We start from the raw sequence: 139,611 nt of genomic DNA, 5'->3' as shown, positions 1-139,611 counted from the left end.
CCAGGCCCCTCTGTCCATGGGATTTTCCAGGCAATAGTACTGGAGTGGATTGCCATTTCCTTCTCCAGGGGATCTTCCAGGGATTGAACCCAGGTCTCCCGCATTGTAGACAGACGCTTTACCACCTGAGCCACCAGGGAAGTCCACATCTACTATGGAAACCTCTAATTATTTTTTTCCTCTAGATTGTAAACTTCTTGAGAGAAGGAACCATTTTTCTATATTGTATTCAATCTATCCCAATTGCCTAGAGTATATTTAGAAAAATGGCAGATTCTCAGTAAATGTGTATTGAATGATAATTAAGTTTAATGGTAACTAACTCAAAACTTAAGTGTAAAATTATGCATCAGATGACAGAGGAATAGCTAGCTTCTCAGTTCATTGAGGAACTGAAGGAAAGTTACACGGCTCAAAATAGCCTGGAGTTAAAATTCCCCTCTGGGTCCTCCCCACCATTCTACGCAAAACAAAGAATTCTCTCACCCAAAGGAAAAAATAAAAAGGACATTAAGGTTGATGACGCCCAGCTCCCAGCCGGTCCAGCCTCTGGCCAATCTCCAGAATTCCTTGCCCCAGCCATTTAAGAGATAAGTACTCCGAACAACCTTGGAGAAGAACAGGCCCCCTTAAGACAGCAGATTTCCACATATATGCCTAAATATACTTACTCTTTTCTTGGGTTAGTGTGGCAGCTCACTAATCTGACTGCTGCCCCTTCTTGCCTCATTAAAGGTGATCTGTTCCTATAAAGTGCCGGTCTGGTTTTTTTTCCGAACCTCGCCTTCTCTAATTCCCTTAACCTACAAGAACAATATGGGGGTCTTAGCTAATTACCTACTTAGTGCTGTTGACACTGTGACATGATTGACCAGAAAGCTAAGAAAGGGCTACAGTAATGAACCAATAGTGAGGAACACAGGAGAGTTGTGGCAGATTGCATTTTCCAAAGATGACTGTAACAATACTCTAATCCCGCAAGCTCTTTTCACAGTGTGACTTTGACTTTGGGCGCTCCTCCCACTGAGGAATAGGATCAATGTTCCCTCTCCTGGAAACTGAGTTAGTTTGTACTGTGGCAGCAATGCCATCTTGTGATTTCATAGGCTAGGTCATAAAAGGCAATACAGTTTCTGCCTGGTTCTCTTGGGACACTCGCTCTTGAAACCCAAGATGCTACATGGACAGTCCAATGAGGCCTCAGTTAACAGCCAAAGTAAACTGCCAAACGAGTGAGCAAGCTTAGAGATCAGTCCAGCCTTCACATCTTCCCAGCTGAGGTCCGAAAATTTGTGGAGAATACACAAACCTCCTTCTGTGCCATTTTCAATTCCTTGACCCACAGAATCTGTGAGCATAACAAAGTAGTTTCCTATGCCACTAGATTTGGGGTGGGTTTTTATACAGCTATCAGTAACTGGAAAAATAAGAAAATGGATATGCAAGTTGTAATATATTTACTCAGTGGAACATTATGCTGCCACAATAAGAAGCTTCCCTATTGAAATAGAAAAAATGTTTATTATTATTTAATTACTCATTCAAGAAACACTTAGCCCCTGCTACATGCTAGGGGCAGTTCTGAGAATATAACACTGAACAAAACAAGGTCCCCACTCAGAGTTTCCTGCTTGGCCTGCGTCAGCTATTGTTCAGTCCTCAGCTCTCTTAGCTTTAACCACTGATGATATGCCCAGAATTCTATCTTCAGTTTTGAATTCTACCTTGAGCTGCAGTCCCATGTATTTAAATGCTTACCTGCTCTCTTCAACTGAACATCCCACAGGCATTCCAAACAGCTAGTTAATACCTACACATTCTCAGCCAGCAACCTGGGAATCGCTGGCGATTTCTCTTCCTCTCTCTCTCTTCCTCAGCACCTCCCTCCATTTGACATCTCCATCTCCACAATCACAGAGCACGCCATGCTTACTCCTGTACCATCTGGACTCCTCCCTTTTTCCAGCCCATCACCATTGCCCAATTCATGTCATCATCATTTCTGCCCTGGGCGCCTTGGCATTCCCACCACCATTGCCTCAAGTTGACACTATACAATACTGTTATGCATTTTTTCATAATTTACAAATATTATTATGATATCTCCTCATTGAAAATCCCTAATGCTCTTTAGAATAAAGTCCAAGATTCTCATCATTGACAAAAAAATGGGTGGAAGTTGCATAACAATGTGCATAGTATATTTCTACTTGCATGAAATTACATATATAGAGAGAAAGAGTATAGAAGGATGCTCAGTAAAGTATCAATGTTGTAATCTCAGATTGAGAAGCCTTTCAAGTGATTTTTGCTTGTTTTACTTTTATATATTATTATCATACAATACTTAAATCTTTTTCAAAAATAAAGTTTTCACTTTTGCAGAAAAAATAAAACATTAAAAACACTAAATAAAGAGACTTCACTGTCTCCTCTCGGCCTAGTCAGCTTTGCCATTTCTCCTCTTTATCCTCCTAGTCCTTACTGTAGCCCCTGCCTCGTATTATACTGATTACTTGCATTCTCTCAGCACACTATGTTCTTTCAAGCATTCAAACATCCAGCGTCCTCTGCCTGGAAGGTGCTTCCTTCTGTTCTTTGTTTGGCCTCTACTCACCCATCAAGGCTCAGCATCAGCTCTCACAGAGGCTTCTCATAACCGATTCTTTCTCCAAGTTCCTTTCTCAGCAGATACTTCCACTTATGACAACTGCGTCATGCCTGTCTGTTGGCCTCCATCTTCGCAGTGAATCCTACACACCAGGAATCCCCAGAACCCACTACAATGCTGGTACGCTAAACGCATTCGATATAATGTCTGCTTCCTTTCCATCAGCGAAGCACTGTTGAGGAGGAAAACAGAGGGCAAGGTCAACGCTGTGGTATCCCACTCCCTGGATTCAAATTTCCAGTTCTGTCGCTCGCCAGCTGTGGAACTCCAGAAAGGCTACTTCTTCTCCTTCCCATTCCTTAGCTGCCATATCTCCAAAGTGAAAATATTACTAACTACATCACAGAGTTGCTGTGAAGATTACGTCAAGTAGAAACAAGCTCCACATAGTGTAAGCATTTAATAAATGGCTGTTATTACTACTTTTGTCCTTCATTGACTAATAAGTTCTTTGAGAGCAGGGTTGTCTCTATTATAACTGTATCCCCAGAGTCCGGCATATAATCGGTGTTCAATTAGTGTTTGGTGAATATCTATATTATCATGTATATTCTTGAATTTTCTGAAGAATATTTTCCTTTTATTTAATGTCTCATTCATGATTACTTTCTCCCTGAAATCAGTCCTCTACTAAGAGCAGCAGGAGAGAGAGTGTGCAGTGTTGGAGGAAGGTGGTCAGAGAGCACCCAGGCAATCACTCCCCGGCCCCCAGTGCTGAGGACAGCTGACCATGCCCTTTCCTGTCTGTCCTTCAAAATGTATTCTGTTTCCACACTTTCTGGTATACGTCATATTTTCCAGACTTCAGACATGTCTCCCTCTTCTGCCCACACTCCACATCCTTGAAAATCAAGTACAAAAAAAAAAAAAAAAATCATACAAGAAGGTGCAGAGAACTCTAATCCAGCCCAGATTTTGAACCAAGACCTTACTTAGACAATTCAAAGTAAATAATCATTCATACAGAGACCCAGTGAAAGACCTCTAGTAAGTGGCTCACAGATTGGAAAAGAGGAAGCTAAGTATGCTCCTCAAGTTCTCGGTGATGATCACTCAAAGCACATTTGAAGAACAATTCTTGTGAATTTGCTGGAAACATGAAATGAAATGACAGATGTGGAAGGGCTTTTAAAAAGTTCGGTTCAGTTCTGTTCAGTCGCTCAGTCATGTCCATCTCTTTGTGACCCCATGAACCGCAGCAAGCCAGGCCTCCCTGTCTATCACCAACTACCAGAGGCCACCCAAACTCATGTCCATTGAGTCGGTGATGCCATCCAACCATCTCTTCCTCTGCTGTCCCCTTCTCCTCCTACCCTCAATCTTTCCCAGCATCAGGGTCTTTTCAAATGAGTCAGCTCCTCGTATCAGGTAGCCAAAGTACTGGAGTTTCAGCTTCAACATCAGACCCTCCAATGAACACCCAGGACTGTTCTCCTTTAAGATGGACTGGTTGGATCTCCTTGCAGTCCAAGGGACTCTCAAGAGTCTTCTCCAGCACCACAGTTTAAAAGCATCAATTCTTCAGCGCTCTGCTTTCTTTATAGTCCAGCTCTCACATCCATACATGACTACTTGAAAAACCACAGCCTTGACTAGACAGACTTTTGTCAGCAAAGTAATGTCCCTGCTTTTTAATATGCTGTCTGCGTTGGTCATAACTTTCCTTCCAAGGAGTAAGCATCTTTTAATTTCATGATTGCATGAAATTTAAAAAGTTAATAGGCATAAATTATTATGTTAATTTTTGAGAATAAATTCTCCCTTTAATGTCTCCAGTAATAAAAATTGGCAAATTTTATGATCTCAATTTTACCAGTTACCAATGGCATTTTTCAAAGAACAAGAACAAAAAGATTTTAATTTGCATGGAAATCCAAAGACCTCAAATAGCCAAAGCAATCTTGAAAAATAAAAACAGAGCTGAAGGAATCAGATTGCCTGACTTCAGACTATACTACAAAGCTACAGTGGTCAAAACAGTATGATACCATTACCAAAAAAAGAATAAGAGATCAATGGAACAGAATAGAAAGCCCAGTAATAAACCCTTGCACCTACGGTCAATTAATCTACAACAAAACAGGCAAGAGCACACAACAGAAAAAAGACAGTCTCTTCAACAAATGGCATTGGGGAAACTGGACAGACACATGCAAAATAATGAACTTAAAACATTCTCTAACACCATACACAAAAGTAAACTCAAAATAGATTAAAGATCTAAATATAAGACTGCTGCTGCTAAGCTGCTAAGTCACATCAGTCGTGTCCGACTCTGTGTGACCCCATAGATGGCAGCCCACCAGGCTCTGCTGTCCCTGGGATTCTCCAGGCAAGAACACTGGAGTGGGTTGCCATGTCCTTCTCCAATGCATGAAAGTGAAAAGTGAAAGGGAAGTCAGTCGTGTTTGACTCTTCGCAACCCCATGGAATGAAGCCTACCAGGCTCCTCCATCCATGGGATTTTCCAGGCAAGAGTACTGGAGTAGGTTGCCATTGCCTTCACCAATGTAAGACTGAATACTCCTAAGTTCCTAGAGGAAAATGTAGGTAGAACACTCTTTGACAAAAATTGCCACAATATCTTTTTGGATCTGTCTCCTAGAGTGATGAAAAGAAAGCCAAAAATAAACAAATGGGACCGACCCTATTAAACTTAAAAGATTTTTCACAGCAAAGGAAACCATAAAACAAACAGACAAACTATAGATGGAAGAAAATATTTGTAAAGAATGCTATCAGTAAGGGATTAATCTCCAACATATGCAAATAGCTCATTCAGCTACTATCAAAACAAAACCAAACAAAAACAAAGAAACAAACCATGTAATCAAAAAATGGGTGGAAGGTCTAGAAAAACATTTCTCCAAAGCAGACATACAGATGACCATAAGGCACGTATAAAAAAGCTCAACATTGCTCGTTATTAGAGAAATGCAAATCAAAACTACCGTGAGATATCATTTTATGCCAGTCAGAATGGCCAACATCAAAAAGTCTACAAATAACAGATACTGGAGAGGGTGTGGAGAAAAGGGAAACCTCCCACACTATTTGTGAGAATGCAAATTGATACAGCCACTGTGGAGAACAGTATGGAAGTTCCTTCAAAACCTAAACACAGGACCACCATATGACCCAGCAATCCCACTACTTGGCATGTACCCTGGAAAAACCATAATTGAAAAAGACACATGTACGCCAGTGTTCATTACTGTGCTATTCACAATAGCCAGGAAACGGAAGCAACCTAGATGTCCACTGACAGATGAATGAATAAGGAAGCTGTGGTCCATATATTCAAGGGGATATTACTCACCACTTCAGGGAATGGAACAGCGTCACTTAGAGAGTCACGGATGGACCTAGAGTCTGTCACACAGGGTGAAGTAAAATCAGAAAGAGAAAAACAAGCATTATATATTAACATGTGTATATGGAATCTAGAAAAATGGTGCACATGGGCCTATTTCCAAGGCAGAATCAGAGATGCAGGCACAGAGAGCAGACATGTTGATGTGGAGAGGAAGGGAAGCGTGGGGTGGACACATATACACTCCCATGTGTAAAAGAGGATGGCCAGTGGGAAGCTGATAAAAGGCACAAGAAGCTCAGGTTGGTGCTCTCTGGTGACCTAGAAGGGCGGGACGCGGTGGGGTAGGAAGCGATATCTCTGTGCACACGACTGATTCACTTCATTGTACAGCAGAAACGAACACAGCATAGTAAAGCAATTATATTCCAGTAAAAATAATTTATATATATAAGTAAAACTGAATCACTGTTGTACAGCTGAAACTAACACAACATTGTGAATCAACTACATTTCAATAAAATTTGTAAAATAAAAAAATAAGTAAGTTAACAGGCATGATGCTAAATTTTGAAGATAAATTCTCTTTTTAGTGTCTTCAGTCATGTTAATAAAAATTGGTGATTTTATCATCTTAATTTTAAATGCTCAATTTCCCTAAATTAAACATGAGGGAAAATTTTAAAATAAGTTTCTTTATGTCACAGAAGTATCAGGGCCTATAACTTGGCAAAATCAGAGACTCGGGAAATATTCTGACCCGAGTCAACCAGGCAACCTCTGGTGAGCAGTAAACCCAGCATTATTTTCCCACCACAAGAGCAACCAGAACTGTGAGAAAGCTGACATACTTTTGCTCCCATTCAAGGGCAAGACCTTAAGTGGGTTCTGCCTAAGATGCCCCAAACCTTGCATAAGCCAGTGTATTCGTAAGTTATTTGCTGAAGAATTCATACAGTGTACTTTATACTCAACGATAATTTCCCTGAGTAAAATGTCCACTACGGAAGTAGAGTTTGAGCTAATCCTTAAAGATAGTAAAAGTAATGGCTGGTATGCATGCCAGCCAAGGAAGGAAGGGAGAAAGGAGGGCTGGAGGTAGAAAAGGGAGGAGAAAAGGAGATAGAAGAGATACGGTTGTGCTAAACGCAGTGAATAAGCAAGATTAGAGACAGTGAAGAATTTATATGCGAAGTAGTAGAGTGTTAAGTTTGTAAAAATATGTCTCAGGTAAATTGCTGAGAAATTTTCACCACATGCCAAAGAATACGGACTCCACTGAGCCCAGAAAGATAAAGTAGGGGAAAACTTGGCTTCTGTTACTGAGGAGACCCTACCAAATCTCACTCCTCAAATAGAAAAGTACTGTTTGGAAAAGCCTGGTGATGAGAGACATACGTAAATAACCAGCCCAGGACCCAGTCCTGCCATGAGAGCGGACCATATGGCTTTACCATATGCCAAGGGATCCTTTAGTCATTTGAAGCGGACACTGTTATTTACCGTCATTCTGCAGACGAAGTTCACTAGCTTGCTCAAGGTCACCCAGCTCTCAAGAGTCAGAGGCAGGTCCTGAACTTAAGCAGTGTTGTTCCAGGTCCCAAGCTCCAGTTACTGCACTGTGCCTCCTCTTTCAGGCCTGGAGAACTTTAAGAAGAGAAGTAACAGGATGAGATTATGGCTGTTGAAATGTCATTCTGGTGGTAAGGTAGGGGAGGGATTGCACAGATACCTGTGTCCAATAGATGTTTCTGTTCTAATAACTATTTTGGTTTCCATTTTTTTTTTACACTTAATTGTTAATACAAAATATGATGGTAGTTGATTTCTGAGATGAGTTGTTTTGGTCTGGAAAAGCAAAACTCACAACCAGTACCAAGGCTCTTTGGACTTCTAGAAACAAAAGGCCATAATCTTAATGGTTCATCAGTAGGACACAGCCTCGTGTTGTTTCGCTTTTCCAGTAGTGCCGGCAGTTATCCCCCTGTATCCTCATCCTCTTGTATCCATGGAGCAACCCTCATCTTACCTTCTGCATGCAGGCTGAAGAAGGAAGGAAGGAAGGTTCGGGCTTCATGATGAGTACTGTACTGGAAGAGAGCTGGGGATGTGTGTGTGTGTGTGTGTGTGTCTGTGTGTGTGTTGTGTGGAGGGGGCCCTTACACAAATAAACTGAGCTGGAATATTTTCTTTTTCACACTATGCTATGCTCATTATAGCAGACTGGAATGCAAAAGTAGGAAGTCAAGAAGTCAAGAAACACCAGGAGTAACAGGCAAATTTGGCCTTGGAATACAGAATGAAGCAGGGCAAAGACTAATAGAGTTTTGCCAAGAAAATGCACTGGTCATAGCAAACACCCTCTTCCAACAACACAAGAGAAGACTCTACACATGGACATCACCAGATGGTCAACACCAAAATCAGACTGATTATATTCTTCGCAGCCAAAGATGGAGAAGCTCTATACAGTCAGCAAAAACAAGACTGGGAGCTGACTGTGGCTCAGATCATGAACTCCTTATTACCAAATTCAGACTCAAATGGAAGAAAGTAGGGAAAACCTCTAGACCATTTAGGTATGACCTAAATCAAATCCCTTATGATTATACAGTGGAAGTGAGAAATAGATTTAAGGGCCTAGATCTGATAGATAGAGTGCCTGATGAACTATGGAATGAGGTTCATGACGTTGTACAGGAGACAGGGATCAAGACCATCCCCATGGAAAAGAAATGCAAAAAAGCAAAATGGCTATCTGGGGAGGCCTTACAAATAGCTGTGAAAAGAAGAGAGGTGAAAAGCAAAGGAGAAAAGGAAAGATATAAGCATCTGAATGCAGAGTTCCAAAGAATAGCAAGGAGAGATAAGAAAGCCTTCTTCAGTGATCAGTGCAAAGAAATAGAGGAAAACAACAGAATGGGAAAGACTAGAGGTCTCTTCAAGAAAATTAGAGATACCAAGGGAACATTCATGCAAAGATGGGCTCAATAAAGGACAGAAATGGTATGGAACTAACAGAAGCAGAAGATATTAAGAAGAGGTGGCAAGAATATACAGAAGAACTGTACAAAAAAGAGCTTCACAACCTGGATAATCACGATGGTGTGATCACTAATCTAGAACGAGACATCCTGGAATGTGAAGTCAAGTGGGCCTTAGAAAGCATCACTATGAACAAAGCTAGTGGAGGTGATGGCATTCCAGTTGAGCTCTTTCAAATCCTGAAAGATGATGCTGTGAAAGTGCTGCACTCAATATACCAGCAAATTTGGAAAACTCAGCAGTGGCCACAGGACTGGAAAAGGTCAGTTTTCATTCCAATCCCAAAGAAAGGCAATGGCAAAGAATGCTCAAACTACCGCACAATTGCACTCATCTCACATGCTAGTAAAGTAATGCTCAAAATTCTCCAAGCCAGGCTTCAGCACTACGTGAACCGTGAACTTCCTGATGTTCAAGCTGGTTTTAGAAAAGGCAGAGGAACCAGAGATCAAATTGCCAACATCTGCTGGATCATGGAAAAGCAAGAGAGTTCCAGAAAAACATCTATTTCTGCTTTATTGCCTATGCCAAAGTCTTTGACTGTGTGGATCACAATAAACTGTGGAAAATTCTGAAAGAGATGGAAATACCAGACCACCTGACCTGCCTCTTGAGAAATCTGTATGCAGGTCAGGAAGCAACAGTTAGAACTGGACATGGAACAACAGACTGGTTCCAAATAGGAAAAGGAGTACGTCAAGGCTGTATATTGTCACCCTGCTTATTTACCTTATATGCAGAGTACATCATGAGAAACGCTGGACTGGAAGAAACACAAGCTGGAATCAAGATTGCCGGGAGAAATATCAATAACCTTAGATATGCAGATGACACCACCCTTACGGCAGAAAGTGAAGAAGAACTAAAAAGCCTCTTGATGAAAGTGAAAGAGGAGAGTGAAAAAGTTAGCTTGAAGCTCAACATTCAGAAAACGAAGATCATGGCATTCAGTCTCATCACTTCATGGGAATTAGATGGGGACACAGTGGAACCAGTGTCAGACTTTATTTTGGGGGGCTCCAAAATCACTGCAGATGGTGACTTCAGTCATGAAATTAAAAGACGCTTACTCCTTGGAAGAAAAGTTATGACCAACCTAGATAGCATATTCAAAAGCAGAGACATTACTTTGCCAACAGAGGTCCATCTAGTCAAGGCTATGGTTTTTCCAGTGGTCATGTATGGATGTGAGAGTTGGACTGTGAAGAAGGCTGAACACCGAAGAATTGATGCTTTTGAACTGTGGTGTTGGAGAAGATTCTTGAGAGTCCCTTGGACTGCAAGGAGATCCAACCAGTCCATTCTGAAGGAGATCAGCCCTGGGTGTTCTTTGGAAGAAATTATGCTAAAGCTGAAACTCCAGTACTTTGGCCACCTCATGAGAAGAGTTGACTCACTTGAAAAGACTCTGATGCTGGGAGGGATTGGGGGCAGGAGGAGAAGGGGACAACCGAGGATGAGATGGCTGGATGGCATCACTGACTCGATGGACATGAATCTGTGTGAACTCCAGGAGTTGGTGATGGACAGGGAGGCCTGGCGTGCTGCAATTCATGGGCTCGTAAAGAGTCGGACACAACTGAGTGACTGAACTGGACTGATACTCATATGAAACATTCTCAGTTATTACAATTACAATTAATTGTTTTTATAATCTTTTAAAATTATAGTTTTACTAGATGTTTTCTTAGTAAGCTTTCTGATTCAAAATATTCATTGTGTATGTTAAGTGGAATGGAAAGTAACTAAATTAATGAAATTTAAAATTATTGAATCAAATTGCGAAACAAGTACAACTGTCACAGTTCTCAAATGTGTCTATTTTATTGTCACTAGAGGGAGCTCAGCACTTGTATTCTAAGAGTTCAACGTCTGGGCAATCACATCACACGGGCATCCCATCGCACTGTTTGTTTCCAAACAAATCAACAGCATTAATTTTCCAAGAAAATGAAATCGACTGAAAGCATTAATTCTCATGCTTTTCACTGTACATGGGGCAAGTATAAATACCTTCATCTCCATAAGGCCGCTGTCAAAATACACACACTTTTTTGAAAGCACCTCTGAAATGGCTCATGCTCTTTGCAGTGGTACAAAATGGAATGCATGAGTGGAGACTCGAACGTGATGCATGAAATATGCTTCACTCAGTCTCAGGAAGGGAGTCTATACAGGGTGATCAGCACAATTATCTCAGGAACAGAATCTGGACCTCGAATGGTACTCCACCCTTGTTCCGTCGCTCAGTCATTCTGACTCTTTGCGACCCCATGGACTGCAGCATGCCAGGCTTCCCTGTCCTTCACCATCTCCTGGAGTTTGCTTAAACTCATGTCCATTGAATTGATGGGGCCATCCAACCATCTCATGCTCTGCACCTCCCTCTCTTCCTGCCCTCAACCTTTCCCGGCATCAGTCTTTTCCAATGAGTCAGTGCTTTGCGTCAGGTGGCCAAAGTATTGGAGCTTCAGCTTCAGCTTCAGTCTTTCCAATGAATACTCAGGGTTTATTTCCTTTAGAATTGACTGGTTGGATCTCCTTGCAGTCCAAGGGACTCTCAAGAGTCTCCTCTAGCACCACAGTTTGAAAGCATCAATTGTTTAGTGCTCAGCTTTCTTTATTTATAGTCCAATTCTCACATCCATACATGACTACTGGAAAAACAATAGCTTTGATTATACAGACGTTTGTCAGCAAAGTGCTGTCTCTGCTTTTTAATACATTGTCTAGGTTTGTCATAGCTTTTTTCCAAGGAGCAAACTGCCTGGAGCTACCACAGGAGATCCCACCCATGACAAGGTCATGTGGAAGAGAACTGTTAAGCAAGGCTTCAGGACTCAACAGGCTCCCTAGGCTTTCTTGAGCATCCACCCCAAAACCAGAATCTGTCTCTTTTACTATTTCATGACTTTCACCAACTCCTCTGACATTAACAAGGGGCTATTCCTGACCACCTTTCTCTGAAGAAAATTAACTTAGGGCTATAGCTAATAAGTCTCCTGGACATGAGAAGAATATTTCCAATCAAAATCCCTCTGTTAGCATTCTAGCTTGCTTGGCAGGTATATCCAGACTCTTGCAGCTACGCATATGATTATTTACAGCCTCCCAACTATGAGAGGCATGGAAAGCCTAAAATATAGAGCCTTTTAAAGAGTTAAAAGTTATTAGAGTAGTGCTAGGCATAGGATTTCATTATTGGGCCAATGCTTGTTGCTAAGTTCCCATATCTCTTATCCACTGTGAACCTGGGAGTGCATTAGTTAACATAGTTGGAATGTAAGAAAAACAAGTGTAGCCTTGAAGTTAACCACATCAGACTTTTGAGCTAATTGGTTCTTTCTTCTGAGGCTGACATAGATTAGAAATATAAGAAAAAACATTTTAAGGGAAAATAAATTTTCTGGTCAAGCAGCCTTTATCAAAAGAGGGTCATAAAATGTTCACAGGCCTCCAAGGCCAGAAGATAATGTACACAATATTGTTTTTGGGAAAGGTTTGCAGAAAAAATCCTGGTTTCGATAAAGACAAAACAGATGTAATGTTTGGGCTGACTCTGTATGACTTTGCATCTTTCATTTCCCTCTATGTATAAGACAAGGTATAAAAGTACCTTTAAAAATAAAGCTATTGGGCCTCGCTCACCGAAGTAGCTTGGTCTCCCCGCGTCAATCATTTTCTCCCTCTCCCTGCCTCTTTTTTTCAGGCTGATCCCTTGGAGCATAGAGGCTCCCTGCATTCACTTATCTGCCCGGGTTTCTAAGACCTGAATGGGAAGACGTTCTGCGTCTTCACTCTCTCGGGAGACCAGGAAGGCACCTGTGGCCTCCGTGAACAGGGCAAACTTCTTGTCTCAAAGTTTTATTGGCTTTCTATGTAAACCAAGGAATATCAGCCTCTTTCTCTCCTCTATTTTCTTATCTTCAACATACTTTCCTTATCTCTCTCTAAATCAATCGCCGACGCCGTTTTTCCTTCAGGTTCCCCTGGATCCTGCGGGGGCTGGACCCAAGCAGCAAACATCTTTTAATTTCATGGCTGCAGTCACCATCTGCAGTGATTTTGGAGCCCAAGAAAATAAAAGCCTGTACTATGGCTTTTATTATGTATGGAACTGCTCATAAGTACACCTCTTGTGATGGATACATTTTTTTAAAAACATATGATACCTTTATTTTACCGCCACTACTTATGGCTCAAACTGGCAGCTCCATTCCATGCAGGTGCAGAGAGTTCAACAACTTAGCAACTAAACACCAACAACAAAAGACAGTTCTAGGCTTCGTAAACATAACTTACTTAAATGAGCTTTGTAAATAAGAATGAAGAGGATATTTTAGCCAAAATCTTGGCTCCCTGCCCACCAATGCCAAATAGAAATACGAGAGAGTTTGGAGGAAATAGAAAAGACTAGCTTTATTAATTTTGTCAGGCAAAAGGGAAACACAGCAGGCTAGGGCCTCAAGAACTGTGCCCTTGTTTCTCGGGAATAGGGAGAGGTTTTATATTCTCTTGAAGGTCTTGCATTTTTTTCTTTTGCAAAGTTTCAAAACAAACACAGCGGGCATCATGCGACTCAGCAATTGGGTCTGGTGTCCCTGAAGTTATCCGCCCATGACCTTCTTTCTGAAATGCACAGTGTTACGAGAGAGCGTAGGAGAAGAATGCCAGATACGGAGTATAATCTACATGGACTCAGACAGCAATTAGCCTTATGAAGGACAAGTCCAGTGACAAGTGTTTGTTAGTAGTAACAGCTAAAGAATAACCAAGATAGTTTACCTCTTGTAGGCTATCTCCACCTATCTCCCACTTTAATATTAGTATCACACATTTTTTCATAAGCTTGTTTTTTTCACAAGCCAGAAACAGTCTTTTGCTGTTACTGTTCTCATGGAAGGCATTAAATCTGAACATGGATATGACATGCTCCAGAGCTACTTCCTGTTCCCCTGCCCCATGCCCCTCCCACCAAGACTGTTTACACACAGCCAGAACATTACAAGCTTGTTCACATTTTTGTTAAAAGGCACTCTTTATCATTCTTCTCTTGTTACAAAAATTAGAAAAGTCAGTCATGCCAAATGAAGAAAATTACTGCTCAGAAATAATCTATTTTTCTATGTTAACATATATTTATTATTAAATCTTTTGCCAAAAAAAATGGATATCATTCATTTTGTTTACTAAACCTTTTTCTTCATGGAACTAACTAATAATTCATCTACATCAACAGTGTAGAAGTTGAATAGCATTCCATTGGGTGTTTGTACTATATTTATTTAAATAATTCACTACTGTTGGACATTTTAGGTAGTTCTTGTATTTTGGCTATTAGATAAATTCCTAAAAAAATCTTGAAGATCCATTTTTTGCAAGATATTTGCATTTTTTCTTTCTTATTTCTTTTTGATTGCTTTTTTTTAAGAAATTAAGACCTTTTAGTCTTTTCAAAAATTATTTCAAAAATAAAATATGTTCTTTTATGCCCTCGATAACTTTTTATAGAACTTTATCTAAGTATATCATCACCCCCATTGATCTCAAATTCAAGAAATTCACTTCTCTCTGAACATGTTTCCTGAAAAGCTCCCCTTTCCTCCCAGAGTCATTTTTCTGTAGGCAGTTTCCTGAGCCCTTGATCTAGATTAGGCCTCTTTTATAATGTCTCCATTACACCTTTCATTTGTCCTTCAGGGTATTTTTCATTATTTTAATCATATAGTTCATTTTATGATGATTTGTTTAACTCTGCTGACCTGTTCAAATCACAAGGGCAGGAATTCTGACTGCTAATTCACCACTGGGTCTACAGTAACTAACACAGCGCCTAGCAAAACAACACACACTCAAAATACATCTTGAATAAACCAAAAAAAAAAATGTAGGTTTTAAGTGATTGTGAACTAACAAGTCCACCAAAACGAGTAGGCAAGAAATGTGGGCAGAATATTTTTCTATATTCTGTGTCCCTATTCTACAGGGTTGGCAGAAAACTTAAGCTCAGCCAGGTTGAGGGGTTTCTATGTCTTGCCTCCCTCACTGCCTGTTGAGTCCTAGTTACCAGGTCCTAGAAAGGACCAAAGCATTGAAGATGAGGTCAGTCACGTGTCCAGATATCTGTGTGATCTAGACACATGTGTTACCTAGCCACTGTTCCTTACTGCATGGGCTCTTTAGGTCTGTCCCTCCTCCTAGCTTCTACAACATGTCTGGAACACATGAACCTTCTCACAAGGCTGCCTACACAGAGGTCTGTATCCACAAGTCGAAACATTCAGCCATTTCTTTCTGGGCCTTGTCACTTTCACAGACAATGCAAAGAATAGTGGATGCCTTCTGCACAGCTGACCCATGGTCCTCTTTATCTCTCTCTTCCCCTGTAGCACATGACGTTTATTCCATGAGCCTTCCATCAACCTTTTTTGCTTCCCTAACTAAAAACTTGATAGGAAAATGGGCATAATTTATGAGAACAGTTATGAGGGCAAGCACATAAAAGTAAATACAAATACTTCTTAAATATATGAAGCAATGTTAAATTTCCCTCACCGAAAGGAAAAAAGCAAATAAAAGCTATGAGATACCATCTCTAACTTATCAAGATGAACTCTGCCATTCTTCTCTTATGCAGAAGAATATATTGCTGGGAGTGAGATATAGACTGACCCTACACTAGGCTAAAGGTTGTCTGAAAATTCTTAGTCTCCAGTTGCCACTTCCTCCTAGACCAAATGTCACGCATGTAAGTTGATAAAAGAAATGTTCACGTAATTGAGATATAGGGAGGTTATTCTGGCTTAACTTGAATTTTATGCTAACTAAAATAGCCTGTTTTATGGCCTATCAAACATACATTGTACGATGTCCAGGTTAAACATAAAGATTAAATCTCTCTCTTCCTGGGACGCCAGTGCTGGTACTCCTTTGATGATCAGACTCCCTTCCCAGGCACCAAGGCCATTTTTTTGTTTTTTGAGACCTTGAAGAAATGCAGTCCTGGCTAGTTTAATGTTCTTTGTCCTGACAAGATCTAATACTGTGCTGGAAACCGTGTTTCTCTGAGAGCAGTTTCTCAGAATATCTGGGACCAGACTTCTGCGCTAGTCTCCGTGCACATGTGCGTGCCCACAGGCTCATCTGTCCATGGGATTCTCCAGAAAAGAATCCAAGAGTGAGCTGCCATGCCCACCTCCAGGGGAATCTTCCTGATCCAGGGATTGAACCCATGTCTCCTGTGTCTCCTGCCCTAAGGGTAGATTCTTTACCTCTGAGCCCCTGGGGAAGCAGGCTAGTCTTCAGTTTGGCTCAAACAACTCTTCTACTCTTATTACTGATTGCTTATTGATATTTCTGTTGACGAAGTAAAGAGACCTTCAGACAATGCTTATTGATATTTCTGTTGACGAAGTAAGGAGACCTTCAGACAACTCTGCCTTTACAATCATATGTGCTGTGCTGTGCTTAGGCGCTAAGTCATGTCCAGCTATTTGCAACCCCATGGACAGTGGCCCGCCAGGCTCCTCTGTCCATGGGGATTCTCCAGGCAAGCACACTGGAGTGGGTTGCCATGCCTTCCTCCAGGGGATCTTCCCGACCTAGGAATTGACCTGGGGTCTCCTGCTTTGCAAGTGGATTCTTCACCAGCTGAGCTACCAGGGAAACCCTTACAGCCATATATCTTATGGTAAATATATGGGAAACTCCAGGCAAGAACTATCCAGCTGACCTCATCAACCCCAGAAGAATGAAAAATAATAATAAATGGTTGTTTTAAGTCACTAATTTTGGAGTGGTCTGATACACAGATAGCTAGAATACACCTCTTGAGAGTGTTACACACTCAATATTTGATAAATATTATCAATATTTATCAAAATTTTAATCAATACATGTCATCACCTAGAAACTTCATACAATAATATTTATCCTAAAGATGTATTAGAACACATACAAAGTAACATTGTTACAAGTTATGCATTGCATCTTTGTTTACAATAGCTAAAAAACTAGAAACAATCTAAGTGTTTCTAGAAACAATAAACAGATTAAATATTTTCTGATACACTGAAACAATGGATTATGCTGCTAAAAAGAAAAAGGAATCACATTACATACTACTACAGAATCCTACAGAATAATCACCAAGTTATCACCAAGTTAACTTCACAGCAAGATGAAGGACAACATGCTTAATACGCTATCATTTTTATGATAAAAATAACACACACATATATATGCACACACACATATATATGTTCATATGTATATGTTTGTAAATGCATAAAATATCTCTAAAAGGATACAGAAGAAAATGGAAAACAACAATTGCCCATGCAAAGGGGACTTGGACACCTACAGGACAAGAAATGAGAGAAAGACTTAATTTTCACTGTGAACATTTTCAATTCTGTACCATGAGCATGTATACATTACCTAGTCAAATAACTTTGTAATAGTATCTTTATGATCAAACCACACTAGTACTATTTTCTCAATTTAAAGATGAGACAACAGTTCAGAAAGCTGAGGTGATTTGTTTACACAAGAAAAGTTAGCCAGTGACAGGACCAGGTCTTGAAATGGTGCCTCTCTTGGAGCTCTTTTCTTGGACAAAACCCTCTGAGTTTATCCCTTTTTAGTATGTCTGTTCTCTGTCAGCATCTCCAAGAAGCAAATTTTTTCCCCCAGTTTCAGCCTGTTTCTACTTCTAGACTAAGTCCTTCCAGACTAAACATATGTGATTTGTATTTGTTTCCTACTGAAAAGATCACAATGAATTTAGTGTCTTGAAACAACACAAATTTATTATCTTAGCGTTCTGGAGGCTAGATGTCCAAAGTGAGTCTTGAGGGTTTTGCCGGGGGTGCATTCCTTCTGGAGGCTCCCGGGGAGAATCCCTTCCTTTGTGTTTTCCAGCTGCTAGAGAGGGTCTGTCCTTGCTCATGGCCTTGTTTCTCCATCTCCAAAGCACATTTCTCCAAGTTCTGCTTCTACTGTGCCATCTACTCATTCTGCTTTTGACCCTCTATGTCTCCCTGTTTTAAGAGCTTTATGATTACAGACACGGCTAACACGCTTATAATTACCAAAGGGGAAAGGTGGGTGAGAGGCGGGATAATTCAGGAGTTTGGGTTAACATATACACACTGCTGTATATAAAATAGACAACCAACAAGGACCTACCGTACAGCGCAGGGAACTATACTCAATATTTTGACATGACTCTGTCCAGGGGATTTCTTAATCAAGAGTACTGGAGTGGGCTGCCATTTCGTTCTCCAGGGGATCTTCCCGACCCAGGGATTGAACCCACATCTCCTGCATTGCAGGCAGATTCTTTACCACTAAGCCACAGGGGAAGCCCAAAAGACAAGTTGTATGTATTAATAAAAAAAAAAAAAATTCATTTTTTTAGACCTACCTGGATGGTTCAGAATCATTTTTTCCATCTCAATATCCTTAACTTAATCATATTTGTTTCCCATAGACTGTAGCCTGCCAGGCTCCTCTCTCCATGGAATTCTCCAGGCCAGAATACTGGGGTGGGAAGCTGTTCCCCCCTCCAGGGGATCTTCCCAAACCAAGTATCAAACCCAGGTCTCCTGCCTTGTAGCCAGATTCTTTAGCGTCAGAGCCACCAGGGAAGCCCAATCATATCCATAAAGCCCTTTTACAATGTAAAATAACAGTCACAGGTTCTATGGATTTAGGACATGAATTTCCTCAGGAGGTCATTGTTCAGCCTATCATTTTAGCTCTAAATTTGAAGTATGTGTCCTAAACTGTCTCTACTTCTTCATCTATGAAACAGGAATAATAGCACTACCTATTTTATATGGCTGTTGTGCAGACTGTATCAATTATATATTTAAAAAGCAAGGAAATCTGCCTGACACATTGTAAGCTCTGGAAATACGTTATACATAACATCTTTTGGGCTTTCCTGGTGGCTCAGGTGGTAAAGTGTTAGTCGTAAAGAGTAGAACACAATTGAGCGACTAACACTTCACTTCAGGTGGTAAAAAGATCTGTCTGCAGTGCAGAAAACCTGGGTTCGATCCCTGGGTCGGGAAGATCCCCTGGAGAAGGAAATGGCAACCCACTGCAGTAATCTTGTCTGGAGAATCCCATGGACAGAGGAGCCTGGTGAGAAAGTTAACTTAGGCAGGTGAATAAGGAGTCCAAGCCTAGGGTCCCTTTAAGGAGGAGGTAACCCACTCCTGTGTTCTTGCCTGGAGAATCCCAGGGACAGGGGGAGCCTGGTGGGCTGCAGTCTATGGGGTCGCACAGACTCGGACACGACTGAAGCGACTTAGTAGCAGCAGCAGCAGCCAACATTCTTTTTCACACTCTTTTGCCTTAGACAAGTAAGCCTCGCCGGCAGCGATATCTCTTGCTCAAGGACATGCCTTTTTTTGAGCTTTGGACAAATGTCAAGGGGGTAGGCCTGGGTAAAACTTCCACTGCCTTAAGCTCTGGGTTCCTTTTGGCTAATCTCATGCTGATGTTATCCCAGGAACTGGGTGAAATTCTCACAGCCTTGAGGTAATTTTTTTTAATCTATTCTCAGCAGCTAGTTGAGAAGTATGGAAGATCCCACTTAAACTAGTGAGGAGGGGGTACTCTCCTGCCCGCTTCTGATGTCTATGTCAGAAGCTTTTTCTGTGAGTTTCACTTTAAATAAAATCTACACAAAGCTCTGAGTGTCGAAGACTGTCTTTGGTCCCAGATTTAAAGCTTCTCCTTCGGAGACCATGAATCCAGTGACACCGTTGAGTTCATCATAAGTTCTCACTGGCAAGCTACAGTCCATGGGGTCGCACAGAGTTGGACGCAACTGAGTGACTTTCACTAACATCTTTTATGTATAACTTGTGGTTGTTACTGTTGAGTCAGTGAACTCTAGTTGTCTGGTAATGTTACAGCTTCTCATCAAGAGGCTAATGATCTCTTATCTCTTCCTTTAGATCTCTGCTGAAGATACAGAAGAGAGGCCTTTATTTTAGCAAACTCTAACAAACTCAGTTTGGGGGGGGGGGGGGACACATTCAGCAGATGAATACAATTAATTTAGGATACAAGCTGACATTTTATGCAGTCTTCTTCACTTGTGCCTCTGCAAGTCCATAACCTCCGCAGTATTTGCTGAGACTCTGAGGCAAGTTTGCTGCATACAAGGCCCAGGGCAACAAGGATACAAAAGGGTGGCAATAGAAGGTGATCCTGGCTTTTTACACCTGAGATAAGTGAGCCTTAAGGAGACCAACTTACAAAGCGCTACATAGCCAGAACTGGAGCTGAGACTATGGCTCCGGAGATGAACTACAAACCGGGGAAAAAAAGGAAAAGTAATACATTGTGCTGTACAATATTAAATGTGCTAAATGAATAGTTAGGACTGTTAAGTGCTCGGGGGTTTTGAACTGGGGAGAACTCTTGTAGAATGGGTTCACCAGGAAAGGTATTATTCAAGGAATGTGTAAATTTTGGATAGAAAGAGAGAGGAACTGGAGAGGGAACAGGTAATTTTGAGCATAAGCAAAGACACAGACCCGTTCTGCAGAAAGTTTGCACTGAGCATTTATTTGTACTGCAGAGCAAGCGGCTCCTCACGTAAGTAAGCCTGAAGAGCACGATGGGTGTTGTGGGGGGCAGCTCTAGGGGGCGGACAGGCATTTGCCTCCCCTTCCACAGAGCAGGGTCAAGGGCACGATGACGCTCCACTAGCTGAGCCACTCCTGACAGAGAAGAAGCAAGCCAAGCAGCTGTGGCTAACACAGACCGTTTGAGAAGAAGGTAGAGACAGAGCTCTCTTTCTCAGAAAGCCTGAGGCAACATGTGAGTCTGCTTCCTGATATTACAAATGTAGATATCTGCAGCACCGAGGTCAGCATGAAAACTGAGTCTGGGAAGTTTAATGAAAGTAACATTTGGGAGATATCTGTGGAAAACGCTACAATTCTTGGACATTTCAAAAGTTCCAAGCCCCATGCTGTCACTCATGTTACACCCTTTTAGTAACCTTTTAATAACTTTACATCCTTTTAATAACCCTCTGAGATGGACATTATTATGCCCATTTTACAAAATGAGAAGCCAGGGAAAAAAAGCCAAGAATTTATTGCTGATCGTCTCCGTAGCTGCACTGAGCTCCGCACATCTTCCACCTGGAACAGCCTCTCACTACTTAGTCCTACATCCCAGCTAAATGATCCCTGAGAACTCAGCTGGTAAAGAGTCTGCCTGTAATGCAGGAGACCCCAGTTCAATTCCTGGGTCAGGAAGATCCTCTGGAGAAGGGATAGGCTACTCACTCCAGTGTTCCTGGGCTTCCGTTGTGGCTCAGCTGGTAAAGAATCTGCCTGAAATGTGGGAGGCCTGGGTTTGATCCCTGGCTTGGGAAGATCCCCTGGAGAAGGAAAAGGTTACCCACTCCAGTATTCTGACCTAATTCCTGTACAGTCCATGGGGGTCACAAAGAGTCGGACATGACTGAGTAACTTTCACTTCACCAGCAAAATGAATCAATTTCTTTTCCAGTTTCTGGTTGTGCTTCTTGGAAAATACTGTCAGATATTTCTGTAAACTGACTAGAAGTCCCTGAAACAGCAGAAATGTAATGATGATAATTTGCTAAGTCATCTCTATGGTGAGTGCTCTCAAAACCATAAAACTGGACCCTTTTACACCTATTTGTGAGCAGTTAGCAGAGTCAAGAGACTTCCCTGGTGGCTCAGACGGTAAAAGCGTCTACCTACAACGTGGGAGACCTAGGTTCGATCCCTAGGTTGGGAAATGGCAACCCACTCCAGTATTCTTGCCTGGAAAATCCCATGGATGGAGGAGCCTGGCAGGCTAGGGGACAGCCTTTTCTTTTCCGTCTCCATCTTTCAGTTAGAGAAGGCTCAAAACAGTCAGTGCTCCGAGACACAAAGTCACAGGAGGTGGTAAAGCCCAGTAAATCAGATGAGGTTTTGGTAGACTGCAGAGGAAATAGCAGAAAAGACTGTCTTATTTTCAGGAAGAAACAGCTGTGCACCAGCTGTCCTCGTGAGTTCTGTCACATCTAAGGGGGCCCGGACTACCTAGGCCGTCAGCTTATTGACCACTGCATTTTGATGCTTAATGAAATGAATGCTTTCTCTATGAATAAATGTATTTAACTGAGTTGAAAGTTTCAATCAAATTCTTTTCTCTCTCCACCCTAAGCAGAAATTCCCCAACTTTATAGCTTCACGGCATCCTTGGCGTCTCAGTACTTTCTCGCAGTGCCCTAGACCTCAAGGGTTAGTGACACGCATGCCTGTGCTCGGGTTAGTTACACGCATGCCTGTGCTCAGGTTAGTTACACGCACGCCTGTGCTCGGTTGCTCAGTCGTGTTCAGCGCTGTGACCCCAGGGACTGCAGCCCATCAGGCTCCTCTGTCCATGGGATTTCCCAGGCAAGAATACTGGAGTGGGTTATCACTTCCTTCTCCAGGTTAGTTAAGTAGTTGCTGCTGCTGCTGCTAAGTCACTTCAGTCATTTCCGATTCTGTGTGACCCCATAGACGGCAGCCCACCAAGGCTCCCCCATCCCTGGGATTCTCCAGGCAAGAACACAGGAGTGGGTTGCCATTTCCTTCTCCAATGCATGAAAGTGAAAAGTGAAAGTGAAGTCGCTCAGTCGTGTCCGACCCTCAGTGACCCATGGACTGCAGCCTTCCAGGCTCCTCCATCCATGGGATTTTCAAGGCAAGAGTACTGGAGTGGGGTGCCATTGCCTTCTCCGAGTTAAGTAGTTAGGGCCAAACAATTTGATAATATTTATGTTTTATCAATGTAGTAGCCATTTGAAAATAAAAATGATAGACATAAATAGAAAACATACCACTTTGCCCTGAAAAGGTTCCTAACTACTTACTAATGGTACAAATGTGCTGCTTGGGTACCACACAACTTCTCAAACCTTGGAACCAGATTTTATACCCCCTTCCTTGTTATTATGTAACAGAAAGAAATGTAGCATATTCTAATGCTGAAATTGTGAACCATCTCAAACTAGAAATTTGCAAAGGTGTCACTGTGATCCCCTTGAAAACTTAAAATATTCCACTGAAACCTTGTGAGTTTGAGAGCACTGAAAAACACTAAGCTATGGCAATTGTACTCTCAGAAAAGGAAGTCAGGTGGAATGCCTCCAGTTTCTAAGTGTTTACTCTAGAGAGACCTGTTCTGGACGGAGACTAGAAAAGGAAGTCGGATCCAAGTGCTAAGATCCACCTGTGCTAATCTCTTCACCTGCTAATTCACTGTTTCCCAGAATCATCTCTGCCAACCTGTCAGAAGAGAACCACCACCCCTTACCACTGCCTATTCTTAACACGAGTAGTTTTGAAACGTAGTTTGTGCTCCCATTTTTCAGGTATAAGACACAACTCGATGTTATGGAAAGAGAATTAGATTTACAGATAATTGAATTCGGGCCCTGTTTTCACCACATACTAAGTAATCTTGTGCAGGTTTTCAAATTTTAGTTCTGAATGCAATAACTTAATAATAACTGTATAACACATTTGAATGAAGCAAAGTTTCTCACACTCAATGGGTATAGGAATCCCCTGAGGGCCATCATTAAGATACAGATCTCTGGGCTCCACCCTCAGGTTCTAATAAAACCGGTCTGGGAGGGAGCCCAAGAAGCTGTCCTTTTTAACAAGCACAGTGCCCAGTGTGATATAAATTCAGGTAGATGACAACTTGAGAAATATTAGTGTATTGCTGATCCTGCCAAGGCTATGGTTTTTCCAGTGGTCATGTATGGATGTGAGAGTTGGACTATAAAGAAAGCTGAGCGGACGAAGAATTAATGCTTTTGAACTGTGGTGTTGGAGAAGACTCTTGAACTGCAAGAGCTGGAAGAGTCCCTTGAACTGCAAGGAGATCCAACCAGTCCATCTTAAAGGAGATCAGTCCTGCGTGTCCATTGGAAGGACTGATGTTGAAGCTGAAACTCCAATACTTTGGCTACCTGATGCAAAGAGTTGACTCATTTGAAAAGACCCTGATGATGGGAAAGACTGAGGACAGGAGGAGAATGAGACGACAGAAGATGAGATGGTTGGATGGCATCACCGACTCAATGGACATGGGTTTGAGTGGACTCCGGGAGTTGGTGATGGACAGGGAGGCCTGACGTGCTGCGCGGTTCGCGGGGTCGCAAAGAGTCGGACATGACCGAGCGACTGAACTGAACTGATCCTGTTCACAGCACCAGTCGTCTTGCCGTGTCTCTCTGATCGCGCTGTTCATTGAACTCAGGGTAGACAAGGTGCAAGCAGCTAAGCTGGAAGAAAACTCAAGGGGCGGTAGGAACTGCTGATGCGTGTATTCTCTCCTGGCTGGCGCCGCAGTTGTAGCAGCAGATAGCGAAACGCACCACAACACAACCTCTCTCCTGGCTGATGCAGCAGCCGTAGCCGTAGACACGCTGGATTCTCTCTCCTGGCTGACCCAACAGACACAGCCATGACTCAGCAGTAATGCCGCCGCTTTGCAGGTGGAGCTCATACAACCAGCAGGGCTTCCCTGACAGCTCAGGTGCTAAAGAGTCCCCCTGCAACGCAGGAGACCCCGGTTGGATTCCTGGGTCAGGAAGATCCCCTGTAGAAGGGATAGGTTATCCACTCCAGAATTCTTGGACTTCTTTTGTAGCTCAGCTGGTTAAGAATCCGCCTGCAATGCGGGGGGCCTGGGTTCGATCCCTTGGTTGGAAAGAGTCCCTGGAGAATGAAAGGCTACCCACTCCAGTATTCTGGCCTGGTGAATTCCATGGACTGTATGGGATCACGAAGAGTAGGACACGACTAAGCAACATTCACTTTCATATCAGCACGGCAAAAAGTAGTGACCAAGCCAAGTACCTCTTGAGGTGCATGCGCAGTAAGTGATCTCAGCCGTTACACGGTCATTATTGACGAAACATGGGACCAGAGAGCCTGAACAAGCCATCTTGGCTAATTTGCTGTCTCCCCACAATGAGTAAAATATATTTCTTTAAACACTTGCAGATAATATAACAATTTCATCCAGGTAGTGTTGCTTTCATTTTATAGATGAGGAAACTGAGACTTTAAAAAGACGAGAATGGGACCCCACCCAGGTCTTCTCTACAGGTAAATCTGTAATGATCAGAGGGGTTGTATATGTATGTATAAAATATGTATATGTATGTATAAAATATGTATATGTATGTATAAACTATGTATATGTTCATGTAGCTCACTAAACTGTATATTCCTTGAGCACAATGTCTTAATCATTTTTACATCTCTAGTACATGACAAAGCAGCTCAATAAATGTTTAATTTAAAAAAAAACTAATTTTTGAATTTGTTGAATATACAGAAGTATCTAATATTTCAAACAAGGCATACTTTGAAACATGTTTAGTTTTTCTCAAAAGTCCTGCCAAAAACAAAAAACCAAAAACCAAAAAACCCTCAAGCGACAGTTTTCACAAAATATAAATCTTTCTTTGTTTCCTAATGACTGAGCTAAAAGTAACTTTCTCACAGTTGGGGAAGGCTCATGAGGTCAGCCAGATCCACCCTGCAGTGGAATGCCCACTTGCTGCTTGTTCAGGGAACTGATGATGCCAACAATCCTTTGTCTTCGGTATAATCAGACTCTGAAGCGCGTTCAGGCCTCTCGGTTCAGGCTGCCAACAGTGGCAGCATCGTTCCCAGAAATGGACCTCAGTTCTGCTGACTCAGAAAGTCAGCTCCCAGCGGCAGACAGGCCCCTATTCAGATGACATCAGTTTCTCAAGCTTTTTTTTTTTTGAAGGGGTTGGGTGGTAGTCATGTTACCCTTTGGAACAGAAGGGGATTAGTCTGAACCCTGAAGCCAATGTCAGTGGACACCTAAAATAAGATTTTAAAACCATTTTGCAAAACCAAGCTATTTTATATTCCCTCATAAAATATTGTCCACTGAGAATGCTTTGGCTTGGTAAGGTATAGCTTTCAGTGCTTTATTTGATAAACTGACGGACAACAGAGTGATTTTTGACAATCCTTATGACTCAAAACATAGATTATTCAGCAGCAGATTATTCATGGCTATTCTTTTCATTCTATTGTTAGCAGTGGAACATTTAGGAAAATCTTGTATTCCCATCAAAGCTAAACATGAGTTAAAACAGAAAGAAATTTAGTGTGGAAGTTTGTATAATAACAGTATTTATTACGAAGAAAACTGCATAATGTGATTTTATTTCCATGATACAAGCTATCACAAATCTCACACCTGAGACTCAATATAAAATGTTAATTATCAAGGATTATACTTTCATATATTTAAAGGGAGCACTACCTATTGAATCATAGAATAAGCCAAGCCTCTGTCCACCTGATTCTAGAGTCAAGGCAATGTCCTGACCATCATATTTACAAGTGTCTTGACTTCACAATATCTGCAACTACAGTAGCACACACAGAGTGTCCTCAGGCACTTTCTTGTCAAAAGTACTTTGGAAACTTTTATTTTACACATAAGGCATGTTTCTCTTTTGTAATACAGCACCCTGTGAACATTCAAAGACCAGGAAGGAGGATACTTTGAGTGGTACTTCTGGAACAGAAGTGAACTAACAAAGGAATATCAACTTATTGTAAATATTATGATTCATAATTCCTTACAATTATACAGTGGAAGTGACGAATAGATTCAAGGAATTAGATCTGATAGACAGAGTGCCTGAAAAACTATGGATGCAGGTTTATAACACTGTACAGAATTCAGTGATCAAAACCACCCCAAAGAAAAATGCAAAAAGGCAAAATGTTGTCTGAGGAAGCCTTACAAATAACTGAGAAAAGAAGAGAAGCAAAAGGCAAAGGAGAAAAGGAAAGATAGACCCATCTGAATGCAGAGTTCCAAAGAATAGCAAGGAGAGATAAGTAAGTCTTCCTAAGTGAACAATGCAAAGAAGTAGAGGAAACCAATAGAATGGGAAAGACTAAAGATCTCTTCAAGAAAATTAGAGATACCAAGGGAACATTTCATGCAAAGATGGGCTCGATAAAGGACAGAAATGGTATGGACCTAACAGAAGCAGAGGATATCAAGAAGAGGTGGCAAGAATATACAGAAGAACTATACAAAAAAGAATGACCCAGATAACTACAATGGTGTGGTCACTCATCTAGAGCCAGACATCCTGGAATGTGAAGTCAGGTGGGCCTTAGGAAGCATCACTACAAACAAAGCTAGTGGAGGTGATGGAATTCCAGTTGAGCTGTTTCAAATCCTGAAAGATGATGCTGTTGAAGTGCTGCACTCAATATGCCAGCAAATTTGGAAAACTCAGCAGCGGCTACAGGACTGAAAAAGGTCAGTTTTCCTTCCAGTCCCAATGAAGGGAATGCCAAAGAATGTCCAAACTACTGCACAATCGCATTCATTTCACATGCTAGCAAAGTAACGCTCAAAATTCTCCAAGCTACGCTTCAGCAGTACATGAACCAAGAACTCCCAGATGTTCAAGTTGGATTTAGAAAGGGCAGAGGAACCAGAGATTAATATCCGCTGGATCATCGAAAAAGTGAGAGAATTCCAGAGAGACACCTACTCCTGCTTCATCGACTGTGCTAAAGCCTTTGGCTGTGTGAATCACAACAAACTGTGGAAAATTCTTTGAGAGACAGGAATACCAGACCACCTTACCTGACTCCTGCGAAACCTGTGTGCAGGTCAAGAAACAACAGTTGGAACCAGATATGGAACAATGACTGGTTCCAAATGGGGAAAGGAGTCTGTCGAGGCTGTATATTGTCACCCTGAGTGTTTAGCTTACATGCAGAGTACATCATGCAGAATGCTGGGTTAGAAGAAGCACAAACTGGAATCAAGAGTGCCAGGAGAAATATCAATAATCTCAGGTATGATACCACCCTAATGGCAGAAAGCAAAGAGAAACTAAAGACCCTCTTGATGAAGCTGAAAGAGAGTGAAAAAGCAGGCTTAAAACTCAACAGTCAAAAAATGAAGATCATGGCACCCAGTCCCATCACTTCATGGCAAATAGGTGGAAAAACAATGGAAACAGTGAGAGACTTTATTTTCTTGGGCTCCAAAAATCACTGTCTTGATTAAAACCAAGTCACACAAATGTCTATTTTATACCATTTTAAGTAACCATCCAAAGATTTTTATTCATTTGAGGTAACTCCTTAATTTTTTTTTTAACCTCATTGAAATAATAGCTAGACTCTCTTTCTCTAAAGGTTTTATTGTTGATATTCCTAATTGCTCTTATTAGCATCTGTATAGTCCCCTGAGGGGAAGGCCACAATGAAGCTTCCTAAACCGGTTTTTTTCCTTCTAAAAATAAGTTCCTAGGGTAATTTGACTTTTGTTTTTCAAGAACCAACAATACAATTGTTTGCAACAAGAGCATTCTAGACAATAATTTGTTAGTTCCTCTAATTCTAAAAGGATCCATCATTTGGCTAACAATAAGTTATATCTCAACAGAAATGCAATCTATTAAGAATGCAAAAAACAAAAAAAAAAACAAAAAGACCTCTTATTGGCCTAACAGGAACAAACACACAATAGAACAACTGAGGAAGATCAGATAGAACATTTACATCTGAAAGACACAGAGAAATCTGAGCTTCCTCCTAGAAAGCCTCCTTTAAGGTTTTACCAAGATAGCTTTTAATTTTTATGCAGGAAAGAACACAGCAAATACATGGGGAAACAATAGAAATGGTGACAGACTTTATTTGCTGGGGCTCCAAAATCACTGCAGGCGGTGACTGTGGCTATGAAATTAAAAACGCTTGCTCCTTGGAAGAAAAACTATGACCAACTTAGACAGCATATTAAAAAGCAGAGACATCGCTTTGTTAGGGGAAGCACTCTGATTGAAACCGCCCACCCTGGCCAGGCACCATAGTAACCATTTGCATGAGTTGTTTTATGACAGGCCACCACCAATTGGAAGAGTTCGGTAAAGGTCTAAAGGAGACACCGCAAATTGGTCCACTTCCCAGAATCCCTCTCGCTAGCATCCATCTTGGCTGAGTGATGCCTGTGCCACCAGGAAAGACTCTGAATTAGAATGATTGGTCAAAGACCACTCGGAAACTAATCCCATCACCATAAAACCGGACATAAGGAGCCATGTGGCAGAGCAGTTCTCCTGGGTTCCCTTACCCTACTGCTCTCCACCCAGGTGCCCTTTCCCAATAAAATCTCTTGCTTTGTCAGCACACGTGTCTTCTCTGACAATTCATTTCTGAGTGTTAGACAAGAGCCAGGTTTCGGGCCCTGGAAGGGGTCTGCCTTCCTGCAACAACTTTATCAACAAAAGTCTGTCTAGCCAAAACTATGGTTTTTCCAGTAGTCGTGTATGGAAGTGAGATTGGAACATAAAGAAAGCTGAGCACCAAAGAATTGATCCTTTGGAACTATGGTGTTGGAGAAGACTCTTGACTGTTCCTTGGACATAAAGGAGATCCAACCAGCCAATCCTAAAGGAAATCAACCTGGAATATTTATTGAAAGGACTGATGCTGAAGCTGAAGCTCCAATACTTTGGCCACCTGATGCAAAGAACTGACTCATTGGAAAAGACCCTGATGCTGGGAAAGGCTGAAGGTGGGAGGAGAAGGGGGTGACAGAGGATGAAATGGTTGGATGACATCACCAACTTAATGGACATGAGTTTGAGCACACTCAGGGAGATGGTGAAGGACAGGGAAGCCTGGCGTGCTGCAGTCCATGGCGTCACAAAGAGTCACACAGGACTGAATGACTGAATAACATCGAGGATGTTAGAAATCCTCTTTGTTTCCAAAGAATGAGAAAATCATGTGCTACCCCAAAACTAGTGGCTGTCAGTGTAAATGTTAGCAGATTTCCCTTTGCCAACTGGCAGGCTCTTGTTAATGCTATTAATTTGGTCTGTTGGGCAAAAGAGATGTTAGGTAAGGGATTAGTCCCCAGGATTTATACTGGAAAAACAACAGCATAACCAGCCGGGTACTTTTCATGAAGTCCTTGCAAATATGAACCATAAGTGAATCATATAAAATCAGGATTATCAATAAGGCTTTTTCAGATATCAATCCTGGGAGATAAAAAAAATTGTTAGTTTAAACAACATAATCATATATATATATTTTTCATCGTTGACATGATAGCAAGTAGCAAGGTAGCAAGGTAGCTGGATAAAGCTTGCTGCATCTGTGTCAAGTTACATTTGGCAAGAGCAAGACAATTTCATGGGAAGTTAATCAACTTGCTGAATAATGTTGTGTGTGATGAGAGTTTAGTAACCTGAGGAGCAAAGACAGTAAGAGGATGACTCATGAGTATTTCTTCTCTGGTTTAACACAGCACAGCTATTGCTGTGACAGCTTGGAGACACGGGGGTGGTGCTTGTGACCATATCTAGCTGCTGGCTCCAATGTTCTAGGTCAGCAGTAACCACCATGTTGCTGGGTTCAGCTCAGTTCAGTCGCTCAGTCATGTCCGACTCTTTGCGACCCCATGAATGGCAGCACGCCAGGCCTCCCTGTCCATCACCAACTCCCGGAGTTCACTCAGACTCATGTCCATCAAGTCAGTGATGTCATCCAGCCATCTCATCCTCTGTCGTCCCCTTCTCCTCCTGCCCCTCATCCCTCGCAGCATCAGAGTCTTTTCCAATAAGTCAACTCTTTGCATGAGGTGGCCAAAGTACTGGAGCTTCAGCTTTAGCATCAGTCCTTCCAAAGAAATCCCAGGGCTTATCTCCTTCAGAATGGACTGGTTGGATCTCCTTGCAGTCCAAGGGACTCTCAAGAGTCTTCTCCAACACCACAGTTCAAACACATCAATTCTTTGGCGCTCAGCCTTCTTTACAGTCCAACTCTCACATCCATACATGACCACAGGAAAAACCATAGCCTTGATTAGACTGACCTTAAGTGTTCCTAACTCAGTCCCTTTTTGCTCAAGAACAGAGAGGGAAAAGGGTTGATCATAATTTGGGGCCTTGGTCAAGAATTCTTTTAAAGTCTCCTTGCCTTCAGAATGCTCTACTTTCCAGTAAAGAGGTTCAGATTGGTCTCATTCAAGTAGATTATACAGTGGCTGAGCAATTAAAAAAAAATTGGGGATCCATTTCCTGCAGTAACCTGCAAGTCCTAAAAATACCCTTAATTGTCTTTTTGTCTTCAAGGCAGGGAAGACTAGAAGGCCTTTCAACCCTATCCACATCAATTAACAGTTCTTTTTCAGAGATCCTATGTCCTAAATATTTGACTCTAGTCTTATGGTTTTGCAGGTTTTCTTTGAACACTTTATGTCCCTTTAACGCCTGCTTTTGGAGTAAATACAGAATGTCTTGCTGGCTGTTTAGCAAAGAGTTTGAACACAGAGGTAAATTATCTACATATTGTTATCAACACTGACTTATGGGGAAAGTCTAGTCATCTAGATCAGCTTTTAATATCTGAGAGAAGTAAGTGGGGCTCTCAGTATAGCCCTGTGGCGTTGCAGTCATGTATATCGCTATCCCTTCCAAGTGAAGTAAAAAAGACGGGTCATCAGGAGGTACAGGAATACTAACAAATGCACTGTGGAGATCTATCGAAAAGAAGTCACTCTTTTTTGGAATATAGGACAGTAAGGTGTGAAGGCTTGGCACTACAGAATCCTGAGGGATAATAATAGCATTGACAGATCTCAGTGAAGTCAAGTTGTTCAGTCATTCCGACTCTTTGCAACCCCATGGACTATACAATCAATGGAATTCTCCAGGCTAGAAGGCTGGAATGGGTAGCCATTCCCTTCTTCAGGGGATATTCCCAACCCAGGGATCAAACCCAGGTCTCCCACATCACGGCAGATTCTTTACCACCTGAGTCACCAGGTCCAAGTCTACTGGAGTGGGTAGCATATCCCTTCTCCAGCGGATTTTCCTAACCTAAGAATTGAACTAGGGTCTCCTGAATTGCAGGCGTTTCTTTACCAACTGAGCTAGATCTCAAGTCCTGTACAAATAAATCTTCAATGCTTGCCATTTGGTGTTTTAACTAGCAAAATTGAAGTGTTATAAGGGCTGGTGCAAAGCACAAGAAGCCCCTTCTCAATATAAGCTGAAATTAAAGGTTTTATTCCTTCTGCGGCCTCCTGCCTTAATGGATACTGACGAATCCTGGGCATGGGCTTATAGTAATTTGAATAGGGGATGTGGAATGTATTCATCCATTGTCAGTAGAATCAAGTGCTCATAATTCTTTAGGTACTAAGCCTAGCAGGTTGTCTTGTTCAGTGTAATCCTCATCATGAGTCACAAACATTATATGATGAAGGAAGTCTCTTGATCCTTTAGATCTAGAAACATCTCTCCCTCAGGAATGAAAGAAATATGGGCTTCATAAACTTCCAATAGGCCTTTATCTATTGGGTAAACAGGAGCATTTTCTACTCAGAGAAAGGAGTATCTTCTTTGGAAGGAATGATGCTAAAGCTGAAACTCCAGTACTTTGGCCACCTCATGCAAAGAGGTGACTCATTGGAAAAGACTCTGATGCTGGGAGGAGGAGAAGGGGACGACAGAGGATGAGATGGCTGGATGGCATCACTGACTCGATGGACATGAGTCTGAGTGAATTCCAGGAGTTGGTGATGGACAGGGAGGTCTGGCATGCTGCAATTCACGGGGTCGCAAAGAGTTGGACACGACTGAGCGACTGAACTGAACTGAACTGAAGTACAGTTCTCAAGGTAATGATTAAATAACCTTAATAAGCACATTAGAAACCCCTACCATCTGTACCATGTTATTAGTCCGAGGAAGACAGCCTTTAATTTTGGTAGTGGCTCAGACAGTAAAACCATCTGCCTACAATGTGGGAGATCCGGGTTCAATCCCTGGGTAGGGAAGATCCCTGGAGAAGGAAATGGCAACCCACTCCAGTACTCTTGCCTGGAAAACCCATGGATGGAGGAGCCTGATAGGCTACAGTCCATGGGGTTACAAAGAGTTGGACACGACTGAGCGACTTCACTTCACTTCACTTCAAAACTGAAGAGGCGGCTCGTATGTGTTAGGGCTCTCATTGCTTTTCCTTGTATAATCATTTCTACTTCTCCCAAGGTGTTAAGAGAGAAGGGGAAAGACTCTTCAGGTTCCCTGGGAGTAGCCCTATTCTTGTTTAACTTGAAACTCCGATCTAAAATCGAGTTTGTTCTAGGCTTCTTCTTAACTCAGAGTTCATTTTCTAATATGCTGGGTTTTTGCAGTAAAAACAAACTTTTTGTTTTGCTCTCAGTTGAGAAATAAATGGGGGTTGGTTGACCTTGGATTGATGGTAGGTACTTAACTGGCACAGTTGAAGGTTCATGATTTTGCAAATAATCCCTTTTCTTTCTTTTTAATGATTTTGGAAAGTTGGTCAGCCAGTGTAACAAGGGTATTGGTATGTAATGTAGACCAACCTAGATTGTGTCTTTTCATCAGAGTGGCCAAATTCTTATCCAAACCATCTAAAAAGGTGGAGTTGAGCAAAAGATCAATTTTATGGTTAGAGAATGACTCAGGTGTCAAGCCAGAACATTGCTTAAAAGTTTTTTTCAAATCTCTCCTAACAGTCTGGAATTGATTCAGCTGGCTTTTGCTTACATCATTGAATCTTTGTCCAGTCTACAGTTTTAGGGAAAAGTTCTGGGATAAGATCAAGTAATTTCTGAGCTAATTCCTTGCATTCATTGCAAGCCTCTGAATTATGTGATTCAAAGTCCATTAAGGGGTGTTTCCAACCTGCTTTCTCCACCCATTCCCTTGGTTTTCTTTCAAAAACTAATAGCTATATTAGTTGATATAGATTTGAAAACCTGGGCTCATAGGTCCGGATGGTTAATTCAAATTTCTTATCCCAAAGGATCCTGACTGGATCAGGAAATTCTTTAGCCAAGGCTCTAAATTCTCTTCTGGTCTAGGGTGTATAGGTGATCCCCAAGGATGGGTTACCTCTCCCTGTAATAGTTATCTCCTTAAAGGGAGCTATAATCACTCCTAATTTTTCACTCTCCTCTTCTGGGGGAAGGGGAGCAGCAGGAGGCTGAGAGGAGAAAGCACCTGTACCAGGGAGCTCAGATAGATGAGGGCATAGGAGGAGCAGAGCAGAAGACAGGGTCAGGGTTTGTGGCCTTTTTAGCCCTGATATAGCTTCAAGCAATTTCTTGTTTGTTTCCTGCAGAGAAATTACTCTATCGTTTATTCTTTTAGAAGATTCTAGATACCAATAAAAGGTAAGCATTCCATTCACTCTGTTTGACCTTATGGCTGGCCTCTTCTAACTGTGCATGCAAAAATATCAATTATAGAATATTAAAGAATCCCAATTTGGCTCACTTTAGATTGAAATTTCCTTTAGTATAATTTTCCCAATGAACTTGGTACTTGTAAGGATGAACTCCCTGCATATTGTATATGAGTCTGGCTGGGGTGTCAGTCGAAGGTTGACTTTCTGACCCCCATCTGTCTTTGAGAGATTTTATTTCCCATTTTAAGTTGAATTCGTCAGGGATATAATTCACTAGTGAAATTGTGTGGTGGGCCTGTGTACTGCTGGTGAGTTTAACTCCTCTAGGCGTCACCCCAGAGATGTTTCACTTTGTCTTACATGTCATGGATTCTCCCTCTGGCCGTCTAAGATCACCATGGGTACTCGGATCGCTGAATGGCCAATTCTCATCTGCAGCCCTCAGATGAGCAAGTGGTTTAATTAATGAGTGGGTTTCCCTGTGGGACCACCGCATGGTATGAGAACTTGGCCTCTACCATTCCTGTAAATTTCTCAGTCACCAGGGAAAGCCCTAACCAGCTGGGAGCAAAACTCTCATGTAATATCTTCACTTTTATCCCAACAAATTCTATTAAGGCAGCCAAAGAGAAAAAGGGTCAGATCAGCCTCTTACCTAAGCACTTCAGGCAAGACTACTCAGTCTCCTACAACTGAGAAAACTCTGAAATTTTTCAACAAGCCCCACCCCACAGTATCTTTCAACTGGGTGAGTATTCCTTGGCTGAGCCACACCCAGTATCTTTCAACTGGTTGGGTATTCCTCACTATCTTTCAACCAAGCTCCACCCAGTATCCAGACCCTGCATAGGTATGCCCCAGTACATTTCAACTGCCCCCCTTAGTATCTTCCAACCTGTTCTACCACCAAATAAAACTCGGGATCTTTAACCAGAAGGGGAGATCCAAGAACTAGGAGACTTACCCAAATTCACCTGGACTCCCTGAGGTGGATGGGCTCAGGGGGCCACTGCTGGTATTAAGGCTCTGGCTCCTCGTAGAGTTCAGGCAAAGGAAGGAGGGAAGCCCGCTCTGGGTCCCTTCATGGTAGCCGTAACTCGACTTAAAAAATTGCACAGTGTAAGAGTTGTGAGTTAAGTTTTATTGGGGGCAATTAAGACGGTAGCCCAGGAAACAGCACCACAGATAGCTCTGAGAAACTGCTCCAAAGAGGGAGAGAGGAAAGATAGTATATCTTTGGGACATAAGATAAAGAGGGAGTACATGCAAACAAGCACACATTTCTTTTTTGTTTTAAAAGTTTCTGCTAGTCTCGTGAAGCTTTTGTTGGTCATGAGAAACAATTGTCACTATGAAGGATTTTAGTGCTTTTCTAGATATGAAGAGATACAAGAACTAGGCTCATAAAACCAGTTCTTTAGAATACCTAACTATCCGAAGACCTGTCTTGCCAGTTTCCAGAAGCACAGATTGCCTCATTTCTACTCTCTACCCTGAGTTCCTTCAGGGGGTGTTGGAGGTCAGCAGCTTCAGTGGTGCATAATTTAATTCTTACAGAGGTAGTTGGCAAGCACCCATAGTAAGTATCAGTTTGTGGTTCCCAATTTGTGATTGACAATCTTATTTGACATCTAGCAAACCTCGGTATGGGGCTTCCCTGGTGGCTCAGTAATCTTAAGCATTTGCAGATTCATGTCTCCCTTTAGCTCTGAACTTTTTAACTTATGTTTCATTCAATCTTTTTTTTTTTTTTTGGTTTATTCTAAAAACTTCTGATGTTGTAAACCTCAGTTAATTCTGTATGAGTTATCTTTTCTGACATAATTTGTCTCTGACTTCTGTTCAGTACTGTTGGATAAGCCTCTAAATAAGCGGAAGGAGGGATCCCAGATGGCGCAGTGGTAAAGAATCTGCCTGCCAATACAGGTTCCATCCTTGTGTCAGGAAGATACTCTGGAGAAGGAAATGGCAACCCACTCCAGTATTTTTGCCTGGGAAATCCTATGGACAGAGCAGCCTGGCAGGTTACTCTACGGGGTTGTTAAAAGAATCAGACACAACTTATCAACAACATCCCCAAGGATGCAAAAGGGGTAGAGGGGGGAAATCCTGTCTCCTCAACAGTGAACTGCTCTTACAATGTGATTTTGGGTACTTTTCTCATAATTCTACCTATGTGTCTTCAGCTTTCCTATGATTCTGCAATATCCTGTAAAAATTCTTCTCATTCTTAAGAGTGATTCTTAAGAGCTAGAATGAATTTCATGAGTTCTATTCTCTATAACTGAATGTGACTGCTACAATAATCACAAAAATAAATTGTATTTTTAGCAAGCAGCTTTCTTGATATAGAATTTTCTAATCCCCTGAGTTCAAACTGCCGGGACAAACATCATCTTAAGTCCTCAGTATCAGTAAGTCCCCATTCTCCGTGTATTCAGGGAAGTGTTTTGTTTTTTGTTTTTTGGTTTTTTTTAGTTGCCATCTAGATAGAGAATGGTGAAAGTTGATCAATTGTGTCTGACTCTGTAAAGTCCATGGAATTCTCCAGGCCGGAATACTGGAGGGGGTAGCCTTTCCCTTCTCCAGGGGATCTTCCCAACCCAGGGGTTGAAGCCAGGTCTCTCACATTGCAGGCGGATTCTTTACCAGCTGAGCCACAAGGGAAGCCCAGGTAGAGAATGGAGTTGATGAGAATTCCAAACTGACAGCTAAACAGAGGTATTCTCTGTAATAAAAAGTATCATTGGGCTTGAGGCTAAAGACATCTGAAAGGCATCTGAACTTCCCAGAGTTCCTGTAAAGGAGGGAACTATTTATCTAGAATATTTTCTAGATCCCCCCTGAATGTTACACTACCAAGCGTATAATATGATCCAGTGACAGGAAAGCTATGACAAGCCTAGACAGCATATTAAAAAGCAGAGACATCACTGTGACAACAAAGGACTGTACAGTCAAAGCTATGGTTTTTCTACTAGTCGTGTATGGATGTGAAAGCTGGACCGTAAGGAAGGCTAAGTGCTAAGGCATTGATACTTTTGAATTGTGTTGCTGGAGAAGATTCTTGAGAGTCCCCTGGATTGCAGGGAGATCAAGCCAGTCAATCCTAAAGGAGATAAAGCCTGAATATTCATTGGAAGGACTGATGTTGAAGCTGAAGCTCCAAAACTTTGGCCACCTGATACAAAGAACTGACTCACTGGAAAAGACCCTGATGCTTGGACACATTGAAGGCAGGATGAGAAGAGGGCGACAGGATGAGATGGTTGGATGGCATCACCAACTCAATGGACAGGAGTCTTAGCAAACTCTGAGAGATAGTGAAGAACAGGGAAGATTTGTGTGCTGCAGTCCACAGGGTTGCAAAGAGTCAGACACAACTTAGTGACTGAACAACAACAACGGGCAGGTTTACCTAGTATATGAAATGCAACAGTTTACTTTGAATAATTTCGATTCAATTATTTTGTTTGCTTCTAGAAAATGTAAAAACATACTATCTTTGTCAGTCAAAACAAACATGCCAAACATACTATCTCCGTAATAAAATGCCATACTGTGGGTGGCGGAAACAACCGACATTTATTTTCTCGCAGTTCTGGAGGCTGAAAGGTCTGAGATCAAGAAGCCTACTGATTCGGTTCCTGCTGAGAGCTCTCTTGCTGGCTTGCCCCCTCTCCTGTGTCCTCCTCTGGCAGAACAAGAGCTCCTCTTCTTCTAAGGTACAAACCCATCTGGACTAGGGTTCCACACTCATGACCTCATTTAACCTGTTACCTCTTTACAGGCCCTATTTCCAGATACAGTCACATTAGGGCAAATATGTCCTGGAATTTTGATTTTAGAAAATGTGAAAGTATTTTTATAATAATGAAAAAGAACATTTCCTCAGTGATTAACACATGCTGGGCCCTGTGGGAAGTGCCTTATAAGTATGTGAATTTAATTCTTACAACCAACGAACTAAGTATGATCTCATTTTATAGATGGGGAACCAAAGCCCAGAGATGCTAAGGAACTTGCTCAAGATCACACTGCCAGCACAGCGAAGCTTCCAATACACACAGTCCTTTTAACTATTATACTGTAATCTAATCCATGTTGTTGTTTAGTGACTAAATTGTATCCAACTCTTTGCAAACCCACGGACAATAGCTTGCTAGGCTCCTCTGTCCTTGGGATTTTTCCAGGCAAGAATACCGAAGCAGGTTGCCATTTTCTTCTCCAGGGGCTCTTCCTGACCCAGGGATCAAACATGCGTCTCCTGCTTGGCAGGCAGATTCCATAATTTAATGTATAAAATACTGGTATATTATATACCAATAAGGAGGGTTTAGCAAGCCCAGAAGTTACCACTGACTGGAATGGATGCCAGTGTGAGATGAGTTCCACTCTAAAAGTGTGCCTACACCTGCTGAAGGAGGCTGAGAGACTATTACGCAGATACGGGAGTTTTGGATCACATACTAATTTATACTCTCACCAGCAGTATCGGAGTCCATTGCCTCATAATCTCATCAAACTAGAATTTCATAGTTAAATAGTACCTCACCTACGATTTAAAGAAGACTCTGATGTGTCCTATTTGCTATAAGAAAAATCCTCTATGTAATTATTGTGACCTGGTTTAATCATTAGCCCTTATCAAGTGTAAACCATGATAGCAAGTTCAGTTCAGTTCAGTCACTCAGTCGTGTCCGACTCTTTGTGACCCCATGAATCGCAGCACGCCAGGCGTCCCTGTCCATCACCAACTCCTGGAGTTCAGACTCACGTCCATCGAGTCAGTGATACCTTCCAGCCATCTCATCCTCTGTCGTCCCCTTCTCCTCCTGCCCCCAATCCCTCCCAGCATCACAGTCTTTTCCAATGAGTCAACTCTTCGCATGAGGTGGCCAAAGTACTAGAGTTTCAGCTTTAGCATCATTCCTTCCAAAGAAATCCCAGGGTTGATCTCCTTCAGAATGGACTGGTTGGATCTCCTTGCAGTCCAAGGGACTCTCATGAGTCTTCTCCAACACTACAGTGAAAAAGCATCAGTTCTTTGGTGCTCAGCCTTCTTCACAGTCCAACTCTCACATCCATACATGACCACAGGAAAAACCATAGCCTTGATTAGACAGACCTTGGTCAGCAAAGTAATGTCTCTGCTTTTGAATATACTATCTAGGCTGGTCATAACTTTTCTTCCAAGGAGGAAGCATGTTTTAATTTCACGGCTGCAATCACCATCTGCAGTGATTTTGGAGCCCCCCAAAATAAAGTCTGACACTGTTTCCACTGTGTCCCCATCTATTTCCCATGAAGTGATGGGACCGGATGCCATGATCTTCATTTTCTGAATGTTGAGCTTTAGGCCAACTTTTTCACTCTTCACTTTCACTTTCATCAAGAGGCTTCTGAGTTCCTCTTCGCTTTCTGCCATAAGGGTGGTGTCATCTGCATATCTGAGGTGATTGATATTTCTCCCGGCAGTCTTGATTTCAGCTTGTGTTTCTTCCAGTCCAACGTTTCTCATGATGTACTCTGCACAGAAGTTAAATAAGCAGGGTGACAATATACAGCCTTGACGTACTCCTTTTCCTATTTGGAACCAGTCTGTTGTTCCATGTCCAGGTCTAACCGCTGCTTCCTGACCTGCATATAGGTTTCTCAACAGGCAGGTCAGGTGGTCTGGTATTCCCATCTCTTTCAGAATTTTCCACAGTTTATGTGGTCCACACAGTCAAAGGCTTTGGCATAGTCAATAAAGCAGAAATAGATGTTTTTCTGGAACTCTTATTGCTTTTTCCATGATCCAGTGGATGTTGGCAATTTGATCTCTGGTTCCTCTGCCTTTTCTAAAACCAGCTTGAACATCAGGGAGTTCACAGTTCACGTATTGCTGAAGCCTGGCTTGGAGAATTTCGAGCATTACTTCACTAGTGTGTGAGATGAGTGCAACTGTGCAGTAGTTTGAGCATTCTTTGGCATTGCCTTTCTTTGGAATTGGAATGAAAACTGACCTTTTCCAGTCCTTGGCCACTGCTGAGTTTTCCAAATTTGCTGGCATACTGAGTGCAGCACTTTCACACATCATCTTTCAGGATTTGAAACAGCTCAACTGGAATTCCATCACCTCCACTAGCTTTGTTCCTAGCGGTGCTTTCCAAGGCTCACTTGACTTCACATTCCAGGATGTCTGGCTCTAGGTGAGTGATCACACCATCATGATGATCTGGGTTGTGAAGATCTTTTTTGTACAGTTCTTCTGTGTATTCTTGCTACCTCTTCTTAGCTTCTGTTAGGTCCAGACTATTTCTGTCCTTTATCGAGCCCATCATTACCAAGGTTTAAATACAAGCCTGATTAAGGCTAAAATTTGATATGCCCACTTTATTATTTCACCTGAACATACTGCAAGAAAACTCAAAGTGAAAAAGGCATAAAGAAAAAATTATTCAAAAGTACTCATAAACCTTCATATTTCAACTCTCAGGATTGGCATAGCTTTTACAAATATGGTTCTTTAAAAGGGTAATGTGACTGTCAACAGAAAAGTTATGCTTCACTTTCTGAAACACTAAAGTAAAAATAAACAGTAAAATGAATATATATATGAATATTATCTTAGATTATATAATCCTGGAGGGAGGCTGAGTCCTAAAATTCCCTTTTAAGCGCCATAAACTCTATAATACCTGCTAAATCCAGGTTTGTTCATGACGACATTCAGCAAAAATTGAGAACTTAAAAGTATTTAAAAACAGAAGCTTCTGCATCCAAGATTTTTACTGCAAAAATAGTCAGCACTTTTTGGAAGGGCTGATCCAATGACATCTCCCAGGTAACAGTATATGCAATCAAGCACTTTGCCCAGGTTTCGTCCCGTGTTCATTTCTTGAAAATACCGAATACGGGACACGCATTATACTCAGGACCTCTCTTAACCATTTCCTGCATTATAATCACTCGGAGGAACTGAAATAAAACACATCGAGTCCCTGAATCTGGGGCAGGGCCGAGCACCCGGATGTTTTAGCAGCATCAACGCTTACTAAAGGAAGGGGGACCTCGGCGGGGACACCCGACGCCCCCCACCAGAACCCGGGGCTGGGGACCCGGGCCCCCGCCGTTCGCCGAGCTCTCCCAGGCGACCGCGAGGCCGGGTCCAGACCGGAAAGCGCTCGCGCGGCAGCTCCGGGAGGCTGGGCCCAGGCCCCGCGCGAGAAAAAGCGCTTTAAAAAAAATTAAAGAAAAAAGCGGTTTTCGTGGAGCGGGAGTCGCGGTGTCCCCGGGCGCCCTCGACCAGAGGACGGCGCGACCTGACTGCAGACGCCGGGGCGCGCCGGCCGCAGAGGCCGCGAGGCCCGCCGGCGCTTCCCGGGCACCGGCCGGCCGCAGAGGCGAGCAGCGCCCGCTCTTCCCCGGTAACCGGCCCCGGGCGCCTCCTCACAGCCGCGCCCACCCAGCCGGCCGGACGCCAGAAAGGCGGCCGCGGGGCCCGGGCCTCGGCGCAGCCCCAGCCGCCCCAGCGCCTCGTCAGGCCCGGCCCTCGGCCGGCCCCCGGGCGCGGCTGCGCCAATCGCGGGCCTCTGCCGCCGCCGCACCTGCGAGGAGGACGAGCACGCCAGCCTCCGCCGCCTTCGCCGCGAGCCCGCCCCCGCGTCCCGCCCCCACAGCGGCGCCCGGAGACCTCGGCCGCCCGCGGGCCCGGAGCGGAAGCGGCTCCCCAGCGGCGGGCCCCGGGCCGCCGCCGCCGCCTCAGAGCCCGGCCGCCGCTGCCGCCGCGCCGCAGCTTCCGGCGGCCGCTACCACGGCGAGGCGCGGGGCGTCCCGAGGACCCCCGCGACCCGGCGGGCGCCCCGACCCGGCCACCCCGCCGCGGGAGGCGGTCGCGCTCGGGCGCCCGGGGCGCCGCCACCGATGCCCGTGTGGTGCTGCCGCTGCTCCCTGGCCGCTCATTTCAGGTGACTTCTCGGGCGGGGGCGGGTGGGCTGCGCCAGGCCGGGCCGCGCGGGCGGGAACTCGGGGGCGACTCTGAGGGGGACGCCGAGGCCGCCCCGCTCGGCCGCGGTTCCCGCCTCGGCTCCTCGGGCCCCTCCGGCGTCTGCTCCTCCTCGCCCTGGGCCGTGCGGGTCACAGGACGGCGCGGCCCCGAGCCGGGCGGCCTCTACGAACCGAGACTTGACGAGAGAGCGAAGTTTCAGTGAAGGCTTCTGAGGTACCCCCGCCCAGACATCTTAAATATTTTTTTTCTTTTTACTGTAAAAACATTCTGATAACCTAAGTTACTGGGTTGAAGGGAGGCAGGGACTTATGTTTAAAATCTGATGCTCTAGGTACAAATAGGTTTCTGACTTTTAAGATGTTAGTCCTTGTTAAGTCACGTATATCATAGAAATTTAACACTCACATCTTAACTTCTTTTATTTTCTGTAAAACAAAACAAAACAAAACAACTCTGATAACCTAAGTTACTGGGTTGAAGGGAGGCAGGGAGTTAATGTTTCAAATGTGATGCTCTAGGTACAAATAGGTTTCTGACTTTTAAGATGTTAGTCCATGTAAGTCAGGCATGTCGTAGAAATTTGAAACATGTGAAACGATTCTTGACCTACATTATGGGGACCGGTTTTAGGGTTGATACAGATGATACGTTTTAAAATGAAAGTGAGTGCATGAGGTCTAGCCCGGTTGGCTAACGTCTCATTCAGTTATAGAAAGACCTAAAACAACTGGAAACTAGTTTTAACCTTGTCCTAAAGACAAGTTAAACTTAACGAAGAGTTTCATAAAATGCTTTATATATACGCAAGTGTGCTAGGATGATGATAAGCAAAACTTCTTTTGTAAAATATGAGATTCTGATCGAGTTAATGGGGTGCATATATAGACTTGAATGTAAAGAATGGTACCAGGCATTTTCACTCAACCAAAATCTATGTTCTTCAGTTGTGGACATAAGCAGTAAATCACAGCAGTACTTGTGACTTGGTCATCAGTAGAAATAACATATATTTTCATGCCACACTGGTTGTTGCAGATACCTAGAAATACTGTTTATTTCTTCAAGATTACAGTAATTTTGCATCACTGTACTGGTTATTTAATATAGTGGAAGAGTGCATAAAGACATGTTCCAAGTTTACTTTTTAGTTTCCTTGTAAATCCTATTATGTGTTTAATAACAATATTCAAAGAAGAGGCCCAGAGGCTTCACCAAATTGCAAAAGTTGGATGTTAGGCACAGGGAAAACTCAGACTTCCTGTTGTAATAGCTCAGTAATCCAGGTTTGCCCACCTTCTCAGTGAGTTTTGTAGGAGTCTCTAAATTTTGGATATTAGAAGTTATTTTATGTAATAAACTGCTGAATTTTAAATGCTAGGCAGATTTGTTACCTGCCTGACATTTATTTGAGAATCAGATACCCTTTGGAGAACTCTAGAAAACAAGTTTTCCTAGTGAAAACTTGTTAGACTGAAGCCCTTGAGATTATATGCCCTTTAGAAGGTACTGTCCAAAAACCTTTTGACACCTTTTAATACAGTTGAATTCTAAGGACATGGCGTGGGATTCATAGCCATTCAACTAACTCTAGGGAGTGGATATCATATGCTTACCTCTTTGTACAGAAATTTGGAGGAGGAGATGAAAACAGGGTATTTGCTGTAGTTTGATCCTCAGAGATAAACAAGCTAGCCAAAGGATAAAAATTGTGGTTGATAAACCATATTTTCATTGCATAAACAGCTCTAATATAAAAATTTTAAAAGAAAATATTTAATATTTAAAATATTTCCTTAGGAAAAGGTTTATAATTTACTAATACTATTTTTTGCAGGGAGCAATTTCATTAGGAATGCATTTTAAAACCAATTGTGATAATGTCTACTTTTTGGATCTTGTCTTTTATCTGAAAGGACTTAAGGACTGTGAGAAAGTTGTCTCCTAACTTTCCCAGGAAGAAAACCTCCCATACTTACTATTCTGGAAGATAAAGAGTAGCTTCATTTGTGACTTTAGAACCTTCTTTTGGGCTCCCCTAGTGGTTCAGATGGTAAAGATTCTGCCTGCAATGCATGAGACCCTGGGTTCGATCCCTGGTTGGGAAAGATCCCCTCGAAAAAGGAATGGCTACCCACTCTAGTAATTCCCTGAACAGAGGAGCTTGGTGAACTACAGTCTGTGGGGCTGCAAAGAGTTGGACACAACTGAGGGACTAACACTTAGCAGTTTTTCTTATAGTAGTATCAATTTGGTAACAATCTAAGCTTATGCTTCCAAAGATTAAACTCAGGTAGTAAAATGTTTCATTTTAGTTTGAATGATCATTTAGAAAAGTATTGCTAGATGTGAGAAGTCTTTTGTTATTCAGACGTTATACCTGTGTCATCCTTTTAATTTGTTTGGAGACTTTGGATCATAATGTTTCAAAAACAAAACATGGAAGGCATGTAAAATCATCTTAAATTTCAAATAGTTGTCTAACTTGATGCCTAACAATAGGGTAACTATTTTTGCATATGGATAAAGTGCTGTTCTTTACTGTTTCCTAAAATTTAATTATATTTTCTAATTTATTGCTCTGAATAAAGGAAAAGTAGATATTTTTATTACTCAAAATAAGTATTTGTTTTAAACAGAACAAACATTCAGCAAATTGGATATTGAAAGTGGAAATTTTCACTGTTAGACTGTGATATTGTATGCATATACTGTAAAATATATTCAGTATTTTCATTTGTTTCATCTCATCTCTTGATTCAGTTTTTCATGCCTGTATTAAACCAGTATTTATCAAGTACCATGAAACTTTATTACAAATAGTTTATACCAATATTATGGATTATGTACACAAAGGTTAAACTTATGACCAATGGTAGAAAATCAGAACGAATCACCTGTACTCAGCGGAGAATTAAGAGAAGTTAAAACTTTGGCTCCACATACTCTACTTGAGTCTTGGGAGAGGCTAGTATCAAATTGCTTGAGGCCCACACACAGACACACACATAAAACCTACTAGACCTAATAAATGAATTCAGTGATATTACAGAATCCAAGATCAACATATAATAATCTGTTATATTTTTATATACTAACAGTGAACAATCTGACAGTGAAATTAACAAAACAATCCATTTATACTAGCATCAAAGAGATTGAAATATTTGGAAATTAGCAGAAGAAATGTGAAACTTGTATACTGAAAGTTAGAAAACATCCCTGAGAAGAATGAAAGGCTTAAATAAATGATAAGGAATCCCATGTTCAGGGATTGAAAAGCTTAGTGTTCTTAAGATGGCAGTATTCCTTGAATTTCTATACAAATTCAATGTAATCCTATCACAATCCTAGGTACCTTTTTTTTTTTTTCTTCCTGGAAATTGATGGAAAGACTCTAAAGCTCACATGGAATTGCAGGGAACCCAGAATAGCCAAGACATTCTTGAGAAAAGAACAAAGTTGGAGGATTCACACGTCCTAATTTCACAAGTTACTACAAAGAAACAATAATCAAGATAGTATGATGCGGGCATAAAGGTAAACATAGACCAGTAGAACAGAACTGAGAGTCCAGAAATAATTCCCTTCATTTGTGTTAAATTGACTTCTGTGGGATCCCAAGACAAATGAAAATAACAGTGTTTTCAACAAATAGTGCCACAAATGAATATCCACAAACAGAACAATGAAATGGACTGCTGCCTCATACCATGTAAAAAAATTAAAATAGATGAAAGACATAAATGTAAAAACCAAAACTATAAACCCGTAGAAGAGAACAGATTTGTGATCTTAGACTAGGCAGAGCTTTCTTAGATCTGACACCAAAAGTACAGCAACAGCAAAAAAATAGACTTGATCAAAAATTAAAATGTGTGATTCAAAAGACAATATAAAGAAAATGCAAAGACAACCCATGAAATGGGAGAAAATATTTACAAATCCTATGTCCAGGGTATATAAACAGTATTGAAAACCCAGTAGTAAAAACAACAGCCCAATTGGACAGTGGGCAACTAATTTTAATTACTCTCTGAAGAAGAAATATGAAAGGCCAATATGCACATGAAAAGATGCTTAACATTAGTAGTCATTGAGAAATGCTAATCAAAACTGCAGTGAGATGCTACTTTACAGCTACTGAGGTAGCTAAAATAAAAAGCAAAAAATCACATGCTGGTGATGATGTGGAGATGTTGGAACCTGCATATCACTGGTGGGAATACGTTCATATGAAGGTTTATATACAAATGCTCATAGAATATTTGTAATAGCTAAAAAGTGAAAATCATCCAGATACTCATCAGCTCATGAATGAATAAACCAAATGTGTTATATCTAAACAGTGGAATATTATTTAGGCCTAGAAAGAAATGAAGTACTAATACATCCTACAACATGGGTGAACCTTGCAGTCATGCGAAGTGGAAGAACTCAGATATAAAAGGCCACATAATGGATGAGGGTTCCATTTATTTGAAATTTTCGGCATAGGCACGTGCAGTAAGACAGTAGATTAGTGACTGCCAGTGGCTGCAGGGAGGGAAGAGTGAAGACTGAGTGCTAATGAGTGCAGCGTCTACTTCTGGGATGGTAAAATTTCTCTGGAGTTATTGGTAATGATTGCAAAACCTTGTGACTATATTTAGAACCCTGAATTGTAAAGAGTGAATTTTGAACTTTCCTGGTGATCCATTGGTTAAGAACGTGCATTTACTACAGGGGGCACAGGTTCGAACCCTGTTAGGGAACTGTGATCCACATGCTGTATGACTTGGCAAAAAATAAATAAAAGAGTGAAATTTGTGATATTTGTGAATTATATCTCATTTAAGGTCTTAAAAAAAAAAAAAGTATTTCCAAGTTCCCTCTATTTCAGTTCAGTTCAGTTGCTCAGTTGTGTCTGACTCTTTGCAGCCCCATGGACTAAGCAAACCAAACTAACCTGTCCTTCACTATCTCCTGGAGTTTGTTCAAATTCATGTCCATTGAGTTGATGATGTCCTCCAACCATCTCATCCTTTTTCACCTTCTTTTCCCCCTGCCCTCAATCTTGCCCAGCATCAGGGTCTTCCAGTGAGTCAGCGCTTGACATCAGGTGGCCAAAGTATTGGGGTTTCAGCTTTAGCATCAGTCCATCCAATGAATATTCAGGGTTCATTTCCTTTAGATTGATTGGTTTGATCTTCCTGCTTGATCCCCTTGATCAGGGGACTCTCAAAAGTCTTCTCCAGCACCACAATTCAAAAGCATCAGTTCTTTGGTGCTCAGCCTTCTTTATGGTCCAACTTTTACATCTGTACATGACTACTGGAAAAACCACAGCTTTGATTATACAGACCTTTGTGGGCAAAATGATGTTTCTGCCCTTTAACATGCTGTCTAGGTTTGTTACAGCCTTTCTTCCAAGTAGCAAACGTCTTTGAATTTCATGGCTACAGTCACCATACGCAGTGATCTTGGAACCTACAAAAATAAATTCTGTCAGTGTTTCCATTTTTTCCTCATCTATTTGCCATGAAATGGTGAGACCAGGTGCCCTGATCTTCATTTTTTGAAGGTTGAGTTTTAAGCCAGCTTTTTCACTCTCCTCTTTCACTTTCATCAAGATGCTCTCAAGTTCCTCTTCAATTCTGCCGTTGTGGTGATATCATCTGCATATTTGAAGTTACTGATATTTCTCCCGGCACTCCTCATTCCAGCTTGTGATTCATCCTGCCCAGTATTTCACAAGATGTACTCTGCATGTAAGTTAAATAAGCAGGATGACAATAGACAGCCTTGAAGTACTCCTTTCCCTATTTTGAACTAGTTTGTTGTTCCATGTCCACTTCTAACTGTTGCTTCTTGACCTGCATACAGATTTTTTAGGAGGCAGGTAAGGTGGTTTGGTATTCCCGTTTCTTTAAAAATTTTCCACAGTTTGTTGTGATCCACAGTCAAAGGTTTTAGCACAATGAAACAGAAGTAGATGTTCTGAAATTCACTTGCTTTTTCTATGACCCATTGGTTGTTGCCAATTTGATCTCTGGTTCCTCTGCCTTTTCCAAATCCAGCTTGTACCTCTGAAAGTTCACATACTGTTGAAGCCTAACTTGAAGGATTTTGAGCATTACCTTTCTAATGTGAAATGAGTGCAATTGTGCAATAGTTTGAACATTATTTGGCATTGTTTCTTTGCGATTGGAATGAAAACTCACCTTTTCCAATCCTGTGGCCACTGCTAAATTTTCCAAGTTTGCTGACATTTTGAGTGCAGCACTTTAACAGCATCATCTTTTAGGATTTTAAATAGCTCAGCAGGATTTACATCACCTCCACTAGCTTTGTAGTAATGCTTCCTAAAGCCCACTTGACCTCCCACTCCAGGATGTCTGGCTCTAGGTGAGTGACTACACTATCGCACTTGTGGTCACTAAGACCTTTTTTGTTTAGTTCTTCTGTGTATTCCTGCCACCTCTTCTTAATATCTTCTGCTTCTGTCAGGTTCATACCGTTTCTGTCCTTTATTGTTCCTGTCTTTGCATGAAATGTTCCCTTGTTATCCCTAATTTTCTTAAAGAGATCTCTAGTCTTTCACATTCTATTGTTTTCCTCTATTTCTTTGCATTGTTCCCTTAAGAAGGCTTTCTTATCTCTCCTTGTTATTCTTTGAAACTCTGCATTCAGATTGGTATATCTTTTCTTTGATTCCCCAAATTGTATGTAATTATTTTATATTGTTCATCATGTTCCCATTTTGTCTTGCAACTCTTTTATTTTTTGTCTCCCTATTGGTTGTGAAAACTGATTAGTATCTTTTACTATTGTGATTATGCAACTGTTACTCACTTAATAACATTGTATCATGATTTGTCAACAGAAAGTTGATAGAATTCTGTATCATCAAACCTGCCATTTAGTGGAAAAACCCATAATCACTTTTTAAAACCCAAATGCATATCAGAATTATCTTGGAATTTTTTGAAAAATACAAATGCCCAGATACTGCTTTTTTTCTCCAAAGCCCCAGATATGTTTTTGATAAGTAGCTTTGTTTAAAAATTACTGGACTATATGATGATCCTTTATTTTTATCTAGTTTGCGTCACTTCTTGTATTTCATTCAGTTCTCCCACACGATTTCATTTAGTTTGTTTTCCAGTTTTGCCATTCCATCTTTTTTTTTTAAAATGTTCTTTCTCATACCTTTGTCAAGCATAGTAGAAAATCTTTAAATAGTATGTAATATATATTTTTTAAAACATGAATTTTTGCCTAACTGAAAAATTTATGATGTTTTGATTCCACTTGTTTGACTTAGTGTGAATTGAATGCTAGAGTTCTAATTTTAAAGAAATAGATATGCAAAAAGACCCAAAGGTTAACTGTATAGCACGGGGAACTATAGTGAATATCTTGTAACAACCTATAATAGAAAATAATCTCAAAAATAATTTATGTGTATATGTAAACTGAATGACTCTACACCAGAAACATTGTAAGTCAAGAATACTTCAATAAAGTATATATATTAAGAAAAAAGAGGCATCCAAAGAAGCTGAGGAACTTGTCCTTGACACGCATTTAGAAGTATGAGGGACAAGCCCAAGTATAATTCACTCACGTTGAGTTCAGTGGGCAAGCAAGAAGTTGTCAAGCAGAAGGCAAGATAGCTAGTACATCTGGATCTGATCAATGGTAAGAGATGAAGGGATCTGAAAGGGATGGTTGATCTTAAGTTGTTTCTTCCAGGGGCATCCTTGCAGTGTAAGGAGTAGCCATATTAAATGAAGTCTGTTCTGGCCAAAATGGGCCAGTGTATTGATAGGGAAGTCCAATTATTGGGGGGAAGGAAAGCTGTTAGTATATCCTGGGGAACTCTGCCCTTTCTGAGGGTAGTTTGGGAAATTGGAGGGTTATAGGAAGGAGAAATTATTGCTCTCTGCCTAATTCTTTGCATGTGTCTTCCTCCCCTAGGATCAGTAAGTCTTGTGAAATAACTGATCGATTCCCATGTTTGTCATTTGGGGAATAGTAATAACCACACTCACCTGCTAGTCAGTACTCAGGTTAACTTTCAGATAATTGGCCTGTTTTTAACACAGGAATTCTATTTTGAAGTAATCTCTCATATAATGCAGAACATTAACTGTGCTCAGAGGATGCTCCATTTATTGCATGAACGTGTCAAAATGCCAAAACTAGTTTCTCGGGAGGCAGTTGGGAAAGAAGGTAGATTGGAAATCAACATTAAGATCTTTACATGTTTTAGTATCTCTGAGAATAAGATGTGTAAACCTTATTGTTTAGCCAAAACTCACAATTTGTAATATATAAGTTCAGTAACTTTTCCTTATAATACTGTATATAGCTATCTTGTTCCACACGAAAAGTGGGAGTGTTAGTTGTTCAGTCGTGTCCAACTCTTTGTGACCCCATGGACTATAGCCCACCAGGCTTCTCTGTCCATGGAATTATCCAGACAAGAATACTAGAGTGGATTGCCATTCCCTTTTCCAGGGTATCTTCCCAACCCAGGGATCAAACCTGGGTCTCTTGCATTGAAGGTAGATTCTTTACTGTCTGAGCTACCAGGAAAGCCTAGGTATATATATATATACTGCCTCTAATGCACACACCTTTTTATTAATGAGGGGAAAAAAAAGTGAAGGAGACACTTTCCAGTCCTAGGAGATCTCAGAGAATTGTAAAAATGCCTAATACAGTCCTGTGTCTTTGGTCATTAAAAATAGCTTTTTATTTAAAACTTGCCTTCAAGTCATTAAAGAGACAGCAGCTAAAGTCAGCCCTCAATATCCACGGGTTCAACCAACTGCAGATGGGAGATATTTGAGAAAGAAAAAGTTCAAAAAGCAAAATTTGAATTTGCTACATGAAGACAACTGCATGCATAGCATTTATATTGTATTAGGTGATATCTAGAGACAGTTTAGATTCTGTGGGTGGGTGTCGGTAGATTATATGCAAATAATGTGCCATTTTATAAAAGGGACTTAAGGGTCCATGGATTTTGGTGTTTGGGGTTGGGGGCGGGGTTCTGGAACCAACCCCCATTGGATAGCAAGGGACCGCTGTATTTAGGATTTCTGAGAAAGTGGTGAGCATTGACATGTAGCTAAGCTAATTTGAAAGCATTAATGAGAAGGATTTCCTCTCCTCCTTTTATGGAACTGTTGAATATTTTGTGGCCTAAATAAAAAGTGAATAGAGACAGATTTTTATAAAGGCTATATTGACTATATATCTGTTGTTTTTTGTTCCATGTTTTTCTTTAAGAAGCTACAGTGACACTGAAACTGAAGGAGAGATTTTTAATTCATTAGTGCAATATTTTGGTGATAATTTGGGGCAAAAAGTTAAAGCTATGCCATTAGTTGAAGAAACTTCTTTACTTGAAGATTCATCAGTGACTTTGCCTGTGGTAGTAATAGGTAAGTTTTATTGCCTTTTATCTCTTAAAATTACAGTTACAATCCTCACTACTTTCATAAATGTATGGTTATATATAGCACAAATCCATAGGATTGTATTGAAAAGTATTCTTAGGTTGCCTGATAACCAATAACCAAGTCTTTGGAGAGAGGAATTGGTTTATTTGACATTAGATTCTGTATTAGAGTGAAACATTTTTTCATTGAAGGGCTGAGATTGCTCTATTGTTTTAAAACATCAGTAGTCTATCAGTTAGGGTTACTTATATGACAGTGTCATGATCGCAATGATATAAGTGTTATTAGAATCCTGTAGAGAGGATTACTATGTACGCTATTGAATTGTGCCTTAGAATCCTATAGCACACTGATATTGTAAAGTATGGACAGACAGGGAAACTCAGTAATTGAGTTAGCTTGTGTAAGTTAAGTAGTCTGTACTCAGTAGAACGTTATAGTACTCTTCAGTAATGTTTATAATTACCACCTATTACTATTATATATCCATCCACCTCAATAGACAGGTATATAAGATATTAAAAATTAAGGTATTAATACAACCTGATTACTTCAGAATTATATGATTTTATGGTTTTGTTTTATTGCCTATATTTAATTACCTGTTATATATTAGGTTCGCCAAAAAGTTCAATCAGATTTTTCCAGACGATGATGCAAAAAAGCCTGAACAAGATTTTTGGCAAACTCAGTATGTATGTTGTAGGTTTAGTCACTCAGCCATCTGTAACTCTTTGTGACCCCACGGACTGTGTAGCCCACCAGGCTCCTCTCTGTCCATGGGATTCTCCAGGCAAGAAGACTGGAGTGGGTTCCCATCTCCTTCTCCAGGGGCTCTTTCTGACTCATGAATTGAACCCACATCTCCTGCATTGCAGGCAAATTCTTTACTGCTGAGCCATTGGAGACAGTCGTTAATGTGGACAAGTACTCTGGTGTGAAGCCAAGCCAAAGGAAGGAACTATGGGACGTAATGAACCTTGATGGCATATAACTTCCTTAGTTTCTTTGATGGCCTGTTTCAAAGTTAATGCAGAGGAAAGTTCTGCCCTCTGTCTGGCATTTGGACATCTCTCCCTAGGAGACAAAATAAATGAAGGAAAGAGGGGAGGCAAGGGAGTTCTGTACGAGATTCTCCTGTAAGGGAGCCGATAGAGCATCTGCAGCAGTCCCATGCTGGAACCCAAGCCTCGTGCTCCACTTCCCGTCTATATCCACATGGTTTTCTGTTCTGGATGTCTTGCAGTAGGTAAAGGAAGCGTGTCTTCTTCTGGTTAGGCCATAGCGGGCTTACAAAAGGAAGAACTTTCATCTGTACCTACTCACCCACCTCACATTCCCCCAAAACAATTTGTTCCTGTTTTGCCTTAGCAAGCCAAAGAGTGGCTTAACCTCGTGTATATAGGGCCATTGTTGCTGGCACTACCGCCATAATGGGCTAATTTCCTTACTATAGTAATTGGTTTTCTCTTGTTAACACATTACCACAAACCTGGTGGCTTTTATAACATACATGTGTTACCTGACTGTTCCATAGAATGGAAGTCCAACACTGCTCTCACTGGACTAAAATCAAGGCATCAGCTGGGCTGCATTCCTTTTGGAGGCTCTAGGGTAGATAGAATGTTTCCTTGCTTTTCCAGTTTCTAGAGGCTACTGGTATGCCTTTGGCTCCTGAACCGCTTCTACATCTTCAAAGCTAGCAGTGCTGTTTTTCTTTGAACCTTTCATAGTTACAGTTCCTCCTCACCACAGGTGGGAAAGAGTCTCTGTTTCTAAGGACTTGTGTGATTAGTTTGGGCACGCTTGGATAATCCAGGGTACTCTACCCCAGCTCATGGTCCTTACTTTAATCACATTTACAAAGTCCTTTTTCTCTGTAACATAACCTACTCAGGTTCTTGGTGTTAAGAATGGAAAATCTTTAGGACTTGAGGTGCATTCTGCTTGTGTATATATTTCTATGTGAAGTGCTTGTTTCTATTCTTTTTGGGTAGTCTTTTGAGTGTTACTTCTTTTTGATTCTTTGTCTCAGATACTCAGTTCAGTTCAGTTCAGTTGTTCAGTCGTGTCCGACTCTTTGCGACCCCATGGACCACAGTATGCCTGGCCTCCCTGTCCATCACCAACTCCCGGAGTTTACTAAAACTCAAGTCCATTGAGTCAGTGATGCCATCCAACCATCTCATCCTCTGTCGTTCCCTTCTCTTCCCGCCTTCAATCTTTCCCAGCATCAGGGTCTTTTCAAATGAGTCAGTTCTTTGCATTAGGTGGCCAAAGTTATTGGAGCTTCAGCTTCAGGATCAGTTCTTTCAATGAATATTCAGGGTTGATTTCCTTTAGGATTGACTGGTTTGATCTCCTTGCAGTCCAAGGAATTCTAGAGTCTTTTCCAACACTATGGTTTGAAAGCATCAATTCTTTGGCATTCAGCCTTCTATATGGTCCAACCCTCACATCCATACATGACTACTGGAAAAACCATAACTATGGCTATATGGCAAAATGATGTCTCTGCTTTTTAATATGCTGTCTATGTTGGTCATAGCTTTTCTTTCAAGAAGCAACCATCTTTTCATTTCATGGCTGCAGTTGACTTCCACAGTGATTTTAGAGCCCAAGAAAATAAGTCCATAACTGTTTCCATTTTCTCCCCCAGTCTCTTTGCCATGAAGTGATGGGACCAGATGCCATGATCTTAGTTTTTTTAAATGTTGAGTTTTAAGCCAGGTTTTTACTCTCCTCTTTCACCTTCATCAGGAGGCTCTTTAGTTCCTCTTTGCTTTCTGCCATTAGTGGTGTCATCTGCATATCTGAAGTTATTAATAATTTCTCCCGGCAGTATTGATTGCCACTTGAGCTTCATCCTGCCTGGTGTTTTCGCATGATGTACTCTCTATATAAGTTAAATAAGCAGCATGACAATAGACAGCCTTGATGTACTCCTTTCCCAATTTGGAAGCAGTCCTTTGTTCCATGTCTGGTTCTGACTATTGCTTTTTCACCTACATATAGGTTTCACAGGAGGCAGGTTAGGTGGTCTGGTATTCACATTTCTTTAAGAATTTTCCACAGTTTGTTGTGATCCATGCAGTCAGAGGCTTTAGTGTAATCAAGAAAAGAAGTAGGTGTTTTTTCTGGAATTCCCTTGCTTTTTATGATCCAGCGGATGTTGGCAGTTTGATCTCTTTCCTCTGCCTTTTTAAAATCCAGCTTGTATATCAAAAGTTCTCTGTTCACGTACTGTTTAAGCCTAGCTTAAAGAATTTTGAACATTACCTTGCTAGCATGTGAAATGAGTACAATTTTGTGGTAATTTGAACATTATCTGGCATTGCCTTTCTTTGAGATTGGAATGAAAACTGACCTTTTCCAGTCCTGTGGCCACTGCTGAGTTTTCCAAATTTGCTGGCATATTGAGTGCAGCACTTCAACAGCATCATCTTTTAGGATTTGAAATAGCTCAGCTGGAATTCCATCACCTCTACTAGCTTTGTTTATAGTAATGCTTCCTAAAGCCCACTTGTCTTCCCATTCCTGGATGTCTGGCTCTAGGTAAGTGATCACACCATTGTGGTTATCTGGGTCATGAAGATCTTTTTTGTACAGTTCTTCTGTGTATTCTTGCCACCTCTTCTTAATATCTTCTGCTTCTGTTAGCTCTATACCATTTCTGTCCTTTTTTGTCCCCATCTTTACATGAAATGTTCCCTTGGTATCTCTAATTTTCTTGAAGGGATCTCTAGTCTTTCACATTCTATTGTTTTCCTCTATTTCTTGGCACTGATCACTGAGGAAGGCTTTCTTATCTCTCCTTGCTGTCCTTTGGAACTCTGCTTTCAGATGGGTATATCTTCCCTTTTCTCCCTTGCCTTTTGGTTCTCTTTGTTTCTCAGCTGTGTGTGAGGCCTCCTCAGACAACCGTTTTGTCTTTTTGCATCTCTTTTTCTTGGGGATGGTTTGCTTAACACCTCCTATACAACATTACAAACCTCTATCCATAGTTCTTCAGGCACTCTGTCTATTAAATTTAATCCATTAGATCTATTTGTCATTTCCACTGTATAATCATAAGGGATTTGATTTAGGTCATACCTGTTCTTTGGAAGGACTGATGCTAAAGCTGAAACTCCAGTACTTTGGCCACCTCATGCAAAGAGTTGACTCACTGGAAAAGACTCTGATGCTGGGAGGGATTGGGGGCAGGAGGAGAAGGGGACGACAGAGGATGAGATAGCTGGATGGCATCACTGACTCGATGGATGTGAGTTTGAGTGAACTCCGGGAGATGGTGATGGACAGGGAGGCCTGGCGTGCTGCAATTCATGGCGTGGGAAAGAGTCGGACACAACTGAGCGACTGAACTGAACTGAACTGAATGGCCTAGTGGTTTTCCCTACTTTCTTCAATTTAAGTCTGAATTTGGCAGTAAGGAGTTCATGATCTGAGCCACAGTCAGCTCCACAGTTTTTCCATAGTTCATCAGGCACTCTATCATATCTAATCCCTTAAATATATTTCTTACTTCCACTGTATAATCATAAGAGATTTGATTTAGGTCATACCTGAATGGTCTAGTGGTTTTCCCTACTTTCTTCAATTTAAGTCTGAATTTGGCAATAAGGAGTTCATGATCTGAGCTACAGTCAGCTCTCAGTCTCTTTTTTGCTGACTGTATAGAGCTGCTCCATCTTTGGCTGCAAAAAATATAATCAATCTGATTTCGATATTGACTCTGGTGATGTCCACGTGTATAGTTGTCTCTTATGTTGTTGGAAGACAAATGCTTTATCACATATATGCTTTGTAAATATTTTCTCCCAGTCTGTGGCCTGTCTTTTCATTGTCTCAGTGACTTGGCAGAGCAGAAATTTTAAACTTTAATGAAGTACTGCATATCAGTGTTTTCTTTCATAGATCTTGCTTTTGGTCTTAAACATCTAAAAACTCATTACCAAAACCAAGGTCACCTAAATTTTCTCCTACGTTATCTTCCAAAAGTTTTATAATTTAGTGTTTTATATTAAGTCTGACGTCCAACAACACAGGAGATGAGTACATCACCGGAAGGTCAATACCAAAATCAGATGGATTGTGTTCTTTTAGCTGAAGATGGAGAAGCTCTATACCATCAGCAAAAACAAAACTGGGAGTTGACTGTGGTTCAGATCATATACTCCTTATTGCAAAATTCAGACTTAATTTGAAGAAAGTAGGGAAAACCACTAGGCCATTCAGGTATGACCTAAATCAAACTGGTTAATCCTAAAGGAAATCAATGCTGAATATTCATTGGGAGGACTGATGCTGAAGCTGAAGCTTTAATACTTTGGCCACCTGACGCGAAGAGCTGACTCATTAGAAAAGACTCCGATGCTAGGAAGGATTGACGGCAAGAGGAGAAGGGGATGACAGAAAATGAGATGGTTGGATGGCATTACCCACTTAATCGACATGAATTTGAGCAAGCTCTGGGAGTTGATGATGGACAGAGAGGCCTGGTGTGCTGCGGTTCATGGGGTCACAAAGAGTCAGACACGACTGAGCAACTAACGTGACTGACTGACTGACTGTATCATTCAACCTTACTGTAAGCTTGTTACTTCCAGGAGTTTTTTGGTGAATTCTTTTGGACTTTCTGCATAACTACAGCATTTACAAACAAAGACAGTTTTGTTTCTTCCTTCCCAGTCTGTGTACCTTTAATTTCCTTTTCTGGTCTTAATGCATTAGCTAGGATTTCCTTTATGGTATGTGTTGAGTAGGAATGATGAGAAAAGACATGCTTGCCTTGATCTTTTAGGGGGAAAAAACCCCTAAATTCTCATCATTAAGTATCATGTTAGTTATTGGATTTTTGTTGATAACTCTTTAACAAGTTAAGTTCCCCTTTGTTGCTTGTTGAAAGTTTTTACATGAATATTCATTTCAGTCGTTCAGTTGTGTCCGTCTCTTTGCAACCCCATGAACCGCAGCACGCCAGGCCTCCATGTCCATCACCAACTCCTGGAGTCCACCCAAACTCATGTCCATTGAGTTGGTGATGCCATCCAACCATCTCATCCTCTGTCGTCCCCTTCTCCTCCTGCCTGTAATCTTTCCTAGCATCAGGGTCTTTTCAAATGAGTCAGCTCTTCTCATCAGGTGGCCAAAGTATTAGAGTTTCAACTTCAACATCAGACCTTCCAATGAACACCCAGGACTGGTCTCCTTTAGGATCTCCTTGCAGTCCAAGGGACTCTCAAGAGTCTTCTCCAACACCACAGTTCAAAAGCATCAATTCTTTGGCGCTCAGCTTTCTTTATAGTTCAACTTCCACATCCGTACATGACCACTGGAAAAACCATAGCCTTGACTAGAGGGACCTTTGTTGGCAGAGTAATGTCTCTGCTTTTCAATATGCTGTCTAGGTTGGTCATATCTTTTCTTCCAAGGAGTAAGCGTCTTTTAATTTCATGGCTGCAGTCACCATCTGCAGTGATTTTGGAGCCCCGAAAAATAAAGTCAGCCACTGTTTCCACTGTTTCCCCATCTCTTTGCCATGATCTTAGTTTTCTGAATGGTCAGCTTCAAGCCAACTTTTTCACTCTCCTCTTTCACTTTCATCAAGAGGCTCTTTAGTTCTTCATTCTCTGCCATAAGGGTGGTGTCATCTGCATATCTGAGGTTATTGATATTTCTCCCAGCAATCTTGATTCCAGCGTGTGCTTCTTCCAGCCCAGCATTTCTCATGGTGTACTCTGCATATAAGTTAAATAAGCAGGGTGACAATACACAGCCTTGACATACTCCTTTTCCTATTTGGAACCAGTCTGTTGTTCCGTGTCCAGTCATAACTTTTGTGTCCTGACCTGCATATAGGTTTCTCAAGAGGCAGGTCAGGTGGTCTAGTATTCCCATCTCTTTCAGAATTTTCCACAGTTTATTGTGATTCACACAGTCAAAGGCTTTGGCATAGTCAATAAAGCAGAAATAGATGTTTTTCTGGAACTCTCTTGCTTTTTCCATGATCCAGTGGATGTTGGCAATTTGATCTCTGGTTCCTCTGCCTTTTCTAAAACCAGCTTGAACATTTGGAAGTTCATGGTTCACGTACTGCTGAAGCCTGGCTTGCAGAATTTTAAGCATTACTTTACTAGCATGTGAGATGAGTGCAGTTGTTTGGTAGTTTGAGCATAGGTATTGGATTTTGTCAAATGCTTTTTCTGTTCTGTTGGTATTATGATTTTACTTTTTTAGTTTTGTCTTTCATTTCATTCAAGGAAATTAGCTCTTTTCCTCAGTATTTGTAATTTTAAAAGTTTTTGTGAAGTAAAATTATTTATATTTTCCTTTCTTTTGAGGTTTGTGTCATACTTAAAGGCTTCCTACTAGAGCATTATATGTAGAAATATTTCTCTTTTCTGATATCATGATTTTACTTTTCATATGTACATTTTTGAGTTTATTTTATTTGGGGCAAAATATTAGGCAAGGATCAGAATTTTCCCTGATGGCTAAAAGTTGTCCCAGGTGGATTAAATTTTTGGTCAGTTAGTCAGTCAGTTCAGTCGCTCAGTCGTGTCCAACTCTTTGCGACCCCATGGAGATAATAGAGAAGTGGCAGTCTAGACTAAAGGAACCATAGAAATCAAAGTATTCACAGGGCTCAACAATAAAAGCCAGTTTCCAGTGTTGTTTTAGGTAAAGGAGATACAAATAGAGGAGGGAAGTTGTTAGGAGGTGGGCCTCAGAAGATGGTTGAGAGCAGAATGTGGAGAGCTCTTGATAGTCTGAAACAGACAGTGACAGGCTTTAGAACAGGTTGGTTAACACAGTGAAGACTGTGTTGCAGAAAGTCATTTGCATGTAAAATGTGAAATGATTTGGAGTAGGTGACTCTTGAACAAGAAGAGATTTTTGTCTTCTGAGTGAGAGTATCTGAATGAGAATAGCTGTAACAGCTGAATGGATAAAGGTGACAAAAGAGGTTTAGAACTATAATCTAATTAACTCAGGATTTTGCTAGTAAGTATAATACTTCGAGGAGGAATGAGGTTTAAAGGAGAGGGCCCCAACAATGGAGGGAGTCATGAATTTGCTTTTGAACATGCTTATTAGTCGTTCAGTCAGGTGGAGTGAAAAAGTGGCATATGGAAGTATGGGATGTGTTTTGATAGTAAGAAGTCAGCCTAGGAGTCTGATTTTGAGGTTAGCAGCATAGCGAGTTGAAGTTTTGAGTAGGTGAGATTCCCTGAAGAAAACAGGAGAGAAAGTAATAGTCTTCTCTTGCAAATACTTGGTTTTAAGAATTCAGGGAAGGAAGAATTGATGGAGGAGAAAAGCCACCTGTGAAATGGAAAAGCCAAAGAATGTGAGTGTTAAGATTAATGATACACCCCTCTCCACTTTTTTAAAAATAGGAAATGGACCCTCAGGAATCTGCCTTTCTTACATGCTGTCAGGCTACAGACCGTATTTATCATCAGAAGCAATCCATCCAAATACAATCTTACATAGTAAATTAGAGGAAGCAAGACATCTTTCCATTGTTGATCAGGTATTATTGTTTACATGTCAGTCCTTTTCAGTTTTTTATACTGAGACAAGGTTAATTTTCTGGTACATGAGCATTGTATTTCTTAGCTGAAAACCTTTCCTTTTAAATAACGCTCTCTAAAATTTTAATTTTAGATTTGTAAATATATTTTGCTGAGTTAACTTCCATTTATTTTCCTGAATTAATTAGAGCAGAATTTCCCAAATTAGACCCTGATGAAGTTTTTAATAGGTGCTTTATGCTCAGATAAGTTTTAGAAATGCTGCTTTTTATTATTAAAGTGTCAGGGTAGATATATTAAGGCATACTGCCATATTCAAGCCATCTTCAAATTTTATAGTAAAACGATCTGATTAGCTTTTTGAAACCAACCATTTCCCATGTTTATTTGACCTGAGAATCTATTAAGATCTCTAAGGAACATCAGTGCTTTGTTGCACGCTGTCTGTAAAATGCTGGGTTAGAGTAATGGTTTTCACTATTACGTTAGCTGGAGTTTGTTTGTTTTTTCCAAACTCTGCCTTTTTTCTTTATGTCTTTTTTTTTTTTTTTTAACTTATTTAGGACTTAGAATATTTGTCTGAGGGCCTCGAGGGCCGATCGTCCAATCCAGTTGCAGTACTTTTTGACACACTTCTTCATCCAGATGCTGACTTTGGGTATGATTATCCATCCGTTCTGCATTGGAAATTAGAACAGCATCATTATATCCCTCACTTAGTTCTTGGTAAAGGTCCACCTGGTGGAGCTTGGCACGTGAGTATATCTTTCCTAGCATTTTAGTGAATGTGAGTTATTTTGTATGACGTCTTGATAAGACTGTTTTGAGTCTTAAACATTATGATATAATGTTATATATGATGATTACCACATCTTTATCTGAGAATTTTAATGTGTTCAGTTAAATCAAAGTTAATTGCTAGTAGAAATTAAGCCAAATTTGATTACTGATGGTGTCTTAGAAGAAGTGTTTCTCTAAGAATTATATAGAGAATATTTCAAGAATGTTGGGCATAGTAAAAAAAAATGTTTGTTTACTTACTGTAGAGTTTACAAAGTCTCACACAGTATTTCATACTACTACCTATTATTTCCCTACATTTTCAAGAGCTTAAATGAAAAAATGTAAAAGAAAAAAATTGTGTTTGTCTGCTTGGGCTGCCAAAACAAAAATACCATCGAGTGAGCGGCTTAAAAGCACACTCACAGTCTGAAGTTTGGAGGACTCAGGACCGCGGTGCCAGATTACTGAGCCCCTGGTGAGGGCTCCTCTTCCTACTTGGGGAAGGACCGCGGTGCCAGATTACTGAGCCTCTGGTGAGGGCTCCTCTTCCTACTTGGGGAAGGACCGCGGTGCCAGATTACTGCGCCTCTGGTGAGGGCTCCTCTTCCTACTTGGGGAAAGCTGCTTTCTTGCATGTCCTCATGCGGCAAAGAGACGGTAAACTCTTGTAAAGTCACTGATCCTGTTATGAGGGCATCAGCCCCATGACCTCCTCCAGCCCTAATTACCTTCCAAAAGCCCCATTTCCAAAAACTGTCACATCTGGGGTTAGGATTTCAGCACATGGATTTGGGGGGATGATACAATTCAGTCCATAGCAGAAGTTAAACCACAAAACTGACCAACACAAAAAGCCAGCATGTTTCATTAGCAGGAGGCAACTAATAATTATTTTTTACTCCTGTGTTCTCAGAAGTTAGTATAGTGTCTAGCATATGGTAAGTACTCATTTGTTGTACAAATAAATGTTTAATATTTGCTGTGTTATAAAATACAGACTTCATGGGAATTTTAACATTTAATATCAAATCTTGAGTATAGATTTCAGCTGGACGTTCCTAGACTGAAGGTTTACATTTATCAAATAACTGTTTTGGAATATTTATAGGTGAAATATATCACTAACTTTTTAAAATCTTAATTACCTTTATGGTAATGGATTGCAACTATCAACATCTGTGCCTTTTAGCTTACATGTTTATGTTTGCTTTGTTAGTAAGTAGCATTCTTAACAAAACTGCATTTATTGAAACATCCATGATAACAGTTTTTAAGTTTTACACTACCTTCTATAAACTCCCAAGTTTTTATTGTACTTGTTTTTTCCTTAGAAAAATGTGCTGCAGGCAGTAATTCATCTTTTCTTTTCTCCCACTTACATATCAGAAAGTTAAAGTATGGATAAGCCTTGATTACTAGAAATGTATTTGAATCAGTGGTAACATGAAATATACCTGAAACTTGGTTCTCATCCTAGTATCAGGCCCAGCCTGCTTCAAAGCAGTGGCAGCCTTATGCATTGTCTTCCTGTGGTGATTTTGTACCATCACAGATAGTAAGACTATGAGCCATAGTGCTTATAAGTACTCTATAAATGTTAGCCAATAGTAATAATAATGACTCCCATTCCCAATACTGGGCTGTATAGAAACAGGGAAAGAAGGATTCAGATTAGAGAAAAAAAAAAACGCAACTTAAAAGAGTTGGCTGAAAGAGATCATTGAGGTCATGGGGAGAGATGGTTTTGTGCCGGGGTCCAGCCCCAGTGGATCCAGGGACTTCGAAGCGGGGACGGAGTCGGCATCTAGGAAAGAACTATTTAATTAGAAATATAAAGAGAGATTAGGAAAGAATAGTGTAGTAGGAAAATTAGTGGAGAAAAGAGGCTGAATAATTTGGTTTATGGGGAAAACCAATAAAACTCCAAGACAAGGAGTTTGCACCACCTACGTAGGCCACAGGCGTCTTCCCGGTCTCCCGAAGGAGCGGAGACACAAAGTGCCTCCCCGTTCACATCTTAGAAGCCCCGGCAAAATTAGTAGGCTTAGCGAGCCTCCACGCTCCAGATGGGAATTCAGCCAGAAAAGGAGAACGAGAAAGAACGACAGGAGGGAAACCAGTCTTTCCAGGAACTGGTCTGTTTCTTTATTTTCCAGGTCCACTTTTATACTTTTAGTTGTACATAGGGATAAATGTAAGAAACAGAGTCACGTAGGGTCAGCTGCTTCAACCCTTATCTAAAGACAGTGTTCTCAGCATAGCTTTGTTCTTACAAGGGTCTTACATTTGTTCACAATATCTTTTGGTCTGGAGACCAATTAACATTTTATGGCCCCACCTTTCTTTCTATTGATAAAGGTTAATCAATCAGAAAACTTGTTTCCCCTTAAGATCTACTTAAAGTTACATTCTTACATAGCAAGGACACAATGATTTATAACAAAGAAAGAGGAGTACAGTGATCTATAACAAAGAAAATTCATTAACTCAAAAGTCTAGTATTGCTAACATCAAAACTACTATATTTCTTTTTCTACATTCTAATTACATCGATTAACATACTCCCAGGTGCCTAAGGATATGGAGGCCTGGTGGCAGTCATTAACTCAGCAATGAAACCCTTCACCAACATAATTTCTAACTAACTCACTAGTACTATACTAATAATTTTCTAACTTCTCAAAAGAATCTGTTTTTAGAAAGTTTAAAGCATCTCGTGCCTCTCACAGTTGGGAGGCTGTAAACAATCACATGTGGCCGGGTAATCCTGTCAGGCAGGCTAGAGAGCCACCAGAGGAGTTTTTGGATTTATTAACTGGAGTCCTAAGTTAGCTCCTTTTCAGAGAGAGGTGGTGGGGTATAGCCCCCCGTAATGTCAAAAGTGTATGTGAAAGCATAATGCAGTAAGGTAGGCAGACTCTGGTTTTGGGGGTAGATGTTCGAGAACCTCCAGGGGGACCCCTGAGGCTTGATCCCGCCTTTGTGTAATGTCAAGCCTCCTTCCTCATAACCTTTGCCATGGGCGGGGTTCCTCACGCTGGCTCCCAGTAGTTTTGGCCTTCGGGCTTTTCTTGCTTTGTGCTGAGCAAAATAGAAATTGTAGGGCAAGCGCGAAGGGGCTCACTTCTTTAAAGGCAGCTTTAGCTTCAGCAGTGAGTCTGTTCTTAATCAGACGGAACCACTTGCTTATTTCCCTGGTTTCTTAAAGTGTTAGGAATTAACTTTTTACCTTTTGTTTACAGTGTGAAAATAACTGATTTGCTCCTCTGACACTATATTCTGCATCTAATTATGTTTTATAGGCCAAAGCTATCACCATTGTGTAGGCATCAGGTAATGTTGTAAATCTGATTTATAAAGGTATAGCTGTATGAAAGGAGTATAGACACTACCAAATGTTGAAAGTATTTGAAGGTTAATTGGAATAAATTTCAAGAGGTAATTTACAGACCATTCAGGGCTTCTTTGAGCTCTCCTTATCCAGGCTTAGAGTAAATGAGATGGGTTTGGTTTAAAAAAAAAAAAAGACCATGTTACTGATAAAATGTGTTTTTTGCTTATACATTTTTTATTCAAATAGAATATGGAAGGCTCAATGTTGACAATCAGCTTTGGAAATTGGATGGAGCTACCTGGGCTTAAACTTAAGGATTGGGTATCTAGCAAACGAAGGTAAAGATCAAACTATTAAAATTTTGATATATAGTGGGAAAGAGTCTGTCAGCAAATTTCAAAATAGTTGTGACTCTGTCTTAGATGAATAATATTGATGTTTGTGTCTTTCAAATAAAACCTCCTCGTCGTAGTGGTTATGAGCTAGTTCTGTTTAGAGATTTTATAACACAAAGTACACAGAGGTATGGGTTTGTCTACAGATTGTTACCACAGTTTTATCTCTCTCTACTGTTAAACTACTCTCTGTTTAGTTATTTTCTTGTCCACCTACATATCCTTGACTTGTTTACTTATTTTTAAGAATGGATTTGTATAACTTATTTTTATAAGTGAATATGTATATCTTCATGTACACATATCTCATGTATACATTCCTAAAGTATGCATATATTTATTTTTATAGATGGATCACTTCATCTAGTGCATATCTCAGATATCTAAAGTATTTGACTTTTCCAAGTAGAAGAGTATATATAATGAATAATTTAAAAAGGTAAAAGACTTATACAATCTGAAGGAAAACCAGAGTATACATAATGAATAAAGTAGAATGATAGAATAAAGTAGATTCTATGATGTGATCATCTACTTGGCTATAGAAGTAAATACTTAATAAGAATAGTGAAGTATGAGAATAGAAATTATGCAAATCTCAACTTGAAAGAATACAGGTTTATTTTGTATTTATTTGGGAGAAAGAAAAGCCTTATCATTTTCAAGTCATTTTCATTCCTACAGATAGGAATCACCAATACAGAGAATCTACTCTGACCGCTCAGAGAAACAATAAATTAAAACAGGAAGTTAAACAAAACCTCTGAAATAGGGCTGTAATGTTCAAATGCTTGATTTCCTGCTAGATAAAAACCATGTTAATCTACAGTAGTTTTCCTTAATTTGAGAAGATTTAAGGAGAGTAAATTTAGACCAGTATGAGTAATTGAAATTAAACCTTTCAGATATAACTTTGGGATTTTTTTTTAACCAAAGTTTTATTGTGTAAGTTTGAAATGTAAAATTGCAAAATCAGGCAAATTGTATAAATTCTTGATTTTCATAAAAAAGTTGCTCAACATATTTTCCCCTTTATGATGCAGGTAAACAAGGAAAAGCTTTCTGATTTATGTACCAGAAGTGTTCATCCTTCTAAGTTGAGCATGTTGTGTTTAAGTAACATATGAAAATGACTCTTGTGATAAATATTAGCTTTAGTTCATGCACTTGCATAGTGTTGAGAAGAGTCTTAGACTTCTCAAGATTGATTGCAGAGTTTGAATTCTGATTCTATAGCTTCTAATGTTGTGACACTGGTCAAATAACTTAAAACAGCTATCATTTCATTAGCTATCAATTTCCTAGTTTGCAAAATTGAATTAATAATTATTATAATTATTATTTAGGATTTCTGTAAAAATTGAGTTAATACATTCTAAATCTTGATTACTATAGTTATTACATTTCACTTATTCCAGTTACAAGTTACAGTGAATTGTGTGAAATGAATTGGTGGGTTGTGTTTTGTTTTTTGGCCCCACCACATGGCTTGTGGGATCTTAGTTTTCCAACCAGGGATTGAACCCAAGCTCTTGGCAGTGGAAGTGCAGAATCCTAACCACTGGACTACCAGGGAATTCCCTAATGTGCTGTTTTTTCTGCTCAGTTCAGTTCAGTTCAATCGCTCAAGTCGTGTCCGACTCTTCATGACCATATGAATCGTAGCATGCCAGGCCTCCCTGTTCATCACCATCTCCCAGAGTTCACTCAGACTCACGTCCATCGAGTCTGTGATGCCATCCAGCCATCTCATCCTCGGTTGTTCCCTTCTCCTCCTGCCCCCAATCCCTCCTAGCATCAGAGTCTTTTCTAATGAGTCAACTCTTCTCACAAGGTGGCCAAAGTACTGGAGCTTCAACTTTAGCATTATTCCTTCCAAAGAAATCCCAGGGTTGATCTCCTTCAGAATGGACTGGTTGGATCTCCTTGCAGTCCAAGGGACTCTCAAGAGTCTTCTCCAACACCACAGTTCAAAAGCATCAATTCTTCGGCGCTTAGCCTTCTTCACAGTCCAACTGTCACATCCATACATGACCACTGGAAAAACCATAGCCTTGACTAGATGGACCTTAGTCAGCAAAGTAATGTCTCTGCTTTTGAATATACTATCTAGGTCATAACTTTTCTTCCAAGGAGTAAGTGTCTTTTAATTTCATGGCTGCAATCACCATCCCCAGTGATTTTGGAGCCCAAAAAAATAAAGTCTGACACTGTTTCCACTGTTTCTCCATCTATTTCCCATGAAGTGATGGGACTGGATGCCATGATCTTTGTTTTCTGAAAGTTGAGCTTTAAGCCAACTTTTTAACTCTCCTCTTTCACTTTCATCAAGAGGCTTTTTAGTTCCTCTTCACTTTCTGCCATAAGGGTGGTGTCGTCTGCATATCTGAGGTTATTGATATTTCTCCCAGCAATCTTGATTCCAGCTTGTGTTTCTTCCAGTCCAGCGTTTTTCATGATGTACTCTGCATATAGGGCACTGTTTAAGGATACTAATGCCCATTGCTTTACAGTTCAAGTGGAAAATAAGAGATATGTTAATGTGCTTTTGTAAATAAAGAGCAGAATATATTTATAGATCTCCTTATGAGTAGGAAGGATGTCAAAGAATTTCAGTGAAAGTGAAAGTAGAGTTGCGCAGTCGTGTCCTACTCTTTGTGGCCCCATGGACTGTAGCCCACCAGGCTCCTCCATCCATGGAATTTTCTAGGCAAGAGTACTGGAATGGGGATTGCCATTTCCTTCTCCAGGGGATCTTCCCAACCCAGGGCTCAAACCGGGTCTCCCACATTGTGGGCAGACGCTTTACTGTCTGAGCCACCACGGAATCCCAGAATTTCAGTAGAGCTATTAAAAACCCTAAAGGATGATGCCATCAGGGTGTAGCATTCAATATGTCAGCAAATCTCAAAGACCCAGCCGTGACCACAGGCTGGAAAAGGTCAATCCTCATTGCAGTTCCCAAGAAGGGTAGTACTATGCACTCATCCCTCATGCTAGTAAGTTCAGTTCAGTCGCTCAGTCATGTCCGACTCTTTGTGACCCCATAGATTGCAGCACACCAGGCCTCCCTGTCCATCACCAACTCCCAGAGTTTCCTCAAACTCATGTCCATTCAACCATCTCATCCTCTGTCATCCCCTTCTCCCCCTGCTCTCAGTCTTTCCCAGCATCAGGATCTTTTCAAATGAGTCAGCTCTTCACATCAGGTGGCTAAAGTGTTGGAGTTTCAGCTTCAACATCAGCCCTTCCAATGAATATTCAGGACTGATTTCCTTTAGGATGGACTGGTTGGATCTCCTTGCAGTCCAAAGGACTCTCAAGAGTCTTCTCCAACACCACAGTTCAAAAGCGTCAATTCTTTGGCACTCAGCTTTCTTTATAGTCCAGCTCTCACATCCATACATGACTACTGGAAAAACCATAGCCTTGACTGGACTTACTTGCTAGTAAGGTCACACTTAAAATCTTGTATGCTGGGCTTCATCATTATGTGAAACCAAGAACATCCATATGTCCAAGCTGGGTTTAGAAAAAGAAGAACCAGAGATCGAGTTGCCAACATTCACTGGATCATTAAAAAGAAGCAAGGAAATTGCAGAAAAACATCTACCTCTGTTTCATCCACTACCCTAAAGTATTTGACTGTGTGGATCATAACAAGCTGTGGAAAGCTCTTAAAGAGATGGGAATACCTGACTATCTTACCTGTCTCCTGAGAAACCTGTATGGGGTCAAGAAGCAACAGTTAGAATCCTGCATCAAACAACTGATTGGTTCAAGATTGAGTGCTGAGCACATCATGAGAGATGCCGGGCTGGATGAGTCACAAGCTGGAATCAAGGGAGAAACATTAGCAACCTCGGATATGCAGACGATAGCACTCTAAAGGCAGAAAGTGAAGAGGAACTAAAGAGCCTCTTGATGAGGGTGAAGGAGGAGTGAAGAAGCTGGCTTAAAACTAAATATGAAAACTAAGATCATGGCATCCAGCCCCATCACTTCAGAAGGGGAAAAGGTGGAAGTAGTGACAGATTTCCTCTTCTTGGGCTCTAAAATCACTGTGGATGGTGACTGCAGCCCTGAAATCAGAAGACAGTTGCTTCTTGGCAGGAAAGCTATGACAAACCTAGATGATGTGTTGAAAACCAGAGACGTTACTCTGCAACAAAGGTCCGTATAGTCAAGACTCTGGTCTTCCCAGTGGTCACGTGTGGTTGTGAGAGCTAGACCATAAAGAAAGGCAGAATGCCAAAGAATTGATGCTTTCAAACTGTGGTGCTGGAGAAGACTTCCTGAGTGTCTCTAGGACAGCATGGAAACATGGAGATCAAACCAGTCAGTCTTAAGGGAAATCAACCCTGAATACTCATTGGAAGGACTGAAGCTCCAGTATTGTGGTCATCTGATACAAACAGCCAAATCTTTGAAAAAGTCCCTGATGCTGGGAAAGATTGAGGGCAGGAGGAGAAGAGGGTGTCAGAGGATGAGATGGCTTCATGGCATCACCGATGCAATGGACATGAACCTGGGAAAACTCAGGGAGATGGTGAGGGACAGGGAGGCCTGGCGTGCTGCAGTCCATGGTGCCTCAAAGAATTGGACACAACTGGGTGAATGAATAGTAAATGAGTAGGAAAATATAGAGAGATATGTAATCTGTTTAAATATAGGATGATTTTGTTCAGCCAAAGACAGATCTGTATTAGTTTTGGTCATTATGAAAATGAAAAGCAACTTATTAAAAATTGTGTCTAGATATTATCTTTAAGAAGTATATATATTACAGTCAGACCTGTAATAGTGGTTATAATCTAATTGAGTCTGCAGTTATATAGAATACAGACTGATAGTATAACTTTAGGCTGAATTATTTGGATTACAATTGTGAGATAGAGTAAAACAGTCTAATTTTCAGTTAGCCACAGTTTAATCCATTTATTTAATAGAAGTTTATTGACAAAGACAGCTAATCTGAACAGATACTTAAGATAGACATTGGGGAAACAAAGATGCTTTAATACAGTTTCTACCCTCATGGGACTTACTCCATTGATAAAAATAATTTAGCATTTTAAAAATTTATTTTTAATTTTCTTTGCTGCACGCAGGCTTTCTCTAGTGCCGTGAGCAAGGGGGCTGCTCTGAGTTGCAGTGCATCAGCTGCTCGTTGTGGTGGCTTCTCTTGCTGTGGAGCACAGGCTTCAGCAGTTGTAGTACGTGGGCTTGGTAGCTGTGGTTCATGGGCTCTGGAGTGTGGTCTCAGCAGTTGTGGCACACACTCTCAGCTGCTCCATGCCATGTGGAATCTTCCTGGACCAGGGATCAAACCCACGTACCCTGCATCAGGAGGCAGATTCCTATCCACCGGACCACCAGGGACAGCCCCTAGTTTATTAACGTTTTTAAAGAAAAGGAAGGGCTTGCTTTCTTTGTGAAGTGTCAGGGTAAGAGTTAGTTTTAGCTTAGACAGTCCAGAGGAATGAAAAGATAAAATAGTTGACTAGATGAAGAAGTAGTAATCATGGAAACTAAAGGTATTATTCTCAAAGAATGTTTTTCCTTTTCTTTTCATAGGAACCTAAAAGGGGATCGAGTTATGCCAGAGGAAATAGCTCGCTACTATAAACACTATGTCAAAGTCATGGGTCTTCAGAAGAATTTCAGAGAGAATACTTACATTACCTCTGTATCCAGACTCTACAGAGATCAAGTTGATAATGATAGTCAAGGCCGAAATATCTCAACACAGCATTTACAGATAGAGAAGTCAAAATTTGCCAAGAGAAACTGGGAAATCAGGGGTTATCAGCGATTAGGAGATGGTTCTCATATTCCCTTCTGTCTCTTTGCTGAAAATGTAGCTCTGGCAACTGGAACATTAGACTCTCCTGGCCGTCTGGAAATCGAAGGGGAAGATTTTCCTTTTGTGTTTCATTCAATGCCTGAATTTGGAGCTGCTGTAAGCAAAGGAAAGTTGCGTGGCAAAGTGGACCCAGTGTTAATTGTAGGTTCTGGGCTTACCGCAGCTGATGCAGTACTGTGTGCTTACAACAATAATGTCCCTGTGATTCATGTATTTCGCAGACGAGTAACTGATCCAGACTTAATTTTCAAGCAGCTTCCCAAAAAGCTTTACCCAGAATACCATAAAGTCTATCATATGATGTGTACTCAGTCATATTCTTCAGACTCAAATCTTTCATCTGGTTATACTAGTTTTCCTGAGCACCATGTGCTTGCCTTTAAGTCGGACATGAAATGCATTCTTCAGAGTATCTCTGGACTGAAGAAAATATTTAAGCTCTCTGCAGCAGTAGTGTTGATAGGTTCTCATCCCAATCTGTCTTTTTTGAAGGAGCAAGGGTGTTACCTGGGCCATAACTCAAGCCTGCCAATCACATGTAAGGGTAATCCTGTGGAAATAGACGCGTATACCTATGAGTGTGTTAAAGAAGCCAACCTTTTTGCATTGGGTCCATTGGTTGGAGACAATTTTGTTCGATTTTTAAAGGGAGGGGCACTGGGTGTTACACGCTGTTTAGCTATAAGACAGAAGAAAAAAAAGCATTTATTTGTTGAAAGAGGAGGAGGAGATGGCATAGTGTAGAGCAGGTTTACAAGTAATTTATGTGGACACTTTACCATTAAAGATTTTTAATAGAGATTTTACAGTGTACTGGCTTGAATTTTCTGAACTTGAATTAACTAGGAGAGCCTCAAGCGATAGTAACTATTTTTTAAAGTTAACTAGAATTTTTGTCCTGATTACATTGTAATGTATCAAAGGTGTCAATTGTCAGACAAATAGAAGCACTGCCAATCTGATATACTTTAAGTTCTCACTTAACGGAAACATTCTTTTCTTCTAAGACTTACTTTTTTGTGATCACTGTTGATTATTTATGTTTGATTCCAAAATATAACAGCATTGAATCTATAAAACCGCAGTCATTAGATGGCCAGAGCTCTCCCTCACTTTGTATCTTGAGTTACTGTGCTGGTCAAAGGACGGATCAGAGACAGCACCAGCTCCATTTGTGGCTTGTTAGAAAGGGAGCCTCTCAGGCCGCATAGCAGACTTATTGAATCAGAAATGGCATCTTAATGAGATCCTCAAATATGTGTGCTTATTAAAGTGTGATACACTCTGGTCTAACAGAAAATGGGATATAAATGTATATATGCTGAGGGTGGGTGGAAATAGAGGGCATAATCAACTCAGGTTTTATTTATTTTGAGATTATCAATTGTATAAGTCTAATTTATTGACAAACATGATGGGATTTAAATTTTTTTATTGTTGAAACCTTAACAGGCAATTCATATTCCCAGCTTCAAATAAACCATTTAATAATGTTGGCATATATTCAGGAACTTGCCGAGGTAGTTTCTGGAGCTATATTCTCTAGTTAACTAGCTTAACCCTTAAATGAATTTGCAGTTCAATAAATTTTTAATGCAACTAGTTATTTCTGTGTTCACTGAGTTAATTTGTCACTGAAACTTAAAATGTTTGGTTGTAAGTACTTTTAATATTGCAGTACTTTTTGAGTATTACCAGAATTATTTTTATCAGAATTATTAAAGTTTAAAATATAGAAGGTTAAAATCTGCGTTTCCTGTTCTCAAGATGGTTACTTTGAAATTCTTTGTTGGAGATGACATAGCATTTAATCCTGTGGTTATTTATTGAAGTATGTGTCCTGTCTTGGTTTATACCTAGGTGTGCTTAATGTCTGTATTTTCATACAAATCTCCAGACATTTTGTATTAGACAAAGAAGTGTTACCAAGTTCTCTTTGGCAAATTGAATTTCCCGGTCTTTCTCTCTCTTTCTTCTTTTTGGTTAAATTTATTTAACCTGGAATGTGTTTATTGAAAGTCTAATTATGAACTAGAAGTCAGTATTTATCTGTCCGTGTGCTTATAGATTTATTATTATTAAGAATTTATTAAAAATTAATTCACCTTAAAATATTGTTTGGAATAGACATCTACAACTAGTTGTTTTGGATGAATTCTTATTCTCTTGATAATGTCATGTCTGATTAGCTTGATTTTGGAACTGATGTACCAGTTTTTATCATGATAACTTTTTCAAATTAATTTCACACCTATTGATATGGTATGACATCCTTTGGTACACTTGATTGAGCACTTTCTTGTTTGTGCTTTTGAGCTCTGAAGGAGTTGATGGGATGCTTTTCTTGATGCTGCTTCTAAATTGAAAATGAGTTTGTTATGAAGATGGTTTCTTGTTGTTGAGTTGCCAAGTTGTGCCAACTCTTTTGCGACCACATGGACTGTAGCCTGCCAGACTCCTCTGGCAGGAGGAGTCCCTTGTACCCATTCAATAGCATTTTTACAACGAGAACATTCACCAAAAAAAGAAAGACTTCACGGAAAATAAAACTTCAGCAGGGCCCTAATAAACCTGGTTAATAATTCCGTTTTTAGTAACCTCCTATTTCTAAGTTCTCCCTCAGACCTAGCTGCCCTGTGTTGCAAGTAACATCAAAGTGTTTTCTCTGTTGTAATATACTCTTGATCAATTTCTGTCCCATTATTTTAAATCTGTGATTATCCATCAGTCCCGACTACTTATTCAGGGAGGGAGGAAAGCACTAAATATTTTGACTAGTCATACTGTGATAAGGGCATCTCCTTCATCCCTTAAAAGTCTAGCTCTTGAAGAATCATTGAAAAGCAGAATCTCTTTGGAGTTTTGGAACTAATAAAATAAAAATAAGATTTAGTTGCAGTTCTCTGTTTTAAGCAGTCTGAGTATGTGAACTTCTCACAACTTTACTTTGGTAAAAGTTAAATAAAGGCCAGACATTCAGTTGAGATCCCAAACTGGCCAAGTCTTAGAAATACAGTTACTATAAATCTGCATTACTCTAAAATCAGTCCTCAAAAAGATCACAATAAATGTGCCAGTAAGTTAAGTAACTGCTGCCACCGAACCTGACAGTCTTTAAAGACAGCAAAATCCAGGTCCTCAGTGGCATTACAGCATCTGCAGTGTACAACGTGCAATAAAAATTAGGTGTGAAGACAAGAAGACATGACCATAAGCAGAGGGAAAAAACAAGTCATCAAAATAGATCCAGAGTTGACACAGACATTGCAAATAGCAGAAACTTTAAAAGCTACTACATAGATTTCAAAATATTAAAAAATATTTAATTCTTAAGTGAGTGAGTCTGAGAATAACATAAAAACCTCATATATTCTACAGCTTAAAAATACATTCTGAAATGAAAGATTTACGACATGGGCATAAAAATATACAAACCACTATAGGAATAAAGATCAATGAACGTGAAGTTTAATTGGAACTGTTGAAACTGAAGAATATTTAAAAGGAATTAAAAAAAACTGACAGGAGCCAAATAACAAGTGGTCTAACGTATAGTTGGATCCAGAGGAAAGCAAGAGTGACTGGAACAGGAAAATATATGTGGGAAAATAAAGGTTAAAAATTTTATAGACTTGATTTAAAAAATAAAAAGCAACCCACGCATCCAAGAAACCCGAACTGCAAAAAATACATATTAAGACAACAATCAATTGCTAAAAAAAAATGAAATATTTTAAAAAGCAATTCGATTTTGACACATAACTGAACAATGGAAAGAAAACCAGGACAACATAATCAAGAATACAGTAGAACAATGTCTTTAAAATGCTGAAGTAAAAGTCAAGCTAAAATTCCATAAGGAAAACAAAAAAGATGACACCAGGAAATATGCACAAAAAGTAATGCTAAAGAAAGTTCTTCACACTGAAGGCATGTGATATCTGCTGAAACATACCTACATGAAGGAAAGGAATTTCAGAAATGAAAATTTTCAATTATTTTTCTGATTCCTTGAATTATTTAAAATCCAGTTGAGTATTAAGAGGAAAATGACAGCATTTAATGAAAATAAATAAGCTTAATTCAGAAATTGAAAAGGAAGACTTAGGATATGTATAAGTAAGATATGGGATGAATGGAAGTGCATATTTCCTGAGCCTGGCACATCAGAGCAACCCAGAAATCTAGGTCTTGCTCTGATGGTTGGCTACTCCATTTCTTCTAAGGGATTCCTGCCTGCAGTAGTAGATAATAATGGTCATCTGAGTTAAATTCACCCATTCCAGTCCATTTTCGTTTGCTGATTCCTAGAATGCTGACGTTCACTCTTGCCATCTCCTGTTTGACCATTTCCAATTTGCCTTGATTCATGGACCTGACATTCCAGGTTCCTATGCAATATTGCTCGTGACAGCATCAGACCTTGCTTCTATCACCAGTCACATCCACAGCTGGGTATTGTTTTTGCTTTGGCTCCATCACATTCTTTCTGGAGTTATTTCTCCACTTATCTCCAGTAGCATATTGGGCACCTACTGACCTGGGGAGTTCCTCTTTCAGTATCCTATCATTTTGCCTTTTCATACTCTTCGTGGGTTCTCAAGGCAAGAATACTGAAGTGGCTTGCCATTCCCTTCTCCAGTGGACCACATTCTGTCAGACCTCTCCACCATGACCCGCCCGTCTTGGGTGGCCCACGGGCATGGCTTAGTTTCATTGAGTCAGACAAGGCTGTGGTCCTAGTGTGATTAGATTGACTAGTTTTCTGTGATTATGGTTTCAGTGTGTCTGCCTTCTGATGCCCTCTTGCAACACCTACCGTCTTACTTGGGTTTCCCTTACCTTGGACGTGCGGTATCTCTTCACGGCTGCTCCAGCAAAGCACAGCTGCTGCTCCTTACCTTGGACGAGGGGTATCTCTTCGCCACCGCCCCTCCTGACCCAGCATCAGGGTCTTTTCCAATGAGTCAACTTTTCACATCAGGTGGCCAAAGTATTGGAGTTTCAACTTCAACATCAGACCTTCTAATGAACACCCAGGACTGATCCTTAGGGTAGACTGGTTGGATCTGCTTGTAGTTTATTAATAAAACCAAGACTCCATTTTAAAGAAGTGATCAAACTAGTTGGGAGGCTAGCTTATACAGATAGACAAATCAGAGTGGCACTCAATCCAGTGGTTTCAGTTCAGTTGCTGTCGTGTCTGACTCTTTAAGTCCCCATGGACTGAAGCACACCAGGCCTCCCTGTCCATCACCAGCTCCCAGAGTTTACTCAAACTCATGTCCATTGAGTCAGTGATGGCATCCAACCATCTCATCCTCTGTCATCCCCTTCTCCTCCCGCCTTCAGTCTTTCCCAGCATCAGGGTCTTTTCAAATGAGGCAGTTCTTTGCATCAGGTGGCTAAAGTATTGGAGTTTCAGCTTCAGTATCAGTCCTTCCAGGATTCACTGGCTTGATCTCCTTGCAGTCCAAGGGACTCTCGAGTCTTCTTCAACACCACAGTTCAAAGGCATCAATTCTTCGGCACTCAGCTTTCTTTATAGTCCAACTCTCACATCCATACATGACTACTGGAAAAACCATAGTCTTGACTAGACGGACCTTTGTTGGTAAAGTAATGTCTCTGCTTTTTAATATGCTGTCTAGGTTGTTCATAACTTTTCTTCCAAGGAGTAAGTGTCTTTTAATTTCATGGCTGCAATCACCATCTGCCGTGACTTTGGAGCCCAGAAAAAATAAAGTCTGTCTCCATCGTTTCCCCGTCTATTTGCCATGAAGTGTTTCCATGGTTTAGAGCAATAAAATAACTTCTAGTACGTCTGCTTACCCCACATCAACCTCTTATGAAGGTAAGCAAAGTGACTTCACAGCATCATGTTTGTGAATTCACAATTGATAACAGCCTGACAAAAGAGCAGTTCAGTTCAGTCACTCAGTCGTGTCTGACTCTTTCGACCCCATGAATCCATCACCAACTCCCGGAGTTCAAACTCACATCCATCAAGTCGGTGATGCCATCTAGCCATTTCATCCTCTGTCGTCCCCTTCTCCTCCTGCCCCCAATCCCTCCCAGCATCAGTCTTTTCCAGTGAGTCAATTCTTCACATGAGGTGGCCAAAGTACTGGAGTTTTCAGCTTTAGCATCATTCCTTCCAAAGAAATCCGAGGGCTGATCTCCTTTAGAATGGACTGGTTGGATCTCCTTGCAGTCTGAGGGACTCTCAAGAGTCTTCTCCAACACCACAGTTCAAAAGCATCAGTTCTTCGGTGCTCAGCCTTCTTCACAGTCCAACTCTCACATCCATACATGACCACTGGAAAAACCATAGCCTTGACTAGACGGACCTTTGTTGGCAAAGTAATGTCTCTGCTTCTCAATGTGCTGTCTAGGTTGGTCATAACTTTCCTTCCAAGGAGTTAAGCGTCTTTTAATTTCATGGCTGCAGTCAACATCTGCAGTGATTTTGGAGCCCAGAAAAATAAAGTCTGACACTGTTTCCACTGTTTCCCCATCTATTTCCCATGAAGTGATGGGACCAGATGCCATGATCTTCGTTTTCTGAATGTTGAGCTTTAAGCCAACTTTTTCACTCTCCACTTTCACCTTCATCAAGAGGCTTTTTAGTTCCTCTTCACTTTCTGCCATAACGGTGGTATCATCTGTATATCTGAGGCTATTGATATTTCTCCTGGCAATCTTGATTCCAGTTTGTGTTTCTTCCAGCCCAGCGTTTCTCATGATGTACTCTGCATAGAAGTTAAATAAGCAGGGTGACAATATACAGCCTTGATGTACTCCTTTCCTGATTTGGAGCCAGTCTGTTGTTCCATGTCCAGTTCTAACTGTTGCATCCTGACCTGCATATAGGTTTCTCAAGAGGCACATCAGGTGTTCTGGTATTCCCATCTCTTTCAGAATTTTCCACAGTTTAGTGTGATCCACACAGTCAAAGGCTTTGGCATAGTCAATAAAGCAGAAATAGATGTTTTTCTGGAACTCTATTGCTTTTTCAATGATCCAGCAGATGTTGGCAATTTGGTTCCTCTGACTTTTCTAAAACCAGCTTGAACATCAGGAAGTTCACAGTTCACGTATTGCTGAAGCGTGGCTTGGAGAATTTTGAGCATTACTTTACTAGTGTGTGAGATGAGTGCAATTGTGCAGTAGTTTGAGCATTCTCTGGCATTGCCTTTCTTTGGGATTGGAATGAAAACTGACCTTTTCCAGTCCTGTGGCCACTGCTGAGTTTTCCAAATTTGCTGGCATGTTGAGTGCAGCACTTTCACAGCATCATCTTTCAGGATTTGAAATAGCTCAACTGGAATGCCATCACCTCCACTAACTTTGTTTGTAGTGATGCTTTCTAAGGCCCACTTGACTTCACATTCCAGGATGTCTGGCTCTAGGTGAGTGATCACACCATCGTGATAATCTTGGTCGTGAAGATCTTTTTTCTACAGTTCTTCTGTGTATTCTTGCCACCTCTTCTTAATATCTTCTGCTTCTGTTATGTCCATACCATTTCTGTCCTTTAATCGAGCCCATCTTTGCAGGAAATGTTCCCTTGGTAACTCTAATAAATGTTCAAAAGCAAGTTATACAATCATTCTTGCTAAACTTAGGAGGAGAACATTTTACCTACATCACAATGTGCTTTGATCTCTTAAGGCATCTGGATCATGATCATTCAAAGAAGCAAAGGTAGACTCCCACTTGGGTGACCACTCGCAAGGTTTCAGTTAGGAAGAAGGCAGGATAGTTCTGGGCAGAAAGAACTTTATAGCTAAAGAAAGGAAAGGGAGTATACCACTGCAAAAGTGCTGCTGGGTAATGGACAACTGTGAGATTATGGCCAAAGTTTAGGCTACTTCTTCCTTGCCACCACTTGAAGTCCCACGTCAAAATGGGGGCAGAGTTCTCATTCATTAAAGAAAGGGAAGTGGCAAGTTTCACCCCCTCTTTCTCCTAAAATACATAAAGGTGCTAGGAAAAAAAAGAGTCCCCCAGAAATCCAAGGGAAAAGGTACACACCATATATCCAAGCATGGCTATAACTAAAGTTGTTCAGGGCAGAGCTAACAATTTTATAAAAACTATGCAGCACAGAAGGCTCCATGGAAAGCAATGGTAAACATCTTCTATCTATTTAACAATACTTTCTATGCCAAATAGAACTTTAAGGAAATTTAAAACACAAGGACCACCAGTTCTAGAGTGTTTGAGCTTTTAGACTGCTCCTAAAGGGAACAGAGACTGTTAGGGGAGGAGAGAGACCGTTATTCATTTATCTTCAAACTCTTTCAGTGTTGTGGAGAGCATTATGAATACACATTTAATGTTTCCTTAACAACGAATTTGAAGGGATAATGAAACATAAATAAGAAAAATCTAGGACATTTACAAACTATCTCCTGAAAGGAAGAACGTGTTCTGAAGGCTGGTCAAGAGTGCAAAGGGTCTTAGTCAGGTATTTAAATATGGTGACTTCCCTTGCGAATATAGTGGAACACTAGATCTTCCATGAAGACTTAACAACAATACAAATTAATTTATGATATAACTTTTCACGCTAGGCTCTCTCTCATAGTCTGTTTGTTAGAGTGGCAGAATCTATGTGAAACTAGGAAGCTTTCAGTCAGTATAAAAAGCATGCTCTATCTCCGAAGACAAACTATATCAGTCTTTAGAGTAGGTAAAAAGAGTTTACCCTAATTAAAATGTACAGTGAAAGCTGTCTATATGAAAAAATTTGGAAAAACAAAGTTTTTCCATACCATCTCCCTTTTAGGTAGAAAGAAGACAAACTTACCATTTCTACTTTTTAGATTAAAGAAACTAGGATTCTAAAAAGCTCAACTTTTTAGAGTGTTACTGAATACCCAGTTTAGTAAGAGCACCAAACAGGTCTTATCTCGTTTTAGGGAGATATATCCCCAAGCTTGATGACATCCTCCACTGTCATTTCCAATATTAGTATGATATGTGGGTGGCCTCTTCAATACTAGAATTCATTTCACTTGGGTTACTTCAGTCCAGGAAAGACTATAGTATAATGGAAAAGAAAAATGATAAAAAGGAAAAACATTATGCTTTGATATTACTATAACCTTCCAATCCAGTCAGTAAAAAAGGGTAAGGTATGTAACTAACATCGTATCATTTCTATAGGAAATTACTGAAAAATGATATGCCTAGAAATTTGAATAGGCACTACATATCTCTGTAAAGAAATGAGTATCATGGAATTTTTTCAGAGGCAAGGAAACAGACAGCCAGGACAGCGGTAGAAGGGAGCCTTTTTAAGATTTTACCTTTTTATACTTTTAGAATTTTGAACTATGACTATATTAAGTATTCAGTAAGTTAAAATCACATTTAAAAATGAAAAAAAATTATAAAAGATGAAATGACAAAGACTAAAACAGAACAAATGATACTAATTTTCCCAAACAAAAGAAACTTAAGTTTTGTGCATTTTATTTAACAAATTTAGGCCATAAACTTAAATCTTCTATACATGATATGAATGTACTGCAGAGGAAACGTGAAGTCAATACTAAACAGGAAATGTTTTTCTGTGGCTTCTTCATAAAACCTTGTTATCTTCTCCTTTTAACATTAGGATTGTATCTGTAAAGAAAGAAACTGAGTCAAATGATATCTAGATAAATGATAGTGTTCCTTTCACAAGTTAAAAGGCTTTCAAAATATAGACACGCTTTGGCAAACAGAATGAGAATGCCAGTTTTATCCCTAGGATCAAATATTAAGCAAAGACATTTTTTACTGTTGCTTATCTTTTTGATGTTGCTTTGATGACTATTTGGTAAAAGTAAAACATCATCAAAAATCCTGTGAAAGCCTTAAAGTAATTAATGAAAACAACGGTTTAAAAATTAATATATGTTTTTATACTTCCTCCAGACTAGCTGCAAACAGATCTCTCCACTCCCACATTAAATTCTACCATTTGCCCAAAAGAGCATAATGAACCTAAAATATAATTATGTTATAAGTCTTCTATAGCAACTGAACAAATGTAGTTGGGCATCTGACTATACTTATGAAAAATCAGCACTATTTGTCAACATTTTCATCAATGATTCATATATTCAATAATGAAATTAAAAATCAAATTGGCTATAAAACAGACTCAAAATTACAGTATTTCTTGGGAAAATGTTATTCCACCCTAGCCAGTATCTACCTACAATATTGTATTTTATGCATATTTGAGAGCTAATTATTATGAAATTTGTTGGGCCTGCAAGAATGCTGAAAATGTTAAATCTGAATTAAATTATTATTACCCATTATAACTCCTCTAACCCTCTCAGAAAAACCTGCTTTGAAACTCTAATCCAGCTTCTTATTTTCATGTCTGGTATTTTACTTATCTTATTTCAAACTCCATTCATTCATAATTCTTTCTACTCAGGGCTGAAAATCTCACAAATATATTACTCAAATTCACCCAGCTCAGGAACCTTCATTGTCTAAATGCCCCAAGGTGGTGGTGGTTTGGTTGCTAAGTTGCGTCTGACTCTTGCAACCCCATGGTCTGCAGCCCACCAGGCTCCACCGTGCATGGCATTTCCCAGCAAGAATACTGGAGTGGGTTGCCATTTCCTTTTCCAGGGGATCTTCTAGACCCAGGGATCAAACTGCATCTCCTGCACCAGAAGGTGGATTGTCTACCACTGAGCCACCAGGGAAGCCCAAATGCCCATAATTTAAACATCTTGTGATACAGTACAAGTGAATTAAGCCCAAGCCTTTATCCAGTAGTAAACAGGTGCTCAAGTAGTTAAAAAAAAAATTAAAAACAAGACAAAATATTACTTAGGTGAAGGTACCAAGTGTCTAATTTTAAGGAAAGGGGTCGAAACATTTAAACTCTATCAACAGAACTAAGTGTTGTATACAAAAATGCACAAGAAAGCTGAAATTAAACTTTACCTAAAGAGGTCATCAGCAAGAGAGTCTTCTTTGGCATGCTGATTTTGAACCTGTCAAAATTAACATAATTTCAAAGATTTGCTCAATGACGAATATACCGTTAATGAAACTGCCATGCTGGTTGACTGCAGAGGTTAACAGCTGCCTGTTGCTCTGGCTAAGCCATGAGAAAATCACCATGGGAAAAGAATAAAAGCAAAATATAGCAATATAGCATAACCCAAATAAAAGTACATTGGGTTGATTCATTGGGGTTGTCATACCCTGCTAAACTAAAGAAAAACAGCGTGGACCTTGGAATTCCAGATCAGCCCAAGTTCAGAACGCTGCTTGTGCACACACCAAGATGTTTTCCCAAGGCATATGTGGGTCTATGACCTCCAGTTAGGTGACAGCCCTTGTACAAAACAATAACAAAGGTAGTTTAAAGTAATTAATAAAATGGGAGACACGACTGGGGACACAGGAGGCTAACTTCATGCAGCACAACAGATTCTTTCTGTTGCCAAGACACGAAATAAACGTGATGGGGCTCCAAGGAACAGGACTCTTGATCCAAGAGGTCTTGAGTCCCCTGCTCCTATCTTTAAAACTTTCATTCTGTCTCTAGTTTCTTTTTCTCCAACTGTGCGTCGACTACGTTCGACCCTTACATGCTGCGCCAGCTGCAGCAGCTGACCACATCCTGGAGGTTGCCAGTTCTCACCCACGGAACCAATCTGTTCCATTTTCCCTTTGTGCCAAGATTATTGCAGAAGTCTCCTAATCAAATTTCTCCAGCCAATCTCCTCTCAAAGGCAACCAGCACATATACTGCTAGTTTGTTAAGTTTTTAAACATTTTTTTTCCAGCAAAACCCTTTTACTAAATGAAATGTCAATGTTTTGAGATCATACCACTGACAGAAGCCTGAGAGGGTAGTATTTACCCTGCCTTCAACCAGAGCAGCTCTTCAGTTAAAGAGGCTCTCCTCACAGTCCCAAGTCAGGCCTCAGAAACTGCTACTGAATTAACTCATCCACAAAGTAATTTTACACATAAACTCACCAAACTCCTAAAGCACCTTTGAGACTTGGGACCAGAAATACCCTGAGCTGCATGCACCCTTCCTCAAGTCCAGCTGTGATCTTATCATGTGCCATTCAAAACCTTTCAATGACTTCCCCAACCTACCAAAGAAAACACACACTCTTGAGTCTGAGGACCCCTAAATGGGAAAGGTTCTTCATGACCTCGCTCCATTCTACTTTCTCAATCACTTCTCACCCTCTTCTTCATGAACCCTATAAAGCCAGATAAACTGAATCACACAAAGACAAAACACCACACACACCTCCCAACAAACATACTAGCCTCTCTCTGCTTTTGTTCATGTTTCTTCCTCTATCTAGAAATTACTTCCTTTTCCTCCTCTTTCCAAAGCTGACCATCTTTCAAGGTGCATTTGCTCAATAATTATTTACTGCCTCCTATGTGTCAAGGAACATGTTCTTCACCTCTTTAACAATGGCTTTCTGAGTCTCTTCATTTAAAAATAAGTCTGACACTGCCATGATTGAAATGCATAACCAACAGGAACCTACTGTACCATGCATGGCACTGTGCTCAGTGTGCTGTGGCAGCCTGGACGGGAGGGGACGGATACACGCATGTGAAGGGACTCGGGCCTGAGCCCCTTCACAGTTTACCTGAAACTATCACAACACTGTTAACCAGCTATACCCCAATACAAAATAAATAACTTAAAAACATAATAAAAACAAGTCTGATATGAAGAACTCCCACAAAACTTTACCCAATTTGTACCTCTTATAATTATTTGTATCACGTCTCCACTAAAGAAGTGTAAGTTCACTGAATGCAGATACTGTTTGTTTACTATAAATAATTTACATTTATATATTTCTAGATACTATCTTAAAACTGTTTCTAAGAAAAACCCACTTAATCTTCATATAACTTCATCACTATTTTACACTATTATCCCAATTTTAACCAATAAGGAACAGAGACTCAGGTTAAGAAAAATCAGAAAACTGTCATATGGAAGAACTGGGACTGACCAGGTCTACTTGAATAAGAGCACCAGCTTATACTTGCAGGATTCAAACTTACCAGAATGATTTCCTATTTATAAAATGAAATGTCAAAATGAAATTATATCTTTTTACATTGTCTAATAAGTAGAGCAGAACACAAATGGAAGACACAAATAGATGGAGAAATATACCATGCTCTTGAATTGTAAAAATCTATATTGTGAAAATGAGTACACCTGAATACCAAAATGAGTATTACCCAAAGTAATTACCCATTCAATGCAATCCCTATCAAACAACCAACAGTATTTTTCACAGAACTAGAAAAAATAATTTCACAATTTGTATGGAAACACAAAAGACTCTGGATAGCCAAAGCAATCTTGAGGAAGAAGAACAGAACAAGAGCAATCAACTGTCCTGACTTCAGACTATACTACAAAGCTACAGTCATCAAGACAGTATAGTATTAGCACAAAGACAGAAATATAGATTACTGGAACAAAACAGAAAGTCCAGATAAATCCACAAACCTATGGACACCTTATCTTTGACAAAGGAGGCAAAAATAAACAATAGAGAAAAGACAGTCTCTTCAACAAGTGGTGATGGGAAAACTGGTGAACTACGTAAAAGAATGAAACTAGAACACTTTCTAACAGCATACACAAAAATAAACTCAAATGGATTAAAGACCTAAGTGTAAGACCAGAAACCATGCAGAATACTCTTTGACATAAATCACAGCAACATCCTCTATGACCCACCTCCTAGAGTAATGGAAATAAAAATAAAAATAAGCAAATGGGACCTACTTAAAAGCTTTTGCACAATGAAGAAAACTATAAGCAAAGTGAAAAGACAGCCCTCAGAAAAGGAGAAAATAATAGCAAAAGAAACAACTGACAAAGAATTAATCTCCAAAATGTACAAAGCAACTCATACAGCTCAATACCAGAAAAACAACCTAATCAAAAAGTGGGCAAAAGACCTAAACAGCTATTTCTCCAAAGAAGACATACAGATGGCTAATAAACACATGAAAAGATGCTCAACATCACTCATTATTAGAGAAATGAAAATCTAAACTACAATGAGGTATCATCTCACACTGGTCAGAATGCCCATCATCAAAAGGTCTACAAACAATAAATGCTGGAGAGGGTGTGGAGAAAAGGGAATCATTTTACACTGTTGGTGGGAATGCAAACTGATACAGCCACTATGGAGAAGTGTGGAGATTCCTTAAAAAACTGAATAGAAATGCCATACAATCCAGCAATCCCACTGCTGGGCATATACCCAATGGAAACCAGAATTGAAAGAGACACATGTACCCAAATGTTCATTGCTGTACTATTTACAATAATTAGGAGATGGAACTAGATGTCCACTGAGAGATGAATGGATAAGGAAGTTGTGGTACATACACACAATGGAATATTACTCAGCTATAAAAAGGAATGCATTTGAGTCAGTTCTAATGAGATGGATGACTCTGGAACCTATTATAGAGTGAAGTAAGTCAGAAAGAGAAAGACAAATACTGCATATTAACTCCTATATATGGAATTTAGAAGATTCTACATGCAGGGCAGCAAAGGAGACACAGAGGTAAAGAACACTATTGGACTCAGTGGGAGAAGGCAAGGGTGGGATGATGTGAAAGAAGAGCACTGAAACATGTACATTACCATATGTAAAGAGATGACCAGTGCAAGTTCCATGCATGAAGCAGGGAACCCAGAGTCAGTGCTCTGGGACAACCTAGAGGGATAGGGTGGGAAGGGAGGTGGGAGGGGCTTTATGATGCAGGTGACACATGTATACCTATGGCCGATTCATGTTGATGTATGGCAAAAACCATCATAACATTGTAATGTAATTATCATCTAATTAAAATAAGTTAATTAAAAAAGAAAAATCAGCTTTATCTTGTATATCTCAGTAAAATTATTAAGTAAAATAGTGTTAAGAAACAGAAATAAATGGCATTCCTATTACTGGCATTTTTCAGTGGCTTGGGAGAACTACATATCACAGTCTTTCAAAATCCAAATCAGGTTGGGTAGAATTCAAAGAGTTATTATGTTAAATGCACAGAATGAAATATCCTATATTCAAAGAGAGTATGGGAACTAAGTGATTGTGAAAACGAAGACTGGTCTGCAGTAAAGGAAGAAAAAGAAGGACTTAAAAAAACAAAAGGCAGGGAACACAGAAGAGTAGCTAGAGCAAGCACAGGGCAATGAGACATCAAGACAGTAGCACATGTGTACAGGAGCTGTAGCAGAACAAAGTCAATTCTATTATCTTAGAGAGCAAACTCTACTTAGAGCACCTGAAATTGCTCTAGAACAAAAAGGAGATTTGGTAGAATAAATCTAGAACACAGTCTCTCTACTAATGCTAATGAAATAAAAGAAACAAGTCAGCAGCTGCACCATCATTCTCTCAGCTTCACCCCATACAAGAACAAATAACACTCACCAGTTATAAACTAATCAAGATGTAGCAATGGCACCCCACTCCAGTACTCTTGCCTCGAAAATCCCATGGGTGGAGGAGCCTGGTAGGCTGCAGTCCATGGGGTCGCTAAGAGTCGGACACAACTGAGCGACTTCCCTTTCACTTTTCACTTTCATGCGTTGGAGAAGGAAATGGCAACCCACTCCAGTGTTCTTGCCTGGAGAATCCCAGGGATGGGGGAGCCTGGTGGGCTGCCGTCTATGGGGTCGCACAGAGTCGGACACGACTGAAGCAACTTAGCAGCAGCAGCAGCAGCAGCAGCAGCAGCAGCAGCAGCAGCAAGATGTAGACTTCAAAAACGTGGCTGTGCAAAGAACCCAAAGACTAATGCAACTGATTCCTAATGCTCCTCCAACTCATTAAAAGGTGCTACAGAACTGTCTAAACCTGAGAATTCTTACTAATATTACAAATTTGGGAAAGAGCAGTCTGAGCAGGAAAGAGAAAACAACTCCTGGTGGAATGCTGGGAGGGGCTAATGGCACAGAGAGGTGAGTCAGTGAGACTGGCACTAACCAAAGACACAGGCTCCAGGCACCCCTGACAGATCAGGCAAGTAACCAGAAACTCCAGGTTATTCTCTTCTGGGAGGAGAGACACTCCCTGATACACGTTTAATTCCATTCCCAGGAAGAGCAGCACACAGCTTTACCTGACCACCCCACCACCCCACATCAATTCAGTGTTTTCAGGCCACAACAAGTAGATGGGCCATGCTACGTGCCTTTGACTGAATACGCTGCCATACTGACAAGTATGGATGCACTAGGGTAGGAGTGATTTTCTGCCTCAAACTGCTTCCTTTTGAAATAATTTTATTTATTTATTTTGGCTGTGCTGGATCTTCACTGCTACACAGGCTTTTCTCTAGTTGCAGCAAGTGGGGGCTTCTCTACTTGCCGTGCACGGGCTTCTCACCGAGGCGGCTTCTCCCATTGTGGAGCATGGGCTCTAGGGTGTGGGCTCAGGAGTTGCGGCTCCGAGGCTCCAGAGCACGGGCTCAGTACTTGTGGCCCAGCGGCTTAGCTGCTTGGCAGCATGTGGGATCTTCCCACATCAGGGATCAAACCCATGTCTCCCGCACTGGCAGGTGAATTCTCTACCACTGAGCCACCAGGGAAGCCCTAAACTGGTTTTAGAGTGTAATCCCTGCATAAGACGTCACACGCCGTGTCACACAGCAAGCGATATCTGGACAGGTCTTTTAATAGTGGTAAAATTAAAGAAAACAGCAAAGCCACTCCACATCCAGATTGGGGGAAAAAAAGACTAGAACAGAACATGCCAAAGACAGTTAAAGAACCTGGTTTGCAAGAAATAATAACCCATAAATAAAAGATACATAAAATTAATAAGAACGTGAAAGCAACAAAATAACAAAAAAGTTAAACGATAGGAAAAACACAATGAAATGAAATGGGAATGAATGTTAAGTAAACAAACTGAAACTATAATGACCCCATTTCAGAATTAAGAAATGAGAAATAGCTGACATGGTTTCCACTATTATAAATGTTGTATTAAGTAGTATCTTCTGTAATTCTCACAAAAAGCCTATGAAATGGAGGTACTATTTTTGTTCCCATTCTGCATAGAAGGAGACGGAGGAATAATAAAATAATAATAATGTTTAAATGCGTAATTAGGATTTTAATTATTTCTAATTAGGTATAATGAAGTCAAGATCACATAACAGCTAGTGAGGAGTAGAACAGATACAACTGAAATTTTAATTTCTGATATAGTTAAAGAGCTTAAAGAAAACAACAATGAATGTAGAATAATGGATGTGAAGCAGAAAGATGATTTAATAAAGGAGAGTAATGTCTTAAGTGTAGCAATCCCAATAAATATAAAAATATCTTTAAGGAGGTAACAGAAAAGTTCCTTGAAATAAACAAGAATTGTATCTACAAATCAAAATCACATACTGTGTTGCAGGAAAAAAGAAGGAAGAATGATCAATACTGAGATATATTCTGATTGTTACTGACTTTCAGACCTGAGAAGGAATATGGTAGACATGCAAGTCATCTAAAAAGGGGGAAAAGGGCCCTGGCATGAGGTAGGGGTGTGGAAATACAAATGCCCACTGCTGGGCATACACACCGAGGAAACCAGAATTGAAAGAGGCACGTGCACCCCAATGTTCACTGCAGCACTGTTTACAATAGTCAGGACATGGGAGCAACCTAGATGTCCATCAGCAGGTGAATGGATAAGAACGCTGTGGTACATATACACAGTGGAGTATTACTCAGCCATTAAAAAGAATACATTTGAATCAGTTCTAATGAGGTGGATGAAACTGGAGCCGATTATACAGAGTGAAGCAAGCCAGAAAGAAAAACACCAAGACAGTATACTAACGCATATATATGGAATTTGGAAAGATGGTGATGATAATCCTGTATGTGAGACAGCAAAAGAGACACAGATGTACAGACAGTCTTTTGGACTCTGTGGGAGAGGGCGAGGGTGGGATGATTTTTGAGAATGGCACTGAAACATGTATATTATCATATGTGAATCGAATCGCCAGTCCAGGTTCGATGCATGATACAGGATGCTCAGGGCTGGTGCACTGAGATGACCCAGAGGAATGGGATGGGGAGGGAGGTGGGAGGGGGTTCCAGGATGGGGAACACATGTATGCATGTGGCAGATTCATGTCAATGTATGGCAAAACCAATACAATATTGTGAAGTAATTAGCCTCTAATTAAAATAAATAAACTTATATTAAAAAAAAAAGAATATACACTAGGGACTCACAACACCCAGAAAGTAAAGGAAGCATATTTTTGTATTCTCTGAGTTCTCATTAGAGTTTATAAACACATGCAGCTGATTATCTGAAAAACAGTGAGTTTTTGGAAACCACATCCTAACATGGAGAGCTGTATAGCTGTTCATATTTTCCCAAAAGAGCAATTTTATAACTGAGGTTTGGGTTCCTGAGGCATAGGCAGCAAATTAGTTGCACATATGATCAGTAAATTTAGAAGTCCCTTAGAGAAGTGTTAGGGAAAGGTGCAAATTAATCTTAATGGTCTGTAACTCAGGAATTTTTCTGAATGAATAACCTTAGGTCACTTATCTTAAGTTTGGTTTTTAAGAAGAATTTGCTCTAAGGAAATCACAAGGGATCAAATAATCAAACAAGTTACTGAGTCTGGGTTCCTACTAACCTCCATTTCCTGCCTCAGCCACTCTTCTAATTCTGTATTCTTTCGAGCATGATGAGCTATTAGATCTGATCCTCCAATGATGTGTGGAAGTTTTCCTGCTCCAGGAAATGTGACCTGTAAAACAGTAAACCTTGTTAAATGCACTAAAAAATTAAGACAATCATATTTTTAAAAAGACAAAAAAACCTTCAAAACACAAAGACTGTAAATCACATATAAGTACTAAACATATTTATATCCCATAAATGAAAATGAGTGAAAGAGGGAGGAAACAGTTATTTCATTGATTTGAGTATATACAGAAAAATTCAGACAAATCCTTTCATTAGAGGCAATCCTGTTAAAACTTCTTTTAGTATAAAAATTTAATTTCTTTTAGTCTCAAAAAATTTCCTTGGCCAAGGATATTAGTATTTTTAAGGGTTTAAAATTTTTCCAAACTATTTTCCAGAAGTTTGTACTACTTTATACTTTTACCACTCCTGGGCCAGTAGTGAATATTATATTGCTTTTTATGTGGTTAACCTCATTAATTAAAAAATTTAGTATGTCTTTTGCATTTTAATTTAATGAGATTGTGTAATATGATATTGAATGCAAATGCACCTGTGCTATTCATGTGGGGTGGAAAATAAGTGGGAGATATTTCCCATTGTCCACTCTAAGTAGAAGAGATTCTTCCTGTTAAATGGTGTTCAGAACACTTTAATAATATTATAATACTCTAAATGGCTCTAAAGTCATAGGCAGAAAACTAATGTTAATAGTAGCTCACATTTGAGAGGAAAAAGCTACAACACCCTGTAGTCACAGCAAAAATCATACAGATCATGTTCTAGAGAAAAGCAGTCTTTCACAGAAATCACTTTTGAAAAAATTACTATATTCCGATCAAATGCATAAGCAAAACCTAGCAGGTCAATAGTAGCATGGAGTAAGAAACAAACACCCTAGAATAGACAACAAAAATACGGATAGGATGAGAAATATTCTTTCAGCACTCCATGCTTTCATTGCTGAGGACACAGGTTTGATTCTTAGTTGGATACTAAGATCCTGTAACTTGCATTGAGCAACCAAAAGATGACCAAAACAAGAAAGAAAGAAAAAGAACTAGGAGGAACCTAGCCAAAAGCCTGCTGTATAAGGTAGAAAAGAAATGGGTAAACAGCATCCTTTAAAGAATTCAACCTTAATAAAGTTTTATATATTAATTTAAGTGGCAGGGTATGTACTTACTAGAGTAACTTTTAACTGTTTTAAACAGAAGAAATAGCATCAGTTTTCAACATAAAACGCTTTTATTACTATTTAGTATATTTCTAAAAACATTTCAAACACTGCACTCTTGCTGCATTTTAAAGGAATATATACCTTTTTGAATTTCTTGAAATTCTTTAGTTCACCATAATCATTATTCACACTGGATGCATTTCTGGAGGTGGAATTACAAACCACCAGGGATCGAAATTCAGTCAGTAACACTTTCTTTGGAAGCATCTCATCACCATCCTGAGGTTCACCATTGTTCTTAAACAGTGTTAAGATGGATAAAATAAGGAAAAGGAAAATTACTTGTCACTTAAAGAACCTTTAGAAAAAAGTTCAAATATCTGAAAAAACAGTAAAATTAAAAAAAGGTTTATTTCTAACATCTGAACTTTGTACCTGAAATCAAATCTTATCTATTTCAAAACCAGAAAATTACTCAAGTAGTATTTCTGACTCTAACTTCAGAAACATTTATAACATACTCATGTATGACAAAAGTCTAAAAAGCCATAAAGTATTTGAAATTTAATAGCATCTTCTAGTAAAAATCATCCCAATAAACAATTTATCTTCCTGTATATATTTTCTTGGCAAGAAACAGTTTGCTTCTTTTCATTAAAACCATACATTGAGATTATTATATAATCCATTCTACAAGTTATCTGTACTATACTTAAGTTTTCTTGATTTTCAATAATGTATGTTTTTTATTAGTTTGGACACCTCAAAAAACTCAACCACTAATTCTGGGCACACCACCTCATTAACTGAAAGCCACTTTTAAAATTCCAGATTAACAGTTATTTAATCAGTGTGAAGATTCCTTTTTGTTGCTGAAAGAGACTCTTTATATCATTTACTATTAACTAAGTACCTACATATACACGTTCTTATAGCTGCCCAAGGCTGACCATCTTAGTTTTTTAAACTGCTTAACTATATATCCATTTACAAGCTGCTAACAGGACTATAAGACAGTCAGGGAGAGATGAAAAAACAGAAAAATCAAAAGAAAAGGCTCATGTGACAATGACAAAATGTAATCAGGAACTCTAATAAAATAACAATAGCCTAATATTTTTGTAGTTTGTTCTAGAGTTTACAAATATTTCATATCCATTACTCTATTTTATATAAACAACAATGCTATTGTAGAAATATCAAGTGTTTTTATAAACAAAAGACCTGAAGTTCGTAAACGTGAAAATGACCTATTAAAGGTCTCATATCTATGGAGTAGAGGGCAGAGAATTACACTCAGGCTTTCTCCACACTCTTTTTGCTATACCATGTTTATAATATGATCTGTCCATTTCCAGAGGAACTATAATTATGAAATAGACCAAAATTATAGAAACAGAATCAGTTTTAATCCTAAGAATGAAGACTCATAAAAAAATCAATGAAATGACAGTCAATATAAGTCAAATCTTTATAAAATTAAAAAATTCCTCACAGATAGTTCTTTAGTTGACCAGAGTGATTCTTTCTTGAGCTCACACTTCTTCTCAATTTCATTTTCTTGCTAAAGAAATAAAAAATATTGTTCATGAGAGTTACAAGATGGAACCTTTCTGAAAACCTTAGAGATTATCCATGTTCTTGATCTACGGTTTTCAAGTATCTTTCCTAGAGAAACTATGAGATGAGAATAGAAATATATTTAGAAAAAGACTGGAGGATGAGTTATAAGAGTAAAGAACTGGAAGCAATCTAAGTTCATATAAGTTATATAAAGAGTATAATATGAGAAATGATCATAATATAAAGGAATTACAGTGGCTATAAAATTGCATTAGCATTTGAGTCCAATTTGAAAAATAAGATTTAAAAAAGAAAATGCCAAAATATTAACTGTGGTTATCTACAGAAGATAGGATTATCAACAAATTGTTATATTTTTATTTTTCATATTTCTACATGATTGTGTATTACTTTTATAGTTAAAAATTTTTAAGGAAGTCTATCTAAATTTATTTAGAATTGAATGTTAAATATCCTTAATCCAGGAAGAGTTATTTTAATTGTTCAAGGTATTTATCTATAAAAAAATGGAGACTGCCTTGCATAAAATCATACTATCCTTCATATTCATATATCCAGTTCATGTACTAGATAAAAGTACATTACACAGATAGCTTTCTAATACTTTCAATAACAACTATAATCCCTTTGGATACAATAGTGGGGCATATCATTTTACATCAAATTTTCAATGATTCAGTAATAAAAATGCAGAAAAATGTTAATAATAAGTTGGAAAGAAAAAGCAAAATGTACTCTAAACTTGCTTAGAGACTAAAGAAATTAATGTTATTTATCAGTAGTAAGATTAAAAATGTCTATGCCAATGCTACCACATACCCTTTAATTGAGTATTTTCACATACATCACCCACTGTAAGTTGTTACCACAATCACATTTTAACCCTCTACCTTTTTTTCCCCATTCTGTCTTACTCCCTCAAACTTGCTCATCCCCTTGAGCAAGTTTTTATTTCCTATCTCAGAGAATCACACTATAAAACTATACCCAGAGCCTTGGACTGTAAGCTTGGGAATTTTCCAATACTTTTTCCTCTATCCTCATTTCTCTTATTAAGTCAATCACCACGTCCTAGAGACTCTACCTCCTAAAGTTCTATCAAACTTATCTTCTCAGACTGCCTTTCATGTTAGCACGCCCAATGTCTAGAATGAATGACATTCTGAGAAAGCTGACAAATGGGAAAGTGGAAAGAATAGGGTGAACCAAGGATTTCTGTCCCAGTTGTCAAAACCTAGATAAGCCAGCTTGGCAAGTTACATAACTCCTACGTCAGTTTCCAAATCTGTTCAGTGTGTACAGTACTACCTCAGTGTACGTTGCTGTAGACAGTATGATGGTATCCAGTAAATGACAAAGTATAATTGCCGGGCTCTCAAAGATGCTATAGGCTTCGCTGCTGGCTCAGACAGTAAAGAATCCGCCTGCAATGTGGGAGACCTAGGTTTGATCCCTGAGTTGGGAAGGTCCCCTGGAAGAGGAGGGCGTGGCAACCCACTCCAGTATTCTTGCCTGAAGAATCCCCATGGACAGAGGAGCCTTGTGGGCTACAGTCTATGGTGTCACAAAGAGTCAGACACGACTGAGTGATTAAGCATACAAAAAGAGAAGAGGAAACCTTAATTCAAAATAGAAGGGTATAAAACAGGTGAAGAAGAGATTTCTGTAGACAGCGGGTGCTGTTAGGAGGTATGTTAACAAGGATGTGGAGTCATGTTGGCATTTTATGAAGACTGGAGAATTGAAAGCAAAGCCAAGATTGGCACAGCTGTCATTCACATAAGGATAAACCCCTAACAGGGGTATCTAGCCAATAGCTTTCTATTTTAGCTTACAGGAAATCTTACAGACACGCTAGAATCCATATTTAATCCCCAAACAGAAAAATGATCGTTCTAATATCAATGTATTTTAGAAAACATCCTTCTGATATACAGCTAAGGAATCCAATGCCACAGAGAAGTATCATAATTTTGCCTTCTTGAGCTTCCCTGGTGGCTCGGTGGTGAAGAACCTCCCTGCAATGCAGGAGATGTGGCAGGAGCTGCAGGTTCACCTCCTGGGTTGGGAAGAGCCCCTGGAGAAAAAAATGGCAGTCCATTCCAGTATTCTTGCCTGGATTTCCTTTTTCAAAAAAGTTTTTAAAAATTATCTTATATTGAAAGCAAAAATACTTTTGTTAACAAGGTTCTTACTAAAAAACTGTAAATATAGTGATTTAACTTTAGTAGAAGCATGTCACAATCAAGTTGCTACTCACTCTCCAAAAGTATGCTACAACATATTTATGTTGTACCATGTTTTTATTCTGGAGAAGGCAATGGCACCCCACTCCAGTACTCTTGCCTGGAATATCCCATGGATGGAGAAGCCTGGAAGGCTGCAGTCCATGGGGTCGCTAAGAGTCGGATACGACTGAGTGACTTCACTTTCACTTTTCACTTTCATGCACTGGAGAAGGAAATGGCAACCCACTCCAGTGTTCTTGCCTGGAGAATCCCAGGGACGGCGGAGCCTCGTGGGCTACCGTCTATGGGGTCGCACACAGTCAGACACAACTGAAGTGACTTAGCAGATGTTTTTATTCAGAATGTCATGAATTCTTGAAAAAAAAAAAAGACAAAGGAAATTATGCTGTAGAATCATACAGCAAAATAAAGTAATTACGTTCCCTGGTATCATTATACAGCATATAAACCTTGGCATTAAATGAAAGGTCTTTCCAGGTCCAAAAAATACTGTTTAATGGTTCTCATACCACTGGAGGGTATATGGTGCTCACTTCTTGTCTCTCCCACTCTGGGCCCTAATGCCCAGTTCCTTGGGTGACATGAGCCCTGGGAGAATGTGTGGTCAAAGCAGGTCACAGGAATTAATTAGCAGACAGGATTGACCAAAGTATTCTGTGAGTACAACTACAACTCTGTCAGACAGAGCTGTGGTACTGCTGAGTGGTGGACCCATCTGCAGAATAATTTAAGAAAAAGAAAAAAAAAGCCCATTAAAGAAGATATGAACTATGTAAAAGGACAAGAAGACTAGAAAAAAAAATCAGGAAAAACTAGACATAAATATAGGAGGATAGGGTCCCACAAGGCAAAGGCATTCCCAAAGGCATGCCCAAAGTAACGTAAATAGGGCCTGACTTTCTAAAGATTGTAGTATTAAGTACTAGCCTGAACACAGATTCTTGTATAGTCTGGAGCTGAAGTGACAATGAAAACTCAAGAGTGAAAGTAGAATAAATATATCTAATAAACATCTTTATAAAGGGATATAAGTTTATTAAATTTAGGACATCATCCCTTGGATTTCATCAAATGCCATATTAAATCAACTTATCTAATTCTCCATTACAATGGAAATTGCTTATATCCTATAAGTGACTTATAGGATATATAAACCTCTTGGTTCAATTAATCTTTTCTGTAATATAACAACTAATCTTAAAACTTTGATAATAAAGGACTTGTCTGTCTCTGAAGTTCTCAGTCTTGCTAACAGATATCTCAGTATCCATTATCTTTCTCCCTTATTAATATAACTTTTATGTTAATTACGGGGCAGTGTTGTCCTAAGTGATGTACTAAGTTTAAAGCATTTCCCAGACCCTCTTGGAGATTGAGGGTTAGGGCTGGGGTTGGCAAAGACCATTAACTAAATCCTGGCCACCAACCAAAGTCGTCAAGTGGGGCTTCTGAGAAAGCTCCTTAGAATGGACTCAAGCGGAAAGCCCTTTACCCTGTTTTCTTTCCACCTTCTTCTTCCTCCCAGGAAAGCTGACCTGATGGCCAGAGGTGTCATCTCATGGAGCAGAAAGACAGACACCTAGGAAATTAATACCAGCAACTACCAAGCAGCTTTGGTTACCTACCTCCGGGCATCTTCTATAGGGGAAAAAAATAACTCTATTTAAGCCACTGACCTTAGCATTTTTAAAGACAGCAAAGGAATTCTTACCTAACACAATGCAGGAATTTTTTCTGGAAAGAAAACTGGACATGCTGAATCAGGATCTCTGGGCCTTTGGTCTAGGAATCCTTATTTTTAAAAGCTCACCAGGTGATTCTGATGCACTGGTCCAAAGAGGGCATTAAGCATTCACTCATAAGAAGTAATGAACAACAAGGACTTTTTCCTTCATATGAAGATACCAGTATGTAGGCTAAGTGAAGTGAAAGTCGCTCAGTCGTGTCCAACTCTTTGTGACCCCATGTACTATACAGTCCACAGAATTCTCCAGGCCAGAATACTGGAGTGGGTGGCCGTTCTCTTCTCCAGGGTATAGGCTAAACAGGACATATATTCTGATTCTTCAATAATAGTTATAGATTTATATAGTGCTTGATACACACTAGGTTCTCATCCTCACTCAATTGTGTCTGACTCTGCAACCCCATGAACTGTAGCCCACTAGGCTCCTCTGTCTATGGGGCTTTCCAGGCAAGAATACTGGAGTAGGATGCCATTTCTTACTCTAGAGGATGTTCCCGACCCAGGGATCGAATCCTCACCTCCTGCATTTGGCAGGCAGATTCTTTACCACTGCACTACCCGGGAATCTTCAGATTCTCAGCAAACGCTTATCACATCGTTGCATCTGCGCTCTCACCTAATGTGGTAACTAATCTACGAATAGTAGGCTACTTAATAATGCATAAAATATGAAATAATCTAAAAAATAATCTTTGTCATCTTAGAACAAAGTGAGTAAAACAAATTATCAATATTCATGAAAAGAGGATGGAACATTAAAGATAAAAATGAAAATTAAAAATCTCTAATGATGTTACACATGCTCTACCTTAAAAATTTATTTAAGTAGATACTTTGTTTTGCTAACTTTCTTCATCTTTCAGTGCCTGTTTACTCGATTAAAGCACCTCCTATACTTAACATCATGGCCAAATGTCTGATGTAATAAAACAGTACAGCCTGGAAATCTATTAAAACAATCATGAATAACAATTTTAGTTGTTGTCATCTATTATAAATAGTCAAAGAATCATTGTATTTTTAACATTTATCAACCAACAAACTCTTATACTTAATACAGGGTCTACAAGATTCTAATTTTTTCCCCCAAATAAACAGGAATACTGCTCATACTGTCAATACAAATATCTCAAGTACTTTTTAACATTCCAAGTTCCTATTTGCAATACTTCTCAATAAATAATGTTACTTACAGATATCTTGTTACTTTCTGGTATTGTTTCATCATTAAAAGTGGCATTTGTTTCTATATCCAATCGTGGCCTTTTTCTAACATTGGTATCTTCCTCTTGTTTTTGAACTTTCACTTCGCTTTCTAACTCTAATTCTGTATCCTTGAATAACTGTTCCAATACTTCCTCTTCTATGGCTAAATCATCAATTTCTTTTCTTTTTTCTGATTTTAGTTTTTCTGTAAAAAGAGACTTATTGGCATAATTTTTCACAGTAGGTTTTAAATTGGTATCTGCATATGAATTATCTGGGTTTTTTCCCACAAGCACATTCTGAGATAGGTGCTCATCCTTAATTTTCCTTATTGAGGATGTAGTTGGTTGTGTTTGTTCTAAAAGAGAACAAGATATTTCCATTCTTGCTGATTTGGATAAAGACATTTCTTGATCTTCTTCATCCCTTTCCCTTGGGTTCAAAAAAGGAGAGAAGAAAACAAAAACAGAAAATGAGCACAGCTAAGTAATTTTTTAGTTTGGCAATATTCACCCCCTTCTTCATTTAACTGACAATATTCCTGGTTTTAATGATTAACTACCTCGCCAGAAATAAAAAAAGTAGACATCTGAAAAGAGTACATAATTCATACACACTTGATTGTTTTGATAGGACTGATCAATCCCATAGCTTAAATAACAGAGAGGTGTTTATCTTCTTTTTTAAAAGTTGCAATAGTTGATTAATCAGTGTGATGGAAAAGGTAGAAGAATATAAAATACAAAAGACTTGTCAGGAAAAAAACAGCTTGCTTTGTAATGTAGGAAACTTGTGAGCAAGGGAAAAATTACCCTGGGACTAAAACCTGTTCAGTTCATGAGAGCCAGATTCAAGTTGAAGTGGCTAAATTCAGAATATAGTGTAAGACTATGTGTGTGAATATATGACTAAGTATATTCCATATAATACTGAATCATTCACTCAGCAAGTGCTGAATACTTAGCTCATTTAAATGGTACTGAGGCCCACAGAGGACACACAAACTGGGTTTCTGCTCTCAAGTTTACGATATGCATGTTGAACTGGAACAGTTAAGAGTGATACCTTAATGAATCTAAACTAATGTCGGGGTCTGGATAAACAAACCAAGACGTTTTTGTAATAATTCAAATAATCAGAGTTTGAATTAGAAAGATAGCAACACAAATAGATGGAAAGAGAGATAATTATAAGACAATTAAAATAAGAATCAGCACTACTGTTTTGGGGAGGCAGAGCAGAAAAGGTCAAAGATGTTGACACAGTAAACTGCTAACAAAATTACATATACAGTGCAATGACATGGATGAAAAAGTTTTCCACCTATGATTAGGCAAAAAAGCCTAAAGTAGGAGTGATATACTACTAAGTCAGGACCAAATATACTGACCATTTATAACCTGAAATGAAACATACATAGTAGGAAGAAAAGAAGTCCTCAATGGGAGCAAGGTCAGAGAGGCAAAAAACAAAACAAAACAAAACTGGGACACTACCACAAAAAAGCAAGAAGAAATCACAAGGAGAACAAAGGATGAAGAGTTGAGTGTTACCAAAAGGCCACTAGAGGTGTGAAGTATGTCAGTGATTACTTTCAAGGATGTCAGGTTGTGATGAAATACTGTTAGTTAAGAAATATTTCACATAGAAATAGGAACAATAATGTCCTCTTATAAGTTTAACAGTGAATTTAAAAGATAAACAGCAGTAGCTTCAGGAAGAAATCAAGTCAAGGGAAGGGTTTAAAAACTAAAAATGAGACAGAGTCTTTGAATATAAGAAAAGGACCTAGAAGAAGATACTAAAGGTGCTAGAAGTTAAGAATAAATGATGAGGCATGGTCCTAGAGGAAATGAGAGACCTAACCAATGGAAACAGGTAGGTCAAAAAAACTCAGGTATGGGAAAACTCAGCAAAGGAAACAGCAGAAGGAAAAAAATGAGAGAAAATCTGTCTGATGAACTTAGTGACTCTTGAGAATCCCTTGGACTGCAAGGAGATCAACCAGTCAATCGTAAAGGAAATCAATACTGAATATTCATTAGAAGGACTGATGCTGAAGCTGAAGCTCTACTACTTTGGCCACCTGATGCAAAGAGCTAACTCATTAGTAAAGACCATTATGCTGGGAAAGACTGAAGGTAGGAAGAGAAGGGGATGACAGAGGATGAGATGGCTGGATGGCATCGCTGACTCAATGGCCATGAATTTGAGCAAACTCCAGGAGATGGTGAAGGAGAGGGAACTCTGGCGTGCTGCAGTCCATGGGGTTGCAGAGAGTCGGACGCCACTGAGCAGCTGAACAATAGCAGCAGAAATGAACTTAGGTGAGAAGGCAATGTGGACCTTTCTGAGAGGGAATAAGCTCAAAGGGCCACAGCTTTCTACACAGAAAGACTACACAGCATACTTACACAGAATATGAACTTAGTACCATTTTACAGTCATAAAACAAGTATTAATATTTTTAGAGGCACAAAGCACTATTATTAAAAATTATACCTTTTTTTGGGAGAGTTAAGTGGCTGAAAATAGTCTTTGATGGAGTTGGTTTGCTGATGCTGAGAAGGCCAACCTCTACTTTTATTTACATGTGGGAATTTAGTCGGTGAAAGCTGATAGTTTGGGATTTTCATCCTAACCAGAGTATTTGACACTATATTACTATTAGAGCTTATTTTGTGGGGTTTCTTCACAGTGGACGTTTCTTGTGAAAGTATTCGACATTTTGGTTCCATTCCAAATATTTTGATTTCTTTTGGTCTTTCACTCACATCCATACTGCAGCAAAAGAAAAGAATGTACGGTAAGCAATCAAATTTACAGCAATTTTTATCCAGAAACAAAGTCCTTTAAGTAGCACTAATATAATACAGTTTTAGAATATAGTTGTCTTGAAATAACTGTTTATTCAATATATTTTATAATATATTGTTCAAGAAAGCAGCTCCTTTGACATCAAAGCTCCCTGAAGATAGATGATATCCTTCTCTCCAACCCCTACAGCACATACTGTCAGGCATGCTCTATAAAAAAACTGCTAAACACACATAAAATAATAACCCTGTATCTTATTATAAATTAAACCATCATATTCCTAAGTGTTTCTTGCTTTGTTTAAAATTTTTAAATTACTTGCATGTAAGAAAAAAAATGATAAAAACTAGAAATTCAGAAAAAGAACAAGAAGTAATTCCATTAGTAAATATAATGTGGTATTTTAATCACTTTCAGTGAACTGAAATGGTGACATTTCAACCAAAAGGCAGTCCCTAGAATAGAACTCTAGATTAACAGAAAAATATTTTAAACCCACACATAAACACACACCTCTACAATGTATGGTTAAATATATATTATCTTTGCTATTCTTATGTTTTTTTTTGCCATTCTCATTTTACAAAAAACCCGGAGTTGTCATTCAACTGACTTTCAAAAAATTAATAGTTTCTCTTTAAAAAGTTAAACCCAGTTTCAATACAAAACATAGGTACAGTGAAAATGTAGTTATGATATAATATAGTGCTACCATAAGTACCTTTCAATATGAATAATTCATTATGGATTTAAAATAGTATCTTAAGTAAAAAAATGCCATAGGATACTTATGAGCTACCCCTGCTTTCCAAAAAAATTAAAAAACAATTTAAAAAAAGCCTCTTTACATAGAGAACCAAAAAACACCAGTCACAAATAAAACTGTAATTCTTTGTAGTCTTCTATGTACATTTTCAAGGAATTTAAAAAAAAACACAAAACTATCTATTTCAGGAGTTGACAAACTACAACTTGTAGGACAAACATGGCTGACCACTTGTTTTTGTAAATTCAGGTTTACTGGAGTATAGCCACACTCATTCATTTACATGTGTCTATGGCTGCTTTAATTCTAAGTGGCAGAGTTAAGTAGCTGTGACAGAGGTCAATAGCCCATAGAGCCAAAAATATTATTTTCCAGTACTTTATAAAGTGTGTTAAACCCTGTCCCCAAATATTATTTTCCCTGGCATCCCACACTCCAAATACTTCGTCTCCCAAGAAACAACTTGATAAGGCACTGACTTTACTTCTTGAATATACTATTACTTTATTGATAGAATAATAACAATAGTTCATTATCAATGAAGCTTTACCATGTATCTGCTTGTTCTGATTCTGTGTCAGCTACATATGCTGTAGCATTCACTGAGGCATCTGGCATTAAATTTTTATTGGCTGGTAAGGCTTGGGAAAGGCTTGGACCTGGAGTTGTGGTCTTCAGTCCTGTAAATCACAGAAGTGAAAAAAAGAATCACAGCTGCTAGACACAAGAAGGACCTTTGGTCACAGAAAGTTGCTAGGAGTGCACCACACTGAGGGAATGAACTATAGCACCCAGTTTTCTCCAAATACTCAGCCTGTAAACAGCAGCCTACTGGCATCTGTGATGAGCTTATCTGAACCAAATCATGTTAAAATTACATCAAATCTTTCCTGTTAAGTGATTATCAACTTAAACTCAACTTAAATTCTAATTCAAATTATGCTTTAGTCAGGAGACCAAAACATTAAAATTTCTCCCCCCATGAAAAGTATATCTACTGTATCTACACAAATCAAAATCAAGGTGAATTTAATTTTCAGAAGGAATATACTATTTGAAGAGATAACAGTTTTAGACAGACATTTTTCGGCTACTCCAGAAAACCATAATGATCACTTCATCATTTTATATACCAGGAGAAATTTAACTCAAGTGCCACTCTTCCAGAATACTTTTCTTAAACCTCCCAAAGCGAATTACATGCCCTTTATTTTGGCTCCCCTGCCATCCTTTACATCACTCTATCAACTGTTAACACACTCTTTTTAACTTTTTAATGCTAGCTGTGTGACCTGTATTACTTAAACTCTCTGTGCCTTAGTTTCCTCATTTACGAAATGAGGATAACTACAATATTTTCCTCACATGTTCTAAGGGCAAAATGAATTGATAGATGGATAGCACTTAGATAAATCTTGGAACACAGTAAGGACTATGCAAGTGCTGTTGCTGCTAAGTTGCTTCAGTCCTGTCTGACTCTGTGTGACCTCATAGACGGCAGCCCACCAGGCTCCTCTGTCCCTGGGATTCTCCAGGCAAGAGCACTGGAGTGGGTTGCCATTTCCTTCTCCATGCAAGTGCCTGCTGTTATCATTATCATCATGTTATACCATACTTGTTACTTGCTCTCACTAGACTTGGAACCTCCTTGAGAATAGGAACTGAGTCTTGCTCATTTCTACATCTCCAGTCTCTGAGCAATGTTTGGTATATAATGGATATAAACAAGTTAATGGAATTTTAAAAAAACGGAAAAAAATTTTAAGTCGACACTTACTAAGTATCAAAACTAAATTATCACTGTTAGATCCTCCTGACATAGGATGTATTTAATAAATGTTTAAAGCTCAACATTCAGAAAACGAAGATCATGGCATTTGGTCCCATCACTTCTTGGCAAATAGATGGGGAAACAGTGGAAACAGTGTCAGACTTTCTTTTTTGGGGCTCCAAAATCACTGCAGATGGTAAAATTAAAAGACGCTTACTCCTTGGAAGAAAAGTTATGACCAACCTAGACAGCATATTCAAAAGCAGAGACATTATTTTGCCAACTAAGGTCCGTCTAGTCAAGGCTATGGTTTTTCCTGTGGTCACGTATGGTTGTGAGAGTTGGACTGTGAAGAAGGCTAAGCGCCAAAGAATTGATGCTTTTGAACTGTGGTGTTGGAGAAGACTCTTGAGAGTCCCTTGGACTGCAAGCAGATCCAACCAGTCCATCCTGAAGGAGATCAACCCTGGGATTTCTTTGGAAGGAATGATGCTAAAGCTGAAAATCCAGTACTCTGGCCACCTCATGCGAAGAGCTGATTCATTGGAAAAGACTCTGATGCTGGGAGGGATTGGGGGCAGGAGGAGAAGGGGACGACAGAGGATGAGATGGCTGGATGGCATCACCGACTTGATGGACGTGAGTCTGAATGAACTCCGGGAGTTGGTGATGGACAGGGAGGCCTGGTGTGCTGCGATTCATGGGGTCGCAAAGAGTCGGACATGACTGAGCGACTGAACTGAACTGAACTAATTCCAAATTCAGGTATTTAATGTACTTCTATCACTCACATTATATGAACACCTTAAAAGCTCACTGGCATTCCTTTTACATACATACCCTAAAATTCATTTTAGCTTGAACAGTTTACAAAAAACAGTAATTAAAACTGGGTATATAATCACTGTAAGAAACACTTGGTGGTGGTGGCTCAGTCGCTCAATTGTGTCGCTATCTTGCAACCCCGTGGACTGTAGCCTGCCAGGCTCCTCTGTCCATGGGATACTCCAGGAAAGGATACTGGAGTGGGTTGCCATTTCCTTCTCCAGGGGATCTTACCAACCCAGGAATCGAACCTGGGTCTCCAGCATTGCAGGCAGACTCTATACCAACTGAGCCATGAGGCAAGCCCAAAAGAAACACATAAATTGAACCTAATGAACCAGAGTAACTGTTTGTCAACAGTAAGATTAAGGACAAAGCTCTCCTTGCTAAAATACCATAATGAGAGGGATTTGCTCTACCCTGTTCACCTCTTTATTCCAAGTTTTCAGAATAATTAAAGGCATATAACAACTGTTCAAAAAATACCTGTTGAAAGATAAATGCATGAATACAAAAGGAAAAGAGGAAACAAAGGATGAAAAAAAAGGAGGAAATGCATTCACTCTGTTCCCCCCAAAGTGTATCCTAAAATTGTTTGTTAAGTCAGATGGCTATGATTTGGAACCCACACAGACCTACCTATGAATATGTGCAAGATATTATAACACAGATTTTACCAATTTCTTATGACCATGTTTCCATATGAAATAACACAATAGAAAAGGTACTGGTCTAGTAGTCAGAAAACCTAAATTTTAGAACTGTCTTGGCCATTTTGGAGCTTTTCCCAGGAGGCTCAGCAATAAAGAATCTGCTTGCCAATGCAGGAATCACAAGTTTGATCCCTGGGTTGGGAAAATCCCCTGGAAGAGGAAAGGCAACCCACAGCAGTATTCTTGCCTGGAAAATCCATGGACAGAGCAGTCTGGCAGGCTACAATTCATGGGGTTGCAAAGAGTCAGACATGACTTAGCAACTGAGCACACACACCCTTGGCCATTTCATTTATAGGACCTTAACTCCAGTATTCTTGCCTAGAGAATCCCAGGGATGGGGGAGCCTGGTGGGTTGCCGTCTATGGAGTCGCATAGAGTCGGACATGACTGAAGTGACTTAGCAGTAGCAGCAGCAACTTTGCTTAGCCTTCAGGTCTCTTACCTTTTAATATTAGAAAGATTAGATGATCTCTAAGGACCTTCTGGCCAGAAATACCTTTCTAACAGCAGAAATGTAATAAAAATTTTGATAAGTGATAAAATTTTATTGGCCCCTTCAAGCAAAAATAATCTTATGTACTAATAACTTAGTTCAATTAAGCAAATATTCATATCAACTACAAACAAGTATCATGCTTGGTGATGTCAGAAAATTTGAAATTAATAAAAGCTTACAATCAATCTAGTGGCTGAAAGAGGCATGGAAACAACTGGTGATATTTCAAAGTAGAAAGAAACTCTAACTGGAACACAAAAAAAGTTACTGGGATAAAGAAAACAGAATAATTAACTTGGAGAAGAGTAGTGAGAGGAAAAAAAACTTAGAAAAACTTCATGAAGGAGGTATGCATTTGTGAAATGAGTCAGATTTTGAAGAGCAGTGTTGGCATTCTAGGAACAAGGACCATGATGAGCATGGTCAAGGAGTATGGCACATATACAAATATAGCATATTATACATGTTATTTTATTTATAAGTTAGAATTATTCCCAAATAAATTAAGAAATTCTAAAAAACATGTCATATATATTCTCTAGGGAAGTATACGAAACAAAAGAGATGACAATGGGAAGAGATAGGCCACAGCTAAACTGTTGAAAGCTCAAAAGTCTAGACAAAGGGCTTAAGGATTCATGGGATTTATTTGACAGATAATAAGAACAAGGAAAAGTTTTTAGGAAATGGGAAAGTGATTCTAGTGGCAAAGTGAAAAATTAACTGTATAGATGAATATGGAGGCAGGACTCTCACTGGGGGCAACTGTAACAGCCCTCAGGAAAGAAAGATACGGAGGGTTCAAATAGGGCAGTATCTTGATGGGAGTAAGCCTCGCGAGCAGAAGCTACAGAGGGAGAATTTCAGGTCTTGGATGAGTAAAAAAATGACTGAAGTTGATGGTCTGAGTACCTCCTCTCTAACCCAGTCCTTCCTTAGTTTCTTGGAGTTTATATAATAAACAGGAGGTTAAAATCAAGCAAAACAAACCAAAATAATCTGATGCCTTGGCTGCATCCCGCAATATCCTGAATTACACAGAATGTGAATCTGCATTAAAAAAAACATTTCTGAAGCACCTATCTAACTGAGAAACCAGTTTTCTGAAAGAAAAACAAAGGACAGTTGTCCCAAACAGGTACTGGGAAAGGGGAGCCACACACAAAGACTCAATGATTGTTTATTTTTACATATTTTTGTTGTGTTGTTAAAATCTGAAATTATACATAGGGTTTTGTTTTTTCTATAACAGAACAGAAATCCACTGTCAACAAAATAGTATCTACAGTATATGCTATTTCTAAAGGGTTGGGAGCTCGCCAGTGGACAGCTTCTCCAAGAATATGGCTCACTTTTGGTATCTACATCAAAGTAGTTTTCTGAAAGAGGCTAAAGAGATACTTTACTTCTGACTCTAAGGATAAATTCCGAGAATCTCAGTCATGAATTCTGAGGAAACAGTCACCATACCACAACTATAATGAAAACTTCACAAGCTCTTAAACTGTATTTGAAGGTTAACTGTTTAAAGACAGAAGTATGTCCAGTGCACTCATGGGAAAGGGTAGAGATTTCAGGTGAATAAACATTCTCACCGAATCATAAAATCTAAGGACTAGCTGTCTACCTTTTTATATCTGCTCCCAGTAACCCCCGCAACATCAATCACAAGAGCAATACAATATTATCATTAACAGCTTTGACTTAGAGTCAGTTTGAATTCAATTATTTCTTATGTGACCTCTGGCTAATTTCTTAACGTCTCTGTATCTCTGTACATCAGTCTCCTCACCTATAAGCTGCAAAAATGTCATCTCTCTTAAAAGGATTGTTTTGCATATTAAACTGGAATGCCATATGTAAAGCACTGCAATCTTTGCAAATTCAAGGGATGGCAGCTATTATTACCAATCGGAAGGTACACTGTCCAATTCTATTGGTGCCATTCAGTGGGCTACAACATAAATGATACCTCCTGTGATACTGCCTGGAGCACATAATCAGGTGGTGCTGTCATAACTTGCCTTTTGGTTCAAGCCCAATAACTGCTGATAAGTAACTATTAAAAAGAATCTAGGATGCAAATAAATGTATAAAGAAATACTGAATGGATGCACTCATAGCTAGACAAAGAAAAGTTAGCAAGGACAATAAATGTAAGAATATCTAAGGTAAAGAAGCGAGAAGGAAAAAATAAATGAACCACTTTCTTAACGGCAACATCAGCTTATCAAGAGAGTAGGGGACTGAGTTTTTTAAAAAAGGCTAATAGTTGCTCTGCGTAAAATGGCTTTGTAACCGTCAACGTGGAGATGATTATAATATGTATTCTTTATCTGCATAAATGGCACCATCATCCAACCAGTTATTCATGCCAAAAGACTAGATCTAAGTTGTTTCTAAATCCTACACAGGCAAGACCTGCTGGGTCTAGCTCCAAAACCTGGCCTCCGTTTGTTTTTCTGCTCTCTACTGTGCTGCCCACCTTGGTCCAAGGCACCAGGCTCCTCTCAACTGGACCTTCGCAGGAGCTTCTACTCACGTTCCCACTTCCATCTGGGGCCTTTGGAATCCATTCTCCACACAGGTGTGATTGTGATCTGTTCCTTCTACCTGGAATTCTGCTACCCAGATCCTTCCATTGCTGCCTTTCCCCATCACTTCAGGACATAAGGTGCTCAAACATGACACACTAAGTGAGACCATACTTGACTCCCAATCTAAAAGAACCTACTCCCAGTCACTATCACGTCACTTTTCAGTCTTCCCTTTGTACTTGGCCTTAACAGAACTTATCAGATGTGTATGCTTGTTAACTGTCTGAATCCTGACTTCTAGGATATAAAGCTCACAGTAAAGGTATCTTGCTTACTTTATCCACCACTGTTCCTTCAGTACTTACAACCATGCCAAGTATTTAGTAGCCACAAATATTTACTGAATGAATAAATGAATGGATAAACATATGACCTTTAAAAGATGGTAAAAATGGTCACCCTGGCAAGTATAATGTACATACAGCTTATCATCCATTTACATATAAAGTTGCTGAAGAATCAATAAAATAATATTTTAATTACCTGTACTGGGCTGGCCCTGTGGATCACAGTAATTCTCTGTAGTAACAAAAATAACTGCTAATCCAATTTCTGCTTCTGGAATAGGTCTAAGACCCTGCCTGTTAGAATAAAATAGTTTAAGCATAATAATACATTAAAATTAACAATTTTTATTAAGATGATATCAACTGAATCTATCCTTTTTTCCCCTCAGGTGATATCACAATTTAATGGTACACAGAGAATTGCAAATACATATAGTACTAGCTTGGAAAAGGCAATGGCACCCCACTCCAGTACTCTTGCCTGGAAAATCCCATGGACGGAGGAGCCTGGTGGGCTGCAGTCCGTGGGGTCACTAAGGGTTGGACACGACTGAGCGACTTCCCTTTCACTTTCCACTTTCATGCACTGGAGAAGGAAATGGCAACCCACTCCAGTGTTCTTGCCTGGAGAATCCCAGGGACAGGGGAGCCTGGTGGGCTGCCGTCTATGGGGTCTCACAGAGTCGGACACGACTGAAGCGACCTAGCAGCAGCAGCGGCATAGTACTAGCTTATTCACTGGAGCAACATTACATTGTGCAAGTTCATCACCTTTTAGTAATTCAATTATTTCACCTGTAAAATACAGATCTAAGCTAAGGGATATAGATCCTTCCAGTTCTAAAACTCTATAATTTTCACACTAAGAACAGTAATATTCAGATGAAGCAATAAAATAACTTTTTTAAAGCAAATCTATGATTACTAGAATCCTAAGACTTAAAAGAGAGAAAGAAAAAGGGGAGGGGAGAGGAGGGAAAAAAAGTACAAAGAACTATATATAAATTACATCTATATATGTATTGTAATTTTAACTTTAGTAAATCAAATCATTTGACCAAATTTACATGTATACCTGAATCTTATTAAAGGAATCTATGGTGAACTCATTTTTTGTTATTCTGTAATGTGAATAATGACATAAACCAAACATAATTTAACTTAATAATGCTATATAGAAACTACACCTCAAGTTTCAAGGGCTTTAAAACCCTTTTTAATATGTATTAGAGAGATATTTTAAGTGGTTGTAGTAGCTTGAAAGGTCTTTTTCAAATGTTTAACATTTGAAAAATGTTTCCTTTTTCTTTGTAAAATGAAAAATTTTGGTTTTGCAAAGTTTTTAAAAAGATGACTAAAACGTATATGGAAAAATAAGAAGCCAAGAATAACCAGGATGCTTTTGAAGAAGAGCAGAAAGAAAAGATCTGTCCTGCTAGATTTGAAGGCTTAAATTGTTCTAGTAATTAAGACAATGTCGTAAACGTGGTATTGGTATAAGAACAGTTATACTGCTCAACGAAACAGACAAAAGCCAAATACGTTCCCATGCATTTAAGGTCCCTTGGTATAAAATAGAATGAGTCTCAGATAGATTAAAGATAAATTTCAAAACCAAAATATCAAAATATTAATTAAAAAGTTGAAGAGAATATCTTTTTGATCTATGAGTAGAAAAAGATTTCTTAAGTAAAATTAAAAAAAAATACTGACAATGAAAGATAGTTAACTTTTAGGATACTAAAATTAAGGACTTTCATTCATCAACCCAATAAAAAGATACTTTACAAAGTGGTAACAGATTCTGTAATATATAAAAGTGACAAAAGGATTAATGTCAAGAATATATAAAGAAAAAAAATTTTTTAAGCCACACAAATATGCAATTACCTTAAAATCCAGAAACTGCACTTGTGGGCATTTATTCCAGAGAAATGAAACTTATGCTCACACAGAAACCTGTACACAAATGTTCATAGCAGCTTTATTTGTAACAAAAACTGAAAAAACGCACATGTTCTTTCATGGGTGGATGATTCAACAAACTGCAGTATATTCATACCACAGAATAAATAATATATATATATGTATTTTAAGTGGCTGAAGTAGTTTAAAGATATTTTTTCAAACACTTAACATTCATTGTTTTGAAAGCAACCCTGAATATTCATTGGAAGGACTGATGCTGAAGTTCCAATACTTTGGCCACCTGATGCGAAGAGCTGACTCATTGGAAAAGACCCTGATGCTGGGAAAGAGTGAAGGCAGGAGAAGGGAGGGACACAGGATGAGATGGTTGGATGGCATCACTGACTCAATTAACATGAGTTTGAGCAAACTCTGGGAGATGGTGAAGGACAGGGAAGCCTAGAGGCTGCAGTCCATGGGGTCACAAAGAATCAGACACAATTTAGCGACTAAACAACAATTTAAATTAGACTTGAACTCTGTGCAATTATAACAATACTAAAAAAAAACACCCAGATTTAGAAAAGTATCATCAATGATATATATGAATACCTACTTAATATTTTAAGCAATTCAAAATTTACTAGGCTACTAACACTTCTGAAACTATATTATGAAAATGAGTTATAAAGATGGGCTTTATAAAATACACACTTCATAACAATGTTGTATAGATATACATCATCTTAAATGGAGAAACACTGGAAGCATTCTTTTTAAAGTCAATAGTAAGATAAATGTGGCTACCATCACCACTTTGGATGTTCCAGTTCATCCAAAACCAAGAGAGAAAGAGAATAACAGAGAGCAGTACCAAAGGCATAAGGATTAAAAAGGAGAGAAATATCATTTCAGATGATATGGTTTACAGAAAAAAAGACTACAGATAAATCAGAAATAAAGAGTAGTCTGACAAGGTGGTGGGACATGATATTATTATCAACGTCAGCTGAACTTCTATACATCAACAGTAAACTGGAAAATGTAATTAAAAATACCCATATATGGTTGTTGATACCATGAAACACTACTCAGCAATAAAAAAGGACTGATATACAAAACCTAGATGAATCTCTGAGGAATCATGGTGAGTGAAAACAAAATTCTAAAAGGGTATATGCTGTGATGATTTCATTTATATGTATATTTTTTTAACAATAAAATTTTAGAAATGGAGAACAACTTTTTTGGTTGCCAAAGTTTAAAGACAGGGAGTGGGAAGTGGGGAGGGATGTGTGGTTATAAAGGAACAACATGAGGGATTCTTGTGGTGATGGAACTGTCCTGTATCTTACCTATAGCGAGTACACAAACCTACACATGTAATAAAATTATAGAGAACTATTAATATATATATACACAGACACCACACACACAGAAGAACATATAAAAGTGGGGAAATCTCTACCTTAATAAAACGAATACAACTATCCCAACAAAAAACTGGGCAAGAGACATGTATTTCACAAAGGAGGAAAACTAAATGTCCAATAAACATTTGAAGAAATGTTAGCCTTCACCTATGATCATGCATTGGAGAAGGAAATGGCAACCCACTCCAGTGTTCTTGCCTGGAGAATCCCAGGGCCGGGGGAGCCTGGTGGGCTGCCGTCTATGGGGTTGCACAGAGTCAGACACGACTGAAGCAACTTAGCAGCATGATCAGAGAAATATAAATCAAAATCACAAGATATGATTAAATATCCATTAAATTGGCAAAAATGATAGTCTGAAAATACCAAGTCTTGAAAATGGTGTGCATCTAACTTGATCTCTTATATACCATGGGTAGAAGTGTAAAGTGCAAAACAGTTTGATACTGTTGAATGTTCTAACCCTAGTAATGTAGTAATATATCCCAAAGAAAATCCTGCACAAGTACCAGCAGGAAACATACAAAGATGGTCTCAATAGTTCACAATAACAGAAATTTATTTAAAATAATTAGTGAACAAAATGAATATATATTATTTTAGTTCAATGATGACAGTGTATCATATAATCCAAAGATTATAATTCATTCAATTTTATGCAAAGCCATGGAGCAGGTGAGAAGAGAGGGCAGAGAGGATAAAAAAAGAAAAAAATCAGCAACAAAAAGAGTTCCTAAATTTGGACTAAGATACTGGGAACATATCTCAGCAAGGACAAACATCACGGTTATATTGTTCCCCTAGGCTTCTAATCTTTTTCACAGATATTTAACTGATATCCTACAGCCACTTCTGACAACGAATCAACAGAGTCATGGCACTAACCAATCCCAATGTTGGCAGATTGTATGAAATTCAGTCAATAGCTGAAGTTACTGGTTTGCTGTAACTGCACTTTCCATGACAATCAATGGTTTAGACTAACTGGACAGGTGTTATTTTAAGTGGTAGTCTTTCTCTAACTGTAAAATCATCCTCCTTTCAAAACCAAACTGAAACAGGGGCCAAAGACTATAGAACAAAATGTCACCTCATGATCTGGTCACCAGCCTCTGAGCAACCTTGCACCCTGGCTCTGTTCTTACCTCAGGGTCCCTATACATGAAAGGCAGCAAGATGGAACGGGCTCCGGACCCAGACTCCGCAGGTTAACACGCTGGCTCCTCTCATCAGTCCCCATGTTCTACTCAAATCCCCTTTTGCCCTTTCTGCACAATGAGAATCATGACAAAAAAATACACAGGATTCTGTGTGGCTTAAATATGTAAAATATGCCTTAATATATGTAAAATGCTTAAAACAGGACCAGCTTACAGTAAGTAAGTTATTATTGCTGTTGTCCGGCATGTCTTTTAAAAACGGGTCATAGGTAAAATACTACCTGAAAGAAGCTTTCTCTATTTAGAATAAACTTCTCCCCGCCTGCTCTGTTACTCTGCTTCCTTATACACATTTGTAGTTATCGGTTTACTTGTCTCTATCTGTCTTTTCCTCTAGACAACCATGGCTATCTTGTTTACCATTATATCCCCAGTGCCTAAAACATAATTATAGTACATTTTGGTTACACTATATGATGGTACTTTTGTTACACAGGTATTTCCTTTTTCACAGCAGTTACTACATCTCCATTAAGCAAAATATTTATGGGACACAGACTGAAGTTTTACTTTTTACTTCAGCAAATTCATTTTTTTAAAAAGTCCTTCATGGTCAGAACTCCTGGGATAAGAAAAATGAACACTGGAGATAGCTTGTTTATTTATGGACATTTTATACATACAAATACCATAAGCCCTAATAATGTTTTACTAAGTGAATAAGAATTTAGTTAACAGACTGCCAAGGCTGATTTCTTACTTTGTACTTCAAAGATTATTAATACCAATAAAGAGTCCAGGAAAAAAATCCTTGCTTTAGTGCTTTCAAATGGTCCTCCCCCAATTACAAACACTATTCTAGTATATTTGATACTTTTTTTTTCTGCTTTCCTATGAAAATTGAAAGTGAAAGTCGCTCAGTCGTGTCCAACTCTTTGCAACCCCATGGACTATACCGTCCATGGAATTCTCCAGGCCAGAATACTGGAGTGAGTAGCCTTTCCCTTCTCCAGGGGATCTTCCCAACCCAGGGATTGAACCCAGGTCTCCAGCATTCCAGGCAGATTCTTTACCAGCTGAGCCACCAGGGAAGCCCAAGAATTCTGGAGTGGGTACCCTATTCCTTCTCCAGCAGATCTTCCTGATGCAGAAATCAGACCGGGTTCTCCTGAATTGCAGGCAGATTCTTTACCAACTGGGCTCCCAGGGAAGCCCATTCCTATAGTAGCCTATATATACAGGAAGGATAAAAATTTTTATATAAATTTTCAATGGGTACTAATCATCCAGGGAAAAATACATTTCTAGGTTATTTCAGAAAACATTTTATATTTGAGTTTTAACTTTCTCAACTACATAATCTAGAGGAAAACAAATACTAATTATAAACAGATGTATAATGAAAATTCTATTAAAGTAACAAAAAAGAGGCAGAAAATATGTATTGAGATAAAATTATCATGGATATATCTATTCTACTTTAAGCATACTAAGTCACAATAAATTTTCAAACCATATACAATAAAATCTTTATAATAATTCTTGTATATGTTATGATTCAGTTGCTCAGTCATGTGCAACTAGTTGCAACCCCATGAACTGCAGCACACCAGGCTTCGCGAAACTTCACTATCTCCCGAAGTTTGTTCAAACTCATGTCCCTTGAGTAGGTGATGCCATCCAACCATCACATTCTCTGTCGTGCCCTTCGTTTGTTAATGAATTAATTTAATTGGAGGATAATTTCTTTACAATACTGTGGTGGTTTTTGCCATACATTGACGTGAATTACCCACGGGTGCACACGTGTCCCCTCATTCTGAACCTCCCTCCCCATCCCATCCCTCTGGGTTGTCCCAGAGCACCAGCTTTGAGTGCCCTGCTTCATGGACCGAATTTGCACTAGTCATCTATTTTACATATGGTAATATGTATATTTCAATGCTATTCTCCGAAATCATCCCACCCCACCTTCTCTCACAAAGTCCAAAAATCTGTTCTTTACATCTGTGTCTCTTTTGCTGCCTTGCATATAGGATTGTTGTTACCATCTTTCTAAATTCCATATATATGCATTAATATACTGTATTGGTGTTTCTCTTTCTGACTTAACTTCACTCTGTATAATGGGCTCCTGTTTCATCTACCTCATTAGAACTGACTCAAATGAGTTCTTTTTAATAACTGAGTAATAGTCCATTGTGTATATTTACCACAACATCCTTATCCATCCATCTGCCGATGGACATCTAGCTTGCTTCCATGTCCTAGCTATTATAAATAGCATTGCAATGAACATTGGGGTATATGTGTCTCTTTCAGTTCTGGTTTCCTCGGTGTGTATGCCCAGCAGTGGGATTGCTGGGTCATATTATCCTCAATCCTTCTCAACATCAGGGTCTTCTCCAATGAGTCAGCTCTTTGCATCAGGCTGCCAAAGTATTGGAGCTTCAGCATCAGTCCTTCCAATGAATATTCAGGGTTGATGTCTTTCAGCATTGACTGGGTTGATCTCTATCAAGAATCTTCTCCACTACCACAATTAGAAAGCACCAGTTCTCTGGCACTCTACATTTTTTATGGTACAACTCTCACATCTGTACATGACTACTAGAAAAACCACAGCTTTGACTGTATGGACCTTTGTCTCAGTGATGTCTCTGCTTTTTAAAATATACTGTCTAGGTTTGCCATAGCTTTTCTTCCAAGGAGCAAGTCTTAATTTCATGGCTGCAGTCACTGTCCACAGTGATTTTGGAGCACAAGAAAATAAAGTCTGTTACAGTTTCCATCTTTTTCCCCACCTATTTGCCATGAAGTGATGGGACCGGATGCCATGATCTTCATTTTTTGAATGATGAATTTTAAGCCAACTTTCTCACTCTTCTATTTTACTTTCATCAAGAGGCTCTCTAGTTCCTCTTCACCTTCTCCCATTAGGGTGGTGTCATCTGCATATCTTGAGATTACTGATATTTCTCCCGGCAATGTTGATTTCAGTTTGAGTTTCATATAGCCTGGCATTTCACATGATATATTCTACACAGAAGTTAAATAAGCAGGGTGAGAATACACAGCCCTGACGTACTCCTTTCCCAACTATGAGTCAGTTTTCGTTGTTCCATGTCTGGTTCTAACTGTTGCTTCTTGACCTCCATACAAATTTCTCAGGAGGCACATCAGGTGGTCTGGTAACTCATTTCCTAAAGAATTTTCCACAGTTTGTTGTGATCCACACAGTCAAAAGCTCTAGCATAGTCGATGAAGCAGAAGTAGATGTCTTTCTGGAATTGCTTGGCTTTTTCTATAATCCAACGAATGTTTGCAATTTGATCAGTTACCTCTGCCTTTTCTAAATCCATTTTGTAAATCTGGAAGTTCTCTGTTCATTTGCTGTTGAAGCCTAGCTTGCAGAATTTTGAGCATTACCTTGTTAGTATGTGATGAATGCAACCGTGTGGTAGTTTGAATATTCTTTGGCATTGCCTTTCTTTGGGATTGAAATGAAAACTGACCTTTTCCAGTCCTGTGGCCACTGCTGTTTCTTCCAAATTTGCTGGCAAATTGGGTGCAGCACTTTTAACAGCATCATCTTTCAGGATTTGAAATACATCAGCTGGAATTTCATCACCTCCATTAGTTTGTTGGTAGGAATTCTTCCTAAGGCCCACTTGACTTCACACTCCAGGATATCTGGCTCTAGGTGAGTGATCACACCATTGTGGTTATCTGGGTCATTAACATCTTTTTTGTGTTGTTCTTCTGTGTATTCTTACCACCTCTTCTTAATATCTTCTGCTTCTATTAGGTACACATCACTTCTGTCCTTTATTGTGCCCTAGGTACGTATCACTTCTGTCCTTTATTGTGCCCATCTTTGCATGAAATGTTCCCTGGTATCTCTAATTTTCTTGAAAAGATGTCTAGTCTTTCCCATTCTATTGTTTTCCTCTATTTCTATGCATTGTTCACCTAAGAAGGCTTTCTTATCTCTCCTTGTTATTCTTTGGAACTCTGCATTCAGATGGATATATCGTTCCTTTTCTCCTTTGCCCTTCACTTTTCTTCTTCTCTCAGCTGTTTGTAAGGTCTCCTCAGACAACCATTTTGCCTTTTGGATTTCTTTTTCTTGGGGATGGTTTTGATCACCACCTCCTACACAATGTTACAAACCTCCATCCGTAGTTCTTCAGACACTCCATCCATCAGATCTAATCCCCTGAATCTATTTGTCACTTCTACAGTATAATCATAAGGGCTTTGATCTGGGTCATACCTGAAAGGTCTAGTGGTTTTTCCCTACTTTCTTCAATTTAAGTCTGAATTTGGCAATAAGGAGTTCATGATCTGAGCCACAGTCAGCTCCTGGTCTTGTTTAAGCTGACTGTACAGAGCTTCTCCATCTTTGTCTGCAAAGAATATAATCAATCTGATTTCGGTGTTGACCATCTGGTGATGTCCACGTGTAGAGGCTTCTCTTGTGTTGCTGGAAGAGGGTGTTTGCTATACCAGTGCGTTCTCTTGGCAAAAACTCTGTTAGTCTTTGCTCTACTTCATTTTGTACTCCAAGGCCAACCTTGCCTGTTATTCCAGGTATCTCCTGACTTCCTACTTTTGCATTCCAGTCCCCTATGATGAAAAGGTTATCTTTTGGGCGGTGTTAATCCTAGAAGGTCTTATAGAACTATTCAGCTTCAGCTTCTTCAGCATTAGTGGTTGGGGCACACACTTGGATTTTGGGATATTGAATGGTTTGCCTTGGAAACGAACCAAGATCATTCTGTCATTTTTGAGATTGTATATGCCTTTATATTACTATGTGGAGTATAAATAATTTACATATAGAATAACCTACTTTCCCTTAAAAAAAAAAACTAATAAAGAATTATTCTGTACCTTTGGAGTATATCCATAATTGAATGAATCCATTTTTTCTGAGAGTCAGGAATTAAAGTCTGTGAATCTGTTAGTCCTGCATCAACAACACAAGTTCCAGGAGCTGAAAAGAAACTATCATCTTCTTTATTTTCTTCTGTTATCAACCTAGCATCTCCTCCTCCAAATATAACTGCTGCACTTAATTTTTTATGCTAAAAATGGGGGGAAAAAAGGAAAAAAGTAATGAACAGCCATAATTAATTTCTTGAATACATGTTTAAATTAAATGATCCTACTTCTTGACAGGACAATCTGAGCTTCCATTAGGAGAAAACCCCTAGTTCACTAGGTACCATTACTGTCCCTCATTACACAGTTCTGGAACTGTGAGCTTATTTATATTTTTCCACCTATAACATAAACTTCTGGAACTCTCAGTTCATCACATAGAAGACATTCAACAGCTGCTAACTAACCGAACAAATTAGAAGTTAAAAGTTTTTGGTCTCTTCCTTGTATATATTTATATAAACTTAATTAATCAGCCAATTAACAGATATTAAGAAATGCCACAGTCATATACATGAACACTGGGCAAGTTCTGGTGCCTAGGCAGTTTTTTATTTCCCTTCAGACATTGACACAAGATCTCAAAAGGAAATGTACTAATAACTGATAATAATTTATCCTAGTTTATAACATTTTCTTCAGGAAAATTTAGCTTATAACATTACCTGCTTGGCATTTAGAAAGACAAATGTTTTCCCTTTGAAGATTTGTTTTCTTTCCTGGCGTCCTGATAGATCAATATTTTTACTTTCAATAGCTGGTTCATCAACAGGTGGGTAAAAACTATAAAAAATTAAGTATATTATAATTACATACTATACTGCACATTAAATTTGTAAACAGAATTTGGCAATCTGGACTAGAAAACTAGAAAGGCTTAATTTCCATAATACAACTGTATTGTTAAAGAGTTTTACCTGGGACTAAAGGACTAAAAATACCAAAATGCTTTTACTATAAATATAATGACAGGTGCAACACAGAACAGCAGAACTGTTCTGTATTTTCTAAAACTACATAATGTAAGAGCAGGCAATCCTAACAAGAGACAATTACATATATATAAACCAAACGATTATGCAAATTACAAATGGCTGAGAGAAGTAATACAAAGCTTTTAAAAAGTGATAAAAGTAAAACCAAAACTGACAAAAAAAAGTAACAAATGGTTGAAATACCATCCATTAGAAATCAAATTCTATTTGCATATTAGACTTGCTTGCATGAGCATCAGCCTCTCCACTGTGCCTGACTCTTTGAGACTTCAAGGACTGTAGCCTGCCAGGCTCCTCTGTCCATGGAATTTTCCAGGTAAGAATACTGCAGCAGGTTGCCATTTCCTACTCGGATCTTCCCAACCCAAGGATCAAACCTGTGTTTCCTGGTTCTCCTACACTGTAGGCAGATTCTTTGCCACTGAGCCACCTGGGAAACCTCATCGTGTTTGGTTATAAATCTCTTTGGAGAAGCTCAGGAAATTTTAGAACCTACATTTTGTCAGTTTAAATAAAATTTTCAAAGATTTAAAAACACAATCTTTTAGCTCTTTAAGGTAATACTCTCCTTAAGGTAATACTATAAACACATCTTAGTCATCCATAGATATTAGGGAATAGAAGAAAATAGAAATGTAAAACCAAGAAATAATTACTAAAGCTTCTCATCAGTCCATAGTTTCAACATTCTATATAGTCAGTTCTTTTGTTAGAGCTATTAACTGACCAGTCTTTTAGTTTCTCTACCTTCCAGTAAAAATTACTAATGTTCATGGATAGACAATATTGTCAACATGTCAGTTCTTCCCAACTTGATCTATAAAAATAAACGCAATCCAAATAACTTGAGAAGAACAAGGTTAGAGTACCGACACTACCAGAATTCAAGGCTTAATATAAAGTGGCAGTAATCAAGAGAGTGTGTTGCTGACGAAAAAGAGACAGATCAGTGGAAGAGAACAGAGAACCCAGAAATGGACTCACATAAATAGAGTCAACTGATCTTTTACAATGGAGTTTACAGTCTTTTCAACAACTGGTGATGAAACTGGACATTCACATATTAAAAAAAAAAAAAAATTTACACTCAGATCATATACTTTTCACAAAAAATAACTCACAATGGATCATAGACCTAAATATAAAAGCAAAAGTATAAAACTCCTATAAGATAACATAGGAGAACATCTAGATGGCCTTGGATATGGAGATGACGTTTTAGATATAACACCAAAGGCGTGATCCATGAAATAAATAATTGATAAGTGAGACTTCATTAAAATTAAAAAGTTCTGCTCTGTGAAAGATAACGTCAGGAGAATGCAAAGACAAACCACAGACTGGGAGAAAACATTTGCAAAACACAAATCTTATAAAGAACTGTTATCAAAAATATATAAAGAACTCTTAAAATTCAACAATAAGAAAACAAACAACCTGATTTTTAAAAACAGCTGAAGACTTTATTAGATACCTCCTCAAAGAAATATAGAGAGCAAATATGCATATGGAAAGATGCTTAGTATCATCATGTATCATCAAGAAAATGCAAATTAAAGCAAAGAGATACAATACACAATTAAACTTTATAATTTCCTAAACTTTCATTTACCATGTTTGTTTCAGGCTAATGTATCTTTTGGGTCTGTGATTTTATTACAAGATAATAAGTTAACTTATACCCATTTCATGGATGTTGGCAGAAGACAGGAGACTCCTGGGTCAGAGAAAAGCCAGCAGTAAGCCTCACTGTGTTTGCAGCAGCTCCCCTAATACCAAGTTCCATGGGGATGACACAGATGGTACCTCCCCAGAGCAGTGTTACAATGAACTTAGGAATCCATCCATTTTATAAGAAGCTTTCAGCAGCCCTGCTCTTTGTCCTTGGAAGGAGATATTACTTCATCCCTCCAGGTTTCTCACTGTAAACAGAACCCTGAGAAATGGCCTAGGCATAGGGCAGTCAGAGCCTTACACTGTTGAAATATTCAGCTAGTTTTGTGTGATGTAAGGACTCTCTTCCAACAGTGTTTTCTCAAAGCAATGCTTGTTGTTTGAAATAAAGTAACTGAGAAAGCACTCTGTAATATGAGAAACTCTGCAAATTTTCAAATAAAAGGAAACTCCCTTTTTCTTGAGGGATCATTTTTTTAATATTCAGACATAAACAATATTTTAACGGACTTCCTATATTAGAGCACAGAGTATCAAAATTAAATACTTCTTTTAAATTGAATCACCTATAATGGTACTTCTATAACAGTGTAAGAAAATCAGACATCACTAACCACATCAGGTACTCTATCTTACCCCTGACTTACTCTGTTTCACGGTAACAGTGCAGAGATGCAGACATAACTGCAACAAAAGGACTACACTTTTTGTTAGGTAAAAATATTATAGCTTGCTTGCTTGCATGTTTATTTTTTATGTCATATCCTTTTATAAACCATCTTACTACTATTTAATATCTTAAATTTAATCTTTTTTCTATTTAGTAACTGAGTACACAGTCTTGCATAAACATATCAAAATGGATCCCAAAAGGTATATGAATCTATTAAGGCAAAAAACTACATAATTTAAAATAGTATTAAAACTTGATTATCAAACATGAACTAATAGTCTTTCCTAGTAAACACTGAGTTAGGAGTTATTGAACAATCTTAGAGTAGGGATGTTTCATTACACCCACTAAAGTTAATACAGTCAAAAGTTGAAGTCAGAAAAAAAACTATGCTTAACCTAAAGTAAAAACAACAAAAAAGCAAGTTGAATACACTGATTCTAAATAAGTAAGAATCAATGACTGATTCTAAAAATTCCAAAAACCATAAAACATATCACCAGTAGTAAAAACTTATCATATCCCTCCATTCCTAAGTAATCTAGAATTAAAATGGTTTATTAGCTGTAACAAGAGTCATTATTTACAGTATTTATCAACTTTTCTAGGGAGACTCATAATAGGCACTAGGCAAGTTGGGCTTCCCTGACGGCTCAGCTGGTAAAGACTCCGCCTGCAATGCAGAAGACCCCACATCGATTCCTCAGTCAGGAAGATCCCCTAGAGAATGGATAGGCTATCCACTCCAGTATTTTTGGGCTTCCATTGTGACTCAGCTGGTAAAGAATCCAGTGCAATGCGGGAGATCTGGGTTCGATCCCTGGGTTGAGAAGGTCCCCTGGAGAAGGGAAAAGCTACCCACTCCAGTATTCTAGCCTGGAAAACTCCATGGACTATGTCTATGGGGTCGTAAAAAGTCCAAGAGGACTGAGTGACTTTCACTTTCAAGTTGGTAGTAAGTGAAGTTTCAGAGGAGAGATCAATGCTTTCAAGTTCTCACAGGGATCTAGGACTCAAAAAAGGTTAAGAATCATCTATTTCAAAATCTCAGGAATTCTCTGGTGGCCCAGTGGTTAGGACTCCATGTTTTCACTGCTGAGGGCCTGGATTCAAACCTGCAAGCCACTTGGTATGGCCAAAAAATAAATAAAATATGATGATTCCTTTCTAGAGGAAAGCATATTATCTGTTAACCAGATAATAAAATACATGAGACCTCCCAAGTGAAAACTGAAAACAAAGAGAAAATCTGATGTTCAGTTACTTTTAAAAGCAAATACACATTATCAGGTATAAATAGTTTGTAAAAACATCTGCACTGGGCAAATAAGTTTAAAATAGCTAGTAATATTTTATATATATTTTATGTACATATACACATATATGTATTAAAGGAGAAAGGGAGACTACACTAAAGCCTTTGACTGTGAGGATCACAACAAACTGTGGCAAATTCTTAAAGAGATGGGAACACCAGACCACCTTACCTGACTCCTGAGAAACTTGGATGCAGTTTAAGAAGCAATAGTTAGAACTGGACATGGAACAAAGGACTGGTTCCAAATTGGGAAAGGAGTATGACAAGACTGTATATCGTCACCCTGCTTATTTAACTTATATGCAGAATACATCATATGAAACCCAGGTGGGATGAAACACAAGCTGGAATAAAGATTGCTGGGAGAAATATCAACAGCTTCAGACAAGCAGATAATACCCCCCTAATGGCAGAAAGCAAAAAGGAACTAAAGAGCCTCTTAATGAAACTGAAGAGGAGAGTGAAAGAGCTGGCTTAAAATTCAACATTCAAAAAATGAAGATCATGGCATCTAGTTCCAAAACTGGTGGCAAATGGAAAAAAAGTGGAAGCTGTGACAGATTTTCTTTTCTTGGGCTCCAAAATCACTGCAGTGAATGCAGCCATAAAACTTAAAGACGCTGACTCCTTGAAAGAAAAGCTATGACAAACCTAGACAGCATATTAAAAAGCAGACATATCACTTTCCTGGCAAAGGTCCGTATAGTCAAAGCCATGCCTTTCCAGTAGTCATGTACAGATTTGAGAGTGGGACCATAAAAAAGACTGAGCACTGCAGAACTGAAAATATCTAGTACCAGAACTGTGGTACTAGAGAAACTCTTCAGATTCCCTTGAATAGCAAGACCAAACCAGTCAGTCCTAAAGGAAATCAAATTCTGAATATTCACTGGAAGGACTGATACTGAAGCTCCAATACTTTGGCCACCAGATTTGAAGAGCTGATTCATTGGAAATCACCCTGATGCTGGGAAAGATTAAGGACAGGAGCAGAAGGGGGCAACAGAGGATGAGACGGTTGGATGCCATCACCAACTCAATGAACATGAGTTTCAGGAAACTCTGGGAGATGGTGAAGGACAGGGAAGCCTGGCATGCTGCAGTCAACAGGGTTTTAAAGAGTCAGACACAATTGAGCAACTAAGCAACAACAATATTTTAAAACTGGTAATGAAATAATTAGCATGAGTAAACCACAATCACAGAAAACTACTCAATCTGATCACACGGACCACAGCCTTGTCTAACTCAATAAAACTATGAGCCATGCCATGTAGGGCCACCCAAGACGGAAGGGTCATGGTAGAGAGTTCTGACAGAATGTGGTCCACTGGAGAAGGGAATGGCAACCACTTCAGTACTCTCGCCTTGAGAACCCCATGAACAGTATGAAAAAGCAAAAGGATAGGACACTGAAAGATGAACTCCCCAGGTCAGTAGCTGCCCAATATGCTACTAGAGATCAGTGGAGAAATAACTCCAGAAAGAATGAAGGGATGAAGCCAAAGCAAAAACTATACCCAGCTGTGGTGTGACTGGTGATAGAAGCAAGATCCGATACTGTAAAGAGCAATATTGCATAGGAACCTGGAATGTTAGGTCCATGAATCAAGGCAAATTGGAAGTGGTCTAACAGGAGATGGCAAGAGTGAACACTGACATTCTAGGAATCAGCGAACTAAAATGGACTGGAATGGGTGAATTTAACTCAGATGACCATTATATCTACCACTGTGAGCAAGAATCTCTTAGAAGAAATGGAGTAGCCATCATAGCCAACAAGAGAGTCTGAAATGCAGTACTTGGATGCAATCTCAAAAACGACAGAATGATCTGTTTGTTTCCAAGGCGAACCATTCAATATCACACTAATCCAACTCTATGCCCCAACCAGTAATGCTGAAGAAGCTGAAGTTGAACGGTTCTATGAAGACCTATAAGACTTCTAGAACTAACACCCAAACAAGATGTCCTTTTCATTATAGGGGACTGAATACAAAAGTAGGAAGTCAAGAAACACCTGGAGTAACAGGCAAATTTGGCCTTGGGAGTACAGAATGAAGCAGGACAAAGGTTAAAGAGTTTTGCCAAGAGAACACACTGGTATAGCAAACACCCTCTTCCAACAGTACAAGGGAAGACTCTATACATGGACATCACCAGATGGTCAATACCGAAATCAGACTGATTATATACTTTGCAGCCAAAGATGTAAGCTCTATACAGTCAGCAAAAACAAGACCAGGAGCTGACTGTGGCTCATCATGAACTCCTTATTGCCAAATTCAGACTTATATTGAAGAAAGTGGGGAAAACCACTAGACCTTTCAGGTATGACCTAAATCAAATCCCTAACAATTATACAGTGGAAGTGACAAATAGATTGAAGGGACTAGATTGGATAGACAGAGTGCCAGATGAACTATGGATGGAGGCTTGTAATGTTGTACAGGAGGTGTTGATCAAACCATCCCCAAGAAAAAGAGATGCAAAAAGACAAAACGGTTGTCTGAGAAGGCCTCACACACAGCTGAGAAACAAAGAGAACCAAAAGGCAAGGGAGAAAAGGGAAGATATACCCATCTGAAAGCAGAGTTCCAAAGAACAGCAAGGAGAGATAAGAAAGCCTTCTTCAGTGATCAGTACCAAGAAACAGAGGAAAACAATAGAATGTTAAAGACTAGTGATCTCTTCAAGAAAATTAAAGATACTAAGGGAACATTTCATGCAAGGATGGGCACAATAAAGGACAGAAATGGTATGGACCTAGCACAAGCAGAAGAGATAAGAAGTGGCAAGAATACACAGAAGAACTATACAAAAATGACCTTCACGACCCTGATAACCATGATGGTGTGATCACCCACCTAGAGCCAGATATCCAGGAATGCGAAGTCAAGTGGGCCTTAGGAAGTATCATCATGAATGAAGGTAGTGGAGGTGATGGAATTCCAGTTGAGCTATTTCAAATCCTGAAAGATGATGCTGTGAAAGTGCTGCACTCAATATGCCAGCAAACGTGGAAAACTCAGCAGTGGCCACAGGACTGGAAAAGGTCAGTTTTCATTCCAATTCCAAAGAAAGGCAATGCCAAAGAATGCTCAAACTACCACACAATTGCACTCATCTCACACGCTAGTAAAGTAGTGTTCAAAATTCTCCAAGCCAGGCTTCAACAGTACGTGAACCATGAACTTCCGGATGTTCAGCTGGTTTTAGAAAAGGCAGAGAAACCAGAGATCAAATTGCCAACATCTGCTGGATCATCAAAAAGGCAAGAGAGTTCCAGAAAAACATCTATTTCTGCTTTATTGACTATGCCAAAGCCTTTAACTGTGTGGATCACAGTAAACTGTGGAAAATTCTGAAAGAGATGGGAATACCAGACCACCTGACCTGCCTCTTGAGAAAACTATATGCAGGTCAGGAAGCAACAGTTAGGACTGGACATGGAACAACAGACTGGTTCCAAATAGGAAAAGGAGTACATCAAGGCTGTATATTGTCACCCTGCTTATTTAACTTATATGCAGAGTACATCATGAGAAACGCTGGGCTGGAAGAAGCACAAGCTGGAATCAAAACTGCCGAGAGAAATATCAATAACCTCAGATATATAGATGACACCACCCTTATGGCAGAAAGGAACTAAAGAGGAACTAAAGAGCCATTTGATGAAAGTGAAAGAGGAGAGTAAAAAAGTTGGCTTAAAGCTCAACATTCAGAAAACGAAGATCATAGCATCTGGTCCCATCGCTTCATGGCAGATAGATGGGGCAACAGTGGAAACAGTGGCTGACTTTATTTTTCGAGGCTCCAAAATCACTGCAGATGGTGACTGCAGCCATGAAATTAAAAGTCGCTTACTCCTTCGAAGGAGAGTTATGATCAACCTAGACAGCCTATTAAAAAGCAGATTACTTTGCCAACAAAGGTCTGCCTAGTCAAAGCTATGGTTTTTCCAGTGGTCATGTATGGATGTGAGAGTTGGACTATAAAGAAAGCTGAGTGCTGAAGAATTGATGCTTTTGAACTGTGGTGTTGGGGAAGACTCGAGAGTCCCTTGGACTGCAAGGAGATCAGTCCATCCTAAAGGAAATCAGTCCTGAATATTCACTGGAAGGGCTGATGCTGAAGCTGAAACTCCAATATTCTGGCCACCTCACGTGACGAGCTGACTCATTAGAAAAGACCCTGATGTTGGAAAAGATTGAAGGCAGGAGGAGAAGGGGACGACAGAGGATGAGATGGTTGGATGGCATCACCAACTCAACTGGCATGAGTCTGAGTAAACTCTGGGAGTTGGTGATGGATAGGGAGGGCTGGCATGCTCCAGTCCATGGGGTTGCAAAGAGCTGGACACGACTGAGCAACTGAACTGAACTTAGTTAATACTTAATTTAAATTTGTAGTAAAATATTTAATTTGCATAGAATTTTAGATTTTTTTTAAACTTCCTCAAATCTGTTATGTCATTTAGACTATAAGCTACTGACCTACATTTTAAGTATGTTCTTATGTTGACTAAAAACACTCACCATTTTATAGTGACCAGTACTCTAACCATGCAATCTGAAAAGAAAAATCACAAGTATATTTCTCCCAAACTGCCATTTATGTTACTGCAGATATGATGCTGCAGTAGGTACAGTAGACAGATCCTCAGTCTGGTGGTTTTCAAATTTAGCACAGCATCCAAAAAATTACGTAACTAAGAAAGCTATTATGAATCTTTCCAGATATTGCAATTAGTTACATTTCTTTCAATAAGCACCTATTACAATTCAGTAAGCTCGGACTTAATGTATACCAGTAGTTAAAATAAATAATACTAATAATACGAAATACTTAAAACATTGAGCACGACAGGTATTAGCCTCATTTTTCAAAGAAGGTAATAAGCTCGATTTCTAAGGCCACAGCCCTGTTCATATTCTGGTCCAAGACTCCAGCTCTGTAACGGGGCTGCGGCACCTCACAATTCCAGGTGCCCTGCGTGCACGATGCCTGGCCCCAGCATGTGTGTCCACTGGTCCTACCTCGGGGTCATTACTATCCTTTAATATTTTTCTTTAAATGTTGGCACACATGTCATATCTGTTTCACCAGGATAAAGAACAATCAACAAAGAATTGCTTGGGAAACTTTCTGCAGATACTAACAAAAAATTTTCATTAATAACACCGAACTGTAATGTTACATCCTGATATAATCAATAAAGAGGGAATTAACCTAAATCAAGCCAGTGCAATCATATTTTGTATGTCATATTTTGTTATATTTCAAATACACAATATACCTTTCAATTTCTGGAGGTTGTTTCTTGGACTGAACTGCTTTAAGAAATTCAGTAAAATATTCTGGTTTTACAATCGGACGCCCACAAATGAGTGCACATATTGTCTAAAAAGAAGAAAACATGTGAATACATATACTCATACCCTAGTTTTTTTAAAGTTCTATTTTTCCTTGCATCACTTTAAATTTATAACAGAGATACAATCTATAAAACAGAAGTCTGTTTTGTGTCATGGCTTACTTTTAGTGTACAAATCCCTATAAAATCACTTGATTATAAGAAGCTACCAATCACAATATATGAGGGGGATAGACTGGGAGTTTGGGGCTGACATAAATACAGTGCTATATTGAAAATAGATAACCTACTGTATAGCACAAGGGACTCTGTTCAATAACCTGTAGTAACCTAAATGGGAAAAGAATTTGAAAAATAATAGATATATGTATATGTATAACTGAATCACTCTGCTATACAACTGAAACTAACACAACATTGTGAAATCAACTCTATTCCAATAAATACAAAAATTAAAAATAAACTGTGGTAACCGAAATTCATATAAGTTAAGATCCCTAAAAAACAAAGGTCTATATGCTAGAAAAGCAGTAAGACCAGTGAAATAACAAATAAACATAATACATGGGCAAATTCAAGTATCAATTAACAATAACTATTAAAGGTGAAAAAAAAAGAAGTCACAAATTACAGTACTGATATAAAAACTGCTGGAGGCGGGCCCGAACAACATAACAAAATACAAGTCAATTTAAAAATGTATACCAATTACAAAAACATTAAAATGTATATCTTAGAATTAAGGAAATGTAACATCTGCCCTAGAGAAAACAGTATCAAGAGATAAACATGAGACAGATCTTTCAGTGATTATATAAATTATGGAATAGTATTTTTAATGGAGAAGGAAATGGCAACCACTCCAGTATTCTTGCCTGGAGAATCTCAGGGACTGAGGAGCCTGGTGGGCTGCCATCTATGGGGTTGCACAGAGTCGGACATGACTGAAGTGACTTAGCAGCAGCAGAAGTCTTTTTAAGAAAGTATATAAAAGAATAACTGGTGTTGAACAAAAAGCTCAAAGTAAGTATACACAGGTGGAGTAGAGGAAGAAACTTCACCTAGCAGGTGAATTAAACCATAGCCTCAAATAAGTTATATCCACAGTTTGAGAAAGATTAAAAAATATCACCACTGGCAATGAAAATAAAGAAGATTCAGCATAATTCTAAGAAATAATCCAGCTAAAGAGCTTGTAAGTGTGCTTCTAATAAACACGGGGAATTACCTAAATGTCAGCAAGCAATTTAGGGTACCTCTCAAGAATGGAATCTGAAAGTTATGAACCTCAAATATGAATGAAATAATTGACTTCCTGCATGAAGCAGTAATGAGCAATTCAACACTGGACTGAGTAAGCTCCAACACATGTGATCTTGGGCAAAGGATTTAGTTGCTCCAAGCCTCAGTTTCCTCTTTAGAAAACAAAAGCTGAACTGAATGTTTACGTTCCCTTTTGGTTCTAACATTCAATGATTTTAAAAACAAACTAACCTGTAGTGGGGGACAATTTACAAAAAAAAAAAAATAAATACAGTGACAAATTTCTTTTTGGTACATGATTGATCAGAATATTGAAAAAGGAGTATTGCTCTACAAACCATTGCTGGAATATATACAGTACTCTCTAATATGCAGGGACTGATGGTCATTAGCATCCCAGTCACTGGAACAGGATGTACTATGGTAAATGGAAGCTGGTTTCCCAGTCTGTCAAAGACTGAGTAAAGTATCTTTCAAGACCACCTAACTGTCTTTGCTCTTACTTTATATCCAGCAAGCAAGGGCTTGATTACCTATTTCATGTCTCAGGGACCTTGGTATCTTTAAGGGGACTATGCTGGAGCCATATGTAAATATTCTGGTCACTATAAAGGTGTAACTCTACTGTAAATTAATAAACGGACATTCTGAATTATGAATCTATTATCTGGGTTTATTAGCATAAATTAGTACTCAAGCTAATCACTTTGTTGAATTTATAAATCAATTTCATAAACTTACAAAGATGAAACAATCTCTGACCAGAGAAAACCCTGCCAAGGCACAAGTTTAACATGAGGTTCAATCTGAACAGCAAGGCTTTCTTTCTCTATGACACCTATTTAGCTATAACACACATATTCTAATTTAATTAACTATACAGCAAAGGATTTTTGTATCATCTAATAAAGGAATCTATATATTTGCTTCTTTTCACCATAGATATAAGCCTAAAACAATCTCAGATTATCTATAGTCGAACTGTTGAAAGGAAACAAATCACCTCCCAAAGTCATTCTTCAATTAGCTTTGGATTAACCAAATCTGATGAAGATGCAAAATCTGAAAACATACCAAAATATACCACTATTTTAACAAATAGCATCTTCTAAAGGCTTATATCTACATATCTCTAAACTGTGATGATACATTAAGGTAATATCAAACTATAAAAAAACGTTTTTGTGATTAGGGCCTAAAGCCAAATAAAACTTAAACAAAAGAGCATGAAACAGTGAGATATATCAGAGACTAGAGAAGAAAAGACACAGACTGCCTACTTTGAAGATGGGCAGTTGATCTCTAAATGCTTTGCTTTTAGACTGAAAACATTTCTTGGTGAAAGGATTACGTAAGTCATTTAAATGCTAAATCAAAATGTGAAATATAATTTCATGTGCTTTTTGCTTGTTCTAGATAATAAACAGTGTTTCTGAAAAACCATTCTTAGCTTACACGGTAGGTATGGGGTTGTTTGGCATATACATATCTACAGCCAACAGTTTGGATAGTTTTATAGTAAATGATTTTAAGACATTTTGTATAATGGGTAAATGAAAAAACTTAAATTCACAGAACTTACTTTAACATAATAACAAAGCACTGAACTTACTTTAATGGTAACTTTAACTGATACCATGACAAGATGAGTACATCTCTCTGTCCAATTGTTTACCGTAAGTCCTCCGAGTTGCAATATGGCATGACTTAAAGCAGTTTTCCCAGAAACATCTAAACAAGAAGAGCATGCAACCAAAGGTTCATACTCTACTCTGTAAATAAAAGTAAGTTACATAAATTTATTGTATAGTAAACTCAAGCTCACATCACACAGTTATTTTGATTTTTACGTATTACTATACGTTCCAACTTAGCTCCAACAAAACTATCAGTCTTGAGTTGCAATTAAGAAAAAAACCAAAGATCAAAAGATTAACATTACACTTTGACCTATGCAGAATCAATCAAAAGTAGCTCCATCAAGATTCTCAGGGCCCACTCAAATTCTCATTCACTCTTTGTCAGTTCTGTATGATTAACAAAATGCACTAACCACATACAGTGCAAAGTTCACTACTAGGCAAAATTCACTACTATCCTACTATGCTAAGTAGGATCAAAATAGACTAGCTCCAATTTATTATTTATAAATATCCTTTTCCTTTAGAATTTGATTGGTCCAAAATAAAGTTGTCCATTTTAATATCAATTTCAAAATTCTTACCTGAATTTACTTTCAAACACTCCAAAGGTAACTCTATCCCCTGACTTCAAAATTTGAGAAAGACCATTCTGCATTTTCTCCTCATTAACAAAGGTACCATACTTAGAATTATCTTTTACTGTCAGTACAGGAATTTCATCTGTTTGACTCTAAAAATAAATAAATTAATTAATTAATTAAAATCTCTTACTCTTGCACAAATAGTATTCCTAAGGGCAAAGGTTTCAAAAGAAAAGGTTGATAACTTTTGGAATAGGCGATAGGTGGCTAACCTCCCAACACAGTACATAACACAGTTATTGTTTTGGTTGCATGCAAAGAATGATTACTCAACTAGCAATTAAGAGAAAAAGTCTTAATTTCAGAATCATTCCTCTCAGAACATATATTTTCTTTATTTTTGCTAAGTCAGTGGAGATTTTCCTGACCTCTCAATTTGAGGACTATCTGCTTTTGTAAGACTGTTTCACATATAAAATGACAGTTTCATTCCTAAGGTTTTTGTTTAAGTATTATCAAAATCACATACAAAAAAATCAATCCAATGAGAAAAGGCTAGAGTGTTTAATTTGAAGTAACAATTTTATTTTTTCTTTAGGATTTTTAACAATAATGCTTTTTTTTAATCCAAAAGAATATAGACACAAAACCTAAACATTACTGAACAGATCCAGTGTTTGCTGCTGATACACAGTCTTACCTCAAAATAGTGGTTTTTCTTTCTTCATTACCACCAGCATTACCATGAGCACGGCTCTTGTTTGTATATATATATATATATATATACACTTTTTTTGGCTGGTTTAATTATATAACACACCAAAACAAACTCAGTCATTCAAATGAGCTGTGGGGCATATATACCAGCTGTTTTCCCTAGAAAAGCAAATCATTCTCCCTCTGAAAACCTAAGATATATGGCAAATATGAGTGTTCATATGGCTATACAACTCTTTAAAGGAGGACTCAAGAGTCCAGCCACTGCTCTATTTCCAGGCTTTGGCACAGTACTGACACATAGTAAGCATTCAATGTGCAAGTGCTTACATACTGAGGAGGAGGAAATGGCAAACTGCTCCAGTATTCTTGCCACAAGAACTCAATGGACAGCATGAAAAGGGCAAAAGATATGACTGAGAAGATGAGCCCCTTAAGTTGGAAGGTGTTTGATATGCTACTGGGGAAGAGAGGAGGGCAATTATTAACATTTTCAGAAAGAATGAGGCAGCTGGGTCAAAGCAGAAACGATGGTCAATTGTGGATGTGTCTGGCAGAGAAAGTAAACTCTGATGCTGTAAAGAACAATATTGCATAGGACCCTGGAATGTTAGGCCCATGAATCATGGTAAAGTAAAAGTGGTTAAGCCCGAGATGGCAAGAGTGAACATTGATATCTTAGGAATTAGTGAACTAAAATGGACGGGATTGGGCAAATTTAGTTAAGATGACCAATATATCTACTACTGTGGGCAAGAATCCCTTAGAAAAAATGGAGTAGCCATCATAGTCAACTAAAGTCTGAAATGCAGTACTTGGGTGCAATCTCAAAAATGAAAGAATGATTTCAGTTTGTTTCCAAAGCAAACCATTCAACACCAGAGTAAAACAAGTCTATGCCCCAACCACTGATGCCTAAGAAGTTGAAGTTGACTGGTTCTATGAAGACCTATAAGACCTTCTAGGACTAATATCCACCCAAAAAAGATGTCCTTTTCATCACAGGGGAGTGGAATGCAAAATAGGAAGTCCAGAGATACCTGGGGCAACAGGCAAATTTGGCCTTGGAGTACAAAATGAAGCAGGGCAAAGGCTAACAGAGTTTTGCCAAGAGAACACATTGGTTATAGCAAATACCCTTTTCCAACACAAGAAACAACTCTACACAAGGACATCACCAGATGGTTAATATCAAAATGGACTGATTATATTTTTGCAGCCGAAGATGGAGAAGATCTATACAGTCAGCAAAAATTAAGACTTGGAGTTTACTGTGGCTCAGATCATGAGCTCCTTACTGCAAAATTCAGGCTTAAATTGAAGACAGTAGGGAAAACTACTAGGCCATTCAGGTGCGACCTGAATCAAATTCCTTATGATTATACAGTGAAAGAGATGAACAGATTCAGGGATTAGATCTGATAGATGGAGTGCCTGGAGAACTAAGGGCAGAAGTTTGTAACATTGTACAGGAGGCAGCAACCAAAACCATCCCAAAGAAAGAGAAATGCAAGAAGGCAAAGTGATCGTCTGAAGAGGCTTTGTAAGTAACTGAGCAAAGAGGAGCGAAAGGCAAAGGAGAAAGGGAATGATATACCAAACTGTATGCGGAGTTCTAGAAAATAGCAAGGAGAGACAAGAAGGCCTTCTTAAATGAACAATGCAAAGAAACAGAGGAAAATAAAAGAATGGGAAAGACCAGAGATCTCTTCAAGAAAACCGGGAGATATCAAGGTAATATTTCATGCAAAGATGAGTACAATAAACGGCAGAAATGCTAAGGACCTAACAGAAGCAGATTTTAAGAGATGGCAAGAATACACAAAACTATACAAAAAAGGTTTTAATGATCTGGATAACCACAGTGGTGTGATCATTCACCTAGAGCCAGACATCCTGGAATGTGAAGTCTTAGGGCCTTAGGAAGCATTACTACAAACAAAGCTAGTGGAGGTGAGGGAATTTCAGCCGAGTTATTTTAAGAACCTAAATGATGATGCTTTTAAAGTGCTGCACGCAATATGACAGCAAATCTGCAGAACTCAGCAGTGGCCACAAGACTGGAAAAGGTCAATTTTCATTCCAATCCCAAACAAGGGCAATGCCAAATAATGTTCAAACATATGACTGTGTTCATTTCAAATGCTAGTAAGGTTAAGGTCAAAATCCTTCAAGCTAGGCTTCAGCAGTATGAGAACCAAAAACTTCCCAGATGTTCAAGCTGGGTTTAGAAAAGGCAGAAGAACCAGAGATCAAACTACCAACATTCACTGGATCATACAGAAAGCAAAGGAATTCCAGGAAAATATGTACCTCTGCTTCATTGATTATGTTAAAGCCTTTGATGATGTGGATCACAACAAACTGTGGAAACTGTTAAAGAGATGGGAATACCAGACCACCTTACCTGTCTCCTGAGAAACCTGTATGTGTTTCAAAAAACAACCGGACATTAGAACCAGACATGGAACAACTGACGGGTTCAAAACTGGGAAAGGAGTACAAGGCTGTACACTGTCACCCTGCTTATTTAACTTCTATGCAGAATACATCATCCAGAATGTCAGGCTGGATGAATCACAAGCTGGAATCAAGACTGCCAGGAGAAATACCAACAACCTCAATATGCAGATGATACCACTCTAATGGCAGAATGTGAAAAGGAACTAAAGAGCCTCTTGATGAGGGTGAAAGAGGAGAGTCAAAAAGCTGGCTTGGAACTCAACATTCAAAAAACTAAGATCATGGCATCCAAACCCATCCTTTCATGGCAAATGCAGAAAAAGTGGAAGCAGTAACAGACTTTATTTTCTTAGGCTGCAAAACCACTGTGGATGTTGACTGCAGCCATGAAATAAAGACGCTTGCTCCTTGGAAGGAAAGGTATTGACAGAACTAGGCACTGTATTATCGCAAAGCAGAGACATCACTTTGCCAACAAAGGTCTACCTAGTCAAAGCTATGGTTTCTCTAGTAGTCATGTAGGGATGGGAGGGTTGGACCCTAATGAAGGCTGAGCACCAAAGAATGGATGCTTTCGAATTATGGTGCTGGAGAAGACTCTCGTGAGTCCCTTGGACTGCAAGATCAAACCAGTCAACCTGAAAGGAAATCAACCCTGAATATTCATTGGAAGGACTGATGCTGAAACTCTAATACTTTGGCCACGTGATGTGAAGAGCTAACTCACTGGAAAAGACCCTGATGCTGGGAAAGACTGAAAGGAAAAGGAGAAGGGGATGGGAGATGACAGGGTTAGACAGCATCACTGAGTCAACGGACAGGAATTTGAGCAAACTCTGGGAGACAGTGAAAGACAGGGGAGGCTGGCATGCTGCAGTCTATGCAGATGCAGAGAGTCAGACATGAGTTAGCAACTGAACAATGACAACAACAAAAATCACTCAGTAAGTGTTCAAGTAAATATAAACATGGTCTACTTCATTTGAGTTTCTAAATCACTAAAGCCAAGAGTAAAATACTGAAATAGAAACTTCAGATCTCAAAATAAACAAATACCACCAGTACCACTGCCAAAACATATTTAATTTTGCTAACATTTAAAGAAAACAGTCCTATAAAATGAAAAGTCTCCAAAACTCTCTCTTACATATATGCCAAGGTAGTCTTTCGTGACTTCAATTCCCCTACTGTCAACAAATGAAATAGTGACTTACCAGGTTGGTTACAGAAAAGTTAGCGGTTAATGTAGCATGATTTCGACTGATCGACTGATCATCTTCAATTAGAATGCCACAGTTTTTTCTTCCAACAATGTACTCAACACCAGTCAAAAGTCTGTATGGTTCTAAGAGAATTTTTTTAAAAAGTAAACTTACAGATACACATATACATAAACATGTAATTAGATATAGGTATGGCAAAATTTAAATATTTTATTTCGCTATTTAAATGCTAATACCCAACTTTATGTAAATCAAACATGTTTTCTACTAAAGCTTCACTGAAGAAGGCAAATCTAAACAGAATGCTCCACCACTTTTCTACAGAGAAAATAATTTTGAAAATTGTCAGTGCTTGCCCAAATTAACTTATAAATTTAATGCATTACTAAATGAAATCAAAATACTCTGGCGCTTGATAAACAAATTCAAAATTCCGACAGAAAAATATGTGAAAAACTGTTCAGAAAAATGTAAATATTAGGGCAACTTTCTCTACCAGGTGGCAAAATATCCCACAAAGTGATAGCAGTTAAAAAGCGTGGTATTGGATGAAGAGTAAATAATATAGATCACTGCAAGAAAACTCCAAACCAGGTTCAAGTGCATAATTTTGGGAATTTTTTTATATTAAAGTTAACTTTTAAAACAATGGGTAACTTTTAGAACAAAATTTAAAAATTCTGTAAATCACAAATTGGTGGAACGGCATATATGTTGAAGAACAATGGTAACTTTTGGAACAAAATTTTAAAAATTTGTAAATCACAAATTGGTGGAACAGCATGTATGTTGAAGACTAGTAGACTTTAGTCCGGGACCACTGGAGTGGTAGGGTGATTAGGGCAGCTAAATTACACAAGAGTCCAAGTAAGCCTTTACCAGACTTAGATTATATTTTGTCAAACAGATTTTTAACCTAGAGTGGAGTCTTTCAACAAAAAACTTTTGCGGTTGGTTTAGTCACATTTTTCCTAGAAGGATGGCACCCCATAGCTTCCATTACATTCTGAAAAGAGTTCAAGATCCTCTGAAAGTTAAGAATGCTACCCACTGGCACTAGGGACATTTTTCTTCCGCGAACTCAAAAAGCCAGCCATAGGCTACAAATGTTAATGGAAACTTGTCCATCACAGTTTATGTTCTATCTCTGCAATGCTCCAAATCCACAAAGCGCCTTTATCTTTGAGTCTTTATAATACGTATTACTTACAGTATTACAGTATTTATTTTCCTTACCATTCGTTTGGCCCTCTCCATACTGCCTTACACTGCCGGTCCTTTCAGCTTCTACCTAGATCTTTTTTTTTTTTTCAATCACAATGTAAACTTCCTAAGGGCAAGACCAATCATAGGCTACACCTGCTTAGCTACCAACTAACAAGGGCTTACACATTCTAGGCAACCAATTTACATGCAATTTCCATTTTCCATTGCTAGAAATGCAAAAGAGGAAAAAAACAAAAAACTTCCTCAGTCGTTCTGATGACAAAAAGGTTTAAAAAAAAAAAACAAACTCGGAAACAAAATCGAAACTGTTTGCCCGTAGTTGCCATTGACACGTCATCTTTGTGGTTCCCAACAAAAATAAACGACGTGCTCAAAACAGTGTCGCCAAGGTCCTGTAGCCTCTGTCAAGGTATTCTGGGCGTTTCCTCAAAAGCTTGAAAACACTAGCTGTCACAACAGGGTACCCGGCCAAGGCTCAATGGGGCGCATCACCGAAGCCCGGCCCCGAGCCGGGCCCGCCAGGTGGGGCGGCCGACCGGACGGAAAGGACCCGGGCGGTCACTGAGCGGCCCAGCGCCCCACGCCTACCCCACCCGCCAGGCCAAAGCCGGGTTCGCAAGCACCAGCCAGCCTGGAAGACCGCGCGGGGCCTCATGCGGCCCTCACACAGCCTTCGCACCGGCTCCCGCCGCCTCTCAGCGGGAGGAGGCAGCGCGGGAAGGCGGCGGAGGAGGCGGGGACGGACCGGAAGTGGCTCCGCAAACCCCTCGCCCGCCGCAGCTGCTCTCGGGAAATCGGGCCCCCGCGCTTCCACCTTCTGGCCTTACCTCGGGCAGGGCCCGCGGCGGGGACCAGCTTCCACATGGGCCTAGGTCCCCGAGACTCCGGCCAACGTGCGGGAGCTGACAGATAGGCGCGGCGGAGACTCTGCAACGTGCGCGCTCAGGGAGCCCGGAAGCCCAGAGACCCGGAAGCCGCGCCCGCCTCAAAAAGGGTAGGGACAGACAGGAGAGTGACATTGGCACTTGGTTGCCACCCGGTGGTTAGGAAAGGAATAGCCGCTCTATATAGAAATGTGCTGTCTAGGATTCCATTTTAAGGTCTTCAAGGAATCCACACGATTATTGATTTTTTTTTCCCCTGCTTGTGAATGTAAGTTAATTTTAAAAATCAGCTTCAAAGCAATCTAAACAGACTTTCTAATTAAACATATTAACGTCGTGACCAGTTATGTAGTTTCTTGCTTTTGCAATTTCTTAAATTGCAGTCACTCCTTGGTATGGATCCTAATGATGATGGTACTTACCGTGAGTATAAGAATTTCACCCAAAATAAAGTCATTATTTTTACTCTTCTCCAAGCACAAATCAACTTCTCCTAACTTGTCTGCTTCTTAATGTTGTACTTTCATCTACTCATGCTGGTGACTCCATGCTCAGTCCCTGTTCAACTCTTTGCAACCCCATGAACTCTATGTAGCCCACCAGGTTCCTCTATCCATGGAACTTTCCAAGCAAGAATATTAGAGTGGGTTGACGTTTCCTACTCCAGAGTATCTTTCCAACCCAGGAATCAAACCAGTGTTTCTTGCTGTTGTAGCCAAGCATTCCGGGAAACAAACTCACTCAGAAGGATAATGCAGCTGTGGAGTGCAGTTTATTACACCAGCGGGCCCAAGGCAGAGTCTCCTCTTAGCCAAGGACCCCGACCAGTTTTTTGTGAAAACCTTATATGCCCTAAGTGTATATGCCCAAACCCAGCTCCCCAAATTCCCTGAAACTAGTCTGAACAAAGGAAAAGAAAGATACAATCAGAGTTAACCTGTGAGTCATATGTCTTAAGCCTAGGTAGTTAACAGTGGACAATTATCAATAGGCCTGTGGTTATAACCCAATAAGCATAATAGAAGTTATGATTCTATTCAGTTACACAGATAATTAGGGTATACTTTTAGGTGAGGGAGAGTCTAGGTATGAGCCCTGGGGCTCTTCCTTCTGGTGGGTCTGGTTTTCCAATTGGTATGTCGTTTCCATAGATAGTGGGCATATAGCTCCAGGTCCACAGTCCGGCCCAAGATGAAGCCTGTTCTGTCTGTTTCCTCCTTCATTCCCCCTCTTGATGCTCTTAATTCATAGTATGAGCATCATTCATAGGGATATATTGGACCCTGGCTCTCCGACCGCCAGTTTGGGAGAACGACACCAACCTTTGGGTTACAAAGTTCATAATACATTGTAAAATAAAGGGTCCACAAAGAAGAACTATCAAGGCAACTATAACAATGGTAAATACAGTTTTCCACCAATCACCCTTCACCCAAGATAGGACTGAAGTCCAAAATGGAATGTTTTCATTTGACATTCCTTTTACCTGGTTTTTCATGTCATCTAAAGCAGCTGATACATTGCCAGATAAATCAGGGATATATACACAACATTTAACTTGAATTATAGCACAGGTCCCTCTTTGTGCTGAAATTATGGTTAGTCCCCAAGATGATACTGGCAAGTCCTTGTAGCAGCAGTTGATTGTAGAGCTTCATCTCTTCTTCTTTTTTAAGATGATCTTGGTTTCATGGGGATCAGTGGGGTCCTTTTGTGTAGTCCGTGTGGCGTTCTCTGGGTCTGTGTGGTATGCTTTCTTCACCCTCATGTAGTGGATCCAGGGAGTGACACCTGCAACTTTAACTGTCGTAGGGATGGTTAGAACAACAGTATATGGACCCTCCCAATGTGGGGCCAAGGAGTCCTGTTTCCATTCTTTGACCCACACCTGATCACTGGGCACAAATTTGTGAATCTGTTCCCCAAGAGGGAACTGCACCCTTTCTTGTACAAACTTAGTCACCTGATTTATTACCTTACCCAGTTGTTCCATGTGCTGTGAAATCTCATCTCCCCTTACCTGAGGCAAATTTGTTGACACCTGTTTTATTTTGGGAGGGGGCCTCCCATACACAATTTCGTATGGAGAATAGCCATGGGACCATGGGACCATCCTGAGTCTGAGCAGAAACATCGGAACCAAGTCCATCCAGGAGCAGTCAGTTTCTATGATCCACTGGAGACTGTCTCTTTAAGTGTCCAGTTGGTTTGTTCCACCATCTCAGAACTCTGGAGCCTATATGCAGTGTGTGGTTTCCATTTGATGTTTAAAGTTGTGCTTACTTGTACTAAATCAGCTGCAAAAGCCGGGCCCTTGTCCGATTCAATGCTGGTGGGAAATCCAAATCTGGGAACTATCTTTCTAAGCAGGTGCCAGGCTACTTCTAATGCTCTTTCAGTCTG

General features: G+C 39.3%; 2 protein-coding genes across 9 annotated transcripts; one reads left to right on the top strand and one right to left on the bottom strand.

Annotated features, from left to right (window-relative positions):
• The first annotated feature begins 41,220 nt into the window (after positions 1–41,220).
• Positions 41,221–72,311, top strand: OSGIN2 (oxidative stress induced growth inhibitor family member 2). Its single transcript, XM_069600650.1, has 6 exons — positions 41,221–42,294; positions 51,615–51,769; positions 60,190–60,326; positions 60,891–61,082; positions 64,691–64,782; positions 70,417–72,311. Exons 1-6 carry the CDS (start codon positions 42,251–42,253, stop codon positions 71,447–71,449), a joined length of 1,653 nt encoding a protein of 550 aa, XP_069456751.1. The 5' UTR covers positions 41,221–42,250; the 3' UTR covers positions 71,450–72,311.
• A 7,860-nt stretch (positions 72,312–80,171) lies between these two features.
• Positions 80,172–137,334, bottom strand: NBN (nibrin). 8 transcript variants are annotated; one of them, XM_069600637.1, is made up of 16 exons: positions 137,152–137,334; positions 135,089–135,219; positions 130,695–130,843; positions 130,083–130,242; positions 127,130–127,233; positions 117,836–117,953; positions 117,120–117,313; positions 107,919–108,016; positions 101,581–101,710; positions 99,950–100,228; positions 97,435–97,879; positions 92,157–92,225; positions 90,803–90,958; positions 89,429–89,542; positions 81,671–81,720; positions 80,172–80,341 (listed from the first exon to the last, which is right to left on the bottom strand). In XM_069600637.1, exons 1-16 carry the CDS (start codon positions 137,186–137,188, stop codon positions 80,311–80,313), a joined length of 2,265 nt encoding a protein of 754 aa, XP_069456738.1. In that variant the 5' UTR covers positions 137,189–137,334; the 3' UTR covers positions 80,172–80,310. The 8 variants fall into 8 exon arrangements, with proteins under 8 accessions (XP_069456738.1, XP_069456742.1, XP_069456739.1 ...); XM_069600641.1 differs by having other exon boundaries at positions 130,083–130,201; positions 137,152–137,322; XM_069600638.1 differs by having other exon boundaries at positions 135,089–135,245; positions 137,152–137,311.
• Between the last annotated feature and the right edge of the window lie 2,277 nt (positions 137,335–139,611).

The sequence above is a fragment of the Ovis canadensis genome, chromosome 9, assembly GCF_042477335.2.
Source record: "Ovis canadensis isolate MfBH-ARS-UI-01 breed Bighorn chromosome 9, ARS-UI_OviCan_v2, whole genome shotgun sequence".
Lineage (NCBI taxonomy): Eukaryota > Metazoa > Chordata > Mammalia > Artiodactyla > Bovidae > Ovis > Ovis canadensis.
This window is presented reverse-complemented; position numbering and strand designations above follow the sequence as displayed.

What these genes read in the sequence shown, in the direction of transcription:
- OSGIN2 (XM_069600650.1), top strand. Translation starts at nt 42,251, where the DNA reads ATGCCCGTGTGGTGCTGCCGCTGCTCCCTGGCCGCTCATTTCAG. An exon ending in TCCCTGGCCGCTCATTTCAG is followed by an intron (nt 42,295 to 51,614) that starts GTGACTTCTCGG and finishes TTTTTCTTTAAG; the next exon opens with AAGCTACAGTGACACTGAAA. An exon ending in TGGGTATCTAGCAAACGAAG is followed by an intron (nt 64,783 to 70,416) that starts GTAAAGATCAAA and finishes TTCTTTTCATAG; the next exon opens with GAACCTAAAAGGGGATCGAG.
- NBN (XM_069600637.1), bottom strand. Translation starts at nt 137,188, where the DNA reads ATGTGGAAGCTGGTCCCCGCCGCGGGCCCTGCCCGAG. An exon ending in CAGTTAAAGTTACCATTAAA is followed by an intron (nt 127,234 to 130,082) that starts GTAAGTTCAGTG and finishes TCTTCTTTTTAG; the next exon opens with ACAATATGTGCACTCATTTG. An exon ending in TCTTTCTAAATGCCAAGCAG is followed by an intron (nt 117,314 to 117,835) that starts GTAATGTTATAA and finishes CCCCATTTTTAG; the next exon opens with CATAAAAAATTAAGTGCAGC.